Source organism: Ambystoma mexicanum, chromosome 3q, assembly GCF_040938575.1.
Source record: "Ambystoma mexicanum isolate Mex_15411 chromosome 3q, UKY_AmexF1_1, whole genome shotgun sequence".
NCBI classification, from domain to species: Eukaryota; Metazoa; Chordata; class Amphibia; order Caudata; family Ambystomatidae; genus Ambystoma; species Ambystoma mexicanum.
The window spans coordinates 1054913596-1055057774 of record NC_090926.1 but is presented as its reverse complement, the minus strand read 5'-3'; the positions used below and the strand labels follow the sequence as shown (position 1 = coordinate 1055057774).

Here is a 144179-nt window from a genome sequence, read left to right as displayed (position 1 = left end):
ATGGCTTTACACGGGATGTTTCAAAGTAAGAATGTATGCTCATTTAGAGTGAAGGTCAGCGCCTTTGATTTTCAGCTGGTGGCCTGAAGAGGCCCACAACTCGCACTGGCAGTATAAGGTTCTATTGTTTTTTTACCTTGAGAGACAGGAACCATGCCGAAAGGACTTCATTTGAAGGAGGGGTGCAATAACGTAAAAGACGATAAGGCAGAAAATTCTGAAACTAGACCGAGTTTCATGTTAGTTCATTATACGAAAAATCGTTGTCAAGAGCTCAGTGGGATTTACGGACTGCATTACGCAGAGACACAATGGAAATTGCAAATATAATGTAAGTAACTCTTTAGACGCTTTTATACCGGAATGAAGAATTAATGAATGGATGAATGAATGAATGAAGAGCAAGTAAAACGTTTGTGGGATCGTCTTTGTACCGGGCGCATGGGCATGCAGGTCCACATTGCACACGCATGTAGACAAACAGTCGTTTCTCATTGTGTGTTAACCTCGATTTATTTAATTAGTTTTCGCATTGATTTTAGAGCCGAACATACTCCATTGCACTATCCTTGAAAGCAAATAGTTTCAGATCGGCCGTAATAAATAAAATGAATAATATTAATGAAGATCTGCTGGTGAGACTAATTATAATTTTTATGTTTTCAAAACAGGTATATCCTACCCTACTGCTACTGCCACCAGTTTCAGACCCCAGCAGATGGTTTTTTCAACCGCCAGCTGCAGCTTATTGTAAACAACTGCACCACTTTGACGATCTTATGGGACGATTGCCAAGGGCCCATATGCCCTTATGCGGTACTAGCGGCTGGAAGCAACATATCAACCTTTACGCTGGCCTAGTGCCTAGTTGATGGAACAGCCTTGCGGTTCACCGTGCGACCAAAGTGCTTCTTTTAACGAAAACCAACACCCTGTGTACCATAAAGGAACAGCGCGTGACTCACGATAAAACGGAACAGGATTTGCGGATGGAGAGAAAAGAAAAAAAATCACATTCCGATTTAATATGCCAGTTGCTGAATATTCTATAAACATTTAATGTTAAATAAATGTACTTTACCAAATGTACCGTGTTGCTGTTTGATTTGAAAGTACAGTTTCATATTCCAAATTGTGGCGCGCTGTGTTGTGAGTTGATCTGTGTTGGTTTCCGGGTTCTGTGTGAAGTCGCGTAGAAGACGACTGGGCGCGTTTGCCTACGCAGCACAGTAACGTCACGGAGAGAGGCGGGGAATATGAATGTTTTGATAATGTCTGGCTCAGGGGTGGGGGATATGATTTAGTGCCGCAAAAGCAGGTCGGACAGGGCCATGCGGCAAGTGATAGGATTATCACAAAATGGCGGCGCCCTACTGCCTGTTTTCGCGTGTGTTTAATGGACGAAAACTCGGGTAAGGTCCATAGGAATTTTTTCTAAAATCGAGCGACTTAGGCTTAAAAACACATGGCCGACCCGTAGGGCCAATAAAACATTTTGACTGAACCATTCCTTTAATATTGGTTACAGCTACACTGGTTTAGGGTTGAAGATTGTGTCATGTTTAAGTCCTTGCCACTCACCCATAAGTGTCTGTATGGTAAGGGCCCGGCTTACCTTAAGTCTAAACCTTAAGTCTAAAATTGTGGCTACACACCTACCCGTACATTAAGATCCAAGGCTCAAGGGCTCATTGTAGTGAACCCATACAAAAAAGCTAACGGTCTAGGCAGAGCCTTCCCCAACCGGATTGCTGTCAGTTGGAATAAACTGCCCCTGAACTTGAGACTAGAACCCAATCGCCTCAAATTCAGAAAGACATTGAAAACGTTCCTGTTCATATGAAAATAAGACTGTAGCATAGTAATTGTTCATCTTTGTCCTGGCCTGTCAAGTGTCTCGTCCATTACGTAAGTCAGCTAGCTCCTGTTTCTCTTTTTGTCTTTTTGTGGCGCCCTGATGCCCGCGGGCTTCCGGTGCCTAATAAATAAATAAATAACTCGGTTGAGCACTGTCTGATAAAGGAAATCGGCGTTCAATCACAGTCGTTATTTTGCTTTCTATGATTGTTCTAACATACCTGTCGTCAGTCGCTGCTCCTGCTGCTCCACCGAAGACCACGGCAGTCCACTTGCCCTTCCACTTTCCACTCCGCGTTCCGCAGAGGTATTGAGTGTAACTGCAAGCCGCTGCTGCTCAATGCTCCAGAACCACTCCACCAACAACAAACAGAGAAAAAAAGCTAAGACCACAGCAGACCACTTTCCGTTGCACTTTTCAAAAACACAAGCAAACTGACAAAGGCACCAAAAAACAGTACCTCCAAAAAGATGGCAATGGTGTTGGCGATCAGTCAACCTATCTAATTTTATCTCTATGGTCAAAAGTAATGGTTGTGAGGCTTCTGCAACCACTTTATTAGGGTTTTCCCATTCGCTGCGTGCTGCGGCTGATATAGTAGCCCCTTTATGGCTTATCAGACCTCGGAGACTTCCCTCAGAACACTGGTTCTCAGAGAACCTTAAGTCACTATGTCTTACTATGAGGCAGGCGGAACGCAAGTGGCGGATGACGCATGATCCAAGCCTCAGGCTATGCTAAAATTAATTTGCGGCAGCATATTCTGCAGCTATTTTGGTAGCAAAAAAAGCTTTTTTTGCCCAGAAAATTGAATCAGCGATCTGCCAACCCAAATCGCTTTTCTCGGTTGTGAGATCTCTTTCATTTACAGCTAGATTGACCCCCTCAGCTAGCCCCACTCAAGATTTTTGTGATCTATTTGCTCAATCTTTTATTAAAAAAATTGAGACGATACATACTAATATAGCGAAGGCTACTACAACAACTGTTCCTATTACTGGGATTCAAACACTTGCTCCTATGAGCCGGACAGTTTCAGATGGCTGGTCTTCCTTTCCGCTGTTTACTGAGTTAGATGTTCTCACCGCTATTCAGTGTATTAAGTCCGGGGCTCCTTCAAATGTTATTCCTCTTGCCGCCATGAAGGACATGTCCCCTGAGCTAGTGTGTGAGATTACGGGCGCGATTAATAACTCATGTCAGGCAGGCAATATCCCGTCTGAACTTAAGGCTGCCACAGTGATCCCTTTACTTAAGAAATCTTCGCTTGACCCTTTTGAAGGGAAGGTCCCATCACCCTCTCACTGGGCCTTGGCACCCCCGGATCAGGACAGACAGGCGTAAACACATCAGGACACTCAGGCTGTTTAGTAATCTGTTTATTCTTTTCAGCAGACCAGGACAAAGCATACAGCATACTGAAGAAAATTCTGCAACTCCCTCCCTAAAGAACACACTGCGACAGAAATCTGCAATATTATGAGAGCTATGCACCCTAAAAGTTGTCCGGGCGAACTCTTACCGTCAAAAATTATACTTGAACATAAGGACATCTTCACCCCCTTTCTCTGTCAGTTTGTAAACTCTTCTTTTCCCACAAGTCACATTCCCCCTTCTATAAAACACGTAGCTGTCACACCGCTGCTAAAAAAAGTTGACCTGGATCTTAATGATGCTGCCAATCTTAGGCCAATTACCAATACCCTCTTCTTCCTGGAACTTGTGGATAAAGTAGCAACGCTACAATTACAGACACATGTGTTAGAAAACGGTATCTTCCACACAAAAAAGTCAAGGTTCCGCAGTTTCCACGGCACCGAGAGTGCCTTATTGGATTTGCAGAGGTATATGTTATCCGGTTTGGAATCTAGCAAGTCGGGCTGCTGATGTTATTAGATTTATCAGCAGCTTTTGACTTGCTGGACCACGGGATTCTACTGCATCGGAAGTCCACTGTGGGGTTTCTGAGAAGAGGCAACGACCTGGCTTAAGTCGTTTCTTGAGGGGCGCAGCTCCCGAGTGCATTGGTGCGACAGCGCCTCTGGTGCCGAGATTACCATTTGTGGAGTTCCTCAGAGGGCTTGCCTTTCCCCTTTGCTTTTTAATATTTACATTATCCCATTATGTAGAGACCTTGACAATTCAGATCCTTTTTTCTGCAATTATGCAGATGATTTCCAGTTGGCTCTGGAGGTTAGTGGAGATCAGTGGCCCCCCTAGTTGCCCCCCTAGTTGCCCCCCTACCTAAGACGAGGAGTGACCATGTTCACCCCCTACATTTGTCTGTGCCCCCCTACTTTTGTCTTTGGACCGCTTCTGTGCCCCTCCTAAATTTGATTCCTGGTGACGCCACTGGTGGAGATCATAATAAAGATCAACAAACTTTGGATCAGGCCTACCTAATAGTGAAAGGCTGGATGACAACTAACTGGCTCTGCCTTAACGCCACAAAGATGGAACTTATGCTGTATGGTCCTAAACAGGTCAGAGAGAAGCTGGATCCTCTGTACAGTAGTTTCCTGGCTGACGGTAATCAGATACCAGTGGTACATAAGGACAAAGCTTTGAATACTTATCTGGAGGCCAATGTAGAAAATAATGCCCACGTAGAGGGAATTGTAAAAAGTACCAATTATCACCTGAAAGTGCTCCGCCAAGTAGCCCCTTTAGTTTCAGAGGAAAACCGCAAAAAACTGGTTCAAGCTGTAATCTTACCAAGAATGGACTATTGCAACACCCTCCTGGGTGGAGCCAAGAAGGTGGACCTTCAGACACTCCAGAAGATACAAAACTCTGCAGTACGAATTGTCTTTCAGATGAAGTGCTTTGAGCCGACATCAGCAGCAAGGAGGACTCTCCATTGGTTGCCAGTCTCGGCCAGAGTTCAGTTCAAGCTTTTAACCATTTGTCATAAATACGTTTATGGTGATGCACCCATTTATCTTAAGAACAAACTGAGATTATACATTCCCAGAAGGTCACTTCGTCCGGCTAAGAACTGCCTCCTGTAAATAGATCGCTTCAAAAGAGCTGGCTGAAACGGTCGCGCTTTTCATGTGCGGGCTGCACAGGCTTGGAATGCCTTGCCAGCTCCTCTGTGCAACACAGCAAATCTTCTGGTTTCAGGAAACAGTTGAATACATTTTTGTTTGCCTAAATCTTTTCTGCTACCTGGCTTAAATAGGGTTTCTTTCTTCTTTTATGGCACCTGGACACCTTTGGGCTTTGGCGCCCTATAAATAAAATAACATAACATAACATCCCCTAAGGCTTCAGCCGCTTATATACTATTTTAGAAGGCGAGGTGATGCAATGATCAATATACAACTCCCGATTGGCCTTAGTACTTGAAGACAACCCCTTTTTCAATCCCTGATTGGTTGCCTTAGCTGTCACGCAGAACAAGTTTAAACAGGTTCCACCTAGCTCATTCTACACCAGTGGACTTTCCATGAACTTCTATGAAAACATTATCCACTGACCTCATCATGTCTTTACACAAATCGACCCTTTTGTATGCTCAAGCATCCATTTTAGAGTTGCCTGACTTGTCTTAACAAAAATGGCCGACCAAATTACGACATGCCTGACCAACCTATTTTTGATCAGAACTTGGTACCTGCTCCGTTTCAGATATAGATTGTTTGATAATTTATCATAAACTTGTACTACTCAACATCTTCTCCTCTTTGCAAAACATTCTGACCCCACAAAATAGATCGCCTTAAAAGCGCTTTTCTAGAAGGCACTAAATTTCTGATCTTCGCAGTATTAGAGTCATTGATCAATCCGATAAGTTATCTACATTTGGTTTGAGGGGGGTGGGGTCTATCTCCTATACAGTCAGTTTGAGGGGATGGGGGGCTACCTCCTGTGCACTCTGGTGCCTTTGAACTATCATCCTATCTCACTACTACTGTTTCTTATGAAACTTCTTGAGTCACTAGTCTCTCCCATGTGTCATCCTATAGGAAATCGACGGGGCTTTTTGACCCTGCCCAATCTGGATTTAGGCCTGGTCGGGGGACATAGAGTGTCCTGGTCTCAGTTCTTGACGACATGGCCAGACTGGTTGATGCTGGAGGAGTTGGTGCCCTGATTTTATTAGACCTGTCAGCAGCATTTGACACCGTGGACCACCTCATCCTGCTTGACCGCCTGGCTTATGTTGGAATTTCAGACCAGGTGCACGCCTGGTTTACTTCATTCCTTACCGAGAGAACCTAGACTCTTTCACTTCCTCCATTTCTCTCTACTGTGTTCTCTCTTCTCTGTGGTGTCCCTCAAGGCTCTGCCTTGTCTCCTATTCTCTTCAATATTTACATCTGGCCTCTTGTGTGTCTCTTCCGCTCCTTCAGTGTCAGGTGCTATTCGTATGCCATCGACACTCATATCCTGATCCGTTTAGATCTTGATCAGGCTGAGGGGTCGTCGTGCCTGCGGCGGTGCCTGGTGTCCGTGGGAGACTGGATGAACCTCAACTGGATGAAGTTGAATGGAGACAAGACAGAGGTGCCAGTGGTGGGTTCTCCTCCTGATCCTTCACTTTGGGTGTCTTCCTTCTGGCCTTCTTCTTTGGGTCCCCTTCCTGTTCTGACCGAAAAGATTAGGAATTTGGGTGTAATAGTCTCTGCCTCACTTTCATGGAGTCACAAGTTGCCGCTGTCTGAAAAGCGGGGCCTTTTCAACTCAGAATTCTGAGGAAGGTACTTCCGCTGATAACTTCTCATTTACATCCTCTTGTAGTTGCTGCCCTTGCTTAGACTATTGTAACTCCCTTTATCCGTCTCAACCAAAGGGCTTAACACAGCGGCTTCAACGCTTGCAAAATATGGCTGCCCGGATTGCCACTGGCTCCCCTTATGGGTCCCATATATCTCCTGTGCTGCATTCTCTACACTGGTTGCCGGTTGCCCAGCGCATTGCCTTCAAGGCCCTCTGCTTGGTAAACTGTGCCCTGCATGCCCAATCTGCTGAAGACCTCTGCAATAAGTTTTCCTGTTACCTTCCTACGTTCTGCTACCACGGGCCTACTTGTTCCTTTAATTTCGACGGTCTCGCATTGGTGGCCGAGCTTTCTCCGTTTCCTCGGCTCGACTATGGAACAGCCTCCCGCTGATCTTGAAACAAAATTCAAATCACCTTACCTTTAGAAAGGCATTGAAAACGTATCTGTTTTAGGGCTGTGATTGTAGTCGAGGCGGTTCTCTCTGCTTTCAACGCCATCATGCCCTTCGGTGAACTAGCGCTTAATAAGTGAAAATAACATAACATAACAAAGTGATCAATCCAGGAGAAAGGATCGTTTTTAAAAATGTAACCCCAGGCTCTCTAACCGGGTCAAATCCAAACAAGGTCGTAGGCGATGGGGAGTGGAGGCAATTAAGGATAGGAGATCATGGCTATGAATTATACCAAGATGTTTGGTCGAATGTGGTCTATCGGGGGCATTGTGACAAATGTTAGATCCTCCCAAGATTACAAGGTTGGCACATTGTAAAGCTTGTGTGACTGGATATTCGTTCACGTCAACTAGCAAACTAGTACCTACCTGTTCCATGGGGGGTGATAACAGCATGCTTTTGAAGGAGAGGGATTGAGGTGGTGTAAGGTTAAAGGTGTGACAAAGTTCGATAAGCCTAGGCATTATGAGCTCAGTTTTACCCATTTTAAGGTTAAAAAAATGTGCAGGACTAAAAGTTGAAAAGGGACGGGCAATTATCAGTAAACCTATTCTACGTGATGAAAACAATATCAGGGTGAAATTACAGATAAGAACCGCAGTGGCGTTACTCGCTGCAGACATGGCATCAATGAAAGCAGATTGGAAGAGAGTATATGACCCGGCGAAGGTGGGGAGGTGGCGGCAGTGGTTATGAATGATCGATGAGGGTACTGGGTTTATGGTAAACGTTGAACGTCCTAATTTTATTCAATGTTCTAAGATTGGTTGGCCCTGTTTCATATTGAGAAAGAAAAGTTCCTTTGAGTAGGAAATCATTCTGGGTGAAAAGGGACGAGAAGAAAATAAAACCAAGGTTGTGATAAAAGCCAATGACCGGTTGTAGAAAGAAAGCTCAAAGACGTCAGTTTCAACATTTCAGAAGCAGCCCATGTAAAACGACACTAGGCAACTGACCAGGTCGAATGGAAACGGACTCCCACGCCAACTGCAGCAGGCCCAAAAAGATGCAAGCCTTTTCTGGCCTGCAGGTGCGACAAGATGACCCAATCACCAAGAGAAACAGGAATGCTGGAAAGTGTAGTTTGGGCAGGCGAGTCAGCACTTGCGAAAGCATGCACCTATGGGCCAAGAGACAAGTAGAAAGCGAAGGCTAAAAATGAGTTCAAAATAATTCTTTATTGTAACACAGTTCTCTTTGGTTCCAACTTTAAGAACACAGAGTTCCAATTTGATAACACCAAGTTCTTGAAATAAATTCTGTTCAGCGATTCAGAATATTTCCTTGCTTCATGGGTTTCAACAAAAGGTTGTTGTCAGGATGTTTCTGAACAAGATCGCAAAACCATTTGTTTGACAATATTAAAGATTTCAGCAGCAGTTCACATAACACTTGCTTCAATGTCATTAATTTGTCAAGATGATTCTGCATTAATCAAGAAAATACTTTAATGGTTCTTCAACTTCTTGAAGACTTTTAACCATACCACAGTACTTCAAAGGCTTCCACTTGGTACATTCACCTGCCAGGCTCATTAAGACAACGTTCTCTCCTCTGGTGTACTCTCCTGCCAGAACAGATCCAACTACTACAACAATCTCTGACCTGGTGTACTCTCCTGCCATGCCAGAGTAATCTACTACTTGTCAGTACTTCAGTGGTAAAGTTTGAACTCAAACAAAACAAATGAGCAATGTCCGTTTCTCCACGACTTCAAATATAAGAACCACTTCAAGGGAAACAAGAACCACACGGATTCTGTTTCTTACACCTGTGTTGTGGCCACATTCTCTGTAGGTTATGCTCATCTCCCTCTGCCACTCTTGCTTCTTCCCTTTTCCACTAACCAACTGCTGATAAGGGTTGTGTTTCAATTTCACACTATTTTGGCTTTGGCAATGTGGGTTTAAGTCCTCTCTCAGGACCGTCTTTTCATATGGGCAATCATTTTTGTAAACATTATTGAAAACGCCAAATGTCTTCTTTTGGCAATTATGGTTCTTTATAAATTGCTTTGGTATATTTCTCTTTTGGCTTTGGCAATGAGTGTTTATCTTTCTATCATAGATATTGCCCCTTTTCACTGCTGGCTCTTTGCATCCCCCACAATGCCACAATCACCCGCTCCTGATATGGCAATCAGATTCTTATGTCGCCACCTGTGCCCTTTTAAATCAGCTTGCTTGTTAACATAGTAATGTCCTTGTTTCTATCAGTTCTGTATTGAAAGGGGTTCTTTTTCACTCATTTCAGTTCACTTATTACGTTACTATAGTTGAGGTTCTTGGACTTGGCCAGCGGTTGTATATGAAGCGCTCCGGGGTAATTATCTACCAGTGAACTCCCTGGGTCTGGTGTGCGCATCATTCGCCTCGCTGCCTCCAGGTCCTCTGGTTCACTCTCCCCGCTCAGTCTGTGAATCTCTTCTCCACGGTCCTCATGCGGCTCGCATCTACCGTCAGCAGGGCTCTTCTGGCTCCAACAACATGTTGGTGCTCTCCTGCCCCAGTACCTGGAAAACAAGGGGGCACGTTTTCAAAAGGTGTGCTTTCTGCTGCGTGACCTCTGCGGCTGCATTCTTCAGAGGGAGTGGCGCCTCTCCCGGTGCTTCCTGCTGCGCCCACTCTGAAATTGCGATCTGGAGCAATTAGGACCTTCTCAAGACCGGCATCGACCTCACACGCCACCGTGGTCCTGGCGTTGCTGCTCCCACATGGCCTCTGCTCCTGCTGCTGCCATGTGGAGTTAGGAAAAGTATGCCACCTTCTACTGTTACTCGTTCCTATGGTCTGTAGCTGAGGGGGCTTTTTATGTCTCCCAGTCCTCCTCAGGTGTGACTCATTACTCCTGATTGACTGCAACCTGCAGTATTGTGCCTGTTGTGAGGGGACAGTAACGTGAGGCGGACAACTGCTTGTAGTTTTCTCAGTATTTGGCATTTTATTTCAATGGACAAATCCAAATAAAATCTAACTAAGCCTACTCCACCAGGGAATTCCCTGCCTAGTCTAGGATCTAAGTGAAAGTCTCCAAGCATGTGCAAAACTGGCCTTCACTTCAAATAATAAAAACAATCCAAACAAAGCATAAATAACATCCATAAAGGATTACCAAACAACCAGTGTATTGGATGACTTCTATCTGGCCTGGACAAATCTTCTTCCCCAGGAACGACCAAAGTCAATTTCTTCCAAAGAAAATAAAGTCTTAAATCAGTCATTGAAAAGTTCCACTTGTAATTGTAATTGTTTATTTATAGCGCGCTTATACACAGCTTTGTTTCCAAAGAAACGAAAGTTCACTTAAACAATAAATTCACTGGTAACAGTTCCTTCTTGGTTTGATGGATGACCTCTGTCCAGGATTGAATGCATAAAGTTCAAAACAAAAGTACCACTTCTGCTTTATCAACAATTCTTCTTCTGCAGCGTCTTGAATACAATTTGTCAGGATAATTCTTCTAATGATGTTGCTCTCTCCTTGGCAACTCCCTTCTACAAATGATACTGTGAGAGCAGGTGCCTCTGCCTCACAGTCCACTACTGCTTCCACTACATTCAAAGGGAAAATGTTCTGACAAAATAATAGAAAACCACATCTCTGCTGCTCCTGCTGCAAACGTACACTTTAAAATATGCTAGGAAACTTTAAACAAGACTCTTCGACCTCTGCTATAAGAAAGGGCAGCCTCTCTGCCTCTCCTTTCTGTCTTGTAGCTACCATAAAAATCTGTTTTGGCGTCTAGAAGACTTCTTTCTGCCAGCTTTAACCGTCTCAAGCTTCACAGATGAATTTTTTTAACAAGCACCTAACTCCCTTCCCCAACGTTACCCCAAAGCTGTATTGCCACTCTTCCAGCCTTGGATAACCTTCTCACCCTTGCATAGGAGGACTCTGGGTTGGTATCCGCTTCAACAACTTCAGAGCATCAGTGTTCAGATCTTAATTGAGCTGGTTCCCCTTTATGAACTGTCTACTGGCTTGGGTAATGCTTGTTCTGCTCGTGACTTCAATAACTTCTAGCAGTTTTCACATCTGAAATGAATTTTGGTATACGCAATTTCTCTTTGATGATAAACTTGAGCTTACAAACTTGCATTCCCTTTTATTCAGGGTGCATTCTACTTTAATAAAGATCAGGAAGCACAGTTCCTCATATGCAACCTTTCTGTGATGTGAAATATTCTTGTAACATTTGGGAAAGGCGATTACTACTTCTTGACCAATTACTGATAACAATCTCCCGCTTAATAGGAGATACGCGACAGCCCGGTAATGGTTTAAAGGTAACAATGGGAAAAGAAAGATTTTCTTCTTACGCATGCATTTTATCTTCTGCTGAAAACGTGTGATACAAATTCACTTTGTTACTGAAGACTTCCCACAATTGCGAACAACTTCACTCGCTCCAACTTATCCGCAAGTGTAAATTCAACTGGCTACAGTTACTGGCAAGATAATTCTTGTGCTTTGGGAGTACCGGGCTTCACTCACCGGCTCCAAAGTGACTGTGTTTGCAGGTGGCTTCCACTTCCCGACTTTCTTACTTCTGCTACAGGCTCTCTTGGGACCCACACCCCTCTGCAGCATGGGTGTCTAGGATCCGGCCTCAACAATGGAGAGTCTTCTTCTCTCTAGCGTCCCTTGGCTTGCTTCTACACACACAGGATTCGGGTAGCTACAGAACCTCAGCTCTGCATTAACAGCAATTAGGCAGACATGAAGAGACTGCTTGTTTCTCCCAGTCTGTTCTGATGCAGCCACAGCAAAGTAGGGTTTGTGAGCACAGGACCAACTCTCAGCCTACAGTTGAAATCTGCTCTTCCTTCGCTCCTGCGTCCCTTCTGTGGTCACACTTCCTAGTGATCTGTCAGCCTCGTGCTCGGCTTCTTCTTTTGCTACTACCGACGACCTTCCAGCTCATGCTCCAGCTTTCCTTCTACTGCTCCTTCCTGCAGCAGCCTTTTAATCCCCTCAGGTGAGTTAATTGGCTTCAGGTACCGGCCCTTAGAGATGATTGCCTGACCCTGCCACAGGCTGTTAGGCTTGTCTGCCTGTCCTTTAGCTGTACATGCCTCTTCATGCCTCTTCTTCGTCACAATCCCGGAGGGATTCTGGGACATGTAGTTTGTTCCAAGGAAATCAGGGTTTTCATCTTCCATGAGTTGGCATTAGAAGAGCAGGGTTATGGGGAAAGTTAAAAAGGGGTTCCTCGCAGTCTTCCTGGTCTGATTCCCCCCCCCCCCATGTGTTCCTCCCGCAGTACACCACACCCAGGGTCGGGATCGGAGAGCGCCTGCCTTGCCCTGGACACATGGGAAGGGTCCCAGAACAGGTTTCTGGGGAGAATCCCATTGGATTCTCCACTCTACAGTCCTCTTCTTCGTCACAGTACTTAGGGATTTATGGGACTTGTAGTCCATAATATAGAATTCTGCTATTTTTCATGAAAATATCATTATTGCATTCACTTTCCATCTTATACCTATTCTCCAAAGTAGTATGAGGATTACAAATATTATTTGACTTTACAGAAGGGTAGGTTTTTTTAGGAATAAGGTAACATTTAAAGACTCTTCTTCCTTACTTCGCTGGGACTCATAGGGGCGTTTATGTTTAGGAATGTCAGTGAATTTAAGAGGGTTTATCTGACTTTCAGAATATAACTGTTTGTGGTTATCTTCATCTCTATTCCGACAGTCAGTTTGGGTTAATAAAAACTCTCTCTGACAGCAAGCCATTACATATTCCGGCATTACAGATATTCCCCTCCTTGAGCCAGGCACATACTGCCTCTCATCCCACAAAGTCCTCTTATTTCTCTGGGTGATCCTCCTGGCTAACACCACCCCCATATTTAGGATCAGGAAGCATCTGCCTTTCCCAAGCCACGTGGGAGGAGGCTTCAGGTAGGGTTTTTGTGAGGACTGTGATACAGGCATGGTATCAAGAGAGACACAGACTCAAAAGTGTTTGTTTCAAAATCTTTATTTACTAAGGTTTGTGTAATGCCTGACTGGCTCTAACTCTAAAGGGATGGTTCCCTTAACTGATGTTTCTAAAGGCTGTCGATGCCAAATTATCCAAAATAAAAGTCCTTCTGTGTCTAAACCTATGCTTGTTCTCACCCTTTATAAAAATGTGATAGGAAGTCTTTCAAAAGAAAAATAGTGGTTCAACAGAAAATAGGAAACCAAGGTTGGATTCAGGTGGTCTTCTCACCAGGTTATTTAGTCAATGTCACAAAAATGTGTTCAATCAAAAAGGGCTGTCCGTAAGACCTTCTCCACGGAGACCTTGCAATATTCTCAAATACCTTCAGTGTCTTTGGATACCTTGGGGATCCCTTCCCCAACCTTCAACTTGTTCAAGTTCCATACACCACAAACGAAATATAACACAGTTCCCTTTGAAGCTCCTCAGGGTTCCTTTTCCCAAGCTTTTATCCTTTCAACACTACAAAACAATGAGTCTCCAACTTGGTTAGGCCGCTCAGGGATCCCTTCCTCAACCTCAGGCCCCTTTCAGTTTCCAACACAAATTCAGTTTTGTCAGGATGTACTTTGATTTCTTTGTTAGGCCCCTCAGGGTTCCCTTCCCCAAGCTTAGGCCCCTTTTTGGTTACAAATGCAAGTACAACTTGTCACGATGTACCTTTCCTTTTAAACACAGTTTGTTCATACACACTTCACTTGTGGGGCACAATCAGAGATTTTTGAAACCGCCTGGCTCTTTGCTCCTCCTAGGCGTGACCACTCCGATCTGTAACCAGTCTCTTTGTTCCTTGCTCTTCTTTTTAAACCTTTCATCTTCAGGTGCTTCCTGCACCCCTTCTTGTTTTCCTCGGCTCGTGCACACTTGCTGCTGTTCCTTATCTTCCTCAGTGCACTCTTGCACTTTCCTTTACTTTCTTATCGTGCCTCTTGTACACCCCACATCCTTTTGTTACACTGTGCACTATTGCATTTATCTGTTTCTTTCTCATGCTTCCTGCACACTTAATACACTGGGCCTCATTACACGGAAGGCGGTAGGGGATTACCGGCACTGGTAAGGGCACCGGTGCCGGTAATCCCCACCGCCCTACTACGAGGTCCCTCAGCGGGTCCCGTCCTTAATGTGTGGTCAGACCACACGTTAAGGACAGGACCCGCTGAGGGACTTCAGTTCAAATAACGGTACCGCAAATTGCGGTACCGTTATTTGCTCCTTCCCCATTCCCATTGAGCCCTATGGGGGCTCAAATGGGAATGGGGAATGGTTCCCGGAATGGGGACTTACCGGTCCCGCAAAGGTCAGAGTAGGCCGGTAAGTCCCTATTCCGGGAACGCGGCCTCCAACGGCGGTAAGGGGGTAGCCATGGCGCTAACAGCGCCATGGCTACCGCCTTCCGTGTAATGAGGCCCACTGTCTTTTCTTTACCATGAACGCTTTGCACTTCTCTTCATCGTACACGCTCTGCCCTCTTTAAACTCTTCACATTCCTTTCTTTTGCTTATTCTTTTCTTCTGCGCTGTTAGTGCCCATTTTCTTCCTTCTATTTCTCTTCATCTGTTCATTTCTTATGCTTTCTGCCTTCGCACACCTTTAAACTGCTCTGTACCACTTTAAAACAGTGTCCTTCTTCCGCTCTGCTTCAGTCAAACTCACGCTCCCGTGTGTGTGTCTCTCTCTCTCTCTTACCGGGTAGCGTCGCAGTGACAAGTGGTTCCTCTGGATGCACAGAGTTGAGGTTAGGGTCTCACCAACTACCCCTTAGATACCCTTGGGACCGGCACATGTCCCAAAGGAACAAGCATTTTCCCAAACACCACCAGCAGGATGCAGGCTGCCTTATTCTGGCTCCTTGGAGATACGGCTCCCTAGCCACGCTGTAGCCCCTCACAAACACCAGGCCAGCTTCTCAGCAAACTGTTCTCCTCCAGGCTTTTACTCCGGCTGCTCTCTGATCCTTGGCTTCTCGGGGCCTGACAGCATCCCCAGCTCGCTTTCTTTCTTGTGAAAAACCACACATTATATAGTTGAAACAACAGCCAAGTGGAGTCAGGTGTGAGTTCTCATTATTAAATGCCTGACCCTATTAGTGGGACAACTTGAGTTCTTTCTTCAGTAGGTTTGCCTTACTTTCCCCATGTTGTTTTTAAGGGTAATCTGTACTACTCCTAGCTGCCTCATCCTCGTCTCAGTATTTGTTGGAAATGGGGAGGGGAAGATGGGGTGAGATTGAAAATACCCCAAGAAGGCTGATGGAGAGTGTGTTGGGGCATTACTGAGGCTGGGGGAATACCATGTCGTGCCCATGGGAATCCTCCTCCCAATCCCTCATGACTCTCCAGTCAGGTGATCCTCCCTCGCTTGTCTGCCGCCATGGTCAGATTCCAAAAGCAATGCCTCTTCCCTGGCCTCCTGAATGGAAGATCCCAAGAGAGTAGGTGGGAGAATACCATTAGGTTTCTCACACATCTCTGCAGGATTCATCACAATACCCAACCCCTTAATGGCCTATTGTCATCGAATGGTTCCCCCTGGTAGAGGAAATCAAGAAACCTTTTCTTTACAATTTTCTAGTCAGACCCCCACCTCTGACCCAAACTCCCACACAACTCACACATAGCACCTTTTGTCTCCAATATGTCTGTATGTAAAATACCTGAGAAAAAACAGTTGAGGGTTAAAAGCCCAATGACATCCATGGACTCCAACTCCCATAATCACTCTGGTACTGAGACAAGGAGAAGGAGGAGGGAGTTTGTGCAAAGATACAGAAGCTCGAAGTATGACATGCATGCTATTTGTTCTTCAAAACCTCCAGTATGCAGGACATTTAGAGATGGAAAACACACTGACAAGACGAGCAGCGCAGGAGAGGTTGGTGAACTCCAGGAGGAGGTTTGCGAACACCAGGTGCACAGAGAAGGCTACTGGGACAGAAGCAAAGAGGCCGCAGATGGGCAGGAAAAGCCAGGGTGATGCTGGAAGCCACGCAAGAGCTCCTGGTTGTTGTTCTGCTTGAGAAAGCAGCGTTTGTCAGTCCGATCTGGGAAGGAAAGCCAGCGTGCAACCGTGGAGCTGCTCAGAACGCTGCTGACTCCAGAGTGGAAAGCAGGCAAAGCAGCAATTCCACAAAGGCGCAAGCAGTCGTAAATGGAGGCCACCAGTGAGTCTACCCAAAGCAGCTGGGGACCCTAGGGTGTTCCGACAAGTACACCAGCAAGTATTTGATGAATATGAAATATAATACTGAAAATAGCAGAAGGTTGTTTGAACGCAGTCAAGGCGAAGTGCAAATCCAACATCCAATAAGAAGAATGTTTGAATGCAGTCAAGGCAAAGTACAAATTCAACACCCGATAAGAAGAATGTTTGTATGCATACAAGACACAGTACAAAAGCAAACCCCAATTCAGTATAGATGCATAAGATGCTAGTGTGGGGAAGAAGTTTGAACAAGTGTTACCATAGGAAAATATAGCATGTACCTTATGGTATAGGCCATTGTGGTATACACAAGGAACAGTGAATTGATTAAGAGAATTCCTGGCAGGCGAGTACACCAGGCAGCTGAAATATATAAAGGATCCTGGCAGGGGGGTTAACAATGTGATCTGAAAAGAACTATAGAAGAAATCCTGGCAGGTGAGTATACCAGGTGGTTGAAATTGAATGAAGATTCCTGGCATGGGTGTACACCAGGGGATCCAGTGATTCCCTCGAATACAAATGCAAAAGCATTGAATGCAAAAGCTTAGAAAAATGCATTTTTATTTTAGGTAAAGTTTTTTTTTAAATGGGTTTTAAGGGGTAAAAAAGGGTGGTTAGGGGGGACCCCCCCATAAAATAAATGAAACAAAAAATGCATTTTTTCAATGCATTTTTTTTCGAGGCTTTTGCATTCAATGCTTTGGATGTCGAGGCTATCACTAGGAACCACACCAGGCAATCTGCAAAGTTAAAAGTAAACAGGAACGTTGTGAGTCCAGTGATGACGCAAAGGAAGTATTAATTAAAGTGAAACTTTTGCAATCCTACTCAAGAATCCAGGGGAAGGTGATCCCCCTCTGTATCCAAAGGTCTCTTCCTTGGAGAAATGTTTTTGTTGGATACATTATTACGCTTTTGGTTTTGAACACTTTTGCTAACATCAAGGTAAAGACATTTTCTCACACCACTGTGTTTTTTTAAGGAGAGGGTCAGGATAGGACATTTTGGACACAAGGATGGCTTTTCAGTTACCGACTTTCTGACATAGACTGATCCTTAGTTTTGATATATAGGTAGGGAAATTCCTCTTTAGAATAGGGCTAGTTATTTTTTTAATAAAATGTCTTTGTTTGAAAACACAACTACCTTTTGTCTGTTGTCATTGCTGAATATTTACAACTCCTCAAGATGGAAAACGTGTCCGTGGTCAGATATATGTTATGTTATGTTATGTTATTTTGCATTTATATAGCGCCTTATACACCATTGGTATGGTCTGAATGCGCTGGTAGGTTGAACGCCCTTGGGAACCGAAGTTCAGGTCAGTAGAGAGAGTAGAGAGAGTCAAGGTGCCTGTGAGCACCGGGTATGTGTGCAGCTGGTGCGGTATTCATGTAATAGCTGCTTTTTAGCGGTAGGTGTGGTGGTTGAGAGATCAGTAGTATGTGTTCGTTCTGGCAGGATTTATCCAGACCGAATGTGGCTGCGTCAGGCCTGAGGAGAACGCCTGGCTGGGGGGTGTGTAACCAGCAGTGTTTACTTAGAATGATGTGGAGTGAGCGGCGGATGTTGGTATGAGAACAGTTATACCGAATCGTGTCATAGTATCTCTGTGTTCTAGTTGAGTGGTGGAGTAGAGAAGATAGTAAGCGTGGTGGTGAGATATGATGGGTTATATGCTCTTTCAAACGTTCCCTGCATTCCAAACCATACTATGTACGTCACGCATCATGCATTCATCTGTTTTGCTCACTCACCCGCTCTACGCCCTCGTCCGTTTTATGTCCTCACACGCACTATGCATTCATAGTATGATGGGTTATATGCTCTTTCAAACGTTCCCTGCATTCCAAACCATACTATGTACGTCACGCCTCATGCATTCATCTGTTTTGCTCACTCACCCGCTCTACGCACTCGTCCGTTTTATGTCCTCACACGCACTATGCATTCACCCCCTCTGCTCACTCACCCCCTCTGCTCACTCACCCCCTCTATGCACTCACCCTCTCTGCGCACTCACCCCCTCTACGCACTCTCACCTCCTCTATGCACTCACCCCCTGTACACCCTCACCTCCTCTACGCCCTCAACCCCTCTACGCCCTCACCCCCTCTACGCACTCATCCCCTCCACGCACTCATCCCCTCCACGCACTCATCCCCTCCATGCACTCATCCCTTTCAGGTACTCATCTCTTCCACGCGTTCATCCCCTCCACGCACTCATCCCCTCCACGCACTCATCCCTTCCAAGCATTCATCCCTTCCACGCATTCATCCCTTCCACGCACTCATCCCTTCCACACAGAGAGGGCACACTTCTAAATGGACTTTTCACAGAGAGGCTATTGGGCACACTTCGAAATGGACTTTTCACTTAGATGCTATTGGGCACACTTCTAAATGGACTTTTCACAGAGAGGCTATTGGGTACACTTCTAAATTCAACTTTCACAGAGAAGCTATTGGGCATACTTTTAAAAGCCCTTTTCACAGAGAGGCTATTGGGCACACTTCTAACTGCACTTTCCTCAGAGAGGCTATTGGGCACACTTCTAACTGCACTTTCCACAGAGTGGCTATTGGGCACACTTCTAAATGCAACTTCTAAATGCACTTCTAAATTCTACTTTCACCGAGAGGCTATTGGGCACACTACTAAATTCAACTTTTCACAGAGAGGCTATTGGGCACACTTCTAAGTTCAACTTTCACACCGAGGCTATTGGGCACACTACTAAATTCAACTTTTTGCAGAGAGCCTATTGGGCACACTTTTAGATTCAGCTTCTAAATGCACTTCTAAATTCAACTTTCACAGAGAGGCTATTGCGCACACTACTAAATTCAACTTTTCGCAGAGAGCCTATTGGGCACACTTTTAGATTCAGCTTCTAAATGCACTTCTAAATTCTACTTTCCCCGAGAGGCTATTGGGCACACTACTAAATTCAACTTTTCGCAGAGAGCCTATTGGGCACACTTTTAGATTCAGCTTCTCAAGACTAGTCTCTTCAATTAATGTGCCTGTTCTCTGTTTCGCTACCTTGGACCTATGTATCTGTAACTCTGCTTGTATACTCTAAGATCTCCTCTGGGGTGGCTTTTTTGTAACCCTTAATCAAGCCTTCTTAAGCACCACTTATCAGCGCCTCTATGCCTCAGGGCTGCAGTGCGCTTTACAAATGTAAAAAATAAAAAAAAAAAAATAATAAATAAATGCACTTCTAAATTCAACTTTCACAGAGAGGCTATTGGGCACACTTCTGAATGCACTTTCCACAGAGAGACTATTGGGTACATTTCTAAATTCAGCTTTCAGAGAGGCTATTGGGCGCACTTCTAAATGCACTTTTCACAGCGAGGCTATTGGGCACACTTCTAAATGCACTTTTCACAGAGAGGCTATTGGGCACACTTCTAAATTCAACTTCTAAATGCACTTCTAAATTCAACTTTCACAGAGAGGCAATTGGGCATACTTCTAAATTCAACTTCTAAATGCACTTCTAGATTCAACTTTCGCAGAGAGTCTATTGGGCACACTTCTAAATTCAAATTTCACATAAAAGATGTTGGGAACACTTCTCGATTCAACTTTCACAGAGATGCTATTGGGTACACTTCTAAATTCGACTTCTAAATGCACTTCTAAATTCAGCTTTCACAGCGAGGCTATTGGGAACACTTCTAGATTCAACTTCCACCTAGAAGCTATTGGGTAAATACAATTTTCACAGGAGGGTATTGGGCATACTTCTAAATACAGCTTTCACAGAGAGGCTATTGGGCACACTTCTAGATTTAACTTTCACAGAGAGGCTATTGGGTCACTTCTAAATTCAACTTTCCATGAGCGGCTATTGGGTACTCTTCTAAATGCAATTTTCACAGGAGGCTATTGGGCACACTTCTAAATACAGCTTTGAGAGGCTATGGGGCATACTTCTAAATTCAATTTTCAATGAGGGGCTATTGGGGACACTTCTAAATTCACAGAGTGGTTATTGGGCACACTTCAAATTCAACTTTCCATAAACGGCTATTGGGCGCACTTCTAAATTCACAGAGAAGCTATTGGGCAGAACTTCTAAGTGCTATTTGGTACACTTCTAAATGCAATTGGGCACATTTCTAAATGCAACTTTCTTCAGAGAGGCTATTGGTCACAACTTCTAAATGCAATTGGGGACACTTCTAAATTCAATTTTCCTCAGAGAGACTATTGGGCACAACTTCTAAATGCAATTGGTTACTCTTCTAAATGCAATTGGGCACACTTCTAACTGCAACTTTTCTCTGAGAGGCTATTGGGCACAGCTTCTAAATGCAATTGGGTACACTTCTAAATGCAATTGGGCACACTTCTAAATGCAACTTTTCTCAGAGAGACAATTGGGCACAACTTCTGAATGCAATTGGGGATATTTCTAAATTCAGCTTTTCTCAGAGAGACTGTTGGGCACAACATCTAAATGCAACTTTTCTGAGAGAGACTATTGGGCACAAACTTCTAAATGCAACTTTTCTCAGAGAGGCTATTGGGCCCAACTTCTAAATGCATCTTTTCTCAGAGAGGCTATTGGGCACAACTTCTAAATGCGATTGGCTAAACTTCTAAATGCAACTTTTCTCCGAGAGGCTATTGGGCACAACTTCTAAATGCAATTCGGGACACTTCTAAATGCAGTTGGGCACACTTCTAATGCAATTGGGAACACTTCTAAATTCAACTTTTCTCAGAGTGATTATTTGGCACAACTTCTAAATGCAAATGGGGACATTTCTAAATTCAACTTTTCTCGGAGAGACTATTGGGTGCAACTTCTAAATGCGACTTTTCTCAGAGAGGCTATTGGGCACAACTTGTAAATGCAACTTTCTCAGAGAGGCTATTGGGCACAACTTCTAACTGCAACTTTGCTCAGGGAGACTATTGGGCGCAGCTTCAAATGCAATTTTCTCAGAGAGGCTATTGGGCACAGCTTCTAACTGGAACTTTGCTCAGGGAGACTATTGGGCACAGCTTCAAATGCAATTTTCTCAGAGAGGCTATTGGGCACAGCTTCTAAGGGCAACTTTTCTCAGAGAGGCTATTGGGCACAACTTCTAAATGCGATTGGGTACACTTCTAAATGCAATTGGGCACACTTCTAAATGCAACTTCTCTCAGAGAGATTATTGGGTACCACTTCTAAATGCAATTGGGGACACATCAAAATTCAACTTTTCTCAGAGAGACTATTGGACACAACTTCTGAATCTGAATGCAACTTTTCTCAGAGAGGCTATTGGGCACAATTTCTAAATGCAACTTTTCTCAGAGAGGCTGTTGGGCACAACCTCTAAATGCAACTTTTCTCAGAGAGGCTATTGGGCACAACTTCTAACTGCAACTTTTCTCAGGGAGACTATTGGGTACAGATTCAAATGCAATTGTCTCAGAGAGACTATTGGGCAAAACTTCTAAATGTGATTGGGTACACTTCTAAATGCAATTGGGCACACTTCTAAATGCAACTTTTCTCAGAGAGGCTATTGGGCACAATTTCTAAATACAATTTTTCTCAGAGAGGCTGTTGGGCACAACTTCTAAATGCAACTTTTCTCAGAGAGACTATTGGGCACAAACTTCTAAATGCAACTTTTCTCAGAGAGGCTATTGGGCACAACTTCTAAATGCAACTTTTCTCAGAGAGGCTATTGGGCACAACTTCTAAATGCGATTGGGTAAACTTCTAAATGCAACTTTTCTCAGAGAGGCTATTGGGCACAAACTGTAAATTTGATTGGGTAAACTTCTAAATGCAATTGGGGACACTTCTAGATTCAACTTTTCTCAGAGAGACTATTGGGCACAACTTCTAAATGCAATTGGGGACACTTCTAAATGCAGTTGGGCACACTTCTAATGCAATTGGGAACACTTCTAAATTCAACTTTTCTCAGAGAGATTATTGGGCACAACTTCTAAATGCAAATGGCGACATTTCTAAATTCAACTTTTCTCGGAGAGACTATTGGGCGCAACTTCTAAATGCAACTTTTCTCAGAGAGGCTATTGGGCACAAATTCTAACTGCAACTTTTCTCAGGGAGACTATTGGGCACAGCTTCAAATGCAATTTTCTCAGAGAGGCTATTGGGCACAACTTCTAAATACGATTGGGTACACTTCTAAATGCAATTGGGCACACTTCTAAATGCAACTTTTCTCAGGGAGACTATTGGGCACAGCTTCAAATGCAATTTTCTCAGAGAGGCTATTGAGCACAGCTTCTAAGTGCAACTTTTCTCAGAGAGACTATTGGACACAACTTCTGAATGCAACTTTTCTCAGAGAGGCTATTGGGCACAATTTCTAAATGCAACTTTTCTCAGAGAGGCTGTTGGGCACAACTTCTAAATGCAACTTTTCGCAGAGAGGCTATTGGGCACAACTTCTAACTGCAACTTTTCTCAGGGAGACTATTGGGCACAGCTTCAAATGCAATTTTTTTCTCAGAGAGGCTATTGGGCACAACTTCTAAATGCAACTTTTCTCAGAGAGGCTATTGGGCACAACTTCTAAATGCGATTGGGTACACTTCTAAATGCAATTGGGCACACTTCTAAATGCAACTTTTCTCAGAGAGACTATTGGGTACAACTTCTAAATGCAATTGGGGACACTTCTAAATGCAGTTGGGCACACTTCTAATGCAATTGGGAACACTTCTAAATTCAACTTTTCTCAGAGAAATTATTGGGCACAACTTCTAAATGCAAATGGGGACATTTCTAAATTCAACTTTTCTCGGAGAGACTATTGGGCGCAACTTCTAAATGCAACTTTTCTCAGAGAGGCTATTGGGCACAACTTGTAAATGCAACTTTCTCAGAGAGGCTATTGGGCACAACTTCTAAATGCAACTTTTCTCAGGGAGACTATTGGGCACAGCTTCAAATCCAATTTTCTCAGAGAGGCTATTGGGCACAGCTTCTAAGTGCAACTTTTCTCAGAGAGGCTATTGAGCACAACTTCTAAATGTGATTGGGTACACTTCTAAATGCAATTGGGCACACTTCTAAATGCAACTTTTCTCAGAGAGACTATTGGGCACAACGTCTGAATGCAATTGGGGACACTTCAAAATTCAACTTTTCTCAGAGAGTCTATTGGACACAACTTCTGAATGCAACTTTTCTCAGAGAGGCTATTGGGCACAATTTCTAAATGCAACTTTTCTCAGAGAGGCTGTTGGGCACAACTTCTAAATGCAACTTTTCTCAGAGAGGCTATTGGGTACAACTTCTAACTGCAACTTTTCTCAGGGAGACTATTGGGCACAGCTTCAAATGCAATTTTCTCAGAGAGGCTATTGGACACAACTTCTAAATGCAACTTTTCTCAGAGAGGCTATTGGGCACAACTTCTAAATGCGATTGGGTACACTTCTAAATGCAATTGGGCACACTTCTTCTAAATGCAACTTTTCTCAGAGAGACTATTTGGTACAACTTCTAAATGCAATTGGGGACACTTCTAAATGCAGTTGGGCACAGTTCTAATGCAATTGGGAACACTTCTAAATTCAACTTTTCTCAGAGGAATTATTGGGCACAACTTCTAAATGCAAATGGGGACATTTCTAAATTCAACTTTTCTCGGAGAGACTATTGGGCGCAACTTCTAAATGCAACTTTTCTCAGAGAGGCTATTGGGCACAACTTGTAAATGCAACTTTCTCAGAGAGGCTATTGGGCACAACTTCTAAATGCAACTTTCTCGGAGAGGCTATTGGGCACAACTTCTAACTGCAACTTTTCTCAGGGAGACTATTGGGCACAGCTTCAAATGCAATTTCTCAGAGAGGCTAATGGGCGCAGCTTCTAAGTGCAACTTTTCTCAGAGAGGCTATTGGGCACAACTTCTAAATGCGATTGGGTACACTTCTAAATGCAATTGGGCACACTTCTAAATGCAACTTTTCTCAGAGAGACTATTGGGCACAACTTCTAAATGCAATTGGGGACACTTCAAAATTCAACTTTTCTCAGAGAGTCTATTGGACACAACTTCTGAATGCAACTTTTCTCAGAGAGGCTATTGGGCACAATTTCTAAATGCAACTTTTCTCAGAGAGGCTGTTGGGCACAACTTCTAAATGCAACTTTTCTCAGAGAGGCTATTGGGTACAACGTATAACTGCAACTTTTCTCAGGGAGACTATTGGGCACAGCTTCAAATGCAATTTTCTCAGAGAGGCTATTGGGCACAACTTCTAAATGCAACTTTTTTCAGAGAGGCTATTGGGCACAACTTCTAAATGCGATTGGGTACACTTCTAAATGCAATTGGGCACACTTCTAAATGCATCTTTTCTCAGAGAGACTATTGGGCACAACTTCTGAATGCAATTGGGGATATTTCTAAATTCAGCTTTTCTCAGAGAGACTATTGGGCACAACTTCTAAATGCAACTTTTCTCAGAGAGACTTTTGGGCACAACATCTAAATGCAACTTTTCTCAGAGAGGCTATTGGGCACAATTTCTAAATGCAACTTTTCTCAGAGAGGCTGTTGGGCACAACTTCTAAATGCAACTTTTCTCAGAGAGACTATTGGGCACAAACTTCTAAATGCAACTTTTCTCAGAGAGGCTATTGGGCACAACTTCTAAATGCAACTTTTCTCAGAGAGGCTATTGGGCACAACTTCTAAATGCGATTGGGTAAACTTCTAAATGCAACTTTTCTCAGAGAGGCTATTGGGCACAACTTGTAAATTTGATTGGGTAAACTTCTAAATGCAATTGGGGACACTTCTAGATTCAACTTTTCTCAGAGAGACTATTGGGCACAACTTCTAAATGCAATTGGGGACACTTCTAAATGCATTTGGGCACATTTCTAATGCAATTGGGAACACTTCTAAATTCAACTTTTCTCAGAGAGATTATTGGGCACAACTTCTAAATGCAAATGGGGACATTTCTAAATTCAACTTTTCTCGAAGAGACTATTTGGTGTAACTTCTAATTGCAACTTTTCTCAGAGAGGCTATTGGGCACAACTTCTAAATGCAACTTTCTCAGAGAGGCTATTGGGCACAACTTCTAACTGCAACTTTTCTCAGGGAGACTATTGGGCACAGCTTCAAATGCAATTTTCTCAGAGAGGCTATTGGGCACAGCTTCTAAGTGCAACTTTTCTCACAAAGGCTATTGGGCACAACTTCTAAATGCGATTGGGTACACTTCTAAATGCAATTGGGCACACTTCTAAATGCAACTTTACTCAGAGAGACTATTGGGCACAACTTCTAAATGCAATTGGGGACACTTCAAAATTCAACTTTTCTCAGAGAGACTATTGGGCACAACTTCTGAATGCCACTTTTCTCAGAGAGACTATTGGGTACAACTTCTTAATGCAACTTTTCTCAGAGAGGCTATTGGGCACACCTTCTAAATGCAACTTTCACAGAGAGGCTATTGGGAACAATTCTAAATGCATTTTTCAGAGAGAGGCTATTGGGCACACTTCTAAATGCTTTCACAGAGAGGCTATTGGGCACACTTCTAGATTCGCAGAGAGGCTATTGGGAACAATTCTAAATGCAACTTTCACAGAGAGGCTATTGGGCACACTTCTAGATTTGCAGAGAGGCTATTGGGAACAATTCTAAATGCAACTTTCACAGAGCGGCTATTTGGCACACTTCTAAATTAGTAGAGAGGCTATTGGGTACATTTCTAAATGCAACTTTCACCGAGAGGCTATTGGGCACACTTCTAGATTTGCAGAGAGGCTATTGGGAGCAATTCTAAATGCAACTTTCACAGAGAGGCTATTGGGCACACTTCTAAATTAGCAGAGGCTATTGGGAGCAATTCTCAATGCAACTTTCACAGAGAGGTTATTGGGCACACTTCTAAATGCAACTTTCATAAAGAGGTTATTGGGCACACTTCTAAATGCAACTTTCATGGAGAGGCTATTGGGCACAGTTCTAAATTCACAGAGAGGCTATTGGGCACAATTCTAAATGCTTTCACAGAGCGGCTATTGGGCAGAATTCTAAGTGCAACTTTCACAGAGAGGTTATTGGGCACACTTCTAAATGCAACTTTCACAGAGAGGCTATTGGGCACACTTCTAAATTCACAGAGAGGCTATTGGGAACAATTCTAAATGCTTTCACAGAGCGGCTATTGGGCAGACTTCTAAGTGCAACTTTCACAGAGAGGCTATTGGGCACACTTCTAAATGCAACTTTCACAGAGGGGCTATTGGGCACAGCTTCTAAATGCAATTGGGTACACTTCTAAATGCAATTGGGCACACTTCTAACTGCAACTTTCCTCATAGAGGCTATTGGGCACAACTTCTAAATGTGATTGGGTAAACTTCTAAATGCAATTGGGCACACTTCTAGATGCAGCTTTTCTTGGAGAGGCTATTGAGCACAACTTCTAAATGTGATTGGGTACACTTCTAAATGCAATTGGGCACACTTCTAAATGCAACTTTTCTCAGAGAGACTATTGGGCACAACTTCTGAATGCAATTGGGGATATTTCTAAATTCAGCTTTTCTCAGAGAGACTATTGGGCACAACTTCTAAATGCAACTTTTCTCAGAGAGGCTATTGGGCACAACTTCTAAATGCAACTTTTCTCAGAGAGACTATTGGGCACAAACTTCTAAATGCAACTTTTCTCAGAGAGGCTATTGGGCACAACTTCTAAATGCAACTTTTCTCAGAGAGGCTATTGGGCACAACTTGTAAATTTGATTGGGTAAACTTCTAAATGCAATTGGGGACACTTCTAGATTCAACTTTTCTCAGAGAGATTATTGGGCACAACTTCTAAATGCGCTAGTCGCTAGACCCAGGGAACACGATCCAAGTAACCAATCAGGGCAGGTGGGTGGGTCGGGAGGCGGGAGGGAGGAAAGGCACCAGGAAATGGGTAATGCGAGGGTTGGGAGGGGAATCAGGCTACGTGGGTGCGGGGAGGGTGTTCAAAATACAGAAAAGTTACACAAAAGGCCCTCAGAGCAGCACAAAGGATTCACACTCACCAGTTCAGGCGCACGGGTCAACCGGGCGGAACAAGATCCAGAATGCTAGCGGAGCTAGCAAAGGATTTTTGACATTTATACCTACAAAGGAAGGTAAAGGTAATGGCGTAATACCTACCGGGGCTGCAGAACAAAGTAGCATAATGGAATTCGAGGTATCTGAGGGATGCCAGTGACTGGCACCTGGACCCCAAGGTTTTCAATGAACTGATGTCCAGATGGGGTGCCTGTTTGACAGACCTATTTGCATTGAGGTTGAATAAACAACTGCCTCGTTTCTTCAGTTGAAGACCGGACCCTGAGGCAGAGGCGACAGATGTGTTCCTCTAGTCCTGGTGGCCGGACAAGAATATGCGTTTCCACAGTTCACAATGATTCCGAGGACTCTAGCACAGGTGAGAAGGCAAAGAGTATCTCTGGTATTGGTAACACCAGACTGGAATGGCCAATCATGGTTCCTGAGCCTGTTGGAGATGGCATGTGACAAGCCAATCTCTCTACTGAGGTGGTAGACAATTATGCTGGGGCCATCGGGTGAGCGCCAACATGTGGTGATCTCAGGCAACCTGAACTTAATAGGGTGGGTAATTTCCAGGGATCCTGGGTTATGCCGGGTCTTTCAGGAGAAGCTGAACACATCATTGAGGAGTCGTGGGCTCCCGGGACTAGGAAAATGTACAAATCAGCGTGGACACAGTGGCATAGCTGGTATCTGGAGAGGAACATGCATCCCACTGTAACAGAAGAGGTTCACGTGGGTAATTTCCTGACGCAATTGGTGGCACAAGGGAAAGCCTATAGGCCGATTAATACAGCGCACTCTGCGATATCAGCGGGGCACCCGCGAATCGAGGTCAGACCATTTGTTGCACATCGCTTTGTATGTAGGCTGTTGAGAGGAATACAGATTTTAAAGCCACCTACACCTAAGTACACACGGCTATGGGATGTGAACGAAGTGTTAAAGCTTTTTAGAGGTTGGCCGCACAATGCAGATCTTTCAAGGAAAGCCCTATCGGCCAATGTGACAATGCTGCTATGTCTAGTATCTTGCAAAAGAGTCTTGGACTGTCTCGGGGAGGACAAATACTGGTTTAAGGACAGTGTCCTATGTATCATTCCCGATTAGCCAAAACTTTGTCCGGTCAGATGTCTGGCTGCTTACGACGCCATGACAGAGCACCTTAGGCCCGCTGGAGATTCCCAACTCCACATAGCGTTACGTAAACCTTATATGGTGGTAACACTAGCTACCCTGGCGAGATGGTGTATGCAACAAGTGGACATTGAAGTACAAATCTACGGTGCACACTCAGTGAGGGGGGCAATGGCCTCTAAAGCGTACAGTGTAGGTGCTCAGCTAGAGAATATTCTGAAGGCATCCGACTTGTTGAATGAGTCGACTTTTAAACTTTTTTATTTTAGAGCAATTGAACAGATTTCGACGTTGGTAGTAAGTAGGCTTTGAACAAGCCAAATCCGAGCCTCCGGTCTGGACATAGAATTCAGATTTTCAACACTGTTATAGAAAGTTATAATTCTATTAAAGACGTGTAAGCGAAGGATTATCCCACCCTTGCAATCGTCAATACAGTCGTAATTGTATGTACTGACTGTTGATTATTATGATTTACTGTAATGTGGTGATATTTTGGTAGGATGGCCCCCCAGTGAAGGTCCCTGCTTAAGACATGTTTGTATTGTAGGTGCGGATGCAGAGAATAAGCCAGCCGGTTCAATGAAGGGCGAGATAAAGTGGAACTTGAAGTTGGGGTTGACCGGTTGGGGGGCAGGAGTTAAAGAATCAAGGAGCAGAGAAAGAAAGAAGAGGAAGTAGCAGGGGTGTCAGAGGATAAAGGCATGAAGATGTGTTGGATTGGTTACTGGGAGTTACGTGTCAATGGACACCAATCATTCAGAGACTACCAAAAGACTCAACTACCATGGGATTTGTAGTATTTCGTTTGGTTTTGGTTATCATTGTTATAGTATGACAATGCTGCTCGAGAAGTAAAGAATGGAGTTTAGCATAATCCTTCACCTCCATGTCTTTAATAGAATTATGGCTTTCTATAACGTCAGTGTTGAAAATCTGAATTCTTAGTGGAACAAGCTCTTAAAAACACATTAAAGATGGTGGTTTCTTTTTTCAGAGAGTAAATGTGAAATATTTAACAGCAATCCATGGTTTGTGGGAAATGTTTTGTTTTGGTGAAGATTTTCATGGCTGCTAACTTGTCCTTTTTTGGCCTTCAAATGGAGCTGTGTAGGATTTCAATCTAGAGTAACCCTTTCATCTCCCCGAAATGATTGGGGAAAAAACCTCTCCCATGTTTAGTTAAGGTCTCTTTAGGAATGCAAACCTGAGAGAAACTGAGTTCTAGATATTTAAGAATATGTCTGGGGATGTTAACTCTCAGTGAAAATACATCAGGAAATCTGATTATTATATCTGCAATAACCAGGATATATCAATGTTCAGTTCCGTGGTTCGAGGGGGTATCATCATTTCCATGCCAATGCGAGAAAATAGAACATCAATAATGGGTAAGGGTTGCAGTGGGGTATTTGGCATGTTCACTGGGGACGTTTACTGGCAAACAGAGCAGATCGTGCAGCTCTTTTAGGTGGTCAAAAAAACAGCCTGTGAAACCAGTGCAGTACATGATCCTGTGTTTTAGCTACCACCCTGATGACTCACAGAGAGGTGAGTGTGCCATTTCCATGGGAGTGTGTTTGAAGGCCTTAGGTACCACCAACTGGAATTGGGTCTCTGCATCTGGGACAGCCTGTTTGAAAGTTGCCTTCAAGGTGTAGGCATTTCTCTGAGTGCTAGCAGAGTTAGAAGACTCCTGCAACTTCTGTACCATTTCCGTTTCTGTCTTTTGGGTGGAGCCACAGTTTGTCTTCCCTATCCTAGCATTCATGCCAACACTACAGATTTTCCATATATTTGTTACAGAAAGTCATGATTCTATTAAAGACTTGGAGGCGAAGGATTATGCTTTTACTTCTCTTTACTTACTCGAGCAGCATCAGTTTCATCAACAAACATGAACAACAAACAACCAAAACTACAAATCCCAACAAAAAGCATCACATTTGTAGTCTGTTTTTCATAGGCTGTTCTCGTCACGTGACTTCAAACTCCAATCACGCCTCTCCTATCCTCTATAATACGATCTGTCCCCATAGTCCTTCCTCTTTCTTTAGCTGAACAAATTCAAACTTGCGCCCCAACCGGTAGACGACTTAACTCTCCCTTCTTTCCTTCTCAAGGCGTCGTTTTCTGCTCCGTCCCTGAAACAAAAATAAACCATTACCAATCTCATTATGAACGGGTGGCCAATCGCATAACAATAACATTACGAAATCCAATACAAGATCACATTATTTTCCATATATAATATTTACACATTTTTATTGTAGCGATTGAAATTGGGTGGAATAATCTTTCGTCTCTGAGTCTTTAACAGAATCATGACTTTCTGTAACAAATGTATGGAAAATCTGTATTCTATGTCAAGACTCGGAGGCTCAGATTATGCTCGTTTAAAGCTTACTTACCACCAACGACGCTACTTGTTCTACCGGTCTAAAATAAAAATTCTTAAACGTCTCCTCATTAGACCAGTCTGCCGCCTTCAAAATATCTTGCAGGTGGACTCCTGCCATAAAAGCAGACGATGCCATAGCACCCCATACCACCACATCTATACCTGCCTCTGCCATACACCACCATACCCATCTAGACAAGGTGGCTGCTGCTACCGCTTTAAAAGGTTTCCTAATAGCTATCAGCAACTGATATTCCCCATTAGGTCTCACCCTATTCGCTCTTTCTTCATACACTTTCAGGCATCTAACTGGACACAATTTAGGTTTCCCCGGAAAGGCCATGTACTCAACCAATTTAATGTTCGTCTTTGTTCTCTTCTCTACATAAAATACTACTCCAACCAGAGAAAATGATTTCCTATTTACCTCTATAGCTTTCACATCAGACACTCTCTTACATGAAATCAAACACAACAGAGTAGTTAACATAGCCCACAGTGCTTTCCTGGACAAATACTCATTATCTGGCCAAGCCTCAAACATCTTCAATACCACACTCACATCCCACAAATGAGAATATTTAGGTGTGGGTGGTCTCATACATCCGATTCCTTTCTTGAGCATACATACTAAAGGGTGTTCGCCTACCGGCTTACTCTCAATGTACACATGACCTGCCGATATCGCTGAGCTATAATTATTAATGGTAGTGTAAGCCTGCGCCTGCGCCGCTTGTGCTACTAAAGAATTCACTATGTGAATTACATCTGTTCGTACGGGATCAACCTTTCTCGCCATACACCAATCACTCCATTTACTCCATGCCACTCTATAGGCCTTCCCTGTAGCCAGGGCCCATGATTCTCTAATAAATTCTTGAGCTGTCCCTGAAAGTCCTGGCTTAGACCAATTTTCCCTGCAATCGCCCAAGCTATGAGGCTCAAGTTCCCTGACCTCACCAGCCGGTGAGTCTCTCCTGCTGGGTTTAACAATATATCCTCTCTGTCTGGTAACTGAATTGGAGCCTCGTAAGACAACTCCAGAAGATACGGAAACCAAGCCTGACCTCTCCAGTCTGGTGTTATTAAAATCACTATAGCTTTTTGTCACCTGACTTGCACCACTGTGCGTGCCATCAAGGCGAACGGAGGGAAAACGTATTCTCTTGCTGGTCCCCAAACCTGGAGAAATGCATCTGTCGCTATCGCTCCCGGATCCGGTCTCCAGCTGTAAAATCTGGAGATCTTCCTGTTCAGCCTGGACGCGAACAGATCTGTCTGACACGGACCCCTGCGACGCATTATCTCCTGAAATACCAAGTCGTCCAGCTGCCAATCGTGGGTGTCCCTCAAGTATCTCGAATTCCAATCTGCTACCAGATTGAGATCCCCTGGCAGATGCTCCGCTCTCACGCTTATTCCCTTTTGGAGACATATCTGCCAAAACTCTTTGGCCATCTCCGTCAGCCTCTTCGATCTCGTTCCGTCCAGTCGATTTATATATCTGACTGCCGAAACATTGTCCATTTTCAATAGAATGGCGGCTTCCACTCCTTCCCGGGCCCAACACCGAATGGCGAAGGATCCCGCTAGAAGCTCCAGGAAATTGATGCCGAGTCCCAGCTCCTTGCTCGACCATCTCCCTCCTGTCGATTGGGCTCCACATCTGGCTCCCCATCCCCATCGACTGGCGTCCGACTCTATCACCAGGTCCGGGGATGAGCCAAATATCGCCCTGCCATTCCATGCCTCCATGTGATAGTACCACCATTCCAGTTCCAATCTCGCTTCCTGCAATATCACCACTTTCTGTTCATAAGATAAACCTCTCCTGAGATGCTCTATCTTCAGCCTCTGCAATGCTCTGTAATGCGGAGGCCCTGGGAATATCGGCTGAATTGAAGATGACAGGCGGCCTACCAGTCTCGCTATTTCCCTCAATGAAATCTCTCGCTTCGTCATCATACTCTTGATCTCCTTCTTTACTGAATTCACCTTGTCTAATGGAAGCTTGAGAATACCCTTTGTTGTTTCTACGCTGAATCCCAGGAATGTCATCTCCTGCACTGGCTATAGTTCTGACTTCTCCCAGTTTATCAAAAACCCCAGTTGTTGCAGCAAAACAGTGGTTATCCGAACCTGTTCTACTAGAATCTCCTTGTCCTGACACATCAGACAGATATCGTCCAGATAAATGATCATCCTGATCCCCTGCTCTCTCAGATATCTTACCACAGGTCTCAATAGGTTGGTGAAACACCATGGCGCTGACGCCAACCCAAATGGAAGACATTTGAACTCCCACTTCTGTCCCTTCCATACAAACTGTAATAGCCTTCTCTGATCTGCCTGAATCGGAATCGTTAAGTATGCATCTCCCAGATCTATCCTTGCCAACCAATCTCCCTTCTGGAGGACATCTCTTAAAAGATGAATCCCTTCCATCTTGAAGTGCCTGTACACTAGGAAGTAATTCAAACCTTTCAGGTTTATCACCGGTCTTACCTTGTTTTTCCTTTTCACTAAAAACAGATTGCTTACGAAACCTCCCAGACCTTCTGAGGCTGGGCCTATTGCGTTCTTTACCCTGAGGAACTCTATTTCCTTGTCTAGAAGCTCCTCGTCTTCTCTGCTGAACCTTATTTGTGTTACACTTCAGACTTCCCCGCCGGCATCCTTGCAGAATACAACTTCTTTACAGGCTCCTCTATGGTCCAGGTACAAGCTACCATGGCGTCTGTACAAACGTCGACGCACTCCAGGTCACCTGACACGTCTTGTACGTGGAAGACGTACAGCAAGCCACGCCCCTCTTACGACTATAAAACCACCGTCTTCCAAGGGGCTCGTTGCTGCTAATTAGCGTTACCAGCTACACGCGGTTTCATCCGTTTCCTCTTCGTGTCTCCCTACACAAATCCTTATCTGAACTCCTGGTTTTGACCTTTTGCCTGAATTTTGGATTGCTTCATCTCCTCCCTTATTCTTGTTGTGATCATCTGGTTGTTGGACTCGGAACGCTACTGGATACGGCTCTCTTCTGTGTCTTGCGGTTCTTTCCTGGTTGCCGCTCTGCACATCAATTTGCTGTCTTCATCCGGATCATCTCAACAGCTACTCAACTATACTCGTGTACTCAGGTACATATCTATTGTCTTCCATGGATATTGTCTTCTGTTGGATTCTGTGACATTGAGTGACTTTCCTGTGAGATTGCTCTTTAGTGCATATGAACGCTCTCCTGAACTGCACCAACCCGGCATTAGTGCGTCCCTCGTGCCGTTCGGGGTTACTTACCTATACTAACTTCCCTGTTTGTTATTTTCTCCTGTCGTTGTCTTCGGAATCCTGGACTCCTCTTACTCCATTTATCTTTACTCAGGTCAGTTGTTATCAATTCTATAGTTAAAGTGGGAACCGATACTGATTTAGTTCAATTCCACTCATTTGTGTTATTCTTTGTAGATTATCCCGGGGAAACGCAACTCCACTCCAATATCTATATAGGTAGTTGTCCAATCATTTCAACTGTTCTAATCACCTGTATAATATCAACCCTGTCTAATTTCTTGATATTCTTTTTGCAGCATTGGTATTGGCGGTGTGTGTTCTCCCCGCTCTTTTATTCAATTGACATCTCTGTCTGTTCTAACTGAAACAGCAGAGAGGTACATTGTGGAAAAGAGCCCCTCTTTGAGGAAGCCTGAGTCTTGTACTCAGGGGAGCTGGGATGGAAGGCTGAATTCGGAATCCTATACCACCAACATCTCCAAGGTCATTTTCTCCGCATCTTCGGCCTATTCGGAGTGGTGAGTAACAGAATTAGCAGCCTTAAAAATGTCCAGTGATGCTTTGAATCAAATCGTGCAAATGGTCACAGATCTACGTACCGACTTGACCAATGCACAAGAAGCACTGCGCCAACATATGGACGCCATTCAGTCTTTGGTTACCACACCAGCGTCACAGATGGCTGGTGCCGGAGCTACAGCATCCGGTTCAGGGTTTCCACCTCCACAGCAGGAACCAAATCCGATCATGCTTACAACCCAGTTCTCGCTAGCTCCTCCTGAACGCTTCCTAGGTGACCCTAAACAATACTGAACCTTCATCAATCAATGCAAATTGCATTTTCTGTGTCGCCCTGCCTCATTTCCCACATATACAACCAAAGCGGCTTTTGTTTTGTCTCATTTGGGAGGCACTACAGCCGCATGGGCTAATCTGTTGTTGGAATCTAATAGTGATGTTCTTTACAATTGTGATGCCCTTCTTGCTATGATGAGTAAAGTATTTGATACACATTATACTACTCAAGCTACTGATCTGGAACTCTTAAAACATCGACAAGGAAACAATTCTTTATTAGTTTATTTGGCACGATTCAATCAGTTGGCAGCAGAGACTGACTGGCCTGAAGAAAAGAAGACAGCTGTCTTCTATCAAGGCCTCTCAGATGAACTAAAGGACATCCTCTCCACTGTTCCTGTAGTTCCCGCGGCATTCGGGGAACTGCTAGATTTAGTCCTGCAGATTGATGCTCGTAAGTCTGAAAGATGCGGCGAAAAGAAAACAGCATTGTTCAGCACGGTTTCAGCAGAGGCCTCATCTTCGTCATCTCCTGCGCCTGAACCTATGCAGATTGGGGTGGTTAGGGGACCGCTTACCCCTGCTCAACGAGAATATCGTTGATCACACAATCTCTGCATGTATTGTGGGGCCTCTGATCACTTGTTACCTGAGTGTACCAAAAAACCTAAAAGGAAGGCGGGAAACGCCAAATCCCGACAGTAGACAGAGTGCCTATGTCGGGAAACTCTCCCTTGGACTCTACATTACAGAATCCGAGTCATTTAGTTCGCCTACCTGTTACATTTTCTTTAGATCATGGTGTTTCATTCCAGACTACAGCTGTGATCGATTCAGGTGCAACAGGTAATTATGTTGATCAATGTTTTGCCACCATGTCAAGAATACCACTAGTTCGCAAAACTATACCTGAAACAGTGAATGCAGTGGATGGTTCGCTTCTTGTCTCAGGAATGGTAACTCACCAAACAGTTCCACTCCATATGAGTACTGATGAAGGCCATACGGAAGACATATCATTTGATATCATTAAAGCACCAGCTTACAAAGTCATTCTGGGCATTCCATGGTTGAAACTTCATAATCCTGCCATCGACTGGTCGACATCTCAGATTCAGTTCCCTTCCAATATGTGCAATACTTGATGTACTACATTACTTGGTATTACCCATGATAGTCCAGTCAGGGCGCTAGTTTCACCTACTATGCATATCGGAGCTGTCTCTAAAAACATATCCTCTGTGATACCTTCGCAATATGCAGATTATACAGATGTTTTTGACAAAGGGATGGCGGAGACTCTACCCCCACATAGAGCTTATGATTGTCCAATAGACCTAATTCCGGGAGTAAAAATACCATCCGGCAGAGTGTACTCCCTCACTCTCAAAGAAGACGAAGTTCTTAAGGATTACATAGACAAGGCTTTGACCATGGGATTTATTCGTTCTTCCAAATCACCTATTTTATCACCACTTTTCTTTGTCCCTAAGAGGGAAGGGGATCTACGTCCTTGTATAGATTATCGTGCTTTGAATGCAGCAACCATTAAAAACCAGTATCCTCTTCCTCTGATTTCTGTCCTTCTTGATCAATTGGTTTCTTCCAAAATATTCACTAAGCTTGATCTCAGAGGAGCTTACAATCTTGTCCGCATGAGAGAGGGGGACGAATGGAAGACCGCATTTAAAACACGTTACGGTCTATTTGAATATCTTGTCATGCCGTTTGGGTTATGTAATGCCCCGGCCACCTTTCAAGCTTTCATGAACGATCTGTTTTACGACATTCTTGATCAATTTGTTGTTGTCTACCTGGATGACATTTTGATTTACTCTCAAAACCAGGAAGACCACGAAAAACATGTCAAGACAGTACTCCAATGTCTGAGAGAACATAGATTGTTCGTTAAAGCCGGAAAGTGCATATTTCATGCCTCAGAGGTGGAATTTCTGGGATATGACCTTACTAACAATGGTGTGCGCATGAGTCAATCCAAAATTAGTGCGATCCTGGAATGGCCTGTGCCCAATTCAGTCAAATCATTACAATCATTCCTGGGATTTGCAAACTTTTATAGACGCTTCATCAATGGGTTTTCTGAAATATCTGCACCACTTACCTCTCTGACAAGTGCCAAAGTACCATTTGTATGGTCTTCAGAAGCTCAGAGATCCTTTGATCAATTAAAATCAGCCTTCACCTCCGCTCCTGTCCTCAAACATCCTGATCCCGAGCTTCCTTTTTTTGTTGAAGCTGATGCTTCAGGTTATGCCATTGGGGCGGTATTGTCTCAAACCTGTCCGCATTCGGGAGAGATTCATCCTGTTGTCTATTTCTCTCGTAAATTGACAGCTTACGAAAAGAATTATTCCATCACAGAACGCGAACTTTTAGCCATCAGAGATGCATTCTTGGAATGGAGGCATCATCTTTTGGCGGCCAAACACCTTGTAACTGTATACTCTGATCACCGCAGTCTGTTAGCCTTCAAATCTATGAAATGTCTTACGGCTAGACAGGCGCGGTGGCATTTATTCTTTTCACAATACCAATTTGTTATTACATACAGTCCTGCTAAAGCTCAAGTTCTGGCTGATACTCTCTCGCGCTTACATGCGGATGGTCAGTCTCAACAGATCGAAGCTCTTCCTCTTCTACCAAACAAGGTTGTTTGTGGTTGTTCGGTTCAGCCCTCTTTGCGTTCAATCATCCTTGATTGGGTTTCAAAACATCCAAAAGAGATCATTGACCTCAATCTGGAAGTCATTCAGGGTATGCCATTCATTCAAGGGCGCGTCTATATACCCTCAGGTCAAGCTAGAGATTTAGCTCTTCAGTGGTCTCACGATTCCTTGATTGCTGCACATCCAGGAAGTCAAAAGACTCTTGAAGCCTTACGGCGTTGGGCTTGGTGGCCTTCTATGGTTCGTGATGTAAAGGATTACATATTGACTTGTTCCATATGCACTCAGTGTAAAACTTCTAGAGCCAAACCAGTTGGATTGTTACAACCTCTTCCTGTGCCGTACAAACCTTGGCAGATGCTGTCTATGGATTTCATTGTGGAACTTCCTGACGTTCAGGGCTATGACACTATTTGGGTAATTGTTGATTACTTCACTAAATACGCACTGTTCATACCTTGTTCTGGTTTGCCTGCAGCTCCAGAATTGGCGAAACTGTTCTTGATGAATGTGTTTCGTTTCTTTGGTTTACCCTCGGTTATTGTTTCCGATCGTGGCACGCAATTTACGTCACGATTCTGGAAGGCTCTTACAGCTTCTTTGGGTATTGAGGACAGGTATTCCTCGGCTTACCATCCTCAAACGAATGGGCAAACTGAGAGAACTAATGCTACCATCGAACAGTATCTACGCTGTTTATGCCTTCAGTACCAACAGTCTTGGTTTACTTCTTTATCTTATGCAGAATTTGCATATAACAACTCTATGCATACATCAACTGGAGTATCTCCCTTTTTTGCCCTGTATGGTGGTCATCCTAGGGCACTTGCACTTGATCCGGTATTTCCGGCCATTAATCCTGCAGCAAAGGATTGCATTAGAGATCTCGATAAGATTCATCGGGATGTACGCTGCCATTTACTCCGAGCCCAAGATCGTGCCAAGAAGTATGCCGATGTGCATAGATCACCTGCTCCAGTCGATCGCAGTGGCATGAAGGTGTGGTTATCGTCCCGCAATTTGCGAATTGCGGGTAAACGCTCGCTTCTGCCCAAATTTGTGGGACCCTATGTCATTACTGATGTCATCAATCCTGTGGCAGTTAAGCTTTCTCTGCCGCGATCATGGCGAATACATCCAGTCTTTCATGTCTCCTTGATTAAGCCTTTCATCCTTGGGACCCGTCTGCCTACTCGTCCTTCGCCGATCTTGGTGGATGGTGAGGAGGAATATGAGGTCTCGCGTATCCTGGATTGCAGGGTGTCTAGGGGTATGTTGTTCTACCTCGTGGATTGGAAGGGGTATGGGCCTGAGGACCGTACTTGGGAGCCACTCTCCAATTTGCGTTGTCCGGTTCTTCTGAGGAGCTTCCATTCCGCCAGGGGGTTGCCGGTGTCTTTGGGGGACGATGCTGTTACACTTCAGACTTCCCCGCCGGCATCCTTGCAGAATACAACTTCTTTACAGGCTCCTCTATGGTCCAGGTACAAGCTACAATGGCGTCTGTACAAACGTCGACGCACTCCAGGTCACCTGACACGTCTTGTACGTGGAAGACGTACAGCAAGCCACGCCCCTCTTACGACTATAAAACCACTGTCTTCCAAGGGGCTCGTTGCTGCTAATTAGCGTTACCAGCTACACGCGGTTTCATCCGTTTCCTCTGCGTGTCTCCCTACACGAATCCTTATCTGAACTCCTGGTTTTGACCTTTTGCCTGAATTTTGGATTGCTTCGTCTCCTCCCTTATTCTTGTCGTGATCGTCTGGTTGTTGGACTCGGAACGCTACTGGATACGGCTCTCTTCTGTGTCTTGCGGTTCTTTCCTGGTTGCCGCTCTGCACATCAATTTGCTGTCTTCATCCGGATCATCTCAACAGCTACTCAACTATACTCGTGTACTCAGGTACATATCTATTGTCTTCCATGGATATTGTCTTCTGTTGGATTCTGGGACATTGAGTGACTTTCCTGTGAGATTGCTCTTTAGTATATATGAACGCTCTCCTGAACTGCATCAACCCGGCTCTAGTGCGTCCATCGTGCCGTTCGGGGTTACTTACCTATACTAACTTCCCTGTTTGTTATTTTCTCCTGTCGTTGTCTTCAGAATCCTGGACTCCTCTTACTCCATTTATCTTTACTCAGGTCAGTTGTTATCAATTCTATAGTTAAAGTGGGAACCGATACTGATTTAGTTCAATTCCACTCATTTGTGTTATTCTTTGTAGATTATCCCGGGGAAATGCAACTCCACTCCAATATCTATATAGGTAGTTGTTCAATCATTTCAACTGTTCTAATCACCTGTATAATATCAACCCTGTCTAATATCTTGATATTCTTTTTTCAGCATTGGTATTGGCGGTGTGTGTTCTCCCCGCTCTTTTATTCAATTGACATCTCTGTCTATTCTAACTGAAACACCAGAGAGGTACATTGTGGAAAAGAGCCCCTCTTTGAGGAAGCCTGAGTCTTGTACTCAGGGGAGCTGGGATGGAAGGCTGAATTCGGAATCCTATACCACCAACATCTCCAAGGTCATTTTCTCCGCATCTTCGGCCTATTCGGAGTGGTGAGTAACAATTTGCCTCAGCAACACCACCTGATATGGTTCTTGCCAGAATTCCAACTGAAAACCTTGCAGTCTGCCTTACCCATGCATCTGAGTACAACTCCTCCCATTTTTCTACATGCAGCTTCACTCTCCCTCCTCCCAGAGGAATACTCACAACCAACCTTTCTGCCGATCTTACTTCTCTCACCTGTTATTGCTCCTCCAACCTCTACCCCTACCTCTTCCCCTAGAAGGGAAGAAGGGGTTGGATCTTCGATCTTCTTGTTTCCAATTAGCTCTGTCTCTATAGGAGCCGCTATACTGGCCACGGCTGGACGAACAGCCCTTTCCTCCTCCGGCCCTGTCAAAAACCTTTCGGCCAAATATTTTCTTCAAAGAAGATTGGGCTCTATCCATTGAGACATATGTACTGGCGAACTTCGCCATGTCCTTAATAAACAGGTCCCCAAACAGCTTGCCCTTTGCTGGCTGCCATCGCCTGTTCTGATGTCGCCATCTCACCCAGACTGGTGACCAGTTTCATTAGGATGGACCTCCTCCTCTCTGTGGCTAACGCCGTATTAGTGTTACCCAACAGACTGAGGGTCCTCTGAGCCCAACCAGCTACAATGTCCGGAACCATGGGCTCCTTCTTAGCTTTTGCCTCTTCCGCCAGCTGCCAGATTCTTGTAATCGACCCCAACATGTCCAGCAATTTATCCTGGCAGGACCTCCAGGACCTGTCAATGCCCTTCTTCACGTCCCTGCCATATCTGCCCAGGAACCTGAGGATCCTGTCATTGATCTCAGGGGTCTCAGCAACCCTGTCCGGAACCCTCGGTCTCGGGCACTCCGCTTTCAGTTTGGATCTTGCTTGCTTGCTCAGCGGCGCCCTCAACCGTCTCCTGATATACTCCGCAATTTTCTCCGGAGGGTCCCACTCATTGGACTTTGGATGCACAAGGTCGTCAGGATCAAACTCGTCTCTGAGAGGGTCCTCCTCTTCCCTCCTGCCTCTTTTACTTTTAGGCTACCATTCATCCTCTTCTGGGGAGGTCTGAGGTTCTGATGAAGTGAATTCCTCAGATCTTGAACTGCTCCTGCAGTACTCATCACCCGACTCGCTTGAGCTTGTGACTCGCCTCTCACAAGACCTCGCCTTCCTTTTCCCTGAGCTGGATCTGCGGGGTGAACCTGGGGGGTCTGGGCGCTTCGGTCCCTGCGGGTTTTATGTTTACTTCCCCCTTTTCTTTTGTGTGCCTTGCCTTGCGACAAGGCAGCCAGGCCTCGCAAAATGCCCCTCTCTCCACTGGGCTTCTCGGCACTCTCCATTCTTTGGACTGCTTCACTCATATGCAGGTCGCTGCCGTGGGGTCCTTCAGATTCCTCTGAGTAATCACTCATGTTAGTAGTGCCTTAATAAATGTATTTGCAGTTTGCTTGGGCTGCCCCCGTCAAAAAATATATATTATAGTGTAGCTTAGCGAGTCTCGGTATCAGCAGTTTTGCCTGGGACTGAGCCTGTCAATGTGATATTGCACAATCTCCTAATGCCACCTCCCCAGCAGGCAGAACAATGAGGGGTCTATTCCACTTTACCTGGGCTGGACCCAGCTGTATGGCATCAGAGCTCTTTTCAGCCTGCGGTACCACCTTCCGTCACTAGATGGGGCCTACAGCTTCTTCAGCAGAGCTGCTCGCTCTTCACACCCAAAATACAGCTTTATAATGCTGTTGCTCAATAGAATGCCCGGATCAGGCAATCCAATCCTCTCTGTATGCGCACCGAAGCTGCCACTCCTAAACTCTAAGTTTGCAATGGCGCCTGAACCCAAAGAGTCCTGTTGCGCTGTTGCGAACTTCCGTTGTTGTAGTGCCTCCTAACAAGGCGAAATGACGCCGGAACAGAAGTCACGTCGTGCCCCCTTACTGCGGATATGCTCCGCCGACTAATGCTAGCGCGCCGCATTTCCTAAGCACTGTAGATGCGCCCGCACGCACATATGACCATAAACATTAATCAAAATACACATGAAATTCACAATAGATAAAATTAAGTACTTATCTCAGCTGCTCGAGCAGCAAAGAAAGAGGAAGGACTATGGGGACAGATCGTATTATAGAGGATAGGAGAAGCGTGATTGGAGTTTGAAGTCATGTGACCAGACCAACCTATGAAAAACGGACTACAAATGTGATGGTTTTTGTTGGGATTTGTAGTTTTGGTTGTTTGTTTTTCAGGTTCGTTGATGAAACTGATGCTGCTCGAGTAAGTAAAGAGAAGTAAGAGCATAATCTGAGTCTCCGAGTCTTGACATAGAATCCCAATTTGGATTGGAGACTCCTAATTTTTTCACAAAAAATGTGCCTATTTTTTACTCTCCCTCCTAAAATATTTGTAACCACAATTCAATCCAATGGGAACATCCAGTTCTCCCGATTTCTGTTACAAAATCTCCTTCCCAGTTGTGGCAAAGGTTGGCATGTATGTCCCAGTGGGAGGTAATTCAGAGACCTTCAATAAATCTGGACTTGAGGACCATGGCTGCAGGTTTTTGAGCTTGCTTGTGCTGGATGCTACCGAAATGAGCCCTACTTGAAACTAAAAGGCGCCAGACATCAGGCATAGCTCTCAACTCACATGCTTTTGGTGGGTGTCACCCGCCCTGTAAAGGGCTGACTCACCCGCCAAGCCTCCTGCTCGCCCATTAATTCCAATGGGCGTCTCACCCGCCAAAAACAAAATCGGGTGATTTCACCCACCTTTGCAACAGAAATGGTTGAGAGCTATGCATCAGGTGTGGTGTCCATCCTTGTATCAGAGATGAAAAAGGTGGAGCAGTCTTGAAAAAATCTTCTTGCTGATTATTAGTAGGGTATTTATTTAGCGCGAACCTAGCTTCGGGAAGCAACTGAGCTCTTTATAATCATAGAGGGAAGAACATGGTGAGGGTAGCAAAGAAACACATGTGCAGGGGGTTGCCCTTTTGGACATCTGCAGAACTGCAACCTGGGTCTGCCGCAATATGTTTATTAGATAAAACCAATTGAATGTGGAGGGTCCTGAAAAACTGTGGAGGTGGGTGCCATGCTAGTTCTGCAATTGACTAATTTTCTCTTTGCTCCTTCTTCGGAATTCACAATAAAATGGTGACTGAGACGTTGAGCATTGAACAGTGAGTCAGTGTGGTTATTCTGCATAGGCCCCTTGGCCACTGGCCTAGCTTTGGTACGTCTCAAATGTAAGTACTGGGACGAGGGCGAGGGAAGTGGATTTAATGTGTTGATTGCTTACCGGTAATCTTCATTACTCGTTGTCCCACTCTTCCTCGTCCCAGTTGGTATGTCCCTCCTCTCCCTCCCTGGAAGGGAAGGGCTCCATGACTTCACTTGTATATGGAACCGGGGTATCATGGCCAGGGGGGAAGTTCTAACTTCCAAGGAGGGCGGAGCCAGAAACCTCTCCAAGTACTGAGACGAAGAAGAGTAGGCCTCAGAGCAATGAAGGTTACTGGTACGTAATTCAGGCATATCACCACAATGTAGACAGATCAACGCACAGCACGAAAACCTATCCATTTGCATGAAGAATGGAAGCAAAAGCTCTTTAATGGAGCAGTTAGAAAAACCTCTCACCTTCCCCAACAGCTCTACTGCTGGCCCTTACAAAATGTGAGATTGAACACAATGCATTAATTGGTTAAACATAACTTATTGGCTGACTGACAACAGAGAGCCACTTGTTGACATCTTTATTGTTAATACATGCCGGGAGTTGGGCGTGCAGAGAGCTTTGAGCGCCAGCTTCTTGGGCTCTGCTCCACAACCTGGCCATCGCGGTGTACACTAGAGAAGCGTAGTTATGTATGTATTAATAAGACGCTTCAACAGCTATCTTGCGTTTATTTGTTGCTCAGCATATCACCGTTAGGGAAGAACATTGCAGTTTGTCGCCCCTTTAAAACTGCTATTAGTACATACACACACATTAATTGCGTTTAGGGGACTTTTTCAAGACTGCTATTTATGTTGACGTTTTTCTCCCAACATGCTTTTCGTCAGCCAAGCAGAAGCCAGAACGGGTTTTGATTACAGCTATTTTCCGGTTACGTACCCAGTCCAGCGTTTGCCGGAACTTGTAGTTCGTTTACATCCCGACAAATAGAGCAACTTCTCAGGATGTTTCACCGCACGACCCCACTACTACATTTCCCGTCAGCCACACGTGATGACGTCTTGCAACCGCCGATTTGAATTGGACCCGAAATCTTGTTCAGTAAAACTACGCCTGTGGTCTACCCCTCGCATTAGCGAGAGTGCCCGCTTTCTCCAGCAATCAACCTGCCTTCAGGGACCCCGGCAACACATCAGGATGCAGACCACTTCCAGCATCGCGGCGGGCGCCTCGCTACCTCCAGAGTGGCGGCTCTATCTGCAGCAGTGCCGCGAAGAGACGTACAGCAACTGGCCCTTCACAGAGAGCTGTGCCTGCACCCCCCGAGCGGTGAGACTGGCGGGAGGAGTTGTGAAAATGTTTTGGGGAATTTGATTATTAAACTGCTGACCTATAAAACCATACATTCAACGAAAGGTGGGACTTCAATCATTCGCGTTTTATTCAGGAGATGCTAGCCAAGTCTGTGTGAGCCATTGTTAAGATGTGGGATCTTGGGCTTCTAGTTAAATATTTCCACGTTAAAGCCAGATCTCTCACTTTTTGAACACTGTATGCATTTGCATAGTCAATGACCTCACAGGACGTGGTCATCTGACCACCATATCTTCACAGGAAATGACCTCGAGTGCCGTCGCAGGATATTCCCCCACAAACACTCCCAAATCACACTACAGCTAAATAAAGGTAGAGGTCTGGACATATATAAACGTATGTCATAGCATCAGATGTATACCGCCCATAGCCACACAATACTCTGCCCAGTTGCACTAGTTTCCGCCTACATGTCAAAAACGTAAACCCTAGTGAATGGGTGATGGGATGTTTGCACAGAACTGCATCAAATGAAACTGGCATCAAAAAACATATTAACCGTTTTTTTTTTTACTGTGCCCTTTTGCGTTTGGAAAACGTACACTAATTGGGATGTGCAGGCAGGTCTTTTCAGCTGCAGGCAAGGAGGCTTCCAAACATCTGCCCACACACCATTCCATTCAGCGAGGGCCTTCCAGCCTCTTTTATTGGATTCTGGGAATATACTTCTGGTTTTCCTTTTATAACTACAAGACTACGAGTCCCACAATGCAAAATTATTTTAAAAAAAAGCCTGGACACTCTTTACATCCGAATGGTTGGCATGTGCGCAAACCCACAACAGGGAATAGAAAACTACAGCCCTGAACACGAAAACGGGAGTGAAAACTACGTGGAAGTTAGGCAGGTATGCACAGGCTACTGTAACACGGAATGCCCACTCCAAGCACTGTGATGCCAGCATAGGAGGGGTGGCTTCCCTGGTTTCGAGCCAGTGGAGCCACTTTCAAACTGAAACGCCCATGGTCGTCCTTATTTTTGTAAAACACTCCCTTACAGCATTTCTCACATTGTTACCCTTTCCCCTTCATAATCAAAGACTAGGAAATTCGACAATTTAATTTATAAAGCGCAGCCAGGCCCGGGGGCATATGGGTGCGTAAGTTAGATCTGGTTACAGTTACAATTAAAAGCAGTCAACAGTAGTTACGTTACAGTTACATATAGGTACAAACATAGTATTGCAAGTGCGTACAAATATATACATTGAATTACAAAGTGTGCCGGCAGCGGTCTAGCATGCTGGGATCCAGAGGTTAGGCTGTCATGGAGTCTAAATTGTGAAGCCAGCACTTCGTGTTGTTTGAACAGGTTGAATGAGGATTCTGCTCGCAAGGGTGCGGGGATAGTGTTCCATAATTTGGAAGCTTGTACAGGGAAGCTAGCTCCACCCGAGTTATGAAGTTTGAATCTCGGTATGGTCATGGTATTTGTGCTGGTCTTGAAGAGGTGTGGGGGGTGTAAATTGGTTAGTAAGGTATATTGGAGCAAGGTTGGCCCTGGCTTTGTGTATAAGGGGCAATGTTTTTCTAAAACGTATTTTTATTAGTTTTTTAAGTGATACAAAAGGTAAACAATCCCACAACTCCCCATCCCGCCTCCCCCCACCCACCCTCTTCCGGAAGTATAGTCCTTGTTCCATTGAACTCGGGGCTGATTAAGAGGTGAATATGTCCGTTATTTTTATGGAGTGCGGGCACCACTGTGCCATGTAGTCTGACTGGAGATATTCTAGCACTCCTCCCCATTCTTTTGTGAAGGAGCTGTGCGTTCCGTGGAGATTGTGTGTGATTTTTTTCCATGGTCATTTGGGTCCAGACCTTAAGTAACCATGTGAACAGCATCGGTGGGTCTCTTTTTTTCCATCCCTGTGCGATTGTTGCCCATGAAGCTTTTCCTTTGCGCCTTGGTGAGTGTGTTGTCATAGTGTTCTGTGAATCCACAGAGCCAGGTTTTCTCCGTGTAACGATCCACGTTTGGGAAGATCTTCTTCAGTTCGGCTAATACTTCTGTCCAGAAGAGTTTGACCTTAGGGCAGTCCCACCAGATGTGTCTCCACGTGCCTGCATCTGTGCAGCCTCTCCAGCAGCGATTAGGTGTATGTGGGTACATGCTGTTTAGCCTCTCCGGGGTGTAGTGCCATTGCGTGATGACCTTTATCCACATTTCTTTGGTTTGAACTGCTCTGGTCAGTTTGTGGATATCGGCCCATAGCGACTGCCACTGCTGTATGGTGATGTCTACCCCCAGCGTCTTTTCCCATCTTTTCATGTATGCCCACTTGATGTCTTCTCCCTGGGTATTTATGAACCTATAGAGGTTGGAGACTAGTTTTCTGTCTCCTGAGTTGGTGAGGAGAAACTTTTCGAAGGCGGTAAGCTCTCTTGTTGCAGCTCGGATGATCTCAGGCGTGGTCAGCCAGTGTCTGAGTTGTTCATATTTGTACCTGTCCGCGTTTGTGAGGTTCCAGAGTGATTTGCAGTCGGCAAAAGATCTCATCTCCCCGTCTACGAACATTTTCCCTATTTTCCTGCAGCCAGCTTCCTCCCAGTTCCCATAGGCCCCTTGCTCTGTCCCCGGAGGGAATTGCCGGTTCCTGCAGATTGGGGTGAACGGGGCAGTTGCCGTGGTGATATTCTCTTTCCGTGTCTGCTCGTCCCAGGCGTTCAGCGTGGTCCTCATGATCTCACTGATGCGCAGATTTGTATGCCTGTGCTGCTTTGGTGTCCATAAGAGGTCTTCCAGTGGCGTTCTGGCGACTGCCCTGTCCTGTGTCACCCATATCGTTCGTTGATTGTCCCCTAGCCATTCTTTCAGGATCCTGAGTTGTGCCGCTTGGTAGTAGTTTTTAAAGTGTGGGAGAGCCAGGCCCCCTTCCCTAGTATTGGATGTGAGGATGGTTCTGGATACTCTGGGGGGTTTCCTGTTCCATATGAAGGACAAGACCGACTTAGCTAGGGCTCTGAAAAAGGAGTCAGGGACCCCAACCGGTAGGGATTGGAAGTAGTACAGCGCTTTAGGGAGGATGTTCATTTTTATCGATTGTATTCTCCCCCACCAGGAAATATTTAGGGGATTCCACCTCTCTAGATCTTTCTGAATCCTGGCAAGGAGTGGGGGATAGTTCTTTTTATACAATGTCTCTACCTTATGAGTGAGTGTTATGCCCAAATATTTTATGCCCTCCTCCGCGACCTTTAGGTCCAGATGGCCTGCCTCCCTTCCCAGTGTTTCACTGCTCCCGGCTAATATAAGCATTTCTCATTTTTTTCTTATTTATTCTTAAGCCAGATATGTTCCCAAATAGTTCTAGTAGGCGGATCGCCTCTGGGGCTGAGTGGGTTGGGTCCTCCAGTGCCAATAGCATGTCATCCGCATAGGCAATAACCTTATGTTGTCTCCCCGCCATCTCGATCCCCCTGATTTGGTCTGTTTCCCTAATTTTAATAAGTAGGGGTTCTAGGAATAGCGCATATAGGAGTGGTGATAGCGGGCAGCCCTGTTTCGTTCCCCTGGAGATTTCCACCCTCTCCGTTAACTCTCCATTTACCGCTATCCTAGCAGAGGGGGAGGAGTAATTGGCTTTGATCATGTTAATATATTGATTCCCAAATCCCATGTGTGCCAGGGTTTTAAAGAGCATAGACCATTCTACACGGTCAAACGCCTTTTCGGCATCCAAAGAGAGTAGAACTGCAGGGGTGCGGGAGAAATTAATTTTCTCTATAAGGTGTGCTAGTCTTCTGGTGTTGTCGTGTGTCTGCCTTCCCGGGATGAATCCTGATTGATCTGGGTTAATTAATGAGGGGAGCAGTGGGGAGAGCCTGGCCGCCAGGATTTTGGTGTAGATTTTTGAATCTAGATTAATTAGGGCAATAGGTCTGTATGAGCCCGGGAGGGAGGGATCCTTCCCTTGTTTATGGAAAACTAATATTTTTGCCTCATTCATAGATGGGGTAACATTACCGCTATCTTTGAAGGTGTTTAGTAGTCTCGTGAGGAATGGGGCGAGAATGTCTACATATTTTTTGTAGAATGGGGCTGTGAAGCCGTCCGGGCCGGGTGCTTTGTTGCGTGGAAGGCTCATTATCGCCTTTTTCACTTCACTTTCGGTTATCTGGGCCTCCAGGTCTGCTCTGACCTCTTCTGATATTTTCTGACAGGGGATCGATGCCAGGAATCTGTTTTGGTCAGCTTCATTCAGGTTCTCTGTGGAGTACAGGTTCTGATAGAACTCCCTGAATGTGTCCCCTATGTCCTCGGAGTTCGTTAGCGTATCCCCTTGCGCACTTTTGACATTCCTGATGGTTGTTACGTTCCGCTTCGAGGAGAGCAGCCGGGCAAGATACCGGTCTGCCTTGTTGGCTTTTATGTAGTATTTCTGTTTGAGGTATAGGAGAGATCTCTGGGCTCGTTTGCTACGGAGGTGTTCGAGTTGTCCCTCGGTGTGTTTGAGTGTCTTTTTTAGGTCTCTTGTGGGGTTTGCCATTAATTCTTCCCGGATATCTGACAGCTTCTTTTCCAGTTCTGATTCCCATTGCAGTGTTTGTCTATCCCTGGTCGCCTTGAGGGCTATTAAATGGCCCCTGATTACAGCCTTGCACGCCTCCCATACGGTGCTCAGGGAGACCTCCCCCGTGTCGTTATGATCAAAGAATTCTTCTATTTTTTCCCTTAAGGATTCTCCCATCACTGGGTCAGATAGTATTTCTTGTGGGAGTGTCCATCTCCAAATTCTCTTTTCGTTCCTTGGAGTCGTCAGGTCCAACCAAAGGGGTGCATGGTCTGACAGAGAAATGGGGCCTAGTTCCAGGTTTTGAATTTTACCCAGGATCCCCACTGACACCCAGAAGTAGTCTATTCTAGACATTGAGTTGTGAACGTGTGAATAGTAGGTGTATCCCTTGGTTTGACCTTTGTGTTCCCTCCATGCGTCCCACAGAGCCATGCCTTCCATCTGTTTTTTCAGTCGCTGAGAGGGGGCGCTCTGGTGGAGGGGTCCGCTCGCGCTACGGTCAGATTGGGGGTACCAGGCCAGATTAAGGTCTCCTCCTATAATCATTTCCCCCTTCGCGTACCCCTCCAGCTTCCCCATAGTGTCCCTCAGAAAGCCATCCTGGTCCGAGTTTGGGGCATAAATGGAAGCCAATGTCAGAAGGGTGTTGTGTAGTTTGATATTAGCGAAGACATACCTTCCATCCTTGTCTGATGTTTTGTCGATCACCTTTACTTCCATACTCCCTTTCACAGCAATTAACACTCCTGCCTTTTTTTCCCCTGCATTGGATTGTGCTATAATCTCGTAGCCTCTCAGGCGTATTTTCCCCCTATCTTGAGCTTTGTGGGTCTCCTGGAATAGTAGCACATCCGCCTTTTCTCTTCTTAACATGATCTCCACTTTTTTCCGTTTCACCGGGGAGTTCAGACCCCTAACATTTAGAGTTACGAATCGTATCTTCCCCATTTCAGATAGTCAGATTGTATATGTGTTAGGCCCGAGGTAAATTTCCCCTTCTCTCTTCCGGAAGATCTCCCCCCCCCCCCCCCCCCCCCCAAACTGTAAATAAGTCCCTCAACCAAAAACTTTGTTCCAACTTTACACCCGAGGAGGGCCCGGGTACCTATGGTAGCTTTGGCGTTCCGCCTGTCGCTCCCAGCCCTCTGTAGGCTCGAGGTTAACTTAGTGGGGAGTCCTAAACCCCACAACATTCCTTGACCTTGATGTGGGTTGTTCCGGCTCCATGCCGGGCCAATTATGTCTGTCGTTTGCGAGTTCCATCATTGGGTGCCGTTTCCACGGCTGCCTTCAGCTGTAGAGCCCCAGGTCTCGTGTACTTTTAGATTTGCATCCTCTATTTTATTTCGCTTGACCCCTCCCCTCCCCCCCGCGCCGTTTTCTTTTCTGTCGGACCATTTCCCATCCTCCCAGTCTATTTTGCGGTTCCCCCTTTTTTCTATCCTTTCTGGTCGAGGACTCCCCTGTCTGGATGTCCAATATGGTTAGCCCCTCTTCCAAGGAGGTCACCCTCCTTTGTTTCCCATCCCAGTCGAACAGCAGACCGAAAGGGAATGTCCATTTATATTTTATCTCTCTTGTGACCAGTTCCCTCGTGAGTGGGGCCATCTCTCTTCTCTTTAGGAGTGTAGCGGCTGATAAGTCCTGAAACAGCTGAATGTCTACCCCGTTCATCCTAATTTGATCCATCTGCCTTGCTCTTCGTAGAATAAGCTCTTTTTGTGGATAGGAGGACAGAGCCTCCAGGACGTCTCTGGGTCTTTCTCCTGGTGCCCCTGTGCGTCTCGGGCCTACTCTGTGTATGCGATCGATCCCCACTGCTTCTGGGTCCTGTGCGTCAATGATATCCCCGAAGACCTCCTGTACCGCCTTCCTTAAATCCCTGTCTGGGACCGATTCTGGCATATTTTTAATGCGAATATTCGATCTGCGGGACCTGTTCTCTAGGTCTTCGCACTGTATTTCCAGATTATGGGTCAGGCGAACTAGGTGCTCTTGTGTTTCGGCGCTCTGCAGAGCCTCTTCTTCTGCGTTTTGTACTATTTTTTTCTAGGGTGTTCGTCCTTTCTTCCAGGTTGGCAATGTCGTGTTGTACTCCTTGTATTGCCTGCTGCATATCCTGTTTGATTGCTGCGAACTGGTCTTGGACCGTTGTCATTAGTTTATCTTGTAGTTCTTTAAACCAGGAGTGCATATCGTCTTTTATCGGGGGTTGGGAGCCGGAGGCCATGTCCCTCGCCTCGGACGTGTTCGCGGTCTGCAGGGAAGAGTCCTCCTGTACTCTGCTCCTAGTAGTCACCGGGGTCTCCACCGCCCACATTTGTATAAGGCTGGAGTCTTGTTTGGGGGGCTGCTGAACCTGTAGGGTTCCCCCCCTCTCCCCTTCGCTTTAGACATATCTTCCTCTAATAGTTCTTGCCTTTGCTTTCCCCCGGACGAGCCTTCCCCCTCTCCTGTTTCTATGGTCGGGGAGATGCCTCCTGAAGGGTGGGCCTTTATGCGTCCTGCTGCGTGTTTCGTGTCCCTTCTTGAGTTGCTGGTTGTAGGGGGTGGCTGCGAGGGGATACAAGGGAGGAGGGGGGGTATAGCCTTCTTAACTGTGCCACCCCCTGTATGGTCCCCACGGGCGCGGCTGTGTTGGGGCTCCGGACTGTACCTCCCTTGGTGATTGCTCCGTCCGCCAACTTTTGAGACTCAGGGAGGGCCTGGCCCCAGTGCTCCAGTCCTTGGCCGCCTTCAACTGTGGGGGGGGGGTGGGTGGTCCCTCTCCGCCCCGGCCGAGTTGGGCCTTCTTGCAATTCTTGCCGCCCGTGTGGGGGGGGGGCGGCCCTCCAAGTTCGCCTCACCTTATAGTCCACCGGACTGGGGACCGCCGTTGGTGTCTTACGCCTCAGGGCGAGTGCTTGCGTGCGGTGCGACACCCGGTTCCTTCCCTCTCCTCCGCGGGGTCCTGTGCTGGCTGGGGGGCGTCCCTCGTCGGCGCCGGATGAATGCTGAGGCTCCGGTCAGTGGCGCCTCCCGGATCCCCACAGCCCGCGCCGACGGCCTCCGCTCCGCGTCTCTGGGGGGGCCTGTGTCGCTCTTTCGCTGTGCGAGGGCCGCACCTTGTCCCGATGGGGGAGGGGGAGCTTCACTCCTCGGCACGGGAGGCGACTTCCTCCCGCGGCCGGTGCCGTGAGCCGCACTCGTAGCTGTGTGTGCGGAACGGCCGCCCTCCGGATCGCTGCTTCTGAGGTGCTTATGTGTGGCCCGGCGGGAGCGAGACTTACGCACGTCTCCTCGCTCCGGCGGCCATCTTGGAATGAGGGGGCAATGTTTTAAGGGTTATTCTAGGCTCGACCGGGAGCCAGCGTAGTTTACGTCTGGTCTCGGATATGTGTGCTTTTTTGGGAATGTTGAGGGCAGCCCTGATGGCATTGTTTTGGGCTACTTGCAGTTTGTTGATGTTTTTGTGACTAGTGCCCAAGTAAAGGGCATTACAGTAGTCTATTTTGGATAGGACTAATTCTCTGGCCAGAGTAATGCAGTTGGGTGTGGAGATGAACGGTCTACATGCAGTGATCAGCATTACAGGTGTATGTGGCTGATGATGCTACTGCATTGGTTTGTTTGGAGAAGGATAAGGTGGCATCGATGTAGATACCAAGAGTTTTGGTGTTATTTGACACAGGGATGAGATTGCCATCTATGGTAAAGGCTTTGAATGAGGGATTAAGATTTTTGAATTTGGCATGAGTGCCCATGATGATCAACTCTGTTTTTTCGTCATTGAGACACGGTCCATGGTGTGCCATCCATGCTTGTATTACAGAGTAGATTTCATTAAGGGTGGTGCTGTCAGTTTCGTAATCACCCTTGATAGGAATGAGTATCTGGGTGTCATCTGCGTAACTGGTATACGTGACACCCAGATAGTCAAGGATATCAAAGAGTGGTTTTGTGAATATAGTATAAAGTGTCGGGGACACGCAGGAGCCTTGCGGGACTCCACAGGGTACTGGTGAGGGCTCAGCAGAATCCGTTGGAGAGAAGACCCTCATGGTTCTGTTCGCCAGGAAGGAACTGATCCAAGCCGTGGCACTGCACTATATGCTTGAAAATGCAGATTGCCCCCACTTAGTCTCCAAGATTACACCTTCTTTCTAATGAAAAGTTTGGTTTCAGTAAAAGGCATACAGGTTTCCTTTCTGTGATTCCTTTAATTGCAGAGTAACATTTGTTCAGGTCTTCAAGGCCTGATCTATGTCTGTCTGCACCACACGCTGAGGCCAAGAGCTACTGCAGTGACACAATTCGCAGAGAGCACCTTTCCACCAGCCTTTTTAACACCTTCTAGAAATGCAGATAAACTCGTGCACAATATTGTTCTTTGCGTTTTTTTGGTCTCTGTTTTTCAAAAGAAAATATGCAGAAGCATAGCTCCGAAGTCCTGTTCTGAAAGTCCATCTCCGGTGCATGTCATTTTGCATTCACATATATTGAAGTGCGCCGCATTAGTTGTGCGTACCAGAATGTAACGTGATGCAAGCCAGGATTGGCTAATTATTACATATCTCAAATGAGACTACAGCGGAAGCAGTTCAGTTATTTCACATTGGCATGCATCTTGTTTTGCAGAACGTAAATAAAATGTTCAATGCCTCATAAAGGGTAAAAACATTGTTTTCGTGTCAACCAAGCAGGCACGACACAGAATAGTATGCGTTGTTAGTCGGATATTTACTTTAGCGTTGATGCAGATTATGGGGTTTTTAAATGCTAAGCGGCCCATCCCAGTGATCTGTGGCTTGACAGAGTAATGGGCCATTACCTCCACGTCCACTCTTCCTCGTCCCAGTGCTTACCTCATGAGGCCCCTGCCTCCGACACATGACCTTCTTTTATTTCTATAACCCCTCCCCCACACCCATGTCATTTAGTTAAATTTTCCGGCAGGTTGGGCTTGTTTTTTTCTTCCCAGCACGGGGCGCTGGGGAGCTCCGAATGCTGGCCCCCCTGGTGGGGCTGTGTGGCGGGGCCTTCGGCTCCCTCAGGTGTGGCAAGACTCCTGGTTTCCCTGCGGGGGCTTGGGACCCGGTCGAGTCAGGCGGCCTTGCCTGGCTTCTGCTGGGCTTTGGCCAGCGCAGGGCATCGTGGCCTGGGTTCTTGGAACGGACCTGGGTTAAGGTAAGGAGTTTAGGGGCATGTTTTCCCGTTTTGGCAGCTCCTTTTTCTTGTTTGATCCACGTGCTCCGGATGTGGGTGGGCTCCGCCTCTGGTGCTGCAAGCAGTGTTGCCATAGGAATACATTGATGTTATTCCTATTGGTTGTTCTTTCTGGCCTCTATTTGAATGTGGGAGAGGCACGTTGGCAATGTTTGTATGTGGAGCCTTGGTTCAGTGTGCAGGGGTCTGTGGTGGTGAAGCAGGCTTCCTTTGGTCACTGTTTTTGGGTATACTCAACATGGGGAAACATTCTGCAAAGAGCAGGCATCTGGTTCTGTCTTCTTCGTCTTCCTCTTCTCCTGATTTACACAGAAAGCGAAAGAAGAAGGCTAAGCGTTTTTCCCTGACCAAAAAGGAGTTGACAAAGCTACTTAAGCATCATGGAGGGAGTCGCACACATACTCGTGGACACAAGAGCAGGCGTCTGTCTTCCTCACCCTCTTCTGGCACTGAGTCATCGGCCTCTTCTTGTTCCTCTTCGGCTGATGCTGAAGGGAAGTATCTAGTCAGAGAGGGAGTGGAGGAGGTGCTTGCTCAAGTTGGGGATTGCATGGGATTTTCAGAGCCCCTGGTACCGGTGGAGGGGGCCGACCCTTCTATTCGCCAGTATAGGCATACACCTAGGAAGGGGTTGCCATTGGTTTCCGATATCCGGGATAAAATCCTCCGGGAATGGCATGACCCGGAGAAGATTGCAATGCCCCGCTTCATATCCAAACTTTACCCATTGAAGGGCGAGACTTTGCTGTCTGATCCAGTTGAGGTCGACGATATCCTCGCCTGCCTGGTGGGTCGCTCCTCTGTCAGCCGAGGAGGCGGCCGTCTGGGATCCAGTGGACCGCCGAGTTAATTCCGGCCTTAAGAAGGTTCATGCAGGAGCGCATCGGGCCCTTCGAGCGAATATCTATGGTTCCTACACAGCTGAAACGGTGTTGCATGGTTTCAGGAAGTTGAAAAAGGCTGTCAATGATGGCTCGGATTGTGCCCCTTTGCTTACAGACATGCAGAGACAGGTTGAGCTTTTGGCCGATCTGGCTTTTGATGGGATGCGTGGTTCAGCCATGGCAATGGGGGCTGGTGTATCTGCCCGGAGGCATTTGCACCTGAGGGACTGGAAGACTGATGGGTCTCAGAAGGCGGCTGCCCTGACTTCCTCACCCTGGGTCCAGGCGTTTTGGTGATTGCCTTGAGGATAAGGTGCACAAAGTTTTTAGGGCGGACAAACATGCCGACAAACTTCGACGCAAGCCTCCTTCAATGGCCAAGAAGGCTTCCTCTGGTGCTGGTCCAGTGACCAGCAAGTCTTTTCCTGGCTCCTCATCACATTCTTTTCGGAGAGCTAGGGGGGGGATCGGGGTCCTCCACGCTCTTCACGTCCTGGCCCGGCATCCAAGTCCTGACGGTTTGGAATTGCCGGTGGGCGGGCGGCTCCGGCAGTTTTTTCCAGTATGGGAAAGGTGGTGCTCCGACTCATGGGTTCTGGACACCGTACAGTTATCGAGTGCATTTCCTGTCTCCTCCTGTCCAGCATTGCATGGTTCGGACTGTGGATCCCAGGTCTCGGCTCAAGAGGATGGCCATGGACGCTGCTCTCTCCGAATTAGTGTTGAAGGCGGCCATCATGCCCGTTCCTCTCCCTGTTCAGGGTCAGGGGTTCTACTCGCGGGTGTTCCTGGTCCCCAAACCTTTGGGGAAGTACCGTCTAATTCTGGATCTCAAAGCCCTGAACTGCTTCGTCCAAAAAGAAAACTTCAAAATGGAGACTTTACAGAACATTCTTCCGATGTTATTAAAATAACATCTCTGGATCTCCAGGACGCTTATTACCACGTGGCTCTCCGTCCCTGGCACATGAAGTTCTTCCGCTTTGCAGTGGGATCCCGACATTTTCAGTTCAGGTTACTCCCGTTCGGACTGCTATCAGTCCCCAGATTATTCACCAAGCTGGTGACTCACCTGGTGGCGCACTTACATCTGGGGGGCATTCAGATATTTCCCTACCTGGACGATTGGTTGATCAAAGCGTCCTGCCGGCAGACTGTCATGTCTCATCTCCGATTGGTCTACCAGGCATTGCAGGACTGGGGTTTCCTGGTGAACTGGCGGAAGTCTCAACTGGAGGCTTCTCAAGATCTAGTTTTCATTGGGGCACATGTTTTCACCAGGATGGGGAGGGTGTTCCTGTCCCTGGAGAGGGTCCGTCGCTTGCTGGCTGTTCTGGGCAAGGTTCTCAGGAGGCAGTATGTCCCAGCTCGCCTATTGCTGAAATTGCAGGGGCACATGACCTCTTGCGTGTTTCTAGTTCCCTGGGCCCGTCTTCATCTACGCCCCCTGGTGTCTTACCTTCTCTCCCACGGGCTCCCTTCATCTCAAACCTTCGAGCCTTTGATTCCGGTGTCCCCAGCGCTGCGGGTCTCCCTGCAGTGGTGGTTGGGGGTTCTGAAACTACAGGCTGGGGTGTCCCTGATCATTCCTCCTGTGGCCACACTTAATACCGACGCCACTGGAAGGGGCTGGGGAGCTACGTTGGGGGTCCTCTCTGCTCAGGGGTTGTGGGATCCGGAAGAGAGCCATCGAACATCCAATTGGCGAGAGTTGTGTGCCATTCTCCGGGCTCTGGTGTACTTCAGGAGGTTGCTGGTGGGCCAGGCGCATTTTTGGTCCCGACGGACAATACGACAGCTTTGGCTAACATCAACCGCCAAGGGGGTTCCGGCCGCTCCTTGAATGCCCTGGCAGCTCAGATAGGTGCATGGGGGAATCACATCTGGTGTCCCTGGTGGCTTCGCATATCAGGGGGGTGGACAATGTTCGGGCGGATCTTCTCAGCTGCCGGTTTCCCTCCTCGGTGGAACTGGTCCTGTCGAACCAGGTTTTTGCAGGGATCTATATCAGGTTCGGGACCCCTATTCTGGACCTGTTTGTGTCTCCAGCCTCAGCAAAAGTTACCCTCTTCTGCTCTTGTTTTCAGGCAGAGGGCGCGTGGGGGGGGGGGGTGGACGCCCTCTCTGTGCAGTGGCCTCAGGGTCTCCTTTATGCTTTTCCACCTATTCCTCTTCTGCCCCGGGTGGTTCAGCGCATCAGTGTCCAGGGTGACTATAGTGTTGTTGACTCCGTTCTGGCCCTGCCGGAGTTGGTTCCCCTCTCTGTTGGAGCTTCGGTGCCAGGAGCCTTGGCTGGTTCCGAGTGGCCTTGTCCCCTTCTGGGGGAGCTGCGGTTCGGAGTCAGCCAGATCCAATGGGCAGTGTGGATATTGCACGGGCTAGGCTAATATCTCCGGTCTTCTGGTCCTGTGGTAGATTCCATAATGAATGCTCTTAGACCCTCCACTCTGAAGGCTTACGGCAGACATTGGAGCCATTTCCGGGACTGGTGTGGGCAGTCTGGGATACCTCCCCTGCGTTCTGGCCTCCCCGCTATCCTTCAATTCCTCCGGGATGGGTTTGACAAGGGCCTGGCGGTTTCCACGCTTCGCTCTCAATGGGCCTCCTTTTGGGGGACTCTGATGGGCACTTGGATGGGCAAGTGTTGGTGGGGAAGTTGCTCAGGGGTTTTTCTTCTTCCCGTCCTTGTACTTATAATGGGCTTCCTCCTCGGGATCTCCCTCTTGTCTTAAAGTTTCTTCAAGGGCCTCCCTTTGAGCCCATTTCTGAGATTGATGTGAAACATCTGACACTGAAGACTGCTTTTCTGATTGCCATAACTTCTGCCCGTAGGCTTGGGGAGATTGGGGCTCTGTTATGTCACCCCCCTTTCCTGAGGGTTCTGCCGGACTCGGTGGTGCTGAGGTGTGATCCGAAGTTTCTCCCTAAAGTTGTTTTTCGTTTTCACACCTCTCGGGATCTGGTTCTCCCTGCCTTTTTTCAAAATCCGCAAACGCCAGAGGAAGTGGCCTGGCATAACATTGGTGTGCGGCGGGCGGTGTTGGAGTATTTGGCTAGAACTGCCACTCTGACAATCTTCTGATTACTTTTGGACCGGCTGGGGCTGGGCGTATGGCATCTGTAGTGTCCATTAGCCGATAGGCCATGGAGACCACAACACGGATCTATGTGGCTTCTGGCCTGCCTGTACCTGCACACGTTCAGGGCCAGTCCACCAGAGGTTTGGCGGCCTCATGGGCCGATGCAAGGGGGGGTTTCTCTACAGGAGATTTGTAGGGCTGCCACTTGGGCTGATCAGAGCACCATCATCAACCACTATAGGTTGAATGTCTCCCACTCGGGGGTTGGTTCCTTCAAAGTTGGGAGTTTTGTCTGTGGGGATGTAAATTTAGAGTTATTAAAGGTGTGTGTTTTTGCACTGTTTTGACTCTCTCATTGGGACCTTTTACCCGTTGCTGCTTTGGTATACCTCATGAGGTAAGTACTGGGACGAGGAAGAGTGGATGTGGAGGTAATGCTCTGATTACTTACCGGTAATCTTCATTACAACTAGCCCTACTCTTCCTCGTCCCAGTACTGACGACACTCCTCCCCCTCCCTGCGGGGAAGGTCCCATGCTCCGGCTTGGTAATATGAAACTAAGTGACGTGGGTGTGGGGGAGGAGTTATAGGAATGAAAAGAAATCAAGAAGGTCCTGTGTCGGAGGCATGGGCCTCATGAGGAACAAAACCATTATATTAAAAAAAGACAGTCACAAGGGGGGCGAGGAAGAGTAGGAGTAATGAAGATTACCAGTAAGTAATCCGAGCATGTCAAGCAGGTGAAGCCCATCTTGTTTGCTTTGCTCTATTCATTCTGGGGAGTGTAGGCCTGCATTTAACGCAAAACGACAATTTCCTGAATGCAACAAATAAGCAGGGCAGGATTTGCTGTACATGCTTGACAAGTCTATTTGAGCACTCTGTTCTATTTTTCAGTAAGCACTACAATTCCATATTCTTTTATACTAGGTCAAATGGGCTGCTGGATTCCATTATGCCAAATCCTTTTATACCCCCTCAGCACAATAAAAGATGCCTTATGTCTGGGTGCCAGAGCCTTGCCAGTTCCCATTATGGCCAGTGTGCCTGTCCAGAGACAAATTGGTTTAACACTGTAGGGCATAGTGAGATCGTTCTAAAACGAAGCCCTGGTATCACTAGTGCTGCAACGGTTATGCCAAATTAGCACAGAGGTCCATCCCCCTACAGGAGAATTTAGCACGTGGGTGCATCAATAGTGGCATAGCCTGGCCAGATACCAGCATTGCCAGTTCCCATCGCAAGATGAAATACAACTACTCTGAATTGGAACAGTAAAGCCTGCTTCTGTTGGGCCCAGCAAGCACTGTGAGGTAGATGCCTTTCCCAGTTAGACAGTGAAGCCTAGTAATATTGTGTACTAGTGGGCATGATTCTATTCAATTTCTGTTTAGGCCCAGTAAACTGATTCAGTGAGACCATGTTCCATTTGGCTCAATAAATGCAGCAAGATAATATACAATTTTTGCCAGTGAGCATAGTGACGCCCAGTTCTGTTGGGGCCACTAAGCACAGTAAAGTCTGAGATCAATATTACCAATTAGCATTGAGGGGCTGGCACAAATTCAGACACATTTTCGGCCAGTAAGATCAGTTACCATTGTTCCTAGTTTGTAAAGTGTAACCTGTACCTTTGACCCCAGTAAGGGAAAGTACCTTTTATTCCTAGTTGGCACAGTGAGGACAAGTTTCATTTGGCCAAGTAAGAACAGGACAATGAGATTCCAGTATCCCTGACCAGGACCATGAGGCACGGTTCCTTTTATGCCCTGTTAGCAAAGCGTAGCCGTTCTACATATGCCCAGCTTTATTATGGCATCAATTGGCCCACATCTGGTTCTAAGTGATCCGACCGCGGCTGATTTTGCTGCGGCCGGAAAGTTCACATGAGAAAGGTGCAAGCTACCAAAAGTTTGCACATTTCTCATGCGCGCACACTTGCATACTACTGGGGCTGCAGGGGTTTCCCCTGCAACCCCCGCTCACTATACCGCAAAGTATAGTGAGCAGGGTGTTACGGGGACACAGTCCCTGCACTTTCTTTTTATTTAAATAATTAAAAAAATGACAAAAAAAATTAATAAAATTCAAATAAATTTATATTTTTTTTCCTTACCTCACTTTTGGTGTTCGAACCTTTCGTAGCATTTTTTGGTCGGATTTTTCTTTTTCTTTTTTTTCAGTCTGATCATACAATGCCCCACATCTCCCTGCTCACTTGTAGGTGCAAAGCCAAAGGTGGTGGTGGTGGTGGTCGTGGTGGTGGTGTTGGTTGGAGCGAAGAAGCACCTTGAAAGTCTGGCGTGGGCCCTTCATCTTTTTGTAGTGAAATTGTACTTCCCACCCCCCCCCCCCCCCCCAACACCTTGGGGAGGTGGGATGTGACTGACAAATGGAACTTAATGCTTTTCTTAAGTGGTCGTTTGTGTTTAGCTCCCCTGTTAAATAACATTGCTGTGCAGCGGGCAATACACCTGTCCCATAAATACCTGTAGTCGCTCATCCCCCTCCATGAATTGTTTTATGTAGAATTTTGCCACAGAATAAAGCGACAAAGTGAGGCTGCTGATATGCATGGGTTCACTCGGCATCAGTGTTCACAAACTAACGTTTTGTGTTTAAATGTTCATTTTCTGGCCAAAGACAGAACTCTCAAAAGGGTGTTGAATTATCAAAACCCTGTTTAACTCTGCTTTCAACTCTGGCGTGCTGCAGCAAACATTTGCAAGGGTTGTTGTAGTCTGAGGTGAGGTCTCGGTTAACCAGTGAAACTCGGTGATGAAACCAGGGAAAAAGCACACACTGCAATTTTTTTCTAATCCATGCACCACACTCTTGCTTCCTCAACCCAAGCCCTTTACTTATGTTTCACTGAGTTAATTTCTCTAATTCCAAACATTGTACTATTGTGTGATCATGTGTCCCAGGGATGCATAGCCACAACTGGCTGTTGTAGGCCCCCCACAGAAGACTTAGACACTGGCGTCTGGTCCGGGCTACGCATACGCACTACTGTGCACACACAGTGACGCCCCATTTATTGACGGAGCAGAGTTGCGTCCCTCATCACGTTGCTCGTATCTCCTAGTCCTGCTCCAGCTTGACTTTCCATCCTCTACCATCCCTGGATCGACAGACTCTTGAGGGATTCATTTGTCCTCGCCTCTTCTTCGTTTCAAGTTCTCGAGGCGTGTCCAGCCTGACCACTCTCTTCTACCTTTCTAAAGAAACTCTAGTTGCAGGTTGCTGTCATCTTGCCATCGGATGCAGTGACCACAGACCCCTTCACTCCCATCACGTCCATGGGCTGTGGCTCATAAGTCAGCGAAGCTTTCCCTCAGGTTGCCGATTCATCAGCAACACCTTCAGATGACGGATGAGGCAGCTGCAAACCCAGCCGGATGTTCTCAGTTTCTTTCCTGGATCATCCATCTCAGCGGGCTGTTTCGTCTCGTCCGGCAACAATCCGCAAGGGCATCTCCTGAAAAGTGTCTGCGATGGGGTGACTCCGGTTGAGCAGTGGGGTGTCGCTCTGTATTCCCTCATGAATTGGTACAGCGCCTCTTCAGGCATTAACCCTGGTCAATGCGAAACACCCTGTTCAAAGTCTGCATAAACCGTTTTGCCTCGCCATTCGCCCTTGGCCACACCGGAGTAATCTTCCTGTGGTGTATACCGCACTCCACCATAACTTGTGCAAATCTGTCCCCCCTGGAACGGTGGACTGTCTTCCGAACAAAGTTCCTTTGGGAAGCCTTGTGAGGCAAATACCTTCTCCATTAATTGGCACCATGTGCGCAAATGTTGTGGACGCCCCGGATATCCTGCCCACTGATCAATTAACAAATGCGTGTCTCTTCTTGTGGACACACAATCCATGTCTACCATCTCCCAGGGGCAACAACACTGTGGCAGTCTCTATGCGCGGTTCCCGTTATGCAAGGGCCGCTGCTTGGCACCACACATCTCTTCACAAATTAGTCAACACAGCTTTCCAGTTTCGGGAACCACCCCTTTCAGTCTCGGGCACGCCTTGGTTTTGGCTGCACCCTGGTGCCCCTAATGCGCAAGTTCAATTACCTTTGGGATCTTGACTGATGGAAACACCATTTTCTGCCCCCTCAGTAGTAATCCCGGCTCAGTGAAGGATGGCTCGTCCCTGATCCTTAACGGCTGTTCAAGCATCACACGGGCCTCCTGGGTCTGTTTATTTAGTCCCATAGGGACCCCTTGTGCAATGCTTTACGGAGTAGGAGGAAACACGCTTCCTCACCTGACGCGTTGACAAACTCCTGTACTGATATAGTTTGGAGTCTCGGACTCAACCAATACCTGTATGAACTTCTCAGCCTCGTTTTAGCCTGTCTCTGGCCTACCGCCATTCCCTCCCGGGTGCTAGGAGAGTCTGCAGCATTGTTTGACCCTGGGAGAAATACCAGGCACACTCCATCCACCAGAGAAGCAACCAACGCTTAATTGGGGGCAGTGGCATCGTTGACTATCCAGCCATGATCTAAATGGGGGGGGGGGGAGCGCTTGTGGTCTGTGACAAGTTACTGGTCTCCCCAGAATGTACCACCTGAAATGCCAGCAACCCCACAGTACTGCCAGAGCGCCTCACTGTAGCTGCGAGTACCGTTGTTCTGTCTCACAGGGCTTTGCTTGCAAGTGTGACCAGTCTTGCATTGCCACCTGCATCATGTTGTGTCAACACTGCAACCAAACGGGCTCGCAACCACCACAATCTCTGATGCCAGGCTGAAATTAAAAATACCATGGTTCCATTGGCTGTGACGCCTTCTTAATCTTGTCAAATGCTGCTTGTTCCAGTGGGGTCCATTGCCACAGTGTGTCCTTCTTCGTCAGGTTCCTCATTGGTTCCGAAAATATGGCCAAGTTCTTAATAACTGCCCACAGTACGTCACCATTCCCAGGAAGCTATGGACATCCGACATGTCTCGGGAGGTTTTGTCTCTTTGAAGTCCTTTTAGCTTCCCCGGGTCCGGTTCCTGGAAAACAAACCGAAAAAAGTAAATTGTCCTCTGAAGAACTCACATTTATCTTTGTGTAGCGTGAGACCCAGTTACTTGATTCTCTCCAGGGTCTTGTTCAGCCTCTGATTACACAAAAAAACAGAATATCGTTGCTGATATCTTCAGAACTCCATCCAGGTCAGCCAACACCCCTCTAATGATTTGCACCTCGGCCGCTGACAAGACCCCAAAGCTGAGTAGTTTGTATCGCTAGGTGCCCCTGTGAGTCGTTATTGTAATGTACCTTGACTGAGGGTGCATGACCACTTGATGATACGCTGCCCTCGGGTCCAACTTGGCGAAGAACCTTGCCCCCTTTAGGTCCACTTCCATGTAATCCGTAGTGGGGGTCGGGTGTCGTTCTCCCTGAATGGCCTTGTTTGGTAGGCGCATACCCATGCAAATGCAAACAGTCTGCTGCTTGGGCTTCTTTGCCACCACAATAGGAGAAACCCACTGGGTCGACCCTTCCACCTTCTTAATAATGTCCTACTCCAGGTGGTCCAGCTCTTTGTTGACTTTCCCCCCTCAGATGGAACGGGATCCTTCCGTATTTTAGGGCCACTGGATAGATCAAATCAATGTGAACCTTAACGAGTTCACCCACCATTTTACCAATTCCAATGAACACATCTGCAAACTTCTCCAGAGCAGCCTAATTGTCCTCACAACATACACCCCATAAGCAAAACTCAAAATCTTCAGTGCCTCTGCAGCTTGGCAACATGTGTTCACTGCTGTCTGTGACGTATGGTGCTAATTCCAAGATCAATCTTCAAGACAAATGCCCCATGTAATGAGATTGGTGTGTACCCAGGAAAACATGAACATTTGAACCCTCGACTGGGTCAGTTCTGGAGGACCAGGCAGCGCCTCAGTGTTTAAATACTATTACATTAACTTAAGTTAATCTTAGTTAGGCTGGATATCCATGCGCCTGCCCATGCCTCTCGGATGCGAGACTGTCTAATAGGTATGAGCTGCTGGATGCCCGAAAACTGGCTTAAACTAAATGGCGACAAGAATGAGGTGTTGGTTGTAGGTTCTTCTTCTGTCTCTTCTTTTTGGCCGCCTTCTTTCACCCCTTTTCGTACCTGTCGTGAAGAACTTGGAGGTTGGGGGAGAGGTTTAAGATCTCTGCCTCTTTGTCCATGGCCCCTCAGGTTGGTGCGATTTGTCAATCGGGCCATCTTCTACTGAACATTCTTAACAAGGTTCTTCCTTTTATTCCTATTCATTTGTGTGCCTCAGTATTCTTTGCTTTAGTCCTTAGCAAGATTGACTACTGTAATTCTCTGTATTTGGCCACAACCAGATTATCTGATGCAGCGTCTACAGGTTCTTCAGAACTCAGCAGCACGCCTTGCCACAGGCACCTTGTTTAACATATCTCCCCTTTCCTGAGATCACTTCATTGGCTTCCAGTGGCTAAACGTGTCCACGTTAAGTCGCTGTGCTTGGTGCATCTGGCCTTTTATGGTGTTGGCCTGAAATACCTGCAGCAAAAATTCAAGCCTTATGTTCCTGCTCATGCATTGCGCTCTGGAGGCTGCTTTCTCTTGGCTATCCCAAGGGTTAATTGAGCTAGAACTGGCGGATGTTCTTTTCTGTCGCTGCTACTGTCCTCTGGAATGCTCTCCCTGCGTATGGACTCGGGACATTTAAAATTCAGAAAGGCTTTGAAAACCTTACTCTTAGTCTTCCCTCTTCTGCTGTTGTGCTCATTGGTTTTCAGCCAGGTTGCCTGTGGAGTCGGTTGCTCTACACCTTCGGGTGTGAAAAGCAAAAAAAAGTGTCGCCCAGCACAGGCAACTCAGACCCACTGACCACACGTTTTGGCTACATCCTCTTATTGGCTGTCAGTTCACATACACTGGGGATGAAGAAGACATCTTCCTCCTATTCATCTTCAACTCTTTGGTCCCTTTGATCCATCTCGGTCACATTCTGGGGACGCTTTTGTACAAACAAAGCCCCTGGGCCTCACCAGAGGGATTGCAGCACCGCACATGCGCGCAAAAGGGTTGGGAACACCACACATTCCGCACATGCATCCCTTCGTTGGGCACTTGGCTGTGTGTGGAAAGTCATACCCATGTAATAAGCACAGTTCCGCCATGTCTGCTTTTTCCTTGCAAGGACCCACACTTCTCCTTGCCATCCGGGTCCCTTGTTGTCGCCTCACTGCTCACACTTCGTCAATCTTCAGAGAACGTACGGCTGCATCCATCTTAGATGCCCTAGTGTCTGGCAACTCATGGGAGCGGCCCATCTCGAATGCGCGCCATGGTCATGCCAGGCTCCCTCGGCACCTGTCATCGCATTTTGCCTTACAGCCGGACCTGCAGCGTACACAAAGGTCGACACCTTTGCCTGATCATGTGCATGGTACTGGTTCACATGCTAGTGAAAGCTTCATATGCCTAGGTACTGTCATCATGTAGCTACATCCCTCTTTCACTTCACCCATGGCTTTGAAGTACATTTCCAGGCGCTCTGTCCAGTGCTCCAGATAGGATTTTGGACTGAGTATTTTGCTCCCAATTTTTAGAATTGGAGAGTAAATCCAATTTCAAGAGTAAAAATGATTTTCCTCCTTCGCAAAAGAGTAAAAGTGTCTGGCAACTATCCAATTTGTGTGTAAAAATTTAAATGTTTGGAAACATAAGTGCAAAACCGTGGTTCTAAATAATTTATTGCACCGGTGGAAAACCTTTTCCCCTTACAAGAACCTTGTAGATGCATACTATCAAGCTTCATCTTCATGATGCTTGGGCGCAAACTCTGTTAAGAGTTACTACTGAGGCCAGCTTGTTAAATTGGGTGATTCATAAGTCAAATCCCTCTCTACCAGCATCACTTCTCTCAGGGCCTACTGTTGCTGCCTGGCACTACCTGCTTGACAGCCACTCCATGTTTTTGCTCTCATCTTTCCTTCCCTTTGCTACTTTAGTTTCCCTTTCTCTCGGACACTGCCTCTCACCCATAAGTATTGCGATGCCACATTTTGCGGTCTGTTTCTGTCACTCTGCCTCTCCCATCTCTGAATTCTATTGTTGCTTTTTCCCCTCCTATATCTTGCTGTATCGGTTGATTTAACATGGTTGTTACTCTGGCTATATCTGTTTTTTCATTTTCTAGGTTGTGGTTGCTACTCCTTTTGATTCTTTCTTGCACGGTCTTATGTAATTGGCCTGTCCGTCTCTATTCTTTTCTATTTAAATCTCTCCCCACCTGCTGTTTATCTGTTTTTATTTTACTGTCTCCAAATGTCTTTTGCTCTGCTTCTAGCCCTCACTCCTATTGTTTTTCCTATTATTAACTTGCTATCTTTGTTGCCCTATCATGTAGCTCATTGCTTTCTCTTCTGTTGCTCGAATTCCTGTTTTGGATTGTCTAGTATTCTCTGTCCCTATGCCCTCCCTCCCCGCCACACCTTTGTTCTTCTGTATTGCTTGGGTTCAGAGTCACTCCTCCTCTGTTTTTCTGTTTGGATATTTATTGGTGCTATGTTAAAAGCCAAAAAGCTGAAAATGCATTTTATATTTAAAAATCTAGTGCAGCTTTGCCATTTGGCGCTCCTTTTTAGAGGTGTGCAAACCTTCTTCTGGCCATTGGGGTTGGTTGGTTTGTCTGACCAGACTTGCTTGAATGCAGATGCTTTACCAATACTGTATGCCATTACAAGTACAAGAGCCCATATGAGATGTGTTCTGAGCCATCACAGGTATAGCAGCCCAGATAAGGTGTGTGTTCTGAGCCATTACAATTCGAGCATCCCAGATGAAATGTGTGTTCTGAATCTCTGAACATTTAGTAGTCCTTTTGAGAAGTTGAAAGTTAAGTCAACTGTTACAATTGAATGTTACCTGCATCTTCAATGCCTATACCTGATGCAGACTCATTAACTCACCTATGAACAGGATTTGAACCAACAGGCTACACAATAATCTACAGCAGGCTTTTTGACCCACTGAGCTGCCTTTCCCAACAGGCTGGTGACACTGAAAGGCACCTAGGGTAAGGGCCTGGCAGTTCCATGTAAGGCTTGCCTGACATAAATGGCTTGTCAAAAGATCTATTCCTGTTTGGACTATCCTACAGTAGTCCGATGTTTCATAATGAGGCTTTGAAATGTGCTCTTTTGGCTGTGGGACTCAGTAATCGGACCTGGCAGAAGTTTTGAAAGTACAAGACCGAGTAGAAGGGATTGAAGTATATGACAGCAATGCCAACTTCTCACACTGTCAGAGGTTGGAGGTAAGAGCTCAGATAATGTTCTTGCTCTGTTCTTTAGCTCACTGCAGAACATGCAAACGCATTTTTGTGCTTTCTTAACAGCAGCTTTGTTGAGAAATTCAAGTATTGTCCCAAAACATAGCTGTCCGGTTAAGAAATGTGGGCATGATGCAATCAGCCCTGCTGTGAATATTTGGCATTGTGCCATGACATGAGTACGGTATAGCAGCTCCGTTGATAAATTGTGCTACTTTGCCCAAAATATATAGCAGTCCTGTTGAGAGGTACAGATAATCTGTGCTACTGAAAATATATAAAGCACTGCTTGTATCTGTATCCATTATACCTGCTTGCGGTGGGTGGTCGGAACGGGAGTTAAAGTTCTGACCACATGTCTAGCTAAGTATGAAATGCCCATGCTGACTGTGCTGCCTCTTTTACAGCCAATTAAGCAGAAATTCAGCCCTTGTTTAAAACAATTTTCATTTGACACACTACTCCCTGTTTCCTAAAGCAAAGTGAAAGGCATGTTCATGATTCAAGATGCTTTAATATAATCTACAAAATGCAGGCAGTTGAACAAAGTGAACAGACCACAAATTCCCTTTTACATTACTCAGAGTATTATCTTGAAAGAATCATTAACAAAGCAGAGTGTTAAAAAAAAAATTAAACAGACCAGGGCTCGTCCCATTTACTACTTCCAAGGAACTGTGTCGATTGCTAAAGTAGCTAAAGTGTATTTGCAAGCTGCTGCTAGCCAGGCTGTCACCAGTGAGCTCCATGATTTATGGGGGTGCTGCTATAAATAGCCTGTTTAAGTGGTAGCAAAGGAAGAATTAAAAGGGCTGCATTGACAGGATTTCTGTGTGTAAAAAAAAGGCCTTATACGCACCTTATCTGGAGGGCTGGCTCTATCCATAGATTCCACCTAGGTCCTAGACTGGATGGTGCGCCATACGCATCAAACCCCGGCATCGGAGCCAAAGAACCATGCTGTCTGTGCCTCTAAACACCTGACGGGGCTGCAGCCGCCACTTTTCCCTGGCCTCCCTCCATGACTCTGCTGCCACCAGCAGACCAACTTCCTGTAGACTGCACAAGCACCATCGAAACCCTGTGGGCCGCAACTCAACAGCGCGTGCCCCTTTTAGTGCAGGCACACTGCAGTGGATCCACATCCCAAAAAGACCTCCACCACTCTCCACAGGTTTAACCAGGGCCAGACAAATGTTATACGATGGGCGACAAACGGACGCCGAAACACTGTCGATTCTTCCCCTCAGATTAGGGTTGGAGGAGGAAGAAGAAGAAAAATAAATGCACTTTAGTTAATTCTTTTTATTTTTTTAAGGCAATTTGCCCACACGCACTCCAGATATTCACCCTAGAGGTAGAGATGCATTTGCACTCCCAAGGGGAGCCGCAACCTGGCGGGCGGTCCAGGGTATGCCTCGACTCTGTATGTGCATCACTGCAGCCTATGTGGCTCTCCCAACGTTGCTATGGATGCCTGCAACCATCGGGAATCGCTGCCGCCAGCCTGTACACGTGGGTCCTTATCGGTGACCTCCTTGTTGGAGGTCCCTTGGACTGAGTGCGGTAGACTATTTCCTCATCCACCAACCCCACAGAAGACCGACACTGGCGCCTGGCACGCGCTCCGCATGTGTACTGCTGTTTGTCAAATAAACCACAGAAGATTCTGCTCTCGTTTTACTGGCTCTGTCTTGCCGCTGTCCTCCGAATACACACTTTGTGAAGGCCCACACAAAAAAACGCAGTTCTCAGCACAAAGATGTAATGTAAATCATTTAGCTTTAATACCTTGCTGGTGGGGGGCTGAGGGGGGTTACTGACAGCTGTATCATTCTTGACTGTCTGGTACTTTCTTCACGCACCTAGCACTTATAGAGCGCCGGTCTCCAACTTCTAGAGCACAGGCTGGAATCCTGCCTGTATGCTTACAAGCAGAGCGAAGGATCCTGTGAGCCACCAAGTATTGCCAGATTCGAAGGAAAAAATAAGCTGAATGCCCCTTCAAAAAAAGCTGGCTTCCCACCAAATTAACTGAAGAACTTCACCTCTAAAAAACTGTGGATGGGGCTCAAAAGTAAGGAAAATAATGCAAATATACATAGAGAGAATACATTTCTCGACTCCCTCCGGTCATTGACTCCCTTGCATAGCTGCCAGATAGCCCCATGTCCTTCGTGACACTGAGCCAGCCCAGGCATTTCCGGTTAAATGCTATAACTGCTATCTTTTGTTCTTCCCATTTTATAAGTATGGGCCTACAAGGATCACTTTGCAAACTGAAAATCCAAGGCTTGGATCATGGTGTCGAGCATGACCTGGGCCTCCACTTGGCGGCAATGCCCTTGTGAGTTGCTCCTCTTTACTGTCGACCCTCTGGTCCTTGACTCCCTGTCACTCTCCTCTGGTCATTTGCCCTTCTGGTCTTGGGCAACCTGGTTGATGGCTCTCCTCTGGTCCTTGGTGCATATCATCACCCCTCTTGTCATTGGCTCCCACAGGAGTTGCTCCTCTAGTCCATCACTCCTTACATAATACCCAGGTGGTTACTGAGGATAATCTTTGGTGAAATAACCTAAGTCTAGCCATGCAGAATGTTTACAAAGTGTCCACTTGTGCTTCCCAAGTGAACTAGCCAGGTGCTATGGCAGTACTGGCAAAAAGACTGTCATCCGGTTCACGCTAGAGTTGACCTGTCAATGTACTGAGCAAGAAGTAATATTAAACCTACAGGAAAAATAACATATGAACAAAAGCACACACGATAATATGCAGTATGCCGTATGTAAACTTGTATGCATGTACAGCCTACTATGACATATCTTGCCTTTTTGTACCATCAAGTGTAGCCCATGGTTACATAAGTAAGCACCGGTTACAGCGTTGCACACTCAGGCTTTGACATCATGCGCCTGGTACTGGTTCACATGCTAGTGAAGGCTTCATAGGCCTAGGTACTGTCCTAATGCAGCAATATCCCTCATATGCCTATGTAAAGCTGTATTCCCCCCCCCCCCCCACTCCTTTTAGTTTAGCCTCCTTGGCATAAAAGGGGATGGCCCTTTTTAGTTTAGCTTATTATAAGCCCAAACTATTGCATTAGAGCACAGGGAGAAATGGCATATGAGGGGGACACAGCTTTGGCCATTCCCACCCAGTTCCTGTCCCTCCTTGCCCAAAAGCCCTTCTCATGGGAACTCTTTGAGCTCTTTTGCCACTTATGAGGTGGCATGGTGGTCCCTTACTTGGACTCCATTGAAATGATGTATTTTGAAAGGTCTCTCGATCAACTTCCATATCCAGTGTGATTTTTCCATCGGGAACATTGGACTAATTATATTGGTGACTTGATAGAATGTAAAACTTTGATAAAACTCTGGGCAAGTACTATAGATTCTCTATTGGTCCTAATGTATCGAACATCCTTGTGTACTAAAAATCTTAGTTTTTACTTGTCAAGTTTCATATCCGTACAGCTGTGTTTAACGGTTTATGAACCAATCAGTGAAGGCATATGTAAAACTGGCATTTGCAGAAGGTGGTGTTGGTATAATGGGTACTGTAGAGATATATAATTTATAAATCCTGAAATTCGGTGACCAAGACAATCTAGATAATTTGGCCTAATAGCCTATGAAATTCAGTGAATAAACTTGTTTAGTTGCAGCACGTTATTTTTCCAAGTATGTCTTTCATAGCAAACATAACTGTGCCTTCTGAGTTGAGGCAGAGGAATGTGGAACTACGAGTCTCGGCTACCACAGTGGGCTTGCAACATTCTTGACCGTGGAGCCGACGCTGCTTGAGCAACTGGCTTGCTTGACCTTTTTGAGTAGTGACCCAACATCCACATATGTGCCTCGCACTTGAAACCACCAAACAGAAGAAGAAACCAAGATGGTGCCTGAGGATGCAAGCCTTTCTAAAGCCTCTCGGAGACCATCTCGAGTGGCCCTACCCAATTTAACAATCGGAGGTGGTACAGTCAATTTACAGAAAAGCTCATGCCTTCTTGGGTATAAAAGAGGTTGCAGGAAGACATTTGCTGTCTTAGGCTTGGAGGTGGTAGACATACCTATTGCTGCTCCCTGCCTGACGCAAGGAAGCCTTGGAGGACTGCGTACTGGGGAGAGCTGGAGAATCCTGGTTTTAGCTCCCGGAGATGGGAGGAAGACTCCACCTGGGACATGGCTCTAGCATTTTAATGATAGAAGGGAAGAGCCCGAGGGGTGGTGCCTGCTAGGAGTATGAGCCCAATGTAATTAAAATGTACCCGGTGGCGCTTGGAGTCAGATCCTTGGAAAAACCTGAAGGAGACCCTTGATGAAGGGACCAGTAGTATGATAAATAGCCCATCAACAGGCAATCTCCTCAGTTTTGGGAGTGCTCGCAAGGGAGCGAGGCTGAGGACCTTTTTCGGATTATGTTGTATTGTATGGTTGAACATTTTAGTGATAGGTTGTGGATCTTCTGTTGCCTGATTTTTGGACTTGGTTAGATTAGGGTTAGCTAAGGAGTTTAGGTTTTGAAACATTTTGCTTGACCATCGCGTTGGACCGTTAAATTATTTTGATCACATTTGAGGGTTGGAGCACCACCCCAATCTGTGCTGGCCCTTCCCAGACTCCATTTCTATAGCTGTTTTTAGTCATTTTACCTAGATCCTATTGGTGTTTTACCAAAGCCCACCCTGTATATTACCATTTTTAATAAAGGCTTGGTTGGAGATCTTTCTTTCGTTTGTTTGGCAGCCGCACACATTTTAAAATGGGCATAAATCGGCCACTGCTGTGCACTGCTAGGACTCGTTTGCTGTCGGTTATAATAAGGTTTAATCCCTGTATCCTGGCAACGTTCAATATTCATACCAGTGAGGAGCCGGGGGTTGCCATCTAATATTCCTGTTTAGAATGTTGTTTGCATCCCTGTTAAGGTCCTTGCAGGATTGAGCAGAGCCAAATAATTGGAATGTTTCAGACCGGTTTTAGGAGTTGCTCAGCTACAACACATTCTTGCTTTTGATGGATTCTTAGATTAGGAATGCATTTTGCGGGCTTGCCCCCTCCTTTACGTTGACCTGAAGGCAGCCTTCGATATGTTGACCGTGGAAAGCTATGGTGGAAGCTGTCCAGGCTTGGAATGCCAACTTGGTTGCTGGAGGCAGTCGGGCAGTTGCATGAGTTTATCACTAAAAGTGTGCAGTTGGGAGTTGGAGGCACCGACCCAGTTTACAAGAATTGTGGAGTTAAGCTGTGTACTGGTGCATCTACTTCTGATCTGCCTGTTTGGAGAAGGTAAATTGTACCCCCTAGAATAAATGGTGAGCATGTTCGCTGGCATTCCTCCACAGACAATATTATTCTTTTCAACCATACATATGTGGGCCTGCGTAGGGCGGTCTGTGAATTGTGCAGATTTCCGGGGGAATTGAATTTGCCATTGAATGCTGATAAAACATGTGCGATCACTTAACGGTGATAAATAATCTGGTCTCAGACTTTAAGTACTTGGGGGAGGAATTTGGAAGAGGAAGCTACTGGGGGGGGGGGGGGGAGGGAGGAAGGTATCTGGAAACCAGGGCCAAGAAATGTGGTGAGGCAATCGGACTGCTTTGGTTAAAAGATTCCTGCTTGGAACAGCTGGATACAGTTATGCTGGTATTATCTGTGTCAGGAATGGGTGACCGTACAGTATGGATAAGTGTTTCGGGGCTGGCAGAAAATAAGATAGTTCCTAATGTGTAGGACACCTAAAGAATAATAATTTAATTTATATAAATTATAAGGAGAGAGAGAAGGGGGTACCAAGCGGTTACGTTATTTGTCAAATTGCTTGTCATAATTTGTAGCGCAGTGTTTATGAACATACCTGGGGCAGTTATTTAACCAAGTGGACTGGAGCTGGCTGAAGATGTCACAGATTCATGAAGTTCCAGGGGCGTCTAGATTGTAAAAAATGTAGGTCTTAGACGAGGGATTGCAAAAGATCATTGCTGATTAAATGGAGCAATTGGGTGCTCAAAGTGAAGGTGGATTAATTTTGGAACTATTTTAATTGCTTCATAGAGGCCACGGTTTTATTATCGAGGATTGACCGTGTTTTAATCGAAATACGTGCCGGTGTGCCTGATACAAAGGGAACAGTGGTATATTACCTATATCTGAGAGGTTCACATGTGAATCAATGATGGGGAAATCGTCCGGTAAGTGCACAAATGTGGGTTACAGAACCATGGGAATAACTCCAGATGTCGGGCAGTTGGATTGAAAATATATAGTTAATTGCCCGTGTCAGGAAATAGTATACCATCTGACTAATGTTGGGCGCTCTGCCAGTACGTGCTCAAGTGCTGGGAAGACCGCAGGTATAGTTAAAAAAGATCAGCAAATGGAAGTGTGTCTAGCAGTAGCTAACGCGAGCGGTGGCTGCACCTGTGATTGTGTTTTAAAAGGGAGGCAAGGGACCGATTATTAGTCTTACCACAACACCAGGACTTCGCACGATCGTTGTTGCAGGGACAGTAGAGCTGTCTACGTCTCTGCCGAGCTGTGCTCGTAAATGAGTGAACCCGCTAACACGAATGCGTAATAGGGGGCGAGCGCGAGTTGAAAAAAGTGAAGCTTTGAGAGATGTTAGCTAACGTTGTCCATGAGTAGTACGAGTCGGGGCAAGTAAGTCGTGCGCGCATGGAAGCAATTGGTTTCAGGAGCATGCACAGTATATTACTGGCTTGAGTATTTCCGATTGATGTATCACAAGGCAAATTCACCATTTAAGCACAGATGGACACTCATTGTTGGTATAGTGTTTGTCATTTCAAAAAATTATATAATACATATACCTCAGCCATGTTATCAAGTATAGACCGGCATGGTCTGTTACCTTTGGCAATGACACTACAGATAGACAGACATTTCTCTCGAAAAAGAGAGATTAGACATACATAGTTGTTATATCAAATGATAATTGACCTCCGTAGTTGTATTTTTGAAATGTATTTTTAACAAGCTAACGGACGTGCCATATTTGAGCACTATATTGCAAAGCTAGTCGTTATGAATGGTACTGTGGCATAATTCTACAGAGTCAATCTATGGATGTTGTATGGGTCCTACTAGTTGTCTAAAAAGATTTGTGGGTCTATCTGAAGAGGTTCCATTCGATAGCAACGTTAAGCCCTTGTTTCACTGAGTTTAGGCGGAAAATCCATTGTTCCAATTTTCAAAGGGATAAATTACCTCCTCTGAACGGATTTCTGGCTGTCTTGGAGGATGATCCAAAACCTATCATTGTGCCTATGTTTTTCTTGAAAATGCACCACCATAGGTTTTCCTGGTACGGCATATTTAATGAATTATCGATGCTCACATATGCGTTGTCTTATTTGCATTTACCCACATATAGAAGTTTACATGGGCATTGGATGGCATAAACTGTCCATTTGTTTTTGCAGTTTGTGAAGTTGTTGAAGGTCCATGTTTTGCCATTCAAGTTGATCGATTTCATGTCTTTTGGCAGACGGCATACAGAGCAGGATCTGCGCTTATGGTGGCCTGTAACTGGAGATAGATTCCACAATGTCAGTGTTGGCTGGCTGGTTGCGTTGGTTCGAAGGAATCCATAAACAGATTGGCTATGACTGGCACAAAGGCTGGTTCCATGGCAGTGTTGGTAGAATGTTTTTTCAAATATGAAGTAGTTCTCTGTGAGGGCAATGTGGATGCATTCAAGGGTGGTTCTAGAAGTTGTTCTTTTGTCCAGATAAATTGCAAATACTGCAATGCATTCACGTTGTGGGATGCTGATGTAGAGTGATTCAACGTCAAGGGTGACTAGGAAGCCATGCTCACCTACATTTAATGTGTTTAATTTTTGATGGTGGATGTGGTGTCTTGGACATATGAGCGCATCTGGCTGATAAATGGTCGGAGAAAGTGGTCAATGTAAATAGACCGAGGACTGATCCAATGCCTGCCCCTATGGGTCTGTCAGGTGGAGTTTGCTTGTTCTTATGGATCTTAGGCAGGAGATGGAATGCCGGTAAAATTATGTGATTTAATCAAAGTTTCTCATCGATCGATCCTTCTTGCCATGCGTGGCACATCACTTTCTATTTCTGTAAGTAGTCTGGTGGTTGGGTTAGTTGGGGATTTGTCTGTAGAACTTAGTGTTAGCCAGGTGTTTTTGAATTTTTGTGTCATAGTCTTACCCCAAAGCACAATTCCTCTTCCTTTGTCGGCTATTTCTCATGGCTCCTCAAGTTTTGGAAGCTACGGCAACTAGTGAATGATTTTCCATCTACCCGTTTTTTGGTTGTGGAGAAGCCAGAAGACCATATTTTGCCAAGCGGTGTAGCAGGCACCTTTTATTGCTAGCAGTGGAATATGTGACCCACAGTTGCTTATCCAGTTTTGTGTTCGATGCAAGGATTTTTGCGCCTATGAACACTTTTGTACAGGTGCGTTATAAATGCCATATCGCCTCATTGCTGTCTTACATGTGATGAGGCCAAAAAGGGATGGACAACAGTTTGAATTAATCCCAACTAACCTATCCATTCCAGTGTCCTTTTTTGTTGACCTTGGTCAATAGTGCTGCGAATACCATTTTACCATGGCCAAATCCAGCAAAACATGCCCCCCATCCACCCACCCCATACTTTGACGTCTGCTTTTCTTCTGTCCCTGCGGCGTCTGTTCCGTCTCTCCTACGCGTGTCGGATCAGACGCCGGCGGGTCCGCTTTTATCTGTATCATTTTCAGCTCCCCGCCTCCAACTTGCAGAAGCGGTGGATACACCCGCTCCCCGTGTTTGGTAGTGATTACCCAATCTGATAATTTCGAATCGATCTAATAGTCCTGGCCGAATTCAGCCAGATGTACCTTTTACAATCAATTTGAAACAATTAGATCGGGTAATAGCTTTATCCGGCACTGTTGGGGAGTGGTGGTGGTGGTGGTGGTGGTGGCGGTGGTGGGTATCAATGGTGACAAATATCTGCTATAATCTCGTAGGTAATGAGGAACTCTCAATATTTTTTTGAGCAGTGAAATAGCTGATGAACCGTTTGTCATGCCGGTAGGAGAGTTGAGCTAGTCTTGGAAAACACTGGTACCTCCCTCAGATCTGGCTCAAGCTATCCTACATAAGGATAGCGTGAAATCCTTGCTGTGCGTGTAGTAGCAGGGTGGGCACATGCTATACATTCCAGAACGCATGAACTGTGAAAGGGGCAGGGCGTGCAAGAACAGCTGAGGAGGCGAGGGAAGGATGATGATATATATATTTCAAGCGCATTTGGAGTGGGGTGGGGGAGGAGCGATGGCGTGGGCATGGTTTAATCCATTTCGCAATCCCCGCTCGCAGTAGTGCTGGAACAGTGTGAGCCGCGAAGCTTTATTTTGCAAAATTAACATTAGAGGACCCCCCTCTTTTCGAGGCCCACTTATGCATTCTAATTAAATATAAACGTGGTCCATATATTTTTAAATACTTTAATAAAATGAAATGTTGTTCTAACTTGAATGTCTTGGAAATTTTTATTGCGTATGATATTCTTAGGCTTAAGCAGGACGACCCAACGCCAATGAATTGGCCCCAAAACTGTAATGAGCCTAAAAGTGACCCATAGTAACCCCTAAATATTTTGAAGTGATACGACCACTCCTAAGCTAGTTTTTACAAAGCTTAAATCTTGGCAGTTTGGTTAACTGGTGCCGGTGTTCCAGATTGACTTTGCAGTCAGGGTATTTTACTCCCTAGTTTGTAAAGTAGGGAGTAAAAAGATTTTGCAGGGAGTTAAAAATGTAAGTCCAATTCCCAATGGGAGTATTTCATAAGCGAGTAAAAATGTTTTAACTGGGAAACGGAAGTCTTTTTGTGATAATTATTTATTTGCAACTAGTTATGCATACATATTAAAAGATACTTGTTTACTTCTTCTGATTACGCAGTAATATCAGTTCTTCTGTGGTACAACGTGCACTGCTGGTCCAAACATATTGATGGAACTGTATGAGTGACAGCAGGGGCACGTGGTCATGTGTCTCCCCTTATTTTTGTGGCTATTAGGGATGCTGAAAGTGCTACCTAGAAAGATGATCGTCATTAAAATAAGAGCTTTAACATGAGAGCTTGAAATAGGGGCTTTGGATACAGGTTTGTAATGCTTTTCAATGCAGGTTCACATACGAAGATGGATATATGTAGTTTGGCGATGCGTCCCACCCATTTAACTCCTGTCGCTAAGTGACCACTATAGGTTTTTTCCTCCCATTCACAACCCACCTTTTTTCACTCTTTGGCTGAATTTCTACTGTGTGGTGGTTTGTCATTTTTACTTCCAAATGACGCTCAACAAATGTGTTAATGTTCTAAAAAGTTATTTGACTTGATTGCTTAAAAGAATTTACAGCATCTTTTTTTTTATGCTACATATTTTGAAGTATTTTTGTTAAGGATGCATGGTTTGTAAAAATGGTATTCAAATTCTCCATATATTTGATTGGCGGTGTTCAAGTGTCTGTAAACACAACCTGATTGGCTGTGCAGATACTGTCAGGAGGATGCCATTGGTTCTGCAGTCTTTCTGTAGGAGGGCAGCCATTTTATTTCAGCATTCGATCACTCTTGACGTGCTGTGACCGAGGATGGAATTCAGTTTTGTTGATCCAGCCCGAGCCATGTGTACTTTTCAGCTCCCTTTCATAAAAACATGAGGACTCTATTAATAAAAAAGGTATATCAACCCCCCCACCTTCTACACTCACTTTGCCTTCCTTCTGTTACCTGCTCCCGCCTCCCAACTCCCTGAATGGCTATCCGGCCGGTAGGGCTTCGCATTTAAAACGCTCAAGCTTTTACATCTGTGTGCTTTGTTCATGTGCGTTGCAGTTTTGCTGTGTTACCCTGTCCCCATATCGCACTCGGGTTTTAGGGGCCAATTGTAACGTTGGACATGTTAATTTAACCTTCTTGCTAGAACAGTGGAGTATGTGTGTTGCCAGGCTACGGCACCTAGTTGTGTGGTCAAGTTCTCCCTTTACCTCTTTGTCCGCTCTTATCCCAGAGCACACACCAGTTTTCCAATTAAAGATGACCTCGCTCAGCTGTCATCTGAAGCGCACCCATGGCATATATGAAACCGTTCCTTGCAGCACAAAAGACGCCCGTTTAATTTTTTCTAGTTGGGCTAGAGAGTGAAAACTGATGCCATCTGTGTAAAATGACACACTCCTTACATGGTTTCATGCAGCAGAATAATTATGCATCCAACTGTAAAAGGTGAATTTTGTTTTTCCTTAAACCCTGGTCATGGAGCGTTTCAATCTTCACTGCCTACTCGGCCAAGGATCACTGCCGCATGGGGCTGACCGCACGGTAGAGTGCTCGCAGTGTCAATGAGCGCGGGCACCTCATATGTGAAGGATCCGACACCGAGTGCTGTATTGCATTTCACCGACTGGCAGCCAGGGATCTGCAAGGAGCCCATATACTCTTTCATAGCGTCGACATGCAGCTTTATTACTTTCGACGATGGGCCCGGGTATGCCGCAGACGTGCCGCTTTCCCTTTACCTTGAGGAATGGTGCGCTTAGAAATTATAATTGGTGCAATGATTGGCAATGGTCTAAAACATAGTTTAGACATATTTGTAATGGAAGTTCCTATGTAAACACTGAGAAAACGAGGCTCAAAGTGTTTACATGGAGCATCCATTTTGTGATTTCAGGCAGCCTCCTCAGCTCTGCCCTTGCGGCACTAAACCAGCAGCAAAAGCCCCCTACTGGGAGCTTTTGCTTACTCCAGCCAGAGCAGAGCTGACGAGGCTGCCTTCCCTTTCATTTTTACGTTTTTCTGTGCTTCCCAAGCCCACGGAAGCACAGAAAACGTAAAATTAAGGCAAAAAGCCGAGGCGCACCAATTAAAAATAAGTTTGTGATTGCCATGGTTGGAAAACCACAGCAATCACAAATACAACAACGTTGTTGTTCTGACAGCGGCAGCTTTCGCGTGGAGTCTCCTGGGCTCTTCCAACCCTGAGGGAGTCTAGGAGACTCCCAGCGAAAGCTGCCGCAGTGAGAAGCACTGCAGCATTTCTAAACATCCGGGTTGTGTTTCTGCCTACAGCAGCTTTCACTTTGGGGCTCCCCGGGGAGCACCGGACTCAAAGTAATAGCCACGCAGGCAGAAACACAGCGCGGTTGTGTTTAGAAATGCTGCAGTTCTTCTCGCTTCCATGATAGTAAACCGCCCTAAACATGCCAGAGATGACGAGCTGCATGGTAAAATTGGAGCATCAACTTTGGTTGTAGGGGTCGGATTGTGCGCCCTAATATTGGAGCACTTCTGCGCATAAATAAATGTATATATTAAAATAAAATTTAAATTTAAAAACCAATTCTTGGATAGGGAGTCGGAGATCATGGGAGGGGTGGACATAGATGGATACTGTATTGGCAGACAACTCCCTTGCCATGGCAAACTGTTCTTTAGGCTTCTTCAGGGCCAATGAGATGCAGTTGAGTGATTTCACCTCTTTTATGGCCTGATGATATTTGCGACGGTGGGTTGTTAGAGTAACTTTGTAAGTTTAATGGAGCATCCTCATCTGCAACTTTAGTAAAAGCATCCCGAATTGCTGTTAAGGGGGGGTGGGGGGGGTTCCAGTTGTTCTTGCTAACGTGTTTGTCAAGGGTCCATATTGGAGACCACATGGGTTGGACCAACTCGATTTGGGTCATGCTCAAGAGGGAGTGTAACTTCTTAACGATGCAGTAGATGATTTTGAAGCCCTTGTCAGTTTTGAAGTGGTCCTTGGTGTGACCAACCCGATTCGGGATTGCTATCCGGCACATACTTGTTCGTTACATGCTTGTTTGGTCTCTTCTGTGGAGTGGAGGGGTCCTTGGTGTGACCACCCAATTGGGTCTGGCCTCGTAAGCAAGGTTATTTGTGCCACTGTTCGATTGGTGGCCTGTGTGGCCCATTCCTGTTGCTGAGGGCATGTACGTGTGAGACTGATCCATCTGGGTCTAGAATCTGTGTGCACACATATAGGTTCTGTTTCTCACTTCTGAAGGGCCAGGTGTGTAGGGATTTTGTGATTGTGGTGTTTGCAAGGTGTGGGGCCACCTGGGTATAGAGTACCATAAACTAGTTGCCATGTCTGATGCCACCTCCTTGGCATTTCTTGTTCAAGCTAGAGACTGTTACTGGAACCATGTTTTTGGATACAGTATTCTGACTTGCAGATGGGGATTTACATCTTCACTGTGGTTTCTGAGACCATGGGATGGTGGGCATTGGAAGGTTTGGAACTCTTTTTGACTGAGCCAATGTTGACCCTAGGCTGCCCATCTTTCCAGTTGCAACAGGAGACCCTCTGCATGCTGTGCAGTCTGAGTAGGTGGTTTGAGAGCCCTAGACTGTTGGCACAATCAAGTCATGAGAGACGATATGTGGGACCGTTTGGTATGGCATGATACGACAAATAGATCTTGGATGAAATGAGCAGTTTTGACTCTTGCTATAACTTGAGGGCTACCAGCTGGCCATCTGAAATGTTTGCACTGTTTATGCCAGCTGTGTGTTAAACTCTTAATTTGTTTTTGTGCTTTAGGGCCGGTTCTCGTTGTCTGTTGTTGGTTAGTAGTCCTCTACCCATCTATTCATGAGCAGCAATTGCACACGTCAGTTTATTCTTTACTTTTTATGTACACTTATAAAGTAGGGGGATACCCGATACTAATATATAATCCATGACCAGGTTGAACACTGTTGTATTATTATTTCGCATTTATATAGCGCTACGAACCCTCCGGTATCTGAGCGCTGCTTATTACCCACGGTGTGTGGTGTTCATTTTTATCGCCCTCGGAAGAATGAAAGGCTGAGTTTGGCCTTGAACTCTCCATTAGCCGTTGGAGAGGAACGTTTTATGCCTGGCTACTAGCTTGCAACTCTTATTCCAATCTGGGGGTAAAACGATCAGCAAGGGTTGTCACTCTGTCCGCAAATGAAAGGAGTCTCAATTATTGCCACATTGCTGTGACTGATGTACAAGGTGCAATGCCCTAGAGGAAGACTTTGTCCACCAGCTATGATGTGACCCTGCCCCCATCTACCCCCACACCAATTCAACTATTGGTTTAGGTGTTTAGAGCAGTAGTTGATTATTGAATAGTGGGTAATGCTATTCCCCGAACTGACCCACTGGGGCTGGTTTAAACTAATCGTGGAATCGAAATTTAGATTGGCTATGAGTATCCCGCATCAACCATTGACCAGGGAACCAAGAGCTGATTTGCGTAGCTATCAGCAAATGTAAATTCTGCATAAGATGCAGACCTATCATTTTGTCATTTTATTTGTGATCCCTTATACTTTAAATGTATAGATATGGCCTAATGTTTATCCACTGCCCCACATACACAAAGTTAAATTCATAGAGGTTTGTTTGCTCGACATCAGTTGGCCTGTGGAGCCAAAGGTAGCTCCTGGAAGTTGTTGTCAAGCTAACCGGGCTCTTTTTAGCTACGGGAAGGAGCTAAATGGCTCCCAGCTCCCTTCAATTTCGTACCCTGAAATCTGTTGCACATTTGTTTTATTGATGGCATTGGCCAAGAGGAGGGCGTGGGGCACTGGCTACCACCAACGCCACATGCCTGACTAAAAGATCTTGTTCTGTGTTATTATGGCTGGGGCACATGATTTGGTCTTGTGTATATCAACCCTGTGATGCAGACTGCAGCCCCCCACCTCCAACCACTTAGGACCACCTCTAATTGAAGGTGTAAGGTCTGTTAGAGGGTGGCATGGCAGAGTCCCTTTACTGCTCGTATGTTAATGAACTGTTTCTGTTTTACTTGAAAATTAGTTGTTTGTCCCCCCCCCCCCCCCCCAAAGTGGTCCCTTAAATTCGCAATTGGATTAGCCCTAGGATGCTAAGCGTGTCGTATTAGCAATACCAGATTAAATTTCAGAAGTTGTGGATTTGATGCACACTACATTAGAATGCTAATAACTTGCATTTCCTAGGTCGCTCGGAGTACCTGGGAACAAGACATTTAGCAGGTTCGGGAATGATGCCATGTAGAATTGTCAAGAATAAGCAGGGAAATGGGCCTGGTGACCTTTATCTGCCACCACGCCTTTTTTTGGTGTACATCTATTGTGCAGTGGACGATGCGCCCCCTGAGTCAGGGGTGATGGGTTCCTAGTGTATCATTTCAATGGGCTCTAGTCCCGCATATGGTTCATTGAGAACATTACTTTTACAAGAATTGATTCAGTAAGTGTGATTGTCATTATGCATTCATTTCCCTGTTCCGTTTGCAACCACCATAAACGTTGCAAACGTTTCCAAAGACCTCCAAGCTTTTACATTTTTGGTTTTATGATCTAGTAAGTGATTTTCAAGAAGTCAATGTGTCTCTTCAGGTATTTGTTTTTAAGGTGGATATTGGTCTGCCCTGTTGCCTTTGGGGCATTTGTTGTCTGTTACATTTTAATGTATTTTATTTTTTTGCGTTAAGAATCTCCCAGATGTGACTGCATACAGTAACACTATTTAACCATTCACTCCTTTACTTTTGTGCCTTGGCAGTGATCACTTGTTGGACGCTATTCACTAATGGTGCTGTTTAAATACCTTGCTCTGCATTTAGATTAGTTTGGTACTAGATCTTGTTGGGGCGAGGTTTCCTTTTGCCAGCAGATGTTGGAGGTGTGAGAGGCTTTAGCAATGAGGCCATTGTTTCCTTGACCAACGTCTGTCTTCTGTTTTTTTATCAGATGGCAGCAGCTGGCTTCATCCACTGCCCAAGCGAGAACAGCCCAGATGTTGCCCAGTGTTTTTTCTGCTTCAAGGAGTTGGAGGGCTGGGAGCCAGACGATGACCCCCTGTAAGTCCCAGGCTAGAGAATCTGCGAGTTAGGGCAGTTTTCGAACTGAGACAGGGTTCAGGTTGTCATTAACCCTTTAACATTTGCCTTATGCCATTTATTTCCCCAACAGGGAAGAACATAAGAAGCACTCGTCTGCCTGTGCTTTCCTGGCCCTCAAGAAAAATACTGAAGAATTGACTTTGAGTGAATTTCTGAAACTGGACAAGGAAAGGACAAAGAATAAGTTTGTATGTATCATAGACTTTTATTACGTTCTTAAAATATTTGTATTGGCTTTTTGCAATAGTAATAAGAGTTAAATGTTTCCCACCCCCCTTCCTGTGCCAGCGTTATTTTCCCCCAGCTCTTCCCTTGCGATCACACAAAGTCCAATATCTCCAATATCACATGCTCATGAATATTCCCCCTCAGGCTTGGATCCTTGGTAAAAGTAAAAACCAGTTTCACTTTAGTTTTGAAACTGTCTTTATACTATAAAACAACCACTGAGCTCTGGGTTATACTGCCACAGCCAATGACTGCCCTCTCCCTAAGCCCCTCCTGTGGCAGCCATTGATTTTTACAGTATGTTCAAGTGTTGGGAGTCCGTGTTTCACTCTTCGAGCTTTCTGCGTTTTTTGCGCTTTTTTTGCGTAGTAAACCCCCGTTTGTTCATTTAAGCCAGTGTGCGCCATTGTTTCTAATGTTTGTCAATCTGCTTGGAATCGCATGCTGTGCATAGTCCGACATCCAGTGCTAACCGCGGAGTACTGCATCTTGTCTTTCGAGAATCGAAAGGGGACGTTGACATGGGCATGCCTGTAACACTATCCCTAATGTAACATGTGGTGTACCCAAGATACCTCACGCGTCGAGATCCCTCAAGATTGTTCTTGCCACCCAAATAACTGGTCGCCCCTATGCGAAGTTCGTAAAGAACATTGCTATTGTCCAACCGACCTTTGGTCAAATAATTCTATAAAATAGTTAAAATCACCCCTTACGTCCCTTATCTCGACGGCTGTTCAGTCTCCGCCGAAGACCTGCGAGAACTTCGACGGACGGTGATCCTGTTGGCGTTGCCGACCACGTGGCCAGGCCTTCCGCCGGCCTAAACAGTAGGGAGTGTGGGGTCGGGCTGGACATTTTGTTTTCAAACTGAAAATGCCTTTCCCTTTCCTTCCTCTTTCTCGTTTTGGGCTTAGTCACTGTGTGTACCCGCAGCTATGGAGAGGACTCCATTTAGATTTTGCCCTATTTGTAAGCGCAAATTCCCATGGAAGGATAAGCAGACTGTGTAACCGGTGCTTGCTCCTCGATCACAAATAGGAATGGTGTGCGGCTTGTAAGCTCTTCCGCCCCAAGACCTTAAAGGAGCGTAGGGTAAAACGGTGGGCGGCCTACAGTATGTCCAAGGCTTCTCCCACTGCCGCTACCACCGAATGTGACGACGGCCAGAGTGACTATCAGACCTCCAAACTGGAGGTTGTTGACCTTTCGACGGAACGCTTGCGTTCCACATGGTCTGTCCTCGACCCTGATGAGCACGGCGTAGGCTCTGCTATGGGGAAGTCATACCCCGGCGACAGACGGACACGTGCACGGCACTAAACGCACAGAACCCCAAGCCTTACTTCGCTAACGTGTACACCGGTAACTCCAGCGATACCCGCCGACGGTAGGGATCGGCAGCCCTCACCGCAGCCGCATATGTGCCTAGCGACTTGGCAATCCAAGACAAAGGGCGGTACCCCAAAAATACATATTTCTGTCGACACACATCACAAGAAGGAGTACGGCGACGATACGGTTCCGGCTCCGCTGAGGACTGCGATACAGCCTGGCAAGAATCGTGTCCGCTGATTCTCAAAGACAACAGTTTAGGGACTCTTCAAAAGTTTCCGAAAGGCCGAAAGATCTGCCGAGATTGGTCATAAGTCGAGAGAAAGACACGGGGATACCCCACCTTCATCGGTCCCGCCAATTCTCTGAAGGAGAAGGACCTTCTTCGACGTTAAGGCAAAAATCTCTACAATTTTCGACGGAAGAGAGTGCTAAAGTCTCTAGCACTGTCTTCCGTCGAAAAAGTGTCTCTTTCGACGGAAGACAGTGCTAGAGCCACTTTTCCACCTCTAGACCATTTTAAATCGTCAGTCCGGACTAGAAAAATGTTTGAGGACTGCATGGAAAGGCTGGATAGGTTTGTTTCACATTAAGAACAACCTACACCAAGAAGGCCACAGGATGAAAGCCTTTTTAACGCTAGAGCTAAATTTCCAAGGCTTTTTGACCCCTCTTTAGAAGAGGATATGTATAATTATGACAGTCCCCAAATCCACAAGATTCAGATATTCTGCCTTTAGACTCCGCTCAAACCACCCCTACAAGAAACCCCTCTCCAATTGATGATCAGTTGATGTTTAGCGTAATGTTACATAAGGCAGCTGAACACTTTAAAATTGCCACTGAAGAGGCAGCCCCTGAAGCCGACTTCATTGAAGATGTACTCAAAGAGAAGCCGCCAGCCAGCCAGGCTATCCCTCTCCTCAATTCAATAAAAAAAACGCCTGGCTCCCTCTTTAGCAACATCTGCTCTCACAAGAGGTGTAAACCCAAGAATTGAAAAACTCTTTTGCCCTTCTCCCTCGAATCCTCTATATATTAGGTCATTCCACCCCAGATTCTTTGGTAGTCGCTACCAGAAGAAAAAGAGCAGGGGTCCCTTTGTCAACCGGGGAGGGCACCCCCTGACAAAGAAGGGAAAAGACTTTACCACAGCAGCACGGTACGCTACACGTATTGCCAATAACACCACTTTATTGGTGTCATGATGCCTGCCTCTAAGGAGCCAGGCCGGGCCCAGCAACCCCAGAGGCAGACATCATTTTCCCCTGGGAAGTCCCAGCGGGCCCAAGTCGGGGCCCTTTGGACTCAGTCCTGGCGCCTTAGGCACCAGGCTCATAGGGGCCCCCAGTCCTGGCGCCTTAGGCGCCAGGCTCATAAGAGAGGATATGTGTTTAAGTGCTTGGGTGCACACTTACCTAATGCAGACCATGCAGCTTCATCCAGGCCCTCTTGAGGCCTGAATGGGACTACTTTACCTGTGGGACTACTTCACCACCTGGGTGTGGTCGGGGAAGGATACATACCTGATTGGTGGAAGGATACATACCAGGAACTTCTTCCAAGGCTATTTAAACCACACCCGATCAGCCACACGTGCTTCGCGTTGTTCTGCACCTAGCAGCTGGACGCTCACCGTGTCTGCTCCTGCATCCTGACTTCAGCCACGCTTGCCAGCACCCTGGAACACCTGCAAGGGGAGAAAGGAGAAATTAGGTGAAGAAAAGCCCTTACCTGCTAAATCTGCATTCTGGAGTCACTTCACCGACGATTTTAAAGCATTTCGTTTCGATCGCTGCAGCGCTGCATTTCACTCACCTTGGCAAGGCGCTTCCATCTTCAGCAGCGATCTTTCGGATTCAGCTACGTTCCGGTGCCTAGAGGAAAAAAGACAAGAACAAAGGTGAGAGGGAGAAAAGGAATAAGGAAAGCTCAGTTTCCTTTTAAGACTTACCTGTTGGATATTTCCCTCTGCATTTTGGGTCCTGCCGCTTCCTGGCATCTCCGGACCCCGGCCCCTATGGGGAAAAAAGACTAAGTCATTGTTGAGCGTTTGTAAAGACATTACCTGAGCGCTCATCCGGAACTTACCTGCCATTTACTGAAGCTGCACGCTTCACTTCGGGTTGGCGCCATTTCTCCGGCATCCGAACCCCGGCCCCTAAGGGGAAAAGGACATGAGCATTAGCGCTTGCTGCAATAAGACAACGGACATAATTAAAGAGCTTGAACTTTTGAACAGAACTATTACAGCGCCTTACCTGAACAGTCAAGCTTATCTGAACTCCATCAACCCTCAATCCAGTGAAGTAACTGGGTTTCAACGCGCCCCTGCATCTGAAGCAGGACGGAGAGCTCACCATTCCAAACCCTAAGGTGAGTCTTCACGGGGAACCGTGGAAGAGGTTTCGTGGAGGGTTGGATGGGAGTGGGAGGCTTGAACATTATTTCCGCCAGTTGGTAATACTCCCTTTCCACGTACAGGAGGGTATTCTTGCGAGCCAGAGAAGCCAGAATAGAGGGGCCCTTCCAGTCCATCTTCAGAGCCGCGCCTCCGTGGGAATTAGGTGAGCGTTACAATTGGACAGTTATGCCGATGCGCAATGGGATTTTAATACGAGGCCTTCAAGAGGCTCCAGAACTCCTACAAACTAGTCTCCTCACCACAGTCTCTGAGGGTAGGCAAGGTAACAACTTTGGATTCTGCCGAAACGGCCAGTCGAGCCCTGGCCTTAGGGCATACTCCTCAAGAGACGGATGGCTTCAGGATTTAAACCTGAGACGCACGCGTCGCTTATAAAGAAACCCGTGGGGGAATCCAACTTGTTTGGGAAAGCGGTTGACGAGGCCCTAGATACTGCAAAAAAGGAACAGGACACCCTAAAGAGTCTGGACTAAATTACTCGGAGGCCCTCCATAAGACGAGGATTTCGTTCATTCATCAACAATACTCTTCAGGAAACAACTGGAACTCTCCACAGGGGACCAACACTTAACCACCCTGTACCTCCAAATGGGACAGCGCAGTGGTAAAGGAAGGGGCAGGAACCCTAACCCCAGAGGTTCTCCAGCCTCGGGTTCCAAATGACGCGAGGATTTGGGTCCCCTCCCATGCCTCCCCGGTCGGGGGCCATATTACATCGGTCCTTCAGGCATGGGAGGGAATAACCACGGACCAGTGGGTGCTAAAAACCATATCCCTCGGGTACTGTGTAGAGTTCAACCGGTCCCCAGAATTCAGACCTCCACGACAACGAAGACTAACGCCAGAACATCTTTGCATACTTCTTCAAGAAGTCGAGATACTGGAACAAAAAGGAGCCATAGAAATATTACCTCTATCACAGGTATAAGAAGGTATTTATTCAGTGTACGTACTTGTACCCAAAAAGGATCGAACCATGCGCCCTGCTCTAGATCTGCACCCAGCGAACAAATTTGTAAAACCACAAAGTTCTGCATGGTCACCCTGCAGGAAGTAATTTCCCCTGGCCACACAGCGGGATTACATGGCAACTCTGGACATGAAAGAGGCATACTTTCATATTTCGATGTTGCCAGTGCACAGAACATACCTGATTTATGATAAAGAACAAACCTTATCAGTTCAAGGTACTACCCTTCGGCATAGCATCTGCACCGAGGGTATTTACAAAGGTACTAGCAGTGCGCGCAGACAATCTATTCCAGTATATCCTTACCTCAACGACTGGCTAATACAAGGGACTCTTCAAGACGGGTCTGTCAATACACAAAAGACGATAGATCTTTTATTCAGTCTGGGATTCTCTATCAACGCGAAAAAATCACCTTCGACAATTCCTTGGGGCTCTAATTCAAACAAAGGACTGCCTCGTCTTCCCCTCAAATGAGAGGGTTCAAAACATGTTTCAAATATCTCACTATGTAGCCAGTCGAGAGGTAACCGTATGCTAGGCTATGCGTCTGCTAGGAATCATGGCATCATGTATCTACTTAGTTCCTCACGCGTGCGCCCAATGCAAGAGTGGCTAAGCAGCCAGTGGTGTCAGGCCAACGGACAGTGGGAGGATTTAGCAGTGGACTTGCCGGCCCTCGTTCTCTCGCTGTGGTGGTGGTGGTGGTCGAGGGGAAAACATCTTGAAAGGGGAAATCCCCACCCCTCCACCCCACCGCCGCCCGCGGTGGAAGCCTAACTACGGACGCCTGCCTCACAGGGTGGGGAGCCCACCGGCTTCAACAAACGCAAGCAGAGTTTGATCGTCGGACATGGCATACAACCACATAAACCTGCTTGAAATGCTGGCAGTTTTCAAAGCACTAAAAGCTTTTGAAACACAACTGCAGGGAAAGACGTTCCTAATCCTCACAGCACCACAGCAATGTACTATCTGAACAAACAAGGGGGTACTCATTCTCCAGGGCTGTCCAAACTGGCACAGAACATTTGGAAGTGGGCTCTCAAACGCATCATGTTCCTGTTATCACATCATGTTCCAAGGGAACTCAATCTTCTGGCGGATTTACTCGACAGACTTTCCGCTGTCCAGAGAGTACGAATGGCGATTACAGGGAGACATCGTCCTCAATGTTTTTGCCCAATGGGGCTTTCCAGAGATCGATTTGTTTGCAAGTCTTGAAAATGCTCAATGTCAAGATCACGCCTCCAGGTATCCCTAGAACCGCTCCAAGGGTCCAAGGGGAAAGGACTCTGGATAACATGGTCAGGGAAATTTGTCTATGCTTACAACCCGCACAGCGCCCCCCCCCCCATGCATCCCCCCCACCCCCCACCCACCCCGGAGTCCCCTTCTCAACCAGATGCACCAGGAACCAGTCAAGATGATATTGTGGCCCCCATGTGGGCACGCCAACCCTGGTTCACTCATCTGATGGAGATGTCCCGATCTCCTCCAGTCAAACTTCCTTGCCTGTGCAACATGTTGTCACAAGACAGAGCGGAGACACTTCACCCATGCCCCCCAAAACACTGAACTTAGCGGCCTGGCTCCTGAGGTCCTAGAGTTTGGACACCTGGATCTGCCTCAAAGATGTATGGACATTCTCAGGGAAGCAAGAAAACCAAACGCTAGATATTGCTATACTAGTAAATGGAAACAGTTTGTCATCTGGTGTAACTCAAAGAACATCAATCCGATCGACTGCTCTGCCACTCACATTGTTTTATACCTAACTCACTTGCTTGACTCGGGCCTAGTCTTCAACTCAATAAAGGTGCACCTAGCTGCACTTTCAGCATTCACGACATCACAACAAAAGGTGTCATGGTGGAAGATACCAGTGATTAAGGCTTTCATGGAAGGAGAAAAAAGAATTCACCCTTCCATTACTAACCCTGCTCCCGGATGGGACCTAAATGTGGTGTTAACTAGGCTAATGGGAGCTCCTTTCGAGCCCATGCACAAAGCAAGTCTTAAAAATCTCACCTTCAAGACTGCTTTTTTTAAATAGCTATTACCTCCATTTGGAGGATAAGTGAACTACAGGAACGCTCTAGTCTAGATCCCTTTGTAACAGTTCTCAAAGATGAGGTGGTTTTGCGCACTCACCCTAGATGTGCGCCTACATTCTTTTCAAGTTCCATGTGAACCAGTCAATAGAGCTACCAACGTTCTTTCAAAATCCTTCAAGCCTGGTGGAAAGATCCCTGCACACACTGGATGTACGCAGAGCTGTCATGTTCTATAGTGAACCAGTCAATAGAGCTACCAATGTTCTTTCAAAATACTTCAAGCCTGGGGAAAGAACCCTGCACACACTGGATGTACGCAGCGCTGTTGTGTTCTATATGGAAAGAACGTGTCCACTAAGGAAAACTACTGTGTTTTTGTTTGTGGCCACAGGAAGAAAAGGAGATGTAGTCTCCAAATCCACTATTTCTAGATGGGTTGTCATTGCATTACACTCTGCTACAATCTTGCTAAGGGAGAACTGCCATTCAAGCCTAGAGCACATTCCACTCGAGGCACTGGAGCATTCATTGCAAATGTTCCCCTTGCGTCCATTTGCAAAGCGGCAACGTGGAGTTCTGTACACACCTTTACAAAACACGATTGCCTAGACACTCATTCTAGATCGGATTCTCGGGTGGGACAGGCAGTATTAAGACATCTTTTCATTACTGTTCCTAATCACAACCCAACTCCGGGTACTGCTCGCTAGTCTATGCACAGCATGTGATTCTAAGCAGATTGACAAACATCAGAAGACATGCATTACTTACAACCATCAGAAATGCTTTTACTGTATCTGCTTATATTAACATGCGCCCGCCCTTCCTCCACTGCTCGGATGGATGGAAGGAACATGGACGCCTTACTACTTCTCTCTTTTTCTGTAATTGCTCACGATAGTTATAAGGCTCCTTCTTGGCAGAAAAAATATAATCGGAGGGACCTCGACGCGTGAGGGATCTTGGGTATGATGCACGTCACATTAGGGATAGTATTACAGGCACGCCCATGTCGACGTCCCGTTTTGATTCTCGAAAGACAAGATGCAATACTCTGCGGTTACCACTGGATGTCGGACTATGCACAGCATGTGAATCTAAGCAGAGACAACCATCAGAAATGCTTTTACGGTAAGTAATGCATGTCTTATTCATCCGATTAACGGGGACCCGTTTTTGGCATCTCATCACCCCTCAAGGGCAATATCACCAAGTGTTTTCTTCTTTTTCCAGAAGGTCATCAGGCCTACACGGCGCTGTATCATGTCAGAGGAGAACGACTGGGCTTCCCTCTTCAAGCTCTGTGCCAGCTACGGTTTGCAGAATGTTTTCATGGACGACACGCATTCCCAGTGCCTGTATTGTCTACACCTAATGCACAAGGAAGAAGATTGCGAGATCTGCCGTGACTTCTCCAAGCGCACGATGAAGGTTCGGCACATCCAACTGGCGGCGTAGCACAAACCCAGGGCCTCTACCCCATGTGGTCCACAGGGGCATGCCTCATCTGGATCCAGGCAGAGCAGGCTTCCAAGTCTTTTGAGGGCGCTCCAGCTGTAGGGGCCCGCAACAAGGCTAGCACTGCAAGTCCGCTTCCGTCGGTCCCACGACGGTTAGGGCGCGTTCATAATCTCAATCAGCCTCAGTCTCCAGCCATCGCACCAGCTCTTTGTCGAAGAGAAAGTCACCTACCCAGGGAAAGCGGCGAAGGCCAAGGTGTCTATCCTGCCAGTTGCGGCCCAGCTGATCGGGGCAAAACGTCCATCTATTGAGCTGGTTGCTGCTGCCCCCTCGAAGGCGAAAGGGACTGACCCGGTCCAGGGTGGCTCTTCCTCCCAGGTGGGAGGCTTCGGCCAAACCAGTAGAGAAGAGGATGCCGGACCTCAGCCTGAAGCCGACCCCTCAGGACCTGGAGAGGAGGATGCCAGACCGCAGCCTGAAGCCGACCCCCTCAGGACCCGAAGGGGGGTGGGGATGGGGGGGTGGAAGAGCTTACAGGGCACGGATAGTTCTTCATCCGATGAGGAAGACCTAGTTTCTGTCCACACCATCCCGGAGAAGATTGGTGACGACAGGCACCTCCCAGATCTGTCTCAGGATATTATCTCTACCCTCTATACTCTGGTGTTGGAGATTCAGAAGATGCTGATGGCACAACCATAGACACCACCGGCGATGACACCGGGGACGCCACCGCCAAAGAAAGACACCCCTTGCCCCCCCTCCATAGGGATTTGGGGACAGACACGGCGATGACTGACTGTGGAATCTCTCCGCCACCAAAGGTTTCTCAACCCCCTCCCCCCCCCCAGACGGCATGGACGCTGTGGGACGTTCAAGGTGGGCAACACCTTAGCGATCCTGGCCAGGTATGACCGGGAGCTATGGTACAAGATGGCTCTGATCCTGGATTTTCTCCCCGAGGACAAGCGGGTAGAGGCAATGGTGGTCATTCAGCAAGGTGAGGTGGCGTCGGACCACGCCGCCACCGTGGGCCTAGACATTGCGGACGCGGGGTTCCGCCAGATGGGAAATGGAGTTTGCCTCAGTCATCGTGGCTGGCTGAGGCCACTAACTTCTGATAAGGCATCCAGGCGAGGGTCCTGGACATGCTGTTCGGCGACAATCTTTTCGGCAAGGCAGTCTAATCTCTTTAGGCCATCAAGAATGACAGAATGCCTGTGTTCTGGGCACACTGCAACAGCACCGTCTGTCCTCTCGTCCCTCAGGAGGGAAGTCGGGAAGGTCTTTGAAGAGTCTCAGCAGTGGATCGTCCTTTTACCGCCAACCCTCCCGTACCATGACCCAGGAAGCCTACTTCCTGGGTCATGGTACGGAAGTAGGCTTCCTGGGTCCCAGGACAGCGTGTCGGCCTCCAAGCAGGACTGATCCGACCAGGATGTCGGGCCCCCACCCCTGCACCCTCATGGTAGCCTGGCTAGCAAACTTCGCCCACAGACACACTTTGGTGTTTCAGTGAAGTGTCCGCAAATACCAGGTTTGGACCATGTGAAGAAAAGGGGCGATAGAGCTGGTTCCGAAGCGACTCCAAGGCTCTGTTTACTCCAGATTCTTTATGGTTAGAAAGAAGGCCGGTGGCTGGAGGCTAATTCTCGGCCTAAAAAGAGTTCATCAAGTCCCAAAAATTCAGGATGATTACGTTGCAGGACGTGCTCGGCCAAATGGAGGTAGACTTTTGTCGCTGTTGGATCTGGAGGATGTGAACTTCCACATCCCTCTTTCACGTGAAACATCAGAAGTTCCTGCGCTTCGTCGTACAGGGGAAGCACTACCAGTTCAAGGCTCTACCCTTCGAACTGAAGTAGGCACCTTGAGTCTTTACAAGTGCCTGGCTCGGGTGGCGGACCATCTGCAACTACAAGAAATTAATGTGTACCCATACTTCGACTGGCTCAACCGGGCCAAGTCGAAGGACCTTGTCCCAGGAGGATAGCTCAGCGGAAACATGCTCACCTTGGAAGCAAGACGACGCGAAACACAGGTTTGATCCCCCGGGTCCGCGCTTAGAAACCTCAGGGTATTAAGCGCGTTATAAATACACAACTAAGACCTATTCCTGTAACAGCGCCTCGATGCTCCGGGCTGTGGGAGCGCCTTAAAAATGCAAATAAAAAAATTGCTGCCGTCGATAACACAGAGAAGACAGTCTGGCTGCTGATGGATCTGGGGTGCTTGATGAACTATGCAAAATCCTGCTCGACTCCTCGCAGAACGTGCTGTTCCTGGGGTCCCAGCTCAACACGTTATCCTGCCTGGTGGCTCAGTTGGAGGAGAGGATAGCGGCTATTTTGGGCACGGTGCAATGCCTGTTGGCACTGAAGATCTCCACGGTGAGGACCATCCAGTCGCTGCTCGGCATGATGTTGTATCTACCTGGTCCGGCTCTGCAGGTGTGGATGCGACGGTTTCAGGAATTTGTGGGCGCATGTTGGATCCAGGTGCCGGAAGCTTCAAGGACAGGATCGTATTCGACGAGGAGTTCTGTCGAGTGGCGGTGGTGGGGCGTGTGCTCCCAACATCGCCGGGGGCACAGCTTTCCAGAGCCCTCCTCACCAGGAGACTGCCACGACGGACGCTTCCCTGAAAGGGTAGGGAGCGCATACAGGACGTCTTCACCCCAGAGGCCTGTGGCTGCCGATGGAGAAAGTGCTACACATCAATGTCCTGCAACTACGGGCTGTGTTTTGGGCTCTCAAGCCATTTCTTCTCTCCCTCAAGGGCACAGTGGTGAGGGTCTTCACGGACAATATCCCCACAATGTTTACATCTGGAAGCAGGGGGGCACCATGTCCCTGGCGCTCTCAAGAGGCGCAGGAGTTGTGGCAAAGGGCTGTTGCCCAGGGGATGTTCCTTACTCCATTCCACCTGGCAGGAGTCACTGTCGCGGACTCCCGCAGCAAGGAGCTGCACCCCTGCCCCAAGTGGGAGCTTCGACAGGGTCAAGTGGACAACCTCTTCCGCAAGTGGGGCTGTCCCCAGATCGAGCGAGGAACACCAAGTGCCGGAGGTTCACCAGCAGGTTTCCCCAGCCGGGGAGCATGGGGGAGGCATGTTCCTGTACATGTTCTCCCGTTGCTGACGCTGCTACTACAAGCCATCCGTCAACTCGGACGGTGCGGGATGATCCTTGTCGCGCCATCGTCGAAGAGGCAAATATGGTACCCGGACCTTCTCAGCATGTCGTCCCGTCCAGTCAAGCTACCAGTGGTCGGGGATCTTATCGCCAGGGAAGGAGGTGCAATCCTGCACAACGACCCAGGATCGTTGAATCTGAAGGCCTGGCTCCTGCAGCATTAGAGTTTGTGGTTACGAGCGGCCTGCGGACTGCAGGAAGGTCCTCGCCAAGAGTAGGTTGCTGTCGACGCTGAAGTGCTACAGACACACATGTAAACATTTTGCGAATGGGTGCAGGTCGCAGAAGATTAACCTGAGGGTCACGAACCCCCAGGTCCTTCCGTACTTGTTGTTGGCTAAGTCGTGGCTGGTGCATGTCTCCAAGGTGCCTCCGACGGCGATCTCACGCTACACCAGGTCTCTGGGACGGTATTCTCTTTGATCGCACCGTCTAGTGAAGGAGTTCATCAAATGACTGTTCGTTCGTTCCTGCCGGTGTAGGCGCCTGCCCCGGCATGGGTGCTGACTAGGCTCATGGAGGCCCCATTCGAGCTGATGCATCAAGCTCCGCTCAAGTTCTTATCTTGGGAGACTGCTTTCCTTGTGGCAATCACCTCTGCCCGGAGAGTAGGTGACATTCAGGCCCTGTCCTGCAAGCAGCCTTACTTAACTTTACATGAGACAAGGGTGGTGCTGCGGACGCACCCCCTCCTTCATGCCCAAGGTTCTGTTGAATTTCATCTCCACAATGTTACCTGTTTTTTTCCTGATGCCTTAGTGACCGGCTGAACAGACTTTGCACTCTCTGGATGTGGGCCAAGCGAAGAATTTCCTGAATACTTTTCAGCTTTTTGTGAGGTTTGGTCCTGTGAACCAATGGCAAGGCCTTGTCCAAGGCTTCCATCTCAAAGTGGCTCTCTGGCTGTATCACTCATTGTCACCGGTCGGCAAACTGATCTCTGCCTGGCTGTCCCAAGAGCCGCTACGATGGCATTCCTGCCTGGTGTGCCCCTGTTGGACATCTGCAGGGCTGCTACGTGGAGGTCTACGCGCACCTTCACGAAATTCTACTGCGTCAACTGGGATTCCTGGGAGAAGTCCAGAGTCGGCCAAGCAGTGCTGCGCATCCCGTTCGCTTGAATGTGAGCCTGGTGAGGTGGTAAGATTATTTGCTTCTGTTGAGCCTTGCCACCTCCCGTGGTTTTGTATGTGAATCCATGCCAGACCTGTGCTGAAGAAGGAACCAGTTACTTACCTGTTACTGTTCTCCAGCATGCGTCTGGCATGGATTCACATGCAAAACCTCCCTCTGCAGCTCTTCTTGGTCATACTGCCACTTTACTTGCTACCAACTGAAGATGGTTGCCAGTAGAGGGGGTAGAGAGAGGGCCGTGATTGGCTGGGGCAGTATGACCCAGAGCTCAGTAATTGGTTTATGGGAGAAAGACAGTTTATAAACACAAGTGAGACTGTTTTTTCTTTTAGCGAGGATTCCCAGCCTGATGGGGAATATTCATGAGCATGTGAATCCATGCCAGACTCATGCTGGAGAACAGTTACAGGTAACTGGACACGATATGTGACCCACTCCATTGCAAGCAGCCCACGCCCCCCTCGCCCCCCAACTAAGTTGCCTCTGCTTCCAGCTTTTCGCTAAAACTTGTCGTCATGAAGCCGGCTTCTGGATTCTGTCCAGCAGATTTCCAACCTGGGTCAAATCGCCTGCACATACATTCCCTGGGGGTCGGAGCCGTATCGAATCTGACCATTGATTGTATCTGGGAGGTAACATCTGTCGAAAATACACCTAGCACTGGGCATTACTGCCATTTGTGTCCCCCCCGCCTCCTAAGCACCATCACCAGCATTCCTGTGAGCTATTTATATACTTTATGCAGCTTTACTGGCGTCTAATGCCACTGCATCCTAACCTTATACCTTTCTCAACTGTATTGATCGCGTCAGCTTAGGGATGGTCCTCCACCCGTTCTCCCAATGGTCAATGGAGATGTGTTCCCCCTCCCCACCCATATGTCTCCCATTGTGCCATATACCCGTAGTGTGTTGTCTCGGCCTCCAGCAGCAGTCTATACAGCGTGGGTATAGTCTGCTTGGTGTCTGTGTGACAACAGTTCCCTACCTGCTGCCTGTTTGGCCCCTGGGCTCGACATCCAGTGTCTCATTTGATGGTACCCCATTCTGTCCCCCTTTGTAAGACCTTTGCATTGCTTGCGGTCCTCCATGCGTTTTGTCGACCGCTTCATCGTATCGCCATGCTGCTTGCACCCACCGTGTGACATTGCTTGAATTACCCCTGCGCCACTGCAGGGCGTAAATGGTGGGTTCCCAAACACTGAAGAGGGACGGGCACACCGGGCACCACGCTCCAACAGTCGGTCTCATATGTCTCAAACCACTGTGATTACCTAGTTTAAGCACATGTTCTGGGGGGCGAACTTGTATATCCAACCATAAAATCTCCTTCAAGGGCTTCCCTACCACCGCCCTGTCCGTCCGCACTGTCCCTAGGAGCCATCCAGGTCTGCAGCGATAGCCGCAGATGTTTATTCTACCAGATAAATTTAGAGACTAGTCTATTCAGCGCTACAAAGGAGCAGCCTGCGACCGGGATTGGCAGAGCCTGGAAGTGATATAGAGCCCTTGGTAGTGTAACCATTTTCACGGTTGCAATACTGTCCAGCCAAGATATCCGCAATGGGGTACATTTCCTGCACTGACTCTGTACCCATACAGCCCCCCCTTTTTCTTTCTGCACTTATCAGATCTACCCTGTCTGCTGCCTTAAACTTAGCACTTGCAAATTGCTGGCTGAACTACCACTGTTTGTTGCCTTTATTATTTATCTAATTTCTGCGTCGCACTTTCCACTGCCCCTGCCCCCCCCCCCTTTCCATGCAGTTTTCCCCTCCCCCCTCTCCCATGCACTTGCGTGTTCTCAATGTCACTGGGCCTAGTAAGATTGCTGTTTTGTTCTCCGTTGTCGTGCTCAAACACTTGAGGTGTATGAGCGCGATAGAAATAAAATATCAATCTCATGGTGTATCTTGTGGAAAGAAGGAAAGCTCAGAGGTCACGCCTTTTTCTTAGAAGCAAGACCATGCAGCACAACTCTGGTTTGAATCCCGATCCTGTGCTTAGAAACCACTCCTGGCATTAACCGCGTTATAAATGAACAATTATAAATGATCTTAACCTTTCGTAGTACATCAGGGTTATTTCCTGTTGTATATCTGTGTTATGGACCCTGCAATATTCACCCCTAAATACCTTCTGCTTCTCTCTGCCACTGTGTGGTAATGTTGCGATAGAGCCGAGCGCTGTTCTTGGGAGAGCGGCAGGCACAGAAGTTCCGACGTCTGCATATTTTAAGTCCTGCTATTTGCTCCATAACCTCCAGTTCCGACACTAGTGCCGGTATTTTTCTGGTTCTGTTGCGCCATCATCATGTCATCGGCGAATGCGACAACCTTGTGCTCCTCTCTGCCAAATGGTATGCCCTTCACCGCCGGGGTAATACTGAGCTTCGTGAGCAGGGTCTCCAAATATACAGCATATAAGTAGCAGAAATAGCAGGCTCTTCTACTAGTTCCTCTTCCCCCAGAATTATACTAGAGTAATCATAATCTTCATCTAGCTGCAGGACTTTATTCACTCCAAGTGTAAACTTCACACCAGAACGTTTCCAAACTGTTGCATTCCCAGATCATATGTTTGAATGTGCTAACACCATGCTTGCATCTCCAACAGGCCTCTGATTGAATTAATCCTCTTGCAAACAATTTTTTCGGGTTCCAGTAAACTCTGGATTTTGATTTGTCTACTGCTTTCACCTAGATTCAAAGATGTCGGTGGCACATTCTAACATAAATTCATCCACTGTGTTCACTCATCTCAGATCCTAGCACTTCTGACCATTTACTACCAAGTAACTCTTTTATTAGGTTCTTTGTATTTCTCAATGCTCTTAGAGGCTATGTGACCCTCTAATTTATAGTCTTGCAACCATTCTGGCCAGTAAATTCTATCCACCCCACTGCCCTTTTCAGTGTCCTATATTCCCCTATTGAGCAATCATTAAGATCCCTTTCTTCAGTCAGTCTTTTGAAGCTAATCCATTTGCCATCCTCAAACAAGTCTCCTAGCCATTGTATCCCACACAATAACCAGTTTGGCTATAATGTTTTCCCCTCCTAGTTTAATGCCTGGATTTAGCCAAGTGAGGTGCTACTGGAACTGGATACATATTCTTTAGTCTTAATCATCCGTTTTTTCCAACATTCCCTTAAAAATGTGGTAGGTGCAAATTGACTTGCATCCTGCTGTTTCTTGGTCAATATCGCTTTTGGTGTCAATGGAGTACATCTACCAGTCTCAGCCTGTGTCCATATATCGCTAGAATCCTCCAAGAATGATAGCAGATGTCGCGTGGCAAACACCAAATGTACATTTTCCAAATTTGGCACATCCAAACCTCCGCTTCCTGATAAAGAAGTTCCCATAATTTCAAGCGCGGTTTCTTTCCATCCCACCTCATATGGGAGGATTTTATATAGTTCTGCAGTGGGCCATGCAGCCCCGGGCAATTGCCTGAATTCAAAAGACACGCAACTCTTTTAGTTCTTCTACAGGCAAATCCTTCTCAAGCCTCTCTCTTCAGACTGTAGACTTTTCAAATCCCACCTTTAATACATTGTTTTATTTGGTCTTTGCTCTCATGTACTTCTGAAGAATATAGAGCTGTAATACTCCTTGAACGTGTCATTGCTCTCCTCATGTCAAATTGCCAGCTCTGTTTTCAATTGCACTTATTGTTTTTTCACTGTCCATTATACGCAGTCGATGCGCCAACAGTCGGGTCACATTTCTCACCACTTTCATAATATTTGCATTTTGTTTTGAATAGGAGTACCTCTGCTTTCCCAGTAGGTAGTTCTTTAAGGTCCTTTTTTTCCTACTGAGCAGATTGAAAATGTACACTGAATACTTTGTAACATATTTTGTTTTTTCAAGCTTAGCTATTTCTTGACTCGGGTGCCTATTATCCTTTTCTTTCTCCTTTTTGCTTGAGAGGCTGATGAGCATACCTCTCATGTAGGTTTTGAATGCCTAACAAACTAATTCCACATCCCCAGACCAATTGGCTTCCACAAAAAACCTATACTCAACTATCTTATGCAGTATTTCAGTGTCATCCAGTAGTTACATCATTCATTTGCCATCTACTTGTTTTTGGCATCGGGAATGTTAACTTCATTGCAAGCGAGATAGGTGCATGATCTGAGATCCGAATGCTTTCAATTCCACCCCCCCACCCCTCTTCATAGTTCTGAGCACATAATCCTGAGGTCAAAAGCAGATCAATCCGAGAATACATTTTATGTCGGCCAGAGTAAAAAGTATACGGTCTATGTAAGATGTTGTAGCCTCCACATATCTAGCAAATTCCATTTGCCCATAAACTCTCAAGGCCTTCCGATTCTTTGTGTTTTCACTATCCACAATCGCGCCACTCCTATCCAGCATTGGCTCCAGTGTGAAATTAAAATCTTCCCCCCACAATGAGTAGTTTTTTATTTAAAAACTTAGATTTAAAATTTCAAAAATTACATAATTTCAACACACAATATATGAAAAGTATTAATCAGAATATTAATAAAACATTACAACGTGAAATTTGTACAGAGAACAGAAACAACTTGTAAAATTACTAAAAAACCACTAGTTATAGTAACAATCATACTAGTAACAATCATACTTGAAAAGACAGAATCAAAATAAGTAAAAGTATATATACCAAAACACAACACCATACAAGACAAACACCAAACCACCCCTTCAAATTAACCACTCTAAAGTTGATTTTAAAACAAGTTAGAACCTGTTGCTACAAATTTCATGCATGGAACTCATTGAATACACTCCATCGCTCTTTGTAAGACTCCTCTCTATTTATTGCATGAAATTTTAATCTTTAGAAACCGTGAGAGCAACTGCACCTGTATTAACCGTTCCTCAATACATGGCTTTTTCCTCGTTTTCCAGGGGCGCAAAATGTGCTGTCACCACCAGAAACACTTTATTAACCCAACATAGTGTCACATAACTCGGTGCCAATTGGAGATTTCAAAAGTACCGAAAACGGTGTCCTTGGGAAGGATATGTTCCAAACCAAGTCCACCCTATCTAAAATATCACTCCAGAAACCCCTAACGCTTAGTTGCTATAAGGAAGAAGGCACTATGTTTCACATGTTATGGGATTAAGGGCGATGAGATTGTCCCGATCCCAATTTATGCAGAATGTAAATCAAACCAAAGAAACGCCCATCTCCTCCATTGGGAGCATAAACATTGCATATGGAGTATATATATATATATATATAATATATAATTTTGAATTTTCAAATTCACACATACAATGCGCCCCTCATTATCCCTTTTACACAACATTTCTGAAATAGCTAAATCTTTCCTAACCAGTGTACAAACACCTCTTGAGGTATATGCAGAGAAAAACCATTTCCAACCCATTTTCCATTTCTCTGCCTCAAGCAAATGTGTTTCTTGAATGAGGGTGCTGTCTACCCCAATTCATGCAATCTGTGTAGAATTATCTTCCTCTTATTTATACGATTTGCACCATTAACATTCCATTGATGTTCATCAACGCGATGGACCAACACTGTGTCCCATTGTTATTTGGCTTCTTAAACACCACCACTTTGGCTTCCGTCATGGTCTGGGTCATTCTCCCTTCTGTGGCTGTCGTTTTGGGACTAATTTCCCACTGAATTTCTTATAATAAAAAAAACTGCCCGGTAGCCATCTGATCCGGGTGCCTTATTCAAGTGTAGAGTTTTAATTGCTGCCTGTAACTAATCTGATATGATGCCCCACTTTAATAGTTCCCTTTCCATGGGCGAGACCTTCGGCAATGGTAGCAAATCGATATAGTCTTCCTGTTGGAGAATCTTCATTTCTGTGCCAATTACCTTTACCCTTGGAGACCCCCCAGCTCCTTTGCTGGACTCTGGGCTTTTTACAAGGGACCTTTTTTCTCACTCATGTGTTTTTTCCTGGCTATGATTTTCTATGTTCCTTAGTTTTATATAACTCCATAGGCATCTGCTTTTGCATTGTGACACACAGCACCTTTTGTGCAGTGCCACTGAGCAGTCCCTTAGAATTCTCTTAATGTTTAACTACATTTTCTTGCGCGATTGGTGGGTGTTTACATATTAACTCCTTTAACCCATTCCTCATGGAACATTTTGTTATACTAACTCACTTGAATGGCTGGTAGCAGTAGGTTTATTTTTACTACCTAGTGACTTTTATCTGCAAGATGATGCTTCAGCTGCACTCAAGGGGGACCCTTTTTCTCAAAAGGGCCTAGTCTTTGATTTTCACCATTTGTTAGAGTAAAAAGCACAGAAGAAACTATCGGTTGCATCCGGGTTGTGGTCTTTGGGTGTGTTGCATCTTTTAGGGGCTCCTGCCGTTTCTGGAAAGGCAGGAAGTGAGGGAGGGTCCCCTTTTTGTCTCTAGGTGTGCATGAGTGAAACCAGTTACAACTGGCAAACTGGCTGTCGTGGTGTACAGCCACCCTGCTGTGCTGTGTGAGACAGCCTAAGGCTTTGAATGAATGGGAACATGGCATAGAAAGCAAGGTGTTGGGACTAAGCAGAGTTGACCACTGGAGGACAACATCCGAAGCAGAATACTAGTGCCAGAAGCACCCTATAGGACAGCGAAGTGCCCGGTGAAGCCCTGCAGCTGTGCTGACCCCGTTTTCGAATCAGCAGGGAAGACCTGTAAAGGACTCCCCCCGCCCTTAGGCTGGTGGGACCAACTGGCCTTGAGACGAACTCTATTTTGGGGCATCCCTCGACTTGCTGCGGCTTTCCTGGGCTGTAGAATCCCAATACCCGGGTTACCTCGACCACCTGTGAATGCATTGTCTTCTGAAGTGCGAATTCAGCCAAATCTTTGTAGGCATCCAGAAGACACTACAGAAGCAAGAAATCTGCATCCAGAGTCCCCTTACCAGACTCCAGGACTGAGCGATCAAGGAACGTCTAACCAGAGCTTTTGGTTCTTCTTTGGCACTGAGAACATGGCGCCAAAACCAAAAAGCAGCTGAATCTATGGAAATCCATTGCTGCAGAGTCCCTCCCTCAAGTGCTGGCATAGGAGTCCACCAGACGTCCTCCGTGTCACGACCAAGGACCAGTTGTTGCAGCTGCATTGCATCCAGCTGGAACAACTCATTTCAAAGGTACTGTGGGGCTTGGGGTATATTATCCTTTTGCCATTTGTGGTGCTTCCTACCTTTTTTGAGTGCGATTTAACCCTACAATACCTTGACGTTAACTTACTTGCACTGGCCTTAGAACCCAGAGTTGCTGTGATTTCTTTTTGAACACTGACCATTTAAGAACATTTTTTTTCTAAGAAGCAGCGTATCAGAACTTTACTTCTTTGGCTATCCTGTTTCCCCTAAAGGCCTCCTTCTGAACCTATTGGCTTTGGCAGTGTGTGTGTTCCTTACATGTGTTAAATGTTAAACACGCTGGGATAATAGACTGCCTGCATCACTTTGGGAGAATCTAACCGGTCTGTTCGGATCCAACCCTAATCTTTCCTTCAACTCAATACTGCAAAGGTGATCACAATATAAATGGTATACTGACCTCAACTGGGTGCTGGAACATGTGTAACATATGAATGATTTACTCGTCTGCTTTTATTGTTCACTTTTTGAATTGAATCCTAAATTGGGACTGTTACAGCTAATTACTGCTTTTTAAAGAATGCTTTAAATATCTATGTATAAATAATTTATATAACAAGTGTGTACTTGGATACCTGTATTTACTGATTTCGTTGTACAGCTCATTACCCCTCTTAAGATGAGCCTGGCTGCTCTGTCAACTTGTGTAGTACATGCCTATATTAAAAGGTGGGATACCTAATACCAAGTCTTGTGTAGTCCCACAACATTTGAACTATACTAATTCTTGCCAACACTTCCACCTCACTTGGAGTTCCCGGAGGTATATAATGCCTCCTAGTGTTTCGCAAAAATCGTCTGTCACTACCTCCCCTCCCTGTTGCACTGTTTTTAAGATGGTTTGGGCTGCAGTAGTTACCCTAATTTCTGCGCCAGAACCCGCCTTATTGGCACTCACATAATCTCTGTTTGGCCCTCCGCAGCGACCATTTGGCTCTGTGGGTAGGTAATAAGTCTAGTTGTCCTCGGATATGTTTCAGGGTCTTTTGTAAGGCTCTTGTCCACTTTTCCGCTATGGACTCCATGACCTCCCACAGTTGGGACTTTAGCGCTATCAATTCTCCCCACATTACTGCCTTAAAGGCATCCAAATACCTTCTTGCATGGCATCCTGGGGTTTATTGATGGAGAAGTATCCATCTATCTTGTCCCTGGTGGCCTTCACGATCAGCCTATTGTTTAAAAGCTCCCCTGGAAAAGTCCATACCCACAATTCTCTTCGCTCCCCATATTCCTGAATCGTCATTATCAACGGGGCTTGATCCGACAATGCATTCGGGCCCATTGTCATATTCTTTACCTCACCCATCATAGTGATTGTCACCTGTCACCAATATATATTCTATCCTAGACAGGGATTGATGAACATGTGAGGAGCAGTGTATTTACCCCCCCCCCCCCCCCCCCAATCCCCACCCACCTCCAGCGTCCGCCAAACAACCTGCAGGGTTAAATTATCAAAACCTTCTCTAAGGGACTGAGGTCCCTGCCATCCTTTGCCGTGTCCCCGAGCTCCTGTATGTGTGCGGTTCCCATGCCAAGTTAAAGTCCCCCGTAAGGATTGCATTCCCCCCCACCGCAAGGCCTAGATGCCACCTCTTGCTGAAACCTGTCCTGCCCAACATTGCGTGCATACACCATCGCCAATGTACACTTGTCCCCCACTGTACCCGCACAAAGAGGTTTCTGCCTTCTGGGTCAGCTTGGGTTTGTGACACTTGTATGCACAAATCAACACAATAGGCACACCCGCCATCTTCCCATTGGCATTGGCCGAATCTATCCACGAGAACTGTCTCAGCCGATTCTTCATTTTATCTATCTTCCTTATGTGTCTCCTGAAACATTATAGTAGCCACCTTCTCCGTTCTCATTTGTGCTTCTACCTTTTTTCGTCTGATAGTTATGGGACCCTGAACTCATCACGTGTAAAAATTGCTCTCCGTCGCTGTGTCCAACCTCTCCTGCCATGTGTACTTTCCACCACTGCCACTCTGTCTTGCACCCCCTGACCCCAATGCCCCTGCCCCCTGGACCGGCCTGGGTCCTGTGCTGCTCCTTTCCTCCACTGAGGCTTCCCGGGAACGCTGCCCCTCCTTCCTGGGCCCTCACCGGGGGGTGGGTGGGGGAGGGGCCCAGGTGTAACAAAAATGTGTACATATGTGCAAAGGTAGCTGTTTCAATACAAACTGACCAACCTGTGCCTCCAACCCTGAAAAGCAAGAGCTTCAATAAACACTTGTGTTAGGGCGCTTTGGAGGCTTTGTTGGGTGCTAGGTCAATCTTCACTGGCTCCCTCTCCTGCCAGAGTTGATTTTCTGTATCACCTACAAGGCAGCCACTAACCAGATGCACATCTATTTTGAGGACAATCCGACACCTCCGGCACTGCACTCTTCTATAGGAGCCATACAATTGCTAGGTGGAAAGACCAGGCAGCAATCATTCTGCCATGCCCCGGCGTACTGTAACACCACCCAGTGGCAACCAGCATCATCCCGATGGTCTGCATTTCAGGAAAGAACTGAAAACCTTGTCCTATGTGTGACTTGGGCAACTCTGACCCTTGTTCATCCACTACTCAAGACACCCCAGCGCTTATGTGTCAAGGTCTATAAAATACAAATGCATTGTAATCTGTCGTCCTGTTCCTTGAACTCTTGTACAGAGCTTTGTTGCTTTTCGAGCTAGGTCAGTAGTAGGTAGATGCCATTTGTCAGCAATTTTGATCTCTGGGCAACAAATGTGGGTTTCTGTTAAATTCTGGTGAAAGGCAGGTGTTAGACAGCCCACCTTTTACCATGTGATGGTACTCGTACATTTTTGTTGGATTTTCTGTCTTGGTGACTTGTTTTTCTCCTAACGAGGCTTCATCTCGAGCATGAACCGGCTGTGTTTTTGGTGCTCTGCCTTGCGAGTCCTTATGACTCCTATGGGGCCAGGAGGTACGCTAAAGGCACCTGCTTTTCTCCCACAGCGAGATGCCTCCCAATGTTAGTCGTGTGGGTAGGCTGGTGGTGTTTTATTTTACCCGGATGCTCAATTTTACTTGACTGTATCCTTTGACCACCCCCTGCCCCTCATTCATCAGAATTAAAGTTGTAGTTGACCCCAAAAATCTTGGTGTGTGGAGGGGGGGGGTTGAGGACTGGTGATTGCTGTCAAATTAAACTCTTTTTGAGAAGCAGATGCCCGTTTGTGACAGTGGATTAATTGTCAGACCTTTCCTAATTTTCTGGGTTTGCTTGTAGGTGTGGTCTGCCGATGTATGCATGGTGTAGGGTGCAGTGTTCCCCTCACAGGTTCCCGGTCCCCCCTCCCCAACCCCACTCCACTCACCTGGTATACAGCTGGATCTCTGAACCTGGACTCCTGAAGGCCAGCTTCTTCACAGGTTCCCGGTCCCCCCTCCCCCAACCCCACTCCACTCACCTGGTATACAGCTGGATCTCTGAACCTGGACTCCTGAAGGCCAGCTTCTTCAGGATGTATAGATTCTCTGTAACAGCAGCCTTCGAGCTTTGCCTCAAATTCTTTGTGAAGTCCATCTCCAATGAAGACTGCGAGGAACCCTCTACAGTGCTCTTTCCGCCTAGTACAGTGTGAATCACAGTTCCTATTTGAATGCTCTTCTCCTTGAAGTGCCTTCATGAGCCTGTATCGCTGCACCCAGATTCTTTGTTGTTCGGACTTTGAAGACTCTGTTAAACTCACCAGATAATCTTCTCCACAGGGCCCCAGTAAAGCGCACTGGTTCAGTCTCCTTTACTTTATATTCTCCAGCATGGGGTCTGGCATGGATTCACATGCTCATGAATATTCCCCGTCGTCAGGCTGGGAATCCTCGGTAAAGAAAAAACCAGTATCAGTTTCGTTTCTGATCTGTCTTTCGTAGTAATAACCAATCACTGGTCTCTGCGTCATACTGACCACAGCCAATGACTGCCCTCTACCTAAGCACCGCCTCTGGCAGCCATCTTCAGATTTTTACCGCACGTTCATGTGTTGGGATCCTCGTGCTATTGCTCTCGAGCGTTAGTGCTATTTTTTTCGCGCTTTTTCACAAAAACTTCGATTCTTTCGGTCAAAAGAGCCTCAAGCTCCACCGATCCTACATCCGATCAACGGGGACCCGTGTCGGATTCATCTGTGCCCCTCAAGGGTGAAGATTTCGTCGAGCTACACTTCGGAGGACTCCAGAAGCTTCTCAGGCCCGGTCTCGGAGATGGCCCAGGAGAAGGGAAGCTCGACGCCCGGAAAGCTGTTCAGGGCCTGCCCTGGATGCCAGCTACAGAACGTCTTCAAGGAGGACGAACACTCTTTCTGCCTTTACTGCCTTCATGGGGACAAGACGCACGTGGAGAAGGACTGTGCGTTTTGCGGCAACATGTCGGAACGGACCATGAAGGACCGCCATCAACGTCTCGCCAGCTGGCTGGAGGGTAAGAGCCCGTCTGGCGAGAAGAAGAAGAAATCTGAGCGGTCTTCTAAGACCTTTGAGGGCGCCCCGGCGACGGGGGCCCAACATAAGGCCAAGCACCGCGAGTCCGCTGGCACCGGGAGCGCCGAACGGTCGGGCTCTACGGGCGCCAGGCAGGGCGCACCCTCCCCGGCACCATCAACCACGAGCCAACGCTCTGGGTCGGGTAAGAGGAAGGCCGAGCACCCGGCGAAGCTCCTGGAGAGACCCCGGTCGAGCTCTAAGGCAGAGGAGGAGCGTGGCAGTGCCCCCTCCCTCAAGGATAAGGCGGTGAGCGCACCTAAGGTGGTGAAGGCCTTGATCCATTCAACCAAGCCCTCTATCGAAACGGTCGCGGCGGCCCTGGCCCAGCCTGTGGAGGCTGCACCAGTGGTGGCGGCCTCGGGGCCCAGAATCTCCCTGCCTCCTCGGAGGGAGTCTTCTTTCGTGCCCATCGATAGGACCCCCGTGAAACCCTCCGTGGGGAAGAAGGGGGGGCAGGGCGTCGTCGTAGATTCGGCCTCAACCTCAGAAGAGGAACTGATCGAGGTCTTAAGCCACGGCCTAGGCGTGGAACAAGACCAGCCCGTCGGAATGGGCCCCGACGCAGGTGACGACGTCGAGGATACCGACGGGGCCCCTGCTCGCCCGTCGGATTCCCCTCTGCCAGCGCCGCAAGACCGAGATAAGGACGAGACTACCGTTACCGACGGAGGAACCTCTCCCGTCGGGGGATCCAGAACCGGGACCTTCTGGTGTTCCCCCTACCAAGAAAAGAAGGATTCATCCACCGCCTCCTTTTCAACCGTCGCGCCCCGTCCAGCCCTCCTCCCCGTCCACCCGAGGGGATGATACGGGGACTGACACGGCAGCGACTGGTACGGACGACGAGGCATACGACGAGGATTTTCCGTCGTCGCCTCCCACCAGGGCTTCTCCGCCCGACGAGATTGGATCGTTCCACTCAATGATCGCCAGGGCATCCGAGCTTTTCCAACTCTGCCCTGAGGAGAAGAAAAAGGAAGGCTTCCTTTACCAACGGCGCGAGACCAAGAGGAAGACGGTCCTCGCAGTGCCTCTGTTGGACGACATTTGGGATGAGGGCCTTTCCCTCCTCAAGAACCCTTCCACGACGCCAGCGAAAAGAGACCGGTACGAGAAAAAGTACCGGGTCCCGGACTCGGCCCCCCTATGCCTCCGGGCGCAGCCTACCCCGGACTCCGTCGTCTCCGCGGCAGCCAGGAAGAAAGCGGGGGGGGTGCGGCCTCCACGTCGACTTCCCCGCCGGACGGCGAGGGAAAGAAATTGGATGCCATGGGACGCAGAGTCATCTCGTCGGCGGCGACGACGATTAAAGCGGCCAACGCCTTGGCTATCGTGGCCCGCTACGACAGGGAACTCTGGTACAAGATAGCTCCCCTGCTGGATTTTCTGCCGGACGACAAGAGGGCGGAGGCCCTTGAGATCCTGCAGGAAGGTGAGGTGGCCTCGGACCACGCCATCACCGTTGCGACGGACATCGCCGACACTGGGTTCCGCCAGATGGGCAACGGCGTTTGCCTTCGACGTCGCGGATGGCTCAAGGCTACGGACTTTCGGCAGGACGTCCAGACCAGGGTCCTGGACATGCCCTTCGACGGGAACAACCTGTTTGGGAAGACAGTGGACGATTCCCTTCAGGCCATCAAGGCGGATACTGAGACGGCCCGGGCCCTTGGAGTACTGCAGCAACGGCGGACGCCCTTTCGGAGCGGCGGAGGCAAGGGCGCCTCCAAAGGTTCCGGCGGCGGTTTCGCTTCCTACCGTCAAGCGGCCCGCTCGTCGTCGCAAGAGGCCTACAGAGGACGAGGCAAGTCTGGCGGACCCCGCCGTCGTCGCCAAGGAGGCCAAGGCGGCAAGGCCGCGTCCAAGCAGGATTGAACCGGCCGTGGGGTCGGGCCCCCACCGAAGCACCCCGGTGGGAGGCCGGCTGGCGGGCTTCGTCAGCGTGTGGGAGTCCATCTCCACCGACCGTTGGGTGCTGGACGCCCTGGCCCGGGGCCACGCGCTCGAGTTTCAAAGAAGGTGCCCGCGCGTCCCCCCCGTGGCCAGGAAAGAACTTCACGTCCCTCAACTTCTCCTGGAGGTAAAGGCGATGCTCAGAAAGGGCGCCATCGAACTCGTCCCAAAGAGGCTTCGGGGCTCCGGAGTCTACTCGCGTTACTTCCTCGTGAAGAAGAAGACGGGAGGATGGCGCCCCATCCTGGACCTGCGACGCCTGAACAAGTTCATCAAGGCGCAGAAGTTCCGGATGGTCACCCTCCAGCACGTCCTGGGTCAGCTGGAGGAAGGAGACTTCCTATCGTCGTTGGATTTGGAGGATGCCTACTTCCACATTCCCATCCTAAAGGGGCACCGAAAATTCCTCAGATTCGTGGTCCAAGGGCGTCATTACCAGTTCAAAGCCCTTCCCTTCGGACTGCGGTCGGCACCCAGGGTTTTCACCAAGTGCCTCGCACCGGTGGCGGCGCAGCTGCGCCGCGAGGGGATTCACGTCTACCCCTACCTGGACGACTGGCTCATCCGCGCCAAGACGAGGGAGCTCGCCGTGGTCCACACGGCAAGGACCGTCCAACTCCTCACGGACCTGGGATTCTCCGTGAACTACGCCAAATCCCACCTGGTGCCCGCGCAAGTCGCACTGTTTCTGGGAGCGAGGCTCGACACAGTGTCCCTTCTGGCCTCCCCGTCGGAGGAGAGGACCAGGACCATCCTGGGCAAGGTGCAACGGATGTTGGTGGCCGACGCGGCCAAGGTGAGGTCCGTCAAGTCCCTCCTCGGGATGATGTCTTCCTGCATCTACCTCATTCCCATGTGCAGGCTCCGGATGCGCCCGTTGCAAGAGTTCCTGGATGCGCGCTGGATCCAGACGACGGGCAGCTTCGAGGAAAGGATCAAGCTCGACGAGAGTTTCCGACGAGCGATACGGTGGTGGGGCACCCGCGCGCATCTGACGGCGGGCATGGACTTCCAGACCCCAGCCCACCAGGTGACTGTGACCACGGATGCCTCCCTAGAAGGGTGGGGAGCGCACACCGAAAATCTGCACGCAAGGGGACTCTGGCTCCCGACGGAGAAGTCCCTGCATATCAACGTCCTGGAGCTCCGTGCAGTGTTTTGGGCCCTCAGGTCCTTCCTTCCGTCCCTCAAGGGCAAGGTGGTGAGGATCTTCACCGACAACACCACCACCATGTTTTACATCAGGAAACAGGGCGGAACCAGGTCCCCAGCGCTGTCCAAGGAGGCGCAGGACCTGTGGCATTGGGCCGTCGCCCAAGGGATTCTTCTGGTGCCGTTTCATCTGGCAGGGATAAAAAACACCATCGCCGACTCACTCAGCAGGGAGCTGCGCTCGTGCCACGAGTGGGAACTACGGCAGGATCTGGTGGATCGCCTCTTCCGACGGTGGGGCACACCCCAGATCGACCTGTTCGCGACGGCGACGAACACCAAGTGCCGGAGGTTCGCCAGCAGGTTTCCCCAGACGAGGAGCATGGGCGATGCTTTCTCGTTCCCCTGGGAGGGCCTGTTCCTCTACGCGTTCCCTCCCTTGCCTCTGCTAATCCGGCTCGTCAACCAGCTCAAGAGGTCACGGTGCAGGATGATCCTCGTCGCACCTGCGTGGCCGAGGCAGATATGGTTCCCGGACCTTCTGGACTTGTCGGCGTCCCCGCCAATCAAGCTGCCGGCGGACGCGGATCTACTCTCCAGGGAAGGAGGCGCCATCCTCCACCACGACCCGAAGTCGCTGAACTTGCAGGCCTGGCTCCTGCAGCGCTAGAGTTTGGAGGATACGACATACCGGCCGATTGCAGAGAGGTTCTTGCAAAGGCCAGGGCGTCCTCGACTCTTAAATGCTACGGACACAAATGGAAGAGGTTTTCTGTCTGGTGCCACGCACAGAAGATTAACCCTCTACGGATTACGGCTCCCCAAGTGCTGCCGTACCTGCTGACGCTGGCCAAAGCTGGTCTGGCACACGCGTCCATCAAGATTCATCTTGCTGCGATCTCCCGATACACCAGAACCACGGGCCGGACGTCCTTGTGGTCTCATCGTCTGGTGAAAGAGTTCATGAAGGGACTGTTCAGATCGTTCCCGCCGGTGAAGGCTCCGGCCCCGGCGTGGGAGCTCAACGTGGTGCTGACCAAACTCATGGGACCTCCGTTCGAGCCTCTGCACTCGGCCCCGTTGAAGTTTCTATCGTGGAAAACAGCTTTTCTCGTGGCCATCACCTCCGCACGACGAGTGGGAGAGATCCAGGCCCTTTCCTGCAAGGCCCCGTACTTGGCTTTCCACGACACGAGGGTAGTGCTCAGGACGCACCCCTCCTTCATGCCCAAGGTACCGTCGGACTTTCATCTCAACGAACCCTTGGTGTTACCTGTGTTCTTCCCGTCGCCTTCGTCGCCGGCTGAGAGGACTTTGCACTCGCTGGATGTAGCTAGAGCGCTGAAGTTCTACGTGGACCGCACGAAAGGTTTTCGGAAGACGTCACAACTCTTTGTGAACTTTGGACCTGTCAATCAGGGGAAGGCTCTCTCGAAGGCTTCCATCTCCAGATGGCTCTCCGGCTGTATCATGTACTGTCACCGGTTGGCAAACCGACCGCTGCCTGGCCGTCCGAGAGCCCATTCCACCAGAGCGATCGCAGCTACCACGGCGTTCCTATCTGGTGTGCCCCTGCTGGACATATGCAGGGCTGCTACGTGGAGGTCGACGCACACCTTCACGAAATTCTACTGCGTCGACCGGGATTCCAGGGAGGAGTCCAGGGTCGGCCAAGCAGTGCTGCGCAACCTGTTCGCCTGAGGTGAGCCTGGTGAGGAGGTAAGATGCTTAATGTTGAGTTGATGTGATGCTTAATGTTGAGCCTTTGCCACCTCCCGTGGTTGTGCATGTGTGTACTGCTATGTATTCTTTATTCATGAGCATGTGAATCCATGCCAGACCCCATGCTGGAGAAGGAACAAGTTACTTACCTGTAACTGTTGTTCTCCAGCATGGGTCTGGCATGGATTCACATGCGAACCCTCCCGCCTACCCCTCTGCGGCTCTTCACTTGGTCATACTGCCACTTCACGTGCTTCCAAATCTGAAGATGGCTGCCAGAGGCGGTGCTTAGGTAGAGGGCAGTCATTGGCTGTGGTCAGTATGACGCAGAGACCAGTGATTGGTTATTACTACGAAAGACAGATCAGAAACGAAACTGATACTGGTTTTTTCTTTACCGAGGATTCCCAGCCTGACGACGGGGAATATTCATGAGCATGTGAATCCATGCCAGACCCATGCTGGAGAACAACAGTTACAGGTAAGTAACTTGTTCCTTATGCGCACCATAAACCCAAAGGCATTAGTGCGCATACAGTAATCAAACAAAAAAAAAACATGGAATGTGTAGTCAGGTATCCGTAGCAGGAAAAAAAGAAACAAAAGAATGAGCTTAGGAGATTAGCAGGGTTTCTAATTCTTTCTTAAACACGGTCCGCGAAGTTTGGATTCTTAAGGCTGCTGGGAGCTGATGCCAAAGCTTGGGGCCCGCCAGAAAGAAAGCCGCTTTCTCACCCTTCTTAGTTCTACTCCTCGGTAAGAAGAAATGGTTCTGCCCACTAGACCTGAGAGCTCTAGTTGACCGTACCAATGATATGCTGCTGCAAGTAGGAAGGCATCAATCCTAGTTTGCGCTTAAAGGTTATGACCAATAGCCTAAACTTGACCCATGCTTCCACTGGTAGACAATGCAATGAACGCCTAGCCTCTGAAAAATGATTTCAGAGAGACCAGCCAACCACAGCTCTTAACAGCCCAGTTTTGTACTAGCTGGAGCCTGACAATGTCCCGCTTACGAAGACCAACCAAGAGACTATTAGAGTAGTCGATCTTGGACCCTATTATGGCTCTGACAATTGTTTCCCTGGGTAATATGGAGTCTGAGATGCGATAGCAGTTTAACATACTCTACCGAGGCTAAGACAACACTGGTAACATGAGACCCTAGTGAGTGACTGATGCAGGACCACACAGGAAGGCGTGTGATATCGGCTCCTAACCTAAAGGAACTTTAGGCCATGTCCAGCTTACGAAGGGAGACTAAACTGCCCACCAGCATCAGTTCCGTCTTCCTTCTATTCAAGGCAAGGTTATTATCTAGCATCCACTTCTCTGTGAGAATAAAAACTCGGCGTTCCTGTTCATCCCGTGGGTGGCAGCTTGAGAGAGAGGGGCAACACATTGAATGTCGTCAGCATAGTACGAAAACAAGACCCCTTGCGACTCTACAAAACTTTCCTGGCTCAATTCTTCTTGCTTTTAGAGGCACGAGGATGTACTTGCCCCTTGAGGAACCCCAAAGAGAACTTGGTTTGGGGGTGCCTCAGCCTCCTCGGAACATACTCTATTTCTATTATCCAGGAAGGATGCAATCCAGGATGCAGCTGTGGTCGAAGTTGGCAACCTTCACCAATCTAGAAATCAGAATAGAATGTTCGACCAAGTCGAACGCAGCTGACTGGTCCAAGGGTATTGAGAGGGGGAGAGAGAACCCTTGTCTAGACTTTAACTCGAGAAGTGGGGTCTCTGTACCGTAGCATTGTCTCGGGAGGATAGCTCGGGGGCAACATTCTCGCATTGGCAGCAAGACGACACGGAGCACCACAGGTTTGATTCCTGGGTCTGCGCTTAGAAACCTCTGGGTATTAAGCGCGTTATAAATATCATATATCATATCCTGGTCTAAAACCAGATTGGTGGGGGGGGTTAAGAATAGGATACCGAGAGAGGTGCTCAGAGATCTGGCAATAAGCTACCCTTTCAAGTATTCAAGGGTGTTCGAGATAATTAAGAGAATTGTCCCTAGGTAGCCCCTGTTTTTCCAAAATGTGAGTGACAATAGTCGGTTTAAGGTCATCCGGGACCTTGCCAAGATGCAACAAGGTGTTCACAAACTTACAAATGGCCTTTGAGAGACGGTGGACACGTTTCTATGATCAAAGAGGAGCAGGAATTGCCTTTGCATTGAGTCGGTTGGCGCTGTTCGGTTACTTTCTTCAGGGCCTCCTCCAGTAAGGATTGAAAATTAAATGGTGCACCTGCCGCTTTACACGTGTAGGGCTCCTGGGAGCCAGTATGTACTGCAGATGGTAAATCCTTCTTTTTGCCAAATATATCCCTTCTGATACCTTGGAGTTTTTCTTGCATGCCATCTTGCATTTGCTGACACCACTTGGCATCTTTTAGCACTATTTGGATGGCTGACTGCAGGACTTGCCTCCTGCTCTTTTAGTATTTTAAAGATTTCCTTAACATCTGACTGAGCATTTGATATTCTAGTATTATGGACATTCTTTTTTTGTTTCCAGAATGGACAATTTGTAAGCCTTGGCTAGAGTTCTATAAGCTGTTAAGGATACTGGACCCAGAGATGCTTTCCAGAAGTAAAAAGCCTTCAATGTTTGGGCTTTTTGTTTTCAAAGCTCAGCAGTAAACCAGGATTGACTTTTATATCCCTCTTCCTTTTTGCTTCAGCAGAGCAAGTGTGTTAGAGATAAGGTCATATTTGAGGCTGAACAATGTGACCTGACAGAGGATTGATTGCAATCTAGTAAGGGTTCAATATTGGACAAAGAAAGACGTTTCAAGTTGCATTCTCAACCAGGAAGCTAGAGGCACTGCTTCCTCCATTCCTCTGACCGCACGGTCAACCTCCTAGTCCAGGTTCAGCTTCTGTGACTGGCTTCTCTTAGATGTGACTTCTTCGTCCTTCTCCGAAGCTTGAGCCCGAGGGAACCCTCTATTACCGCCAACTGTAGTCCCTCCTTTCTGCTCCTCTGGCTCTGACATTTGAATCTTGAGTAGTAATCCAGATTCCATCACTGGTAGCGGAAACACTTGCACAGAAGCTGCCTCTGGAAACTGCTTCCTGCGTACTGCTTACCTGGCCGCAGGTTATTGATCTCCTGGCTTCCTGTGGGTATTTTCTCTTTGGAGGTGAAGAGTGCCAAGGATGGAGAAGAGAATCTGTTGTAGGTCTCCTTCCAATGGAATCTCATCACTGTCCTTGGCACTTTTGCACTGCGGTAACTTGCCAAATACCAAATCAACCCCTTTTCTTAGCACTACACGCTCTTGGTCTCTTGTGAACAAGCCTGCCTGAACGGATAAGCTTCCACAAATGTATTTCTGCCATTTCTTTTTTAGTAAGGTCTTGGACACTATATAATAAAATGTTTACCTCTTGGTGTATTGTTTTTTTTCTCTTTACTTAAATATAAAGATTATTTGACTATATAGTGTTTTGAACTTCTTATTCGGTATCAAACCATGGGCCTCGTTACGACCCTGGAGGTAGCCATGCTGCTATTTGCGGCATGGCTACCCCCATTCCGAGTACGGGTTCTTGGTTCCTGGAATGGGGAAATACCGGGCCATTCCGATCTTGGAGGGCCTGGTATTTCCCCATTCCAGGAACCCAGACCCTGTACAGCCCCATTCCAGCCCCTATAGGGCTCAATGGGAATGGGGAGGATGCAAACAGGCCCGTTAATGATGGGCCCGTTGTTTGCATCCTGGTCTGCTTGCAGGACCCGCTAAGGATGCCTGGCGTCCTTATCGGGTCCCGCAAGCAAACCTTGTAATGAGGCGGTAGGGGTTTAACGGGGCCGGCAGCTCTACCGGCCCCGTTAAACCCCTACCGCCAGGGTCGTAATGAGGCCCAATGTGTCCCCTACCTGTGATCCATCCCACATTCATTGAGTTAGACCTGGGCTGCTCTGCCACGGCTATCACTTGGTAGTTCTTGAGCCAGGACGAGCTACCTGATGGCCCTGACCACAGAGCCTTAAAGAAAATCCCCCCAACATCAGGGAAGGATAGTAGATCTTTTTTAGCCATGTTTGGTTTTTATATGTGCTGAGCTGCCCCCACAGACTATTTCGCTTAGGGGTGGTTTTAGTTCTTTTGCCATCTATCTTTACAATAGTAATACTGTTTTATGAATGAAATTATGTCCCAAGTAATTTCGATTTTATGTCCTTTCAGCAAAAGAAATGCAATCAAAAAGTTGAAATGTTTCAAGAAGCTGCAAAGCAAGTACGCGCCTCGATTGAGAAATTGGGAATGGAGATCTCCGTAACGGATTGATGTTGCCCATCGGAAACCCCCACCCTCTGTTTTATTCCTTTTATGTCTGTAAATAACTTTTTCTTCAACCGTATTGTTTTTATAATACAAAAATATTTAATGTAGCCTATTCTATGCAGCGTTTTCATTCAGTGGGAGCCGTTTCATCGTTAAGACTGAGCAGGAGAGGCTTCTTCCTGCGGGGAGGGTGGTGGGAACACAGAGCATATAAAAGGTCAATTGGAGACTGGGACAGGCAGATGTCTGGAATTGCTCACTATCAATTTTTCTGTTGCACCAACAAGCCTGAAGACCTCAGGCGGTCACAAGATAATACGACACTCATGTAACACTATGGTAAGTAGCCTCAAGTGTATTTTAGTCAGTTCGTTTGTAAAAAGAAGGGTTTACAATGGTTTTTTTTAAATTGAGACCGATGAAATGGATCAAAGTGCACCATGTAGTGCATTCAAAGAAATGGGGGGGGAGGGGGGGGGCGAGGGGTCATGAGCCAAAACTGGACCCTCCAGTCTTCAGTGAAAAACGAGGTTGAACCAGAAGATTATCCTTATTTGAATGCAATGTGCACCCAATAGGGCCACTCTTGATCTGAGAACAGATGATGGAGCGGGACATTAGACTAACATTTGTAGACCAAACTAGAGGTCTTAAATTGTATTCTCCGTGAAACGGGAATCCAATGCAATTTCCGATGGGCTGTAAAAATTAGCCTTTCAGTGAAGTCCAAAAACTGCATGCACTGCTCCAGTTTGCTTGAGAGGTGCCAGCTAAGAGACTATTGTAGTAGTCCAGTTTAATATTTATTGTTGCTTGCTGTTCTGGAGCCCATGCTGATTCTTTCTGCCACCTAGATATTTGGACCTTAATTTGCTTCATTTACCTTCTGTTTGCATGTGAAAGCGGAGCTCCTAATACGATTTTGATGTGGGAGTATTTTACTCCCCATTTTTTTTTAAGTTGGGAGTAAAATTAATTTTTTTAGGGAGTAAAAAGGTTGAGTGCAATCCCCAATTTTATAAGGGTAAAAACATGTTTTAACTGGAAAATGTAATGTTTTGTAGTAATAATTAGTTCGTTGGACCTAGTTATTCGCGCACATTAAATGTTGCCCGTTTACCTCTGTATCAGGCAGTAATCATAGTGCTTTCTTTTGGACCACTACTGGTCCAAACACATCCATGGAGCTGTGTGGATAAAAGCAGGGGCATAAAGTCCTATGTGGCTGTTTGCCTATTTGTAGGTTGTAAATGTGGCCAATACACATCTGTTGGGCTTGGTGAAGTATTATTGGATCACATGTGCCCAGAGTAGAATTTATGTGATTGGTTTTGTTTGATGGTGAAATGTTGCTAATAGTTCATGCTTGCCTCTGTGCCAAATGTTGACTTCTGAACAGGTATATGTTTGTATGGTTATCTGCCTTCAACACGTTTTAGGTCCCACAGCCTGTACTCTAATTGTATGCATAGATGTGCAGCTACAGAGTTGCAGGAAGGATTGTTCACTCTGACTAAATCCTTGTGTACAATGTGTTGGTTGCAGCGTGATGTGGTTGGAGCTCAATGTTGTTCTGCTGTATAGGGAAGTTCTCTCAGGAATCTTATTGGCCCAGTCTTATACGGCATGTATGTATTTTTGAGCATGTATGGATGGATCCGAATTTTTCCAATGAGTCTCTTTTTCGATTTTCAGACATTTTTGAAATGTGAACTTCGCAAGTCGTAAACCGCTATCTAGTGATCTTATCTGTTGATCAAGTGACCTTGCGGCAGTAAGTCATAACACTGTTGACAATGACATGTCAAACCGGTATGCTAGGCGTATTCTCATGACGGTGCACAGCACAGCCAAACGTAGGCGGTCATCAACTACGTCATCAACTTGCCGCCTGAAGCCCAAAGCCAAATGTAACTCCTGGTATGTCTCGGATCTCGTCACCCTAAAACGCAAGTGCAGGGTGGCAGAGAGGAAATGGCGTGCTTCATGTTCATCCTCTGACAAACTGGCCTGCCGCCTGCTCCAAAGGCAATACCGGCTCTCCGTTCTCACCAAGAAGAGAGCCCTTATCCAAGCCCGCATCTCTGAGGCATCTAACAACTCGGCCGAACTCTTTAAAATCTGCAAGGAGCTGGCCAACCCTGCTGCAGTCTCTACCTCTCCTGTCCCCTCCCAGGCCCTCTGCACTGAACTGGCCTCGCACTTCATCTCAAAAACTCAGGACATCCTGTCCTCGCTCTCCTCCTCTCTCCTCCCTCCCTCTCTTCCCGGCTCTTCCTCTTGCTCTCTTGCAGCCGCCCCTCCGCCCTCCTTCTCTGCTTTTCCACCTTTTTCTGCTGATGAGGTTTCCAGACAAGTCCAATCTATGAAAGCCTCGTCTAAACAGGTTCACCCCTGTTCCTCCAAAACCATCAAGGACCACATCGACTCCCTGGCTCCTGCCCTGGCTGACTTTTGCAACCACTCATTCGCCTCTGGAGTCTTCCCATCCCCCCTCAAGCACTCCCTTGTGCACCCCCTCCTCAGGAAACCCTCTTCCGACCCCTCCTGCCCGGCCAACTATCGCCCAATCTCCATTACTCCCTTCCTGGGCAAGCTCCTGGAGAAACTGGCCATCTCCCAGCTTAACCTCCATGCTGAATCTGTTGGTAATCTTCATGACCATCAATCCGGCTTCAGAGCGGCCAGGAGCACGGAAACTGCTCTCCTGAACATCCGTGAGGACCTGCTCCTGAACCTCGATTCCAACACTCCCTGTGTTCTCATTCTGCTCGATCTCTCCTCTGCCTTTGACACTGTCAACCATGCCATCCTGCTCAACCGTCTCCGTGATAACCTGGGTATCACTGGTCAGGCTCTGGCATGGCTGACCTCTTTCCTTTCCGGTCGACCCTCCCAGGTCCAAATGGGCTCCTTCCTCTCTGACATCTTTTTCTCCACCTGTGGTGTCCCCCGGGGATCCAACCTCTCTCCCTGGCTTTTCAACCAGTATCTGGCACTCCTTGCCCACCGCATCGCCGCTCTCTGCCCCTACTTCCAGTGCTATGCGGACGATACCCAGCTCATTTTCAGGCTACCCTCGGTCTCCTCCTCTCCTTCCCTCATCTCCGACTGTCTGTCTGCTACCAGGAATGGTGTGCCGCCAATGACCTCTGCCTTAACGCCAGTAAGACTGAGATTCTACTCATCGGCACACCCACTCCCATCTTCCCTGCAGCTCTCTGGCCGGCCTCCCTTGGCCCCCTTCCTGCCCCTACCTGCAAGGCTAAAAACCTCGGGGTCATCTTCGACTCCACACTCTCCTTCTCTCCTCATATATCTGACGTCTCTAAGAAGTCACACTACCAGCTGCACCTCATCAGAGGTATTCTTCCCTTCCTCTCCTTCCCCCAGAAGCTCACTGTCTCCCGAGCCCTGGTTCTCTCAAGGCTGGACTACTGTAACAGCCTCTATCTTAATCAGCCTGCCTCCACTCTCTGCCCTCTGCAACTTATCCAGAACAGAACTGCGAGACTTGTCCTTGGCCTCAAGCCCAGGGACCATATCTCTCCAGGACTGAAATCTCTTCATTGGCTCCCAGTGGCTGCGAGGATTAAGTTCAAAACCCTCTGCATTGTCCACAAGGCCTTCTGGGGCCTGGGGCCTAAATACCTTCAACTCTCTCTTCCTAAATATCTTCCTTCACGAGCCCTTCGCTCATCCGTCTCCAACTCCCTCAGGGTCAGCCGCTTCTCGAAGCAACGAGCTGGGGGTAGATCACTCTCCGCAGCAGGGGCCTCCCTCTGGAACAGCCTTCCTGCCTCCCTGAAACTGGAGGAGAACCATCTCCGGTTCCGGAAGCACCTCAACATCTTCCACTTCGCTTCTGCCTTCTCTCTCCCTCTCCCCTGCTAAACCTGCTTAACTCCCCACTGAATTCTGCACTAAACCTGCATCTGGGCCACTCTCAGCGACCTCGGTCCAGGGCCCAGCCACTCTCCACCTGCACTGCCTCCCTGGCTCCCCCTGCACTGTGGGACTGTCACTGTATCCCTACAGCCCCCTTCCCAGCACTTGCTCTGCACTTACCTCGCACTTGCCACCAGCTGGCCCTTTTTATTTATTATTATTTTTTTTTTTTTACGCTACTTACCTTGTACTGCACTTTCCCCCCCACCTCCTCCCCCTGCACTTTCTCCTTTTCCCCTTACCTCTGCACTTGCGCGATCTGAATGACACCTGGCCTAGTAGGATCGTTTGTCTGTCTTCCCCTTGTTTCCCTCCCTCCCTGCCTCGTCGCGCCTTGAAACACTTGTGTATAGGCGTGTTACAAATATCATATATCATATCATATCATACGTCAAGTTACCTAATGCAAACCGCAGAAGATGAGTTTGCACCCACTAAAATTTACCCGTCTTTCACAAAAAGTAAACTAAACTTTTCAATAGTTATGGAATTTACAAAGTCGTTATTTCTTACTTCAACGGAAACAGTTGAATACATCCAATGTAGAGATTCAAACATTTTGGTGCACATAATGAATGGAATAACAGACTGTTTACCGCCATAGTAGTCCTCTTTAGGTTGACTGTCTCATTTCATGCAGTCTTCTGATTCAAATCTTTAATGTTTTAATCCCAGTACTTGAATTGTGCAAGTCAAAGTTCCGTGGATTAAAATAGAATTCCATTCTGTTATATCGTCTATTTTCTGTATTGAAGCGTATGGCTATCCTTTTGGGAGAAAAGATAAATTGTCAGCAAAAGTTTGCTATCCGCATATTTTCATTGAATAAATGCTGGTATGTTCGTCCAAATGACTGGCACTGCACACGGGCAAAATAGTGTGGCTCGGTTGTCCCAGAAGATGGAAATCATTGTTCTGTTCGAGATGGCAAAACTCCAATTCTGGTTGAAGAACTCTTCGACAGGCAGATGCTTGCCATGACATGCACACATCTTTATGACGTAACGATGTACATTTGAGAAATGGATATATTTTAGTACCATTGTCAAAATAAGTAACATGATTAACTACATTTCAGTAAAAAAATGGTGTATTTAAATAAGGCCTGTCTTTGCCCCAACTTGAAGATCAATGTGGCACATCGTTTCTCTTCAAGCACGAACAGTTAACCGTGCTTACGTGATTTGCTGACTTTCGATTTCGACAATGTAAAATGCAGGCTGTTCTGGTTCGACTGGTCTTATGAATAGGACTTGAATTTTGTTCTTTCTTTCAAGTCCATCTTATCTTTTCTTTCAGATTACGTACTATATTTTATCCTTGGAAATGTTGCTATGAGGGATTCAGAGCCAATTTACAAAGAGCCTCTTTGTGTGGTCGTTTTCAAGGTCCCCTTTGCTTTCACCTTTACCACAGAAATGAAAAACATTATGTTCCTATTTCAATTGTGACCTCTATATAAAAAATGACACTATTTTTACCCTTCACCAGAAATATTTACTTCAAAAGTTACAACTAAAATATATATATATATATATATATATATCTATCTATATCTATCTTAATCGAACCTGATTTATATATCAAGTAAGACTGCATGCACGCGCAGTAGAGTTTTCGGCTGACCTCTGGTCTGCCACATTTACATTGTGATTACTGGTTGTCCCAGTCCAACTTATTTGGGTTAAAATGAATACCGTCTTACTTGTTAACCCAATTAAAACTGTGTCCTCTACTAAGAACGAGAATTCAGTTAAATTTTTTTACTCATCTGAATAAAATAGTAAGGGTCCACCATATGCGTCCTCTTGGTCTACAATTGCAAAAGACAAGTACTCTTAAACATTGTAGTTTATATGGTAGGGCCAGGGATGGCCCATGCGCCACCTACAAAATGTATCTTCACTTGTGGCTGACCAGCCCCCTGGCGGCAGGTGCGGCCCTGGGCTGCCGTGCTGGAATCTTCTCTGGAGAAAGAAAGCCAGTTTAGAACAGAAGATGAATGCACTTAGGTGGGGACTCCTTGGCACCAACAGGTCCGATTACTGGGGATCTGCTCTGGCTGTTGGTCAGTGGGAGCTTGCAGACGTGGTGATAGTGGGAAGGATTGGGTTTGTGCTCTGTGTGGTGGGGAGGCAGGATGCCAGATGGGTTGTGCTCCAATTAGTAGGGCGTATGATGCCAGGTATGGTGCCTGTGCTCGGAGCGGTGGAGGGGCAGAATTACAGGTATGGTGACTGCAAACTTGGTAGGGGAGGGGCAGGATGCCAGGTATGGGGCTTGGACACTGGTTGTTGGGGGCAGGATGTCTAGTATGGGGCGTGTGCACTGGGTGGAGGGGCTGGATATTGGGTATGAGGTTTGTGCTCTGGGTCTTGGCAATGTTTTGTAATTGGAGTTCAGACTTTTGGGGGCTCTTTACCCTGTGTATGGTGAGTCTACCACCCATAAAATGGCAGCATTGGTGCATTTGGGGCAGCACTTATGTAATTTATAGCAGGCTATCCATTACATATGGTGAAAGACACTAATTCATACAGAGGGTGGGGACGACTGTCTAGAGCGGGTGGGCGGTGACTTGTCTATCGAGTAACAGTTCAAAAAATGTGCATCGATCCTGACATATGGATGCAGATGTAGGTAGCGGGATGTGAATGGAGATATATGTATAGAGAGAAATGGATAGAGGGATATAGTGATGCATACAAGGAGATGAATACATGATCTCCCTCAATTATGTTTATTTAATTGATAATGCATACCAAACCCTCGGGTAGCTGGGTGCAACAGTTACAAGAATATTCAAAGCTTAGTTACAACATAAATGGTAAGTACACAGCATAAACAAATTCAATGCATACAGTAGGAGTACATGGTGAATGGTACGGGTAAGCAGCAGAAAAGGGGTCAATACTACAGTACACGGGTCGCACAGAGTATCCTACGGTCAGGAGTACAAGTAAATGGAGAAGGTGATCGGTTACTAGATGTCCATGGTGATATCTAGATGTCCTTAGTGCAAATCCAGTTCAGTAAATTACGTCTAAAGCGTATGGTGTTCTACTCTGAGGGTGGTGGTGTTCCAGGAGAGAGCCTCTTTGACTGGAAAGCTGCCTCCACCAGCTTTGGCGAGCCCGAATCTTGGAATTTCTAAGCAAAGGTGGTCAGATCTAGTATGGTGAGAAGAGATTTTTCTAGTCAGTCTAGCAGAGAGATAGGGAGGTGCGGCATTGTTGAGGCATTTGAAAGCGTGCAATACCGTTTTGAGGAGTATCCTGTCACTAATTTTTAACCAGTGCTAGTCTCTTCTAAGGTTAGATATGTGTTCTCTACGGGGTATGTTCAGAGCTGCTCTCGGGGCATTATTTTGAAGTATTTGTATTTTGTTTAGGGTTTTTTTTTTTGTTAGCGCCTACATAGAGGGCATTACAGTAGTCTAGTTTAGACATGATTAATGCATTAGCGAGCGTGATGCAGCTGGATTTAGATAAAAAGGGTCTGCCGGCTCTAATCAGTTTACAAGTATAGGCTGTAGATGAGGCCATGGAGCTAACTTGTTTTTTTAGTGTGAGTGTAGAGTCGAGTTAAAAGCGTAGAGTTTTTACCTCATTTACTACTTTATTATTTTTCCATCAATATTGAATGCAGCGTTATCGGGGCTGAGTTTCATTAGGTTGGAGTCAGAACCCCGAATCAGGATCTTAGTTTTGTCATCAAGCAGAGACCATGTGAGGCCATCCATACCTGAATGAGGAGGCATATCCTATTTACCAGAGGTGTGTATTCGAAGTTGCCCGATAAGGGTATGAGGATCTGGGTGTCATCAGCAAAGTTGGTATATGAGACACCTAGCCTGTCAAGTTTGTCGAAGAGTGGCTTGGTAAATATATTATACATTGTCGGTGAGACGCATGAGCCTTGGGACACCACAGGGAATTTGGATTGGGTCTGCTGAGGCTGATGGGGAGAACACTCATTGGTCTGTTAGGTAGGAAGGATTGTATCCAGTCTATAGCATCACTCGCGAAATGTGCAGCTGATGCTAGGTGTTCGCATAACTCTGCATGATCCACCAGGTCAAAAGCTGCTGATAGGTCAAGGAGGAGTAGCATAGCTGTTTTTACCTTTGTCCTTCAACTCGTCGGTTTGTGTCTTGAGATCCATTAGGGCCGTTTCAGTCATGTCTTGTGGTCTGAAGCCGGATTGGCGCGAGCCTAGTAGGTCGGCCTCAAGGTAGCTTTGGATTTGGTGGTAGGCTACCCCGTCAATGATTTTGAGGAATGGGACCGTTGTGATGGGTCTGTAATTAGTGAGGATGGCCGGATTTCGGGTCTGTTTTTTAAGGAGTGGTAGCCCCCAAAATTGTTTGAGGTTGATTGGGACAGAGCACAAATTGATTAGCTTAGAGATAAAGGGTGCTTAGTCTCTAGCTGCATCCTTAATTATTTGTGCTGGGCAGCCGTTGCCCTGCCAGTTAGAGGGCTTCAGAGATAGTATGACCTCCATACTGGAAACTGAAAAGATCTTGGTAAATCTGAAAGGTGTTCCACTGTTTGGGGTTGCGATGGGTGGGGTCGGATGCGTCTCGGTGGAACGCAGGGATGCTTTTTTTATTGGCTATTTTAGTCTGCAGAGTAGGTATTTTGTTAGATAAGGCATTTTGGACGCTAGTGCAACAGAACTGGAGGCCGAGCAGAACTACAAGTACAGATACTCCTCTCTGTACCAGTGACTGATGGGTAAGTTTTTCTGAAGTCCAACTGGTGTGGGACTTCATAAGACTTATCTCTTGGTATTATGTTATGGTATGTTTATTTACATAGCGCCTATACATAGTCCAATGTTTCAGAGTGCTCAAGGAGGGTGGGAACAAGGGGGGGGAAACAACATTTGCTCAGAGCCCTTTAATTTCTGAGGCGATAACGGTCTGCATAGGCAGATTAAGTGAATGATACATTTAACAGTTTACATACAGCAAATGGGACTAACAGCGAGTTTTAGTTTTTTTTTCTTTCTTTTCAAGTGCACATTAAGAGGTGAAGACAAGGGAGAACAGACAGAATGAGCTTCTGGCTGTGCTATATATAGATAGTGCGGGAAGGGCAGGGGACCAAGTGCACCCAGTTGGTAGAGACTGAAGTGCAAAGAGAGAACTCTCAGAGATTTATTTCAAGTGCAGTGAGGGGGTGCGGTGAGGGGCCCTGAGGCAAGTGTAGAAGGACTGGCATGGGTGCCTGGGACCTCTGAGACTGATGTGCACCAGGCGGCCAGTCTGTGAGTGTATGGGAAGGAGAGAAGGAAGGGCAGAGCTAGGTTAGCAGGGTAGGGTGAGAGAGTAGGAAGAGAAGCGGGATGGTCTTGAGGAGTTTCAGGAACTGAAGAATATCAGGCTCAAGCCATAATTAGAATGAAGGAAGTGGAAGTATGGGGTTGGAACATGTGTAGTATGTGAGTGGAACGAATAAACTGGGTGTAACCGGTGAAACGGGTGACCCAGGAGAAACGAGAACAAATGGAGTACATGGGACTATCGGAGTGGGCCCGATCTCAAACTCTTAATGTATACCACATCTCCATGCCTACTCTCTTCTTTACACCACCACTCAACTAGAATCCAGCAATACTATGACACCATTCGGTATAGCTGTTCTCATACCATCATCTGCCTCAAACTCCCCAACACTGCTGGTTACACACCCTCCAGCCTAGGCGTTCTCTTCAGGCCTAACGCAGCCAGAATCGGCCTGGATAAAAACCTGCCAGAACGAACACATACTCCTGATCTCTCAACCACCACACCTACCGCTAAGAAGCAGCTATCACACGAATACCACACCAGCTGCACACATACCTGGTGCTCGCACACATCTTTGACTCTCTACTGACTTGAACTGTTCCCGAGGGCGTTCAACCTACCAGCGCCTTGAGACCATACCAATGGTACATAAGGCGCTATATAAATGCAAAATAACATAATACATGTAGCTGGATAGAGAGCAATTCATGGAATTTGTGTGTGTGTGTGTGTGTATATATGTATATATATATATATATATATATATATATATATAGTTACAGAGGAGAGATGGATGGATGGAGAGCCATAGCGACATGCATACTTTGCTCTGCATATAGATACACCGAAGCTGACATCTAGTGGTAGCCGCAGAGTATTACATTTTTTTTTTGTTTTTCGAAAGTCGAAAAGGGACATTGGCCGGACGGGCCAGTAATACTATCCCTAGTGTGAGGTCTCCTGGACTCGAGGTCCCTAGGATTATTTTTTTTTTCTTTTATTTTTTTTTATTTCCACCATCATAGTTGGCTGCAAGTTGCAGAGTTCCTTCTTCTGGCTAGTGCCGTTACTTATACAGTTTACATTTAGACTCTTTCTATCCTTTTGACGGCTGTACCCTGCAAGATTTCCGGCAACAGCTTTTGGGGACAAGACCATTCGTTGACAACTACTCACCCGTCTCGACAAACTTTGTCTGCAGCCTACCTAGATCCCAACGGGCCTCAGCCCTGTACAGTTGGGGGAGTAGGGGGGTGGTCGTAATTCATCTAATTTAGAGCATGCATATTTCCCCATTATCCCTTATCACATCTTTCAATACTATGAATAACAGTTTTTCATTTTGTCTTTCCTGTAACGGGAAACTTCCCTAGAAGGATTCACACAGGGTGTGGTGTAATCTCTGCCTTCATAGGGATCGTTCCGAAAAACGGTTCAAGTCCTGCAAACTGTTTCATCCCAAGACACTAAAGGACTGGAAGACTAATCGATGGGCCCATCACGCCATGCAGGCCAAGGCCACCATGGACGTTGAGTTGAGCCTCCAGCGATGGCAGCATCGGTGTCCTAAGTGACGCCAAGGGTGACCAGGAGCCAACTGATACCTGAGTGCAAGCCCCCGTCTCCAACAGGCAGGCTGGCGGTTCTGCTATGGAGATGACACCCGGTGGCTCATGCATTTTACATTTAATGTGTCGTCCAGAACAGTGTTGTGTGAAAGACTTATTCTCATCATAAACTAAAATAATAAAATGCCTACTTTTAGAACACTTATCTACTTTGTACATTCAAAATTACACAATACATCAACAAACGGATAAAAATAAAACCCACAACTATCCACCTTTGAAAATACAAAAAAGTATCATAGGTCGCTATTGATTCTTCTCCATTAAACGAGTCCTTTGTCTCCTGTACGTGTAGTTAACCTCTGCTTCCATGAACTGCAATCTGCAGCAAACTTTATAATAGAGTGCATGTTTAAAAGCCAAGTCTTTTCAGCCTCTTTTCTCTGCATTGTCCAGTCGCAGACCCACGATTACTAGCAACGCCACAAATAATGCTTCTTGTCCAGTCTGTCATATACTTCGTAGTGTGAGCGTGGTGTAGAGTTCCTTATTGTGTGTAGTTGATATGGAGGTCGAGAAGTCTGGATTTTACTCCTTATGCCACTGCACCATCTTCTAGAGTACCGTACAAGCAATGTCTGCATCCTACATCCTGCGGTGTTATCATTTCAGGTGGTTTACATCGCGTCTTCCCATTGTTGCCAAATCTTGCCAGCTTTTTCGGGGCATCCTCTGGCCATGTATATCCTCTTTTCTATGGCAATACATATTTGTACATCTGTGATCCACTGTCCTACTTGCGGTGGCTACGCTGCTTCCCACAGCTGCGCTATGTTCCTTTTTGATTACTGCAGTTGCAGTCGTGAAGCAGAGCGTTTCATACCTTGACATGTGTACCTCGCTGTCCAATCCTAATAACAGCAGTTTGGGATCTCTGGGAATCCTCTGGTTCAGAACTTTTGATAGAATATCACAACATTGCTGCCAATAGTGACATGTATCCAGGCATTCCCGTAGTATGTGGAAAAAAAGTTCCCTCCTCTCCTCAACAGCGTAAACAGTTAGGTTCTGCTATTTTACCCCAGCGGTACAGGGCCACCCTCGGGTAGTAGACTCTGTGCAATTTCTTCAGTTGCACCAGGCGTAGCCTAGCCGACATGGCTGCTTCACAGGGATACATTAAGATCTGAACCCAATCTTCCGACATGATCTCCCCCACCTCTCTCTCCCACTTCATATGTATTGGCTCTGGAGTGGCAAAGGAGGTGATAGCACTGTACATGACGATGGTGACTCTAGCCTGAATGTGCTCCGTGACTGTTTTGCTCCAAGGGAGTAGAGTCTGGCATGTCAGAGAGGATGGGGGAGGTGGTGTTGTAGTGCGTGTCGGAGCTGTGTGTAATGATACCTTTCTGTTTCTGGGAGGTCATGTTGATGTTGGGTCATCAAAGGGTCTGATGGTTCCCTCTACTATTATGTCTGTCACTTTTTCTATGCCATGTCTCAACCAGATTGGCCACTTCAACAATTTGGTCACCTGAGGGAGGTTCCTATTGTTCCACAGCGGTTGCAATGGTGCGACTTTGCCTTCCCAGCCTATAAAGGCGTGTGATTCTGCCCAGATTTGAAGCATCTGTCATGTCTCGAGGGAATTGTTCTGGGTGTCGCAGTATATAGCTCCATGGGAGGTGATGCCCTCACGTGTGTAGTGTAGCTTCAGCGTGTAGTGCATAATTTACCACCGACATCTGGCTGGCGCAATAGTACGTCTGTAGCCTTGGCAGACCGATGCCTCCTTCCCGTATTGACCTTTGCAATGTTCGAAGAGCTATTCTCAGATGCCCGCCACCCCATAGGAGGTTCCTAAGTATGCAGTCTATTTTTTGGAATGTCTTCATAGGTATGTGTAGCAGAGCGTTCTGCAATATGTATAAGTAGCGGGGGGGGGGGGGAGAGTGCTAACATTTTAAACCAAGCCGCCCGTCCCAATAGGATCAAGGGTAGATACATCCAGTGCTGTACATCTCTCGCAAATCGTTCTGTGATGGGTTGTAAATTATTGGGAGTGTAGTCATTGAGGTATTTCGTGACCCAGATACTCAGATAGCGGAAATGGTCAGTGGCGATCCTGTATGGGCAAGGCACAGGTATTTCTTCGCCTAATTGGTTTATCGGAAATAGTGTAGATTTAGACCAGTTTACCCTTAGGCCGCTAAAGACCCCATATTGTTGTAACAGCTGCATCACCACTGGGCATGCCATTCTGGGGATCTCGTAGTTATATCAATAGGTCGTCTGCATACAGTGAGACTCTGTCCTCCCACCCTGGTCCGTCTGGGATACCCTCCTAGGTACGTGTGTCCCTCAGCAACTGGGCCATTGGCTCCATTGCGAATGCAAAGAGGAGGGCTGATTAGGGGGTGGGGTGGGCAACCTTGTCTCATCCCTTTTCCCAGGGCAAAGGATTGCGACGTCCAGCCATTTACCCTGACTTCAGCCATTGGTGAGTTATAGAGCACTTGGACCCAGGACAGGAACCGTTCGCCAAACCCCATCCGACGCATGACCTCCCAGAGTGGCTCCCAGTAGATGGAATCGAGCGCCTTCTCGAAGTCTATTGCAAGTACTCCCAAAGGGAGATCGGGGCGCGTTCAATGGCTAGGTGTATTCTCCGTATGTTCATCCTTGTGGACCTACCGGGCATGAAGCCACATTGGTCTGGGTGAATCAAGGCCGTTATGACCTGCTGTAGGTGTGCCGCTAACAATTTGGCCTCGCTGTTAATGAGAGATCAGTCTATATGAACTACATTAGTCTGGGGGGGGTTTATGTGCTTTGGGTATTACAATTATTGTTGCTTTCCTTGGGTCCGCTGGTAGGCTCCCTAAGCTTTTGGCTTGACGGTACATATTAAGTAGGTCAGGGGCCAGTTTGTTACCACTTATCTTTTTCCAGGCTTCTATAGGGAAGCCATTCGGTCCAGGGGTTTTCCCAGATTGGAGCTGCATCATAGCGCCTTATCTCCTCTTCCATAATTTCTGTTTCTAGGCTAGCAACTTGTTCGGTATTTAGGGAGGGAAGGGTTATCCCATCCAGTATGGAAGCCTTGGGGTTGTGGGGCGGGGGCATCGGGAGCCAGATATAGCTCTTCATAGTATTTGGCGAATTCTTCTACGATATCTGCGTCTGCATTTTGGGGTGCGATTACTCTTACTGAATTATGGCCCTCATACCCAAGTTCGTGCCACGCTAGTATCTTCCCGCTTTGTCCCCGGTTTCGTAAATTCTGGCTCTCATTAACCCGTGGGCCTGTTTAGCGTTATCTAATGCCACGTTTTGTTACTTTTTTTGGGCCAGGACCAAGGCTCTATTTGTATTGGGTGATCCTGGGCCAGGTGTCTCTTCTGACTGCTTAACGTTTGCCTCTGCCTCCTTCATTGATTTCAGATGTGCTTTCCTCTGTGCTGCAGGCCAGGAGATGATCTCCCCTTGGATCACGGGTTTGTAGGCTTCCTATAGTGTAACAGAGCAGTCTACCGACCCTTCATTTAACTCAAAGTATGTTTTGCTAGAGTTTATTAAGCGTTCTATCAGTTCCGGAGAGTCTATATTGTAACCATTCAGTCGCCATACCGGTGGCGGGATCGGTTTACAAGTCATGATCGTCCTGAGTAGGAGGGAGTGTTCCGAAAGGCCTTTCGGGAGATACTCTGCTTGTGTCGCCATGTGTAGTATTGGTGCTGGTACAAAAAAGTAATCCAATCGCGATAGTGAAGCATTCACCCCATAGTGATAGGAGTATTCCCTTTTCCCAGGTGTAGGTCGCCACACATCTCTAATTCCAAATGCCTCCGCGAATGCGGCTAGCTTAGTTCGGGTGTTGGGGTCCCTACTGCGTAGGTGTGTGCGATCTCGTGCATTGTCAATAACATTATTGAAGTCTACCCCCAGGATTAGGATATCCGATGTGTCATTGACCAGCAAAGGCGCAATGTCATCTATTAGTGTGGTTCGTAGTGTAGATGGGGAGTAGACCGCTATCAAGGAGATTGTTTTATTCCACAGTGTACCTGTGACATATGTGAATCTGCCTCCGGTATCTTGTGTTACTTTCGTAAGGGTGAAGGGAAGTCTATTGTGTATTAATATAATTACCCCTCTGGCTCCCATCGTGAAGCCTGCCTGTATTGCTGTGCGATAATTGGAGCGTTTGAAGCAAACATTGGTTGTGCCTGCCAGGTGGGTTTCAGTTAAAGGCCTGGTCTAGTAAAAATGTTTATTGTCCGTATGGGTCGGCCATGTTTTTTTAAGCCTAAGTGGCTCGATTTTAGAAAACTTTCCTATGGACCATACCCGAGTTTTCGTCCATTAAACGCACGCGAAAACAAGCACCAGGGAGCCGCCATTTTCTGATAATCCTATCTTTTCCCCGATCGCCCTGGCTGTCCTGCTTTTGGGGCACTAAATCAATTCCCCCGAGCCTGACATTATCAAAACATTCATATTCCCCGCCTCTCCCCGTGACGTTACTGTGCTGCGTAGGCAAACGCGCCCAGTCGTCTTCTGCGCGACTCCACACAGAACCCGGAAACCAACACAGACCATCTCACAACACAGCGCGCCACAATTCGGAATATGAAACTGTACTTTAAAATGAAACAGCAACACGATACATTTGGTAAAGTACATTTATTTGACATTAAATGTTTAGAGAATATTCAGCAATTGCCATATGAACTCCGGAAGCCATTTATTTTCTTTTATCTGTATCCGCAATAACTGTTCCGTTTCATCTTGAGTCACGCGCTGTTCCTTTATGGTACACAGGGTGTTCATTTTCGTAAAAAGAATCACTTTGGAAGCACGGTGAACCGCAAGGCTGTCCCATCAACTAGGCACAAGTCCAGCCTAAAGGTTGATATGTTGCTTCTAGCCACTAGTACAGCGTAAGGGCATGTGGCCGTTGGCGATCGTCCCATAATATGGTGATCGTGCTCCAGTTGTTGACGCGAAGCTGCAGGTGTCTGCTGAAGAATCCATCCGCCGGTGTCTCAAACAGATGCCAGTGGCAGAAAGGGATCAAATACCTGTTATGAAAACAGCCGAACTTCATTAATATTACTCATTTTATTTATTACGGCCGATCAGAAACTATTTGCTTGCAAGGATAGTTCAATGGAGTATGTTAGTCTCTAAAATCAATGCGAAAAGTAACAAGATAAATCGAGGCCAACACATAATGATAAACGACAGTCTACATGCGTGAGGAATGATATGGCATTTGTAACGCGCCTATAAATTGTTTCTAGGCGTGACGAGGCAGGTGGGGAACAAGGGCAGACAGACGACGATCCTACTAGGCCAGGTGTCTTTCTGATCGCGCATGGGGAAGGGCTGTACATGGTTAGTTGAATACAAATTAAATAATAGGGCCAGCTGGTGGCAAGTGCAAGGTAAATGCCGGGAGAAGGGGCTGAAGGATACAGAGACAGTCCCGTAGTGCAGGTAGGCAGGGCAGGGAAAAGTGGCTGGGCCAAGGACCGAGATCGGTGAGACCAGTGGACCTGCATGCCCATGCGACCAGTTTTACTTGCTTTTCCTAGCTCTTCATTCATTCATTTATTCATGCATCCATTCATTAAATCTTCATTCCGGTATAAAAGCGTGTAAAGATTTACTTACATTATATTTGAAATTTCCATTGTGTATCTTCGTAATGCAGTTTGTAAAACGGACCGTGCTCTTGACAATGATTTTTCGTATACTGACCTAAAACTGAAACTCGGTCTAGTTTCTGAATTTTCTGCCTTATCGTCTCTTACGTTATTGCGCACTCCCTTCAAATGTAGTTCTTTCGGCATGGTCCCTGTCTCAAGGTCAAAAAACAATAGACCCTTATACTTCCAGTGCGACTTGTGGGCCTCATCTGGGCGCTGTCCTTCGTATTCTTTATTTGCAACATCACGTAGTATAGGCATCTGTGAGAACTTGAAGTTTAGAATCCGTCTATGTAGTGCGCCTCAATGTGCAAATGCGAACTGGCTTCTCTCCCAAATGCCACGGCCTGCTTGGCTGGCGCGTTCTAAGTGCCCCAATTTTGTCCCCGTTGTCTGCGAGCTTTGCAGCCCAAATTGAGACATTTAATTTTTGGCGGAAGGTCAGGGAAAGTATAAAGTACCACAGGAGTTGAGATTTATTGTTTTTGTTTTATTATTTGCAATACGCAAGCCTCCCCTCTGTTAACAGTGCGCAGCATTTACATGAGATGAGACATGAGAAAAAATATATACATATGTGAGGTGAATAGAGAGAATTCAAAGATGACACCCAGCTTGTTCGCCACCCATGATGGTGAAGGTAGGGGTTAGGTTTACAGGTACACTGTACAATAACATTTATTTACAAAAAGACAATCTTATTGCAATTATTTAAACCGGGATTTGTACTTCACAATCAGCTGTGCTTCGGGTGGGCATGGCACAGTCGCAATGTTCGGTGGCAATGGATCACTGCTCTGCACAGAAACGTCCAAAATTCCATATCTGTGCTTCTCTAACACAGCAACAATAAGGCCTTTCACAAAGTCGAACTGCATTTCATCATAGACTGGTTTGATCACCCATTGCTTACTTCGTTTTGAAAACACCTTAGTGTAGCGAGGCATCCTTACTTTACCCCTAGTCCTAGATTGTTCACCTCCGACATTGCTGTTATGAGCCAAAACCGCTAGTAGAGTGCGATGTTTCATGCCCCGAAAGCTAAAATGCAAGCGCTTTGGCCTGTACTTTAGGCACATATTGTGGAACACCTCCAAATCTCCTGTGTGACAGAATTCTGTCAGTCCTCTCAAATCTCTTGATATTGTTTTGTCAAACAATGTTCTCAATGGCTTTGTGTGTTGGTGAAGATGGAATCAACCACGTCTTCTTCCGTGCCTCCTCTGGGGACAAAGGGCCATGTTCACATTGGTGGAAATGTTCATTTGCTGTCCAGCGGTGAACGTTGGTACAGTGGTGCATCAGTGACCGCCATTTTTCAAGTAGTATTTCCACTGACCCCTCAAGTTTTTGAGCTCCACCAAAGATTGTTGGTGATAGAATGTGACCACTGCAAAATACTTTCAAAACCTTTTTTTTTTTTTTCCTGCAGCTGAGATTTTCTTACTGATTGATTTAGCAAGATGCCATACATCAAATTGATGATTAATAAGCGGGAACTGCGCTCTCATTGTCTTGGCAATTGAAACGGGTCTATCCGTGGCTATGAGGTCGATGTGCATTCCCCTCGATTGTAGATATTCCACTGATTTTATAAAACCTAGTTTCTCCATGGCCACTGAGGATGTACATTGTGTTACCTGCACGACCACCAAACTCACAATTTTCTTACTATCCATGTCCTGAAAGTGGTAGGTGCAGTACTTGGCAGAAAATCCAGGGCTGTCGCACTGTCCATCGCCGGCTAACCTGAATCGTTTGCCTTCTAATGTACTTGCTAGAGACAATTGTTCAATTTTCCAAGCATCACTAATGGCCGGAAACAGATAATCACGTTGGTATATGTAGTATAGCGCTTTAGAAATTAAATGGAGTCCGACAAACTGAAAGAAAGCCTCTAACTTTCTAAAACTGGAGCCACTAAAAAGTAATGCAGCTGCACACAGTAGATTGCCTGCTGGCAGTTTCCCCAGCATCGGTTGTGCAGACCATGAGAACCTATGATTTAATCTACAGACGGCATTTATTTTGACGTTACTGCCTTTTATTTGACGAGTCACATTAATCAATGGCTTCCCACATACTTTCCCTCTAATGGACTGCACACATTTCAGCATACTTATCATTTCCATCAAAGAACTGTCGAATACAATGTATTTGCTCTCTTTCATTAGACTGTCATCCTGCGTCAACGTTGTTTCGGCCTTTGATGTTGTGGAGATTTCAACACATTGGAAAGTAATATCGCTGATATCAAGTTCTGATGCGTCTATGGATGCTGCGGCTGGTTCATTCTGTCATTTCAACATCTATTACTTCAACATTGATGGGAGAACACAACAATGTTGACAGGTTTTTTGGTGGCAAATTTTTGGCGGGTGTAAATTGATCTGCAACCACTTCAGAGCTATCTTCAATACATTCAATAACATCTTCTTGTGGTGGTGCGGTCGCACTGTAGCTATGGTCCAATGCAATTTTTCTGTAGTCTCCAAACAGTTAATTCATGTTCTGGCCATTGGACATGAGAATCTCGAGCCTGAACACTCCTCGCCTCAATTAACAGTTCCTCCATAGTGTACACGGTCTGGCAAGCCACATCTCTCATTCGCTTCACTGTCTGTGTGTGTATAGTTCCGACACCCACGGGTAACTGGAGGAGAGATTGGAAAAGGGATGTTCAGTTTAAACACAAGATGGAGTGTAGTAGAATTGACTGGAAAAAAACATAAAATAGTCCCCAGCACAAACATTCAAGTTATGAACTGTTTGTAACCTTTTTTTTTTGTTTTTTATTTTCTTTGCAACTTTTTTGACTCGACCTTCAACATCTGCACGCTGTAGCTCCGATTAGTTTCCGCATGTCCTCCCTTCCTCTTGTGCTGCAACAACTATATTTTCTGTATCCGCATAGACAGCACGGAATGAGGCTTCATCGTCTCCCTGAAACATAGTACTTTCATTACTATGTAACAAAATATTGTTAGCATAAAACACGTGAGGACGAACACACAGGTACATCTCAATAGCCAAACACGATTTAAACATTGTGTGCAACAATCAAAGGACAAGTATTCGACCAGTGATGATCTATTTTGATGGAACTGTCAGTATCCATACCTCTGGCTCTGCATGGACTGCCATGAATGGTTGTATTGGAGAGGAGGCATCCGCATCTCCCTGAAACATAGTACCTGCATTAGTATGCTTTTCAATATTGGAAACACAACACACACTTGGGGTCGACGGCACAGGTACATATAAAGAGATGACCACAAATGATGCATTGTCCAAAAGAATCAAGGAAAATCCAAATATCACATTTCATCGACTTATTTCAACGATTCCTTTACATCTACATCATCTAAATGAGATGTTGTGATTGTGGTGGAAGCTCCGTCGTCTCCCTGAAACACAGTACTTGGATTAGTATGGTTTTCAATATTGGAAACATAACGCACACTTGGGGTCGAACGCACAGGTACATATAAAGAGATAACCGCAAATGATGCATTGTCCAAAAGAATCAAGGAAAATCTAAATATCACATTTCATCGACTTTTCAACGATTCCTTTACATCTGCATCATCTAAATGAGATGTTGTGATTGTGGTGGAAGCTTCATCGTCTCCCTGAAACACAGCACTTGCGTTAATAGGGAAGAAAGTATAGCAAATGGAATCACGTTATATGATCACGCATGATGGAGCTGTCATTATCCATACCTCGTGCTGCTGAAGAATATCTATGGATGTTGCACATGTAGTGCGCACTTCCGAAAGCTGTTGCGCCGATTTGTTTACTTGAATGTCAGGCTCTGCATCAAGTGCAGGGGTTGGCGCTCCATCAACTGCCTGAAACATAGTTCTTCCATTAGTGAGGATTACAATTGTGAAAACATAACACACATCTGGGGTCGACAGCACAGGTACATATCCACGGCTAACCACGAATGAAACATTGTGTAGAACAATCAAACGACAAGAATTCCAGCTCTGATGATGACGCTCGATGGAGCTGTCAGTATCCATACCTCCTGCTGTTGAAGAACATCTAGAAATGTTGTAGATGTGGCGGACGCTTCAGCATCTCCCTGAAAGACAGTACTTGCATTAGTATGGATAACACTAATTAGAACTGAATACAAACACCAGTGGACGATAACTAAGGTGTATATCAATTGGAAAGCAGTAACCAAACATTCGGTAAAGTAATTACACGATAGAATAAAACTATTACTTGACATGCATAAAACAAGTATGTAGCGGATTAGCCTAGTAAGATTACCTGATACGCGCTACGCGCTAGAAGTGGTTGATACCTGCGACCACTTCAAGGATGTAGAATGTTCTTGCTTCAGATTGAAGGGATAGTCAAGAAGTTGTAAAGGTCAATTAATGATTGATAATGAAATGCCAATATTAAAAATAGCCATGTAAGCTGACAGAATACTTGAAAAATGCTCAATACAGCACAGTTCCCTGTCCATATATATATATATATATATATATATATATATATATTGCGTTTGTGGGTTATGAAATCAAAAAAGAATATATTGATAAATGTCATTATTCAAAAAACTATACACTCATATCAATATCGAAATTATTACAAGGGATAGAACACCTACAATATCAATTAATCCATTCGGCTACCTACACACTACCGCAAGGCCTAAAGCTAAATCCGGACACTTGACTCACCGGTGGCGGAATGTGGACGAATAGAGTGGGAATAGCGTTTTCGCGCAATTTCCGTGTCGTTCGCCGTTTATTCTTCTTTGTTACCCAAGACGTTGTGTGCATGTCCAAGGAAAAGTGCCAGCTGCAGATGCAGTATCGATCACCCCTCTTGTCCTGTAAGACTTTTTGGACGCTACTTTCCAGCTCATCCAGTGGATATCCGCAATGTCTGACCCATTCTCTTATTCGATCAACAGTTTTCGGGAATACATGCATTGTAGTTCCTTCAGATTTCGCATGGGTCTTCGAAGGGCAACCACTAATCGAACAGGCAGGCATTGTTGATAAATCTGAAAAGTAAATATCGACATTATTATACAATCTTCAAGAATAAAGATTTGATACAAAAGTAAATGAATCAATCAATGATCAATGCAAGGTTTGTTTTGGTCGCAGGAACTAGACCAGTTCATTATGTGTGGCTTAGTATTTGCATAAGTTGCAGAAATGTATAATTGATGTGACTGAAATCTGAACATGTGACTCGTCCCTTGGATGTTCTGTCTTGCACGAGAAGGAAACATGCTTACATTATAGACTGGCCCCCGAAGGATGCAATTCAATGACAAAGATCAAAATAAATAGATCTATTGATAGCATAGCAATGGAAATTCAAGTCAATAGCAATGAGACCAATGAACATAGCACTATTGGGTACTCTACTCGCAAATAGATAGAAATTAAAAAATCTGCAAAATATGACCTGGATACATGGCCTTACCTTGACCAACAAACAGTTGGATTCAGCAAGCAGAGCAGTATGTTGCGGGAGAATAGGTGGATGGCCACAGGTAGCGCACTGATGGGTATGCTCGAAGCGGTCACAGAAGTTCACGGATAGCACGACGACGAGCAGATTAGCATAGATCTCAGTGGTTCCCAGGTAGCATGTTCAGGAGTTGACTTGCAAAGCACAAAGATGTTCTCATGAGACATATCGAGTGGTTTTTAAAGTATTAGAAACTGGGGTGTGTTTGTGAATGAATGACGTATGTATGTTGTGGTATTAGGGGGGCGGCCTGCTTCAAGGGGAGGCCTGGCTGGAGACACGGGGTCTGAGGAGGCCATGTGACCGATGGCCCCTTGGCGTGGGACACCTTTTGAAGTGTACATGTAGTTTGGCACCTTGGCCTTTCGTGCCCCTGACAGCCCCCCATGCCAGCGCGCATCCACTGGCGCGAACCGCCTTTGATACAGGGGAGTGGGATGGATGGCCCTGGGGCGTGCAGATAAGGCACAGGAAGACTGCTGAATGGAGACACACTTATGTGGATTGCAGGGGGGCGGCCTGCCTCAGGGGAGGCATGGCTGGAGACACTGGGTATGAGGAGGCCATGTGACCGATGGCCCCTTGGCGTGGGACACCTTTTGAAGTGTACATGTAGTTTTACACCTTGGCCATTCGCGCCCCTGACAGCCCCTCATGCCAGCGCTCATCCACTGGCGCAAACCGCCTTTATATCAATATACAGTATATCACCTTTATATCAATGATAGTATATTGTTGCTTATCAATAACAAATGCCACATACCGGAGATTCTTCTGAGCACAGACCCACACTTCAACCGGTGTATTATAGTGGTCAAGACCCTAAGGCCTGTATAATCCAATGGTAATTGTTAATATAGATATGTGTGAATTTTATAGAGACATAACCTACTGAAAGACTTTGAACAAGTGTTATTTAGTGCATGCATTATCGAGACTGTGTTATGTTAGCTTAGATAGATAGTGACCACCCTGCTTCACAGCGACCAGACCTTCACCCATTCGGAGCACAGATGTCTGACGTCCATCCTTGAATGGAGACACACTTGATTCATTTAAAAAATCGAGACAACCGTTGTTAAAATATATGTGGTGGTTTATTTTGTATCTTATTTTCATGACACAAAAATACAAGACTTTAAAGATTATACAGGTCAGGTTGCAGCACAGCGAGAGAAAATCCCCTGTAATGACCGCTGTCACTCGGGAACGTTTCTCTAATGGCACGAATGGCACAGGCGGGTATCACTCTTCGAACGCGGTGTCCAAGCCTCCTGTGAAGCCACCATGTAAAGGAACGATAGGCCACCAGCCTGTACCACCTGTGAAAAGGAATGAAACAAACTGTTTTTAAATGACCAAGATAAGTTTAATAAACGTGTGTTGTCAATGACAATTCTTGTAACTAATGGCATTTTACAAGGACAAATGCTATCTAGAAAATGCACACCATTGACCGACTTACATGCGTTACAATGATATGTAGATGTAATTTTGGATATAGTAGAAGAACATGAAATGGGAGTGGCATGACAAGAAGAGTATACTTACTCGTTACTCGGATTACGAGGACGAACAGTTGCTCTAAGTTCGTGCATAAGCACCATCATTATTCTCAACACGGCCCGTGTGAGACAGGCTGCCCTGAAGTCTGGCAGCTCGGTGATGCATTGCGGTCGTGGCTCGCCTTCCGAAATGTAGGCCAGGCATCTCGAGTTTTCTCGGCAGCAGCAGTTCTCGTCCTCAGTTGGCATTAGCTCGCACCGATTGCATGTGCACCAGGTGGAGACGCCGTCCATTCGACTAGGCCCAGGCTCTTCATCTGTTGATTCGTCCTGCCAACTGCCGTCCGAATCCCCATCGTTTTCGCGTGCTTCCCTTTCCAGTAGTTCCTCCTCGGTATACTCGAGCTCGTACATGTAGGGCATTATTGTAGCCATTGTGTGTTAAACAAACTAAGATAATTTATAGCGGTGGTACTGGTATCTGTTCACACGGGCTACAAGCGGCGAAGGTAGCTGACCAGAGCACTGAAACGAGTCACAGAATACTCAAAGTAACAGAGAGGAATGGAATCGAAAATCTGCTGCTGTGTGTTGTGAAACAGTCTGTTTATACTTATTGAGGAGAGGGGCGTCCTGCCATTTCCATGGCGACACGTCATTAGCTGAAGCGCAGCGAATGTTGAAACGAGACGTGCGTTGGGAAATGGGCGGTACGAGTCTGCTGATGACAGGCTCAGGGGCGGGGGAATTGATTTAGTGCCGCAAAAGCAGGTCAGCCAGGGCGATCGGGGAAAAGATAGGATTATCAGAAAATGGCGGCTCCCTGGTGCTTGTTTTCGCGTGCGTTTGATGGACGAAAACTCGGGTAAGGTCCATAGGAAAGTTTTCTAAAATCGAACCACTTAGGCTTAAAAAAACATGGCCGACCCGTAGGGACAATAACATTTTTTACTAGACCATGCCTTTAAGGCGGCTACTTCTGGAGCGTGTCTGTTCAGGAACTGTCGTACTAGTCGTATCTTTAGACTGTTTCCTAGACCATTCACGTTCCAGGTAAGGAGCTTAAGGGCTCTAGTCTTAGTGCCGTGCAGGGCCATTTGGGCATTCATAGTTGTGGGTGACGGCCATGCCGTCCAGGGTGTAGGCATTTTTTTCACTTGCCTTGTGACAAGGAAGAATGGTCAATGTGGAACTAACACCTATTTCTCAAAACCTTTGGTATCCTAATGGGTTCTTCCATCTTTTCAAACATTTACATATCCCCAGTTATGTGGATTAAAAACATTACCAACTTTTCTTACTTTCCCTCCCCCGACCCTATACTTCGCCCCAACCCGAAGCATCTGTTGCCCGAACAGTAGTCTGAGGACGACAAACGGCGCTTCGCCAGCTACAACATTGACTTAAGAGGCCTAGACCCAGTGGTGTGTAAACGATGCTGAGTGAGGGATAGCGGGAGAAGCTCAAGTGAAGAGAGGGAGGTAGGGGGAGGGCGCTGTGCATCTACGTTGGCCGTTTCTTTTGAGGCACATCCGTGCTCTATGCGTTTTGTGTGCTGTGCACATGTCATCTTATTATCGTTGTCTGTTTTGAGGGCTGATTTGCTTCATAGGTGTTTTTGCTTCAGTCCATTCCCTCTTGCTGTATTGGTTCCTGCGCCGGTGGCTGCGGGGCTGGTGGCTTTCTCTCTGGTGGCACACAAGGGTTCCTGTTTCTGGTGTTCCTCACTGCTCTCCAGTCGCCTTCAATAGGTTTCTCCGCCCAGCTCCACGCCTCCTTAGGATCAGTGAAGTGCACCATTGTTCCTGTATGATATATCTTAAGTTGGGCCGGGAATATTAGGGCGTATTTCACGTTTAGGGTCTGAAGCCGCTTTTTCAGTTGGTCAAATGATTGCCTGGTTTTTGCACTTCTCTCGTGTAATCTGGGAAGAATGCAATTATGGATCCATACGTCGGTGTGCCCTTGGCACGTGCTGTCTGGAGTAGTGCATCTCTGTCCCTATAGTTCAACAGTTTTGCTATTATGGGGCACTCCAGGTATCTGTCTCCCAGTGGGCATCCAATGTGCACGTTCAATTGAAAATAATTTTGTGTTCTGGGTTCGAACATATCAGTAAGACATTGTTCAAGAAACAGTTCCATGGAGGGGCCTTCAGTTTTTTTCTGGCAATCCCAGGATACGAATGTTACGCCTTGATCTTTCCTCTACTCTCTCCTCCATTGTTTTCAGGCGTGTCGTGACTCCGGTTAGCCTAAATTCTAAATTGCGTAGTCCATCTTAGGTCCCAAAGATTCGCTGTTCTGCTTCTCCTGTACGGGATTTCAGATTCTGTAGGTCATGACGGAGGAGAGGAACATCCATGTTGATACCGTCCATTTTTTGTTCATGGAGGCCCTGGAATCTGCAATTGTGGCCATGATGTCTTTCAAGGATGTAGTATTTTCTGCTCCTGCATGGCATCTGATTGATCGTGTTCCAGTTGGGAGCTTTATGTGGCCGTGGTAAATTGGTTGATTTTGCTTTGTTTGGTTAGCTTTTTCGTCTTGTCCTTCCCCATTACAGATGCAGGTGCCGGGCAGTAGTGTTTGTCAGGTGCTGTTACGGCGATTAGCAGGCAGCAGTTTCCACCAATTAACAGAGTCGAGATGGGGGGGGGGGTATTAGTAGTCCTGATCGCGTGATAATCACGATTATAGTGGTTTCTGCTTCTCTGTGTAGTTACACACCACGGCCTTGGCTATGATTTGGTTAGTTTACAAGTCTGTGTACTACATATTGGCTGGGAGTGCGTGGAGGGGGGAAGCGGTTGCCTTTCGCTATTATTTTGCGCCGTTTACACAGGGGCTTGTGTTGGCGCTATTGGTTTCCTTGTAGGTCAGCGCACATGCTATCCCTCTTGTCAGTGTTTTGGAGCGAACTGATGTGAGGAAGCTGTCATTTATTCTTGTTCCCTCCTCTACATATAGCATGTGCCAGGTCAATTATTTCTCTGGAAGCGTTCTGCTTTTTGATGGAGGGGTCCTCAGCAATCCGGTGTGATGCCCCTCATAGTTGGGTGTGCCGCCTGGTGCTTTGCACAGTAGCGGGCCCCGCCGGGTTGTGCAGGTTACCATATGCTCCTATTGCCCCATTCCCCCAGCATTGGGACTCTGCTCTTTGCAATGATATATTATCGGAGGGGGGGGGGGCAGAGGACAATGCAGGCGGGGTACTTGTGAACCCCCAGTGCACCCTCCTCAGCACGTTTATTTATGCCGTGTCCAACCCTTTGGTGACTATCACTGGTTTCTAGTCTGTCTCGCTGCACGTGGTGTGCATATTTGTCCGGGTTCTATT

General features: G+C 46.8%; 1 protein-coding gene across 2 annotated transcripts; it reads left to right on the top strand.

Annotated features, from left to right (window-relative positions):
• Positions 1-44396: 44396 nt before the first annotated feature.
• On the top strand, positions 44397-117399 carry BIRC5 (baculoviral IAP repeat containing 5). 2 transcript variants are annotated; one of them, XM_069655246.1, is made up of 4 exons: positions 44397-44707; positions 83542-83651; positions 83764-83881; positions 117194-117399. In XM_069655246.1, exons 1-4 carry the CDS (start codon positions 44432-44434, stop codon positions 117293-117295), a joined length of 606 nt encoding a protein of 201 aa, XP_069511347.1. In that variant the 5' UTR covers positions 44397-44431; the 3' UTR covers positions 117296-117399. The 2 variants fall into 2 exon arrangements, with proteins under 2 accessions (XP_069511347.1, XP_069511348.1); XM_069655247.1 differs by lacking the exon at positions 44397-44707 and adding an exon at positions 78369-78484.
• Positions 117400-144179: the final 26780 nt, after the last annotated feature.

Excerpts from the sequence above, each read along its gene's own strand:
- BIRC5 (XM_069655246.1), top strand. The coding sequence starts at position 44,432 with ATGACGTCTTGCAACCGCCGATTTGAATTGGACCCGAAATCTTGTTCA. Across the intron at positions 83,652-83,763 it reads GAGCCAGACGATGACCCCCT|GGAAGAACATAAGAAGCACT; the intron begins GTAAGTCCCAGG and ends TTTCCCCAACAG. Across the intron at positions 83,882-117,193 it reads AAAGGACAAAGAATAAGTTT|CAAAAGAAATGCAATCAAAA; the intron begins GTATGTATCATA and ends ATGTCCTTTCAG.